The 144,179-nt window shown below is 36.2% G+C and overlaps 5 protein-coding genes across 6 annotated transcripts; 4 read left to right on the forward strand and 1 right to left on the reverse strand.

The window, feature by feature from the left end:
• The first annotated feature begins 59,127 nt into the window (after positions 1–59,127).
• On the forward strand, positions 59,128–60,132 carry LOC145140025 (uncharacterized). Its single transcript, XM_079073648.1, has 3 exons — positions 59,128–59,331; positions 59,381–60,061; positions 60,115–60,132. The coding sequence occupies exons 1-3, from the start codon at positions 59,128–59,130 to the stop codon at positions 60,130–60,132; spliced, it is 903 nt and encodes a 300-aa protein (XP_078929774.1).
• Positions 60,133–92,853: 32,721 nt separating this feature from the next.
• LOC145140973 (cyprosin-like) lies at positions 92,854–97,033 on the reverse strand. Its single transcript, XM_079074340.1, has 14 exons — positions 96,902–97,033; positions 95,675–96,039; positions 95,534–95,594; positions 95,367–95,461; positions 95,172–95,284; positions 94,809–94,977; positions 94,623–94,662; positions 94,461–94,525; positions 94,262–94,375; positions 94,120–94,184; positions 93,858–94,008; positions 93,658–93,777; positions 93,284–93,372; positions 92,854–93,139 (listed from the first exon to the last, which is right to left on the reverse strand). The coding sequence occupies exons 2-14, from the start codon at positions 96,029–96,031 to the stop codon at positions 93,055–93,057; spliced, it is 1,524 nt and encodes a 507-aa protein (XP_078930466.1). The 5' UTR covers positions 96,032–96,039; positions 96,902–97,033; the 3' UTR covers positions 92,854–93,054.
• A 19,912-nt stretch (positions 97,034–116,945) lies between these two features.
• LOC145136235 (protein FAR1-RELATED SEQUENCE 5-like) lies at positions 116,946–123,045 on the forward strand. Of its 2 annotated transcripts, XM_079070405.1 has the most exons (5): positions 116,946–117,245; positions 117,345–117,424; positions 119,585–119,657; positions 120,526–122,766; positions 122,851–123,045. In XM_079070405.1, exon 4 carries the CDS (start codon positions 120,541–120,543, stop codon positions 121,633–121,635), a length of 1,095 nt encoding a protein of 364 aa, XP_078926531.1. In that variant the 5' UTR covers positions 116,946–117,245; positions 117,345–117,424; positions 119,585–119,657; positions 120,526–120,540; the 3' UTR covers positions 121,636–122,766; positions 122,851–123,045. The 2 variants fall into 2 exon arrangements, with proteins under 2 accessions (XP_078926531.1, XP_078926532.1); XM_079070406.1 differs by lacking the exon at positions 119,585–119,657.
• LOC145140026 (protein FAR1-RELATED SEQUENCE 9-like) lies at positions 121,807–122,880 on the forward strand. Its single transcript, XM_079073649.1, has 4 exons — positions 121,807–121,864; positions 121,952–122,065; positions 122,117–122,766; positions 122,851–122,880. Exons 1-4 carry the CDS (start codon positions 121,807–121,809, stop codon positions 122,878–122,880), a joined length of 852 nt encoding a protein of 283 aa, XP_078929775.1.
• Positions 123,046–132,473: 9,428 nt separating the features above from the next.
• Positions 132,474–135,293, forward strand: LOC145138138 (WRKY transcription factor 6-like). Its single transcript, XM_079072277.1, has 4 exons — positions 132,474–132,878; positions 133,134–133,676; positions 133,960–134,073; positions 134,426–135,293. Exons 1-4 carry the CDS (start codon positions 132,672–132,674, stop codon positions 135,095–135,097), a joined length of 1,536 nt encoding a protein of 511 aa, XP_078928403.1. The 5' UTR covers positions 132,474–132,671; the 3' UTR covers positions 135,098–135,293.
• Positions 135,294–144,179: the final 8,886 nt, after the last annotated feature.

The following is a 144,179-nucleotide window of genomic DNA, read 5'->3' on the forward strand; positions in this document are numbered from 1 at the left end:
CCTCTTTTAGATGTTATAAAACACATCCCTCGTTATGCTAGATTTTTAAAGGAATTATGTGTTTCAAAGAATAGATTTAAAACTAACGAAATTTTAAAAGCTGGTGAAAATATTTCAGTTATTTTGCAAAAGGGTTTACCTCCAAAGTACAAGGATCTAGGAGTTTTCTCGATTCCTTGTAAATTGGGTGACCTTAATTTTCCAAAAGTCATGCTTGACCTAGGAGCTTCAATCAATGTCCTTCACTATTCCGTTTTTGAAAAATTAAAATTGGATTTTTAACAGAAACCTGGACAATTATCCAGTTGACTGATCACTCGACAGTACACTCAAAATGTGTACCGAAGGATTTTCTTGTCCAAGTGAATAGTTTGATTTTTCCCGCCGTTTTTTATATTTTGGACCTAGCTAATTTAGACATATCAGATACAAACTCTATTATTTTAGACAGACCATTTATGAAAACTGCAAAAACAAAAATAGATGTTTTTAATGGCACAATTTGAATGGAGTTTGACGAGGAAGTGGTTAATTTTAAAATGAATGATGCTGATTTTACTTCTGATAATAGTTATGTTAATTATCTAGGTACCTGCAGTCCATTATCTGAGGACTGCTGTGAGTTTACCAATAGTCCTTTTTCTTAGGACTGTTGTGAGTTTTCTGATGTTTTCGGGCAAGATTTCTTTTTAGACAGGAAATCAGATGATGATGCATCAATGGAGTTGAACAGAAATAAGCTTGGGGAGGTGAAGGAATATATAATTTTTGCTGAAGGAGTTGATAGAAGTTGACAAAAAAAAGCTTGGGGAAGAGAAGAAGGAGAATATGATTTCTACAAAAGGAAAATCAAAGAAAAACTTAAAAAGAAAAAACTTTTGGAAAAAGAAGAAGAGGAAGTAAAAGCTGAGAAGAATCAAATCATAGAAAAACCTGAAGAGAAAGAGAAGATTTCTAGAAAGAAAAAGATCAGAAAGAGAAAGACGTTTAAAAATTAGAAGAAAAACTTACCTGATAACTATATAATGTCTTTTTAGCTTGCTGCACAAGTTCCATATCCACCAATCTTTGCCATATCTTAGGGGATCTAGTGTGACAAAGAAGAAATTTGAGCTTCAGAGAAGTCCCAACCACACCAATTAACAAATCTAGTTGGGAATATCGAGTTAACGACTTTAAAAAGAGGCGGCTTTCTAGGAGGCAACCCGACGAGTAGTTTTTAGTTTTTACGCTTTCAATAAAGAGATGGTCGCAATTCCAAGCAAGCTTGGGGAAATCAGAGGATCTTCAAAGTTGTTGAAATTCAAATTTTTCGCCAACATCATCGTCAAAATCAAATTTCTGCAAATTTATCAAGTACATTCTTTCCTAGTTGCACCATTTTTGCTTTTATATGCTTTATTAAACTGTTCATTCCTCTTTGAGCATTGAGGAAAATGCGTCATTTTAAGCTTGGGGAGGGGGTTACTGTAAAATTTTGCATTTTTTAATCTTTTTTAATCTTTTTTAATCTTTCAGTTTTTCTGTTAAATTTTCAAAATTTATTTTCCTTTTCTGCATTGCACTTGCATTTAAAAAAAATTCAAAAATCCAAAAAATATTTTCTTTTTTATTTTTCAGCATTCATCAAGAAAAAACCCAAAAAGATTTTATTTCTAGTAATTTTAGTTTATTTTCTACATACATATAAAAAATTGAAAAAATTGAAAATTATTACATGAGATGAGGATATTATTTACATTCGATAGCTCTGTAAAGATAAAGTATGATAGGAACCCAAAATAACAGTCTCATTACTATCAATTTTAAGAATTATGTTTTCATATTAGAAAGTACTTTGAATGTTTCCGAAACATGAATTAACATAAGCGTTGGATAATTTTTACAATGGAAGTGTGGGATGGAAAAACGAACAGTGTTTTAGAACTAATTTCCTTAAATGCCTTAAAAAGAACCTAGATTTGAATAACCATTTTATTTCCTTGAAGTACTGAACCCTATAGTTTCTGCGCCTTTGAGGTTGGGAGAGAACTCTTGTTATATCCACACAATAATTATCATTTTTGAAGTAATGAAGATATGGTGGGCCTCAAAATAAAATCCATGCCCAATCTATATATATATATATATATATATATATATATATATATATATATATATATATATATATATGTTAGAAATGGTATATCAAGAAACTTGAAGATATCTAAAATTCAAAGTGAAAATCTAAGTCAATAACCAAACAAAGTTAAATCTGAAGAGCTGCTCAAGACAAAGAAGATGTGTGGTATAATGAGATAGATCCCTCGATAGTGGAATCATAGGAGTAAGTTTGGATTTTTTTTTCCGTAATGGAGCTTATTACGTTTAATGGACGAGTTTGGAAAAAAGGAGGGGTTGGTCAAGCTAAGTTTTTATAAACGAATTTTCGTGAAATTATTTTTAAAAATACATTGTTTTCACAAATTTACTTCGGCGTAAAAATTATTTACTCAAGCTTGGTTTGATTTAATAAATATGAATTCTGAATCTGCAATAAAGGTATTGGGATTGTTGTCTAGGTAGTGATTTCATTGGAGCTTCCTCGATGTGAAATCTAATCATGTGAAGAAAAAAAAGAGTGAAGTTTCTTTAATTCAAGTATGGAGTTGAACATAAATAAGCTTGGGGAGGTTAAGGAATATATAATTTTTGCTGAAGGAGTTGATAAGAAGTTGACAAAAAAAAGCTTGGGGAAGAGAAGAAGGAGAATCTGATTTCTACAAAAGGAAAATCAAAGAAAAACCTAAAAAGAAAAAACTTTTGGAAAAAGAAGAAGAGGAAGTAAAAGCTGAGAAGAATCAAATCAGAGAAAAACCTGAAGAGAAAGAGAAGATTTCTAGAAAGAAAAAGATCAGAAAGAGAAAGACGTTAAAAAATTAGAAGAAAAACTTACCTGATAACTATATAAAGTCTTTTCAGCTTGCTGCACAAGTTCCAGATCCACCAATCTTGCCATATCTGAGGGGATCTAGAGTGACAAAGAAGAAATTTGAGCTTCAGAGTAGTCCCAACCACACCAGTTAACAAATCTAGTTGGGAAAAGTCGAGTTAACGACTTTAAAAATGGGCGGCTTTCTGGGAGGCAACCCGACGAGTAGTTTTTAGTTTTCACGCTTTCAATAAAGAGATGGTCGCAATTCCAAGCAAGCTTAGGGAAATCAGAGGATCTTCAAAGTTGCTGAAATTCAAATTTTTCGCCAACATCATCGTCAAAATCAAATTTCTGCAAATTTATCAAGTACATTCTTTCCTAGTTGCACCATTTTTGCTTTTATATGCTTTATTAAACTGTTCATTCCTCTTTGAGCATTGAGGAAAATGCGTCATTTTAAGCTTGGGGAGGGGGGTTAGTGTAAAATTTTGCATTTTTTAATCTTTTTTAATCTTTCAGTTTTTCTGTTAAAATTTCAAAATTTATTTTCCTTTTTTGCATTGCACTTGCATTTAAAAAAAATTCAAAAATCCAAAAAATATTTTCATTTTTATTTTTCTGCATTCATAAAGAAAAAACCCAAAAAGATTTTATTTCTAGTAATTTTAGTTTATTTTCTGCATACATATAAAAAATTGAAAAAATTGAAAATTATTACATGAGATGAGGATATTATTTACATTCGATAGCTCTGTAAAGGTAAAGTATGATAGGAACCCAAAATAACAGTCTCATTACTATCAATTTTAAGAATTATGTTTTCATATTAGAAAGTGTTTTGAATGTTTCCGAAACATGAATTAACATAAGAGTCGGATAATTTTTACAATGCAAGTGTGGGATGGAAAAACAAACAGTGTTTTAGAAATAATTTCCTTAAATGCCTTAAAAAGAACCTAGATTTGAATAACCATTTTATTTCCTTGGAGTACTGAACACTATAGTTTCTGCGCCTTTTGAGGTTGGGAGAGAACTCTTGTTATATCCACACAATAATTATCATTTTTGAAGTAATGAAGATATGGTGGGCCTCAAAATAAAATCCATGCCCAATCTATATATATATATATATATATATATATATATATATATATATATATATATATATATATATATGTTAGAAATGGTATATCAAGAAACTTGAAGATATCTAAAATTCAAAGTGAAAATCTAAGTTAAGTTCAAGTCAAATCAATAACCAAACAAAGTTAAATCTAAAGAGCTGATCAAGACAAAGAAGATGTGTGGTATAATGAGATAGATCCCTCGATAGTGGAATCATAGGAGTAAGTTTGGATTTTTTTTCCGTAATGGAGCTTATCACGTTTAATGGACGAGTTCGGAAAAAAGGAGGGGTTGGTCAAACTAAGTTTTTATAAACGAATTTTCGTGAAATTATTTTTAAAAATACACTGTTTTCACAAATTTACTTCGGCATAAAAATTATTTACTCAAGCTTGGTTTGATTTATTAAATATGAATTCTGAATCTGCAATAAAGGTATTAGGATTGTTGTCTAGGTAGTGATTTCATTGGAGCTTCCTCGGTGTGAAATCTAATCATGTGAAGAAAAAAAAAGAGTGAAGTTTCTTTAATTCAAGTATTTAGTTTACTTCATTTTATTCTAAATTCTTTTTAGGTCATCTACATCTTTCCATTTGTTCATAATGTTTAATCTTTTTATTACTTGAGGGCAAGTAAGGTTCAAGCTTGGGGAGATTTGATAGATGCCATCTTATGCATCTTTTAGGGTAGTTTTTATTAGCATTTAGCATCATAATTTGTACATATACATGTCATTAGTTTAATAATGTTAATCTCATATCTTTTATCAGAATTCCTGTACTATTAGAATTTTTATGTCGTTTTCAGATATTTTGAGTGGAGTGGTACTTTGGGAGCAGCTGGAGGCATATTTGGATCCTAAATGGAGTTGTAACTGAAGAAGGATGCTAAGGAATGACTTGGAGTGCTTAAACTAAACAACCGCGTCCGAATCACGCAAAAAAACCCAATTCCGCGATCGCATTTTTAGTTTCTGTGTTCGCATAAACGTGTCAAGGTATTGTAAGGTCGAAATAAGCCATCTGGGAAGAAAAACTCATTTCTGTGATCGCATATATGCCTTCTGCGATCGTATTTTTGTCATGTCACTCCCGAAACTTCAGAAATAGCATCATACTTCATTTAAAGCAAATTTGGAGAAAATTTCAAAATATGCCACCGCATAACCCTTTTCTGCCATCGCATTTTTGTCTCGAAGTTCTAAAAATGTTGAAAATAACATCGTACATCATTTAAGGGTAAATATGGAAAAAAATCGTAAAATCTGCGATTGCATATCTTGATTCTTCGATCACATTTTCTGATATCTTGCTCCAGAAGCTTCTGTCTTGCGTATAAATATGGCTCTCATGATCATATTCGGAGGTTAGACGGTTCCAAAGGATGAAAAACACTTTTGAAGGCGATTTCTGATACCTTTCAACGATTTCTAAAGATCTGAAGGATGTGAATCATCTCATACACTTAGTTTAGAAGATTATTCAGTTAATGTTTCTTTTTATTAGTTTAGATTCATTTTTAGTCATGTCTAGCTAAACCCTAGTTTTCTGTTTTGCATTAGACTAGTAATTTTCATGCGATCAGTTATTAGATATGATTTTCTTTTTCTGTTTTTATCTAGATTTTCAGTTTTGAACTTAATGAACGTTTTATTTTTAATTCTTGTTAGTCTGATCACCTAGCTAGGGTTTTATCATTTTAGTTAATCAGTAATAGAATCTGTAATTGTTCTTGTCAACCGGTAATAATTAACAAGTATCATATTGGTTCCGTGTTTGGTATTTTACTCTGATATGAACTGAAATATCATCTCTTTACGCTTCCGAGCTTATGAAAAGTATTGGGTATTGTTGGGAATTTTACATAGAACTAAATGCAACTTTTTTGATCTTAATTAAGAGCTTGTTTAATTAGACAGTAAAAAGGTAAGGTTAACTGAAGAGCTTGTTTTGGTTAATTTAACTAGGTAAAAGAGATTATACTAGAGCTTGTTAGTTTTTCTCAGTACCAGCTTAAATAGAATGCATTATAAATATTAGTCAAAGTACCTACTTGGAAAAAGTGTTGAAAAGATTCAGCATGATGGATTCTAAGAAAGGTGACTTACCAATCCAGAGCAATGCCAAACTGAGTAAAACTCAGAGTCCGAGTACAGAGGCTGAGATAGCTGAGATGAGTCGAGTACCATATTCTTCCGCTGTTGGCTCGATCATGTATGCTATGACTTGTACTCGCCCTAATGTGGCCTTTGCTTTGAGCATGGTCAGCAGATGTCAAGGGAATCCTGGCAAGGCTCACTGGACTGCGGTAAAGAACATTCTCAAGTACCTGCGGAGGACTAAGGACTCGGTCCTTACCCTCGGTGGGAGTGATGACTTAAGAGTGACAGGGTATAGTGATGCCAACTTTCAGACCAACAGAGATAATTTCTGCTCTCAGTCGGGCTGGGTATTTACCTTTAATGGAGGAGCAATCACTTGGAAAAGTTCCAAGCAGGAGACAGTAGCTGATTCAACGTGCGAATCAGAATACATAGCAGCAAGCGAGGCGGCGAAGGAGGCAATATGGCTGAAGAACTTCATCAGAGACCTTGGAGTTGTACCAGCTATAAAGGAGCCTATGGAGATTTTTTGTGACAGCGAGAGTACAGTTTCCTTAGCCAAGGAACCGAGGGCTCATGACATCGGATAGAAGAAGGACTCCTCGTAGCAAAGAGGGTATCATCAGAGGAGAACCCAGCAGATCTCCTCACGAAGGGACTGAGTAGGGTTTAGCACTTACAGCATGTGAGGCGCATCGGGCTGAAGGCTGATATTAGTTTTAATGATTAGATAGCTGTTTTGAACCTTGTAATAGTTGAAATGTAATTGACATTTGATGATTAAATAAAAGGTGTTTTTTATTTATAAGTAATGTTACTATCTTGTGTCAATCATTTACTATTGTTTCACTTTGCATGTTTTGACTTCCAGAATAATTATATTATTCAAACTATCCACAGTCGATCATACATTGGAAGTAGGTATTGAGACAAGACTGTCATGAATTTGGCTTGTAGATTGTCTGAATTGTATTAGACATAGCAAAAGTTTGCTACAACATTCATGAGTGCTCATAAGGTCTGAGTATTGGATTAAACCCACGCTCACTTGTATCACTTCATGGAATTTATCTCGAGTAATCGTGAGACGATAATATCATATAAGTCTTCAAACCAAGAGATATGAGTTGTTGACTATGAGTTGGTTGTACATTGATAGTAAGAAACCGCATCAGTAACTTGATGCTATAAAACATGTTGTTGTGTACAATTTAACGAGTAGTTAGTACAAGCATATGATTCGAAGTTTATTTGTTCCTTTTAGTCCTTGGAGGATTAAAAGCGATATCTTGGGCCCCTCGATGATTTTGTTTTGACTTGTGTGTCGGGCCCGGTCAGAACTCAATTGATGTGTTCGATTAAGTTCTATGTCATGGGCTCCCCTCATGGTCTTTAATAGGAAAGCCATGGGATCCCCATATGGTCTTACATCCAAGTGTCATGGGCTCCCCCATGGTCTTTAATAGGAAAGCCATGGGCTCCCCACATGGTCTTACATCCAAGTGTCATGGGCTCCCCACATGGTCTTTACTTGAAAAGCCATGGGCTCCCTCATATGGTCTTACATCCAAGTGTCATGGGCTCCCCCCATGGTCTTTCATGAAAATATCACATAAACAAATAGCATAGCATATAGCATATAACCTATTGGATAAGGTGTCTAAGTCCATAACTATATTTGGTATGTACTTGACCGGAGAGTAGGATGGTCCATTTGGGTTGCATGTCACCAGAACAATTTGTAAGGATGGACTTTTGAGAAGAGGTTAATTATGATTTATTAATATATTATAAGTTCTAATATATTAATATGAAATCATATTATTTAATTAGTATTGATCAAGAATTAATTTGGAATTAATTTAGTGATCAAAAGAGACTAATTAATGTAAGGGGTTGATTTGGTAAATCAATGATTCTTATTGTGTGGGCCTATGGTTATTTAGGTTGGGCTAAACCAACATGGTAGTCCATGGATAGTCCATGGAGGTTTAACCCACGGAGCCTAAGTAAGATGAAAGGTCATACACATTAGCGTTTACATGGGTGTAACCCTAATCCTTGCCACACTATATAAGAAACCCTTTAGCACATGAAATCGGCCACTAGTGATCTTTAGAAGAGCATAGCCGATTTTTGAGTGCAAGTAATACTCTCTCAAGTCCTCCATTATTGGTGGTGTTGTGTGAAGCATTTGAGGCATCACATTTGGGGTGCTAGGCTCTTAAAGGTCCAAGGAAACAAGCTATAAGAAAGGTATGTCATTTGACTAGTTTTTTGTTATACAAGTACCTATGTTTGCATTCTAGTTAGGATAATGCTTTGGAAAATCAAATTGCATGTATAATTAGAGAAAACATAGATCCAAAGCATTTGGGGTTGTATGTGCACCTTAAGGTTGTTAGAGTGCTCAAAACCCATCATAACCAACTAGCATACCACATATCACTACATCAACTAGTGTACCACATATCACAAAATGGGTCGGCCTTGGTGCCTTCGACCCATTGGTATGGTGAGGAGACTCACCTCACACTACCGAAGTCCCGCGGATAAAACTCTAGCTGACGGTTGATAGATTCCCGAACTGTCAACATCAAAACAACACCCAATTAATAATTGGGTTCCAATACATAACCATAAGTCAATGCTTAGGGTAAAAAGACTATTTTACCCTTAACCTAACTTGGTCCAAAACCAAAGTCCAAACACACACTCTGAAAGCCCAAAAGCCCAATAATCAACCAAGGCCCAACATATGGCCCAATTCTCCAAATTGGGCCCAAACCTCTACATGGACTTATATTGAGGCCCAATCATTTATTCTAGTCCAACATTTGACATTCTGATGGTCCAATATCTCATAATCATCAAGGCCCAATTTTGGCCCACTTATGGCCCAATTTTCCAAATTGGGCCCAACTCTTCCCAATGGGCCTTATCCTAAAGCCCACTAATTTCCTTAGTCCATAAACATGTTCCCATTTGGCCCACAAAGGCCCACAGCAACCAGTCCAAGAAATGGCCCAACAAGAACCCAAACCTAATTAGGGTTTTTTCACATAAAATGACGATTAGGGTTATGTGTTCCTACTTAACCCATTAAGGACTTAATCCATTAAGGACTTAATCCATTAAGTCCATCGCTCCACTAGTCCAAACATACAATTGATGGGTTTTGAGCATTCTAACACTCCTATGGTGTACATGCAACCCTAGAAACCTTGGATCTATGTTTGACTAAGATACATGCAAATAATTATTTTTCCAAGGTTCTTATCCTAACTAGCATGGCATGGGATACTTGAATCAAATAAAACTAGTAGAATTACTTACCTTGTAGTAGTAGTTGATTGCTTGGAGTTTGAGAGCCTAGCACCAATAATGTGGATGCCTCAAATGGAAGTCACAAATCACCACAAACTTGGAAACTTGAGAGAATAGTCACAAACTTCTTGAAATCGGCCCTCTTGGTTTACACACATCAACTAGTGTTATTTCAAGAACCAAAGCCTCCTTTATATAGTGTGGTGGATTAGGGTTACATCCATGTAAACCCTAATACCCATGTCTTTTCATTTCCATGAGATCCATGGGTTAAAGCTCCATGGAGTATCCGTGGACTTTCCATGCAATCCTAGCCCATTCCAAATAAGCATTAGCCCACACTATATAAATACAAGAGCCCATATTTAATTAGTCATACTTTTGATCTCTAAATTAATTCTAAATTAATTATAGATCAACACTAATTAAATAATATGATTTTATATTAATATATTAGAACTTATAATATATTAATAAATCATAACTTATACTATTCTCAAAAGATTATCCGTAAATTGTTCGGGTGAAGTGCAACCCAAATGGACCATGCCGGGTCGGGTCAAGTACATACCAAATATAGTTATGGACTTAGACACGATCTCCAACAGTCTCCCACTTGGATAAGTCTAATAACTATAGTTGCAAGTATGACTTCAGGAACCGATCATCAATTGTAGCTCTTAAAACTCTGTTGAACTATGAAGCGCCATTGTAGATAAGTGATCATATAATCCTCTGTTCTAGATATCAGCCGGACAAATACATGGAACATGGTCTTGCTTATTGTCCAGCATTTGTTTCCCGATTTCCGATTTGTTTGACATAGAACTTAACTGAACACATCAATTCAGTTCTGACCGGGCCTGGTACATAGGTCAAAACAAAATCATCGAGGGGCCCAGATATCGCTTCTAATTTTAGAAGTAACAGATAAACTTCGACTCATATGTTTGCTCTACTACTTGTTGAATTACACACAAAATCACGGTTTATAACATCGAGTTACCAATGCGTTTTCGTGCAATCAATGCATAACCAACTCATAGGCAACAAATCATATCTCTAGGTTTGAAGACTTATATGATATTACCGTCTCACGATCACTCGAGATAAATTCCATGAAGTGATACAAGTGAGCGTGGGCTGAATCCAATACTCAGAACTTATGAGCACTCATGAGTGTTGTAGCCCCGCTTTGTCTAACATCTTAGACCTCTACAAGCCAACCCATGACAGTCTTGATTCATATCTACTTCCAACATATGACCGACTGTGGAGAGTTTGAATAATATGATATAAACCATAACATAATTATTCTGGAAGTCAAAACATGCAAAAAGAAATAATAGTAAACGATTGACAAGAGATAGCAACACTTTACTCATAAATAACAGCTTTTATTTATCATCAAATGTCAATTACATTTTACAAATTTCAAGATTATCTAACTACTAAAACTAATATAATCCTTCAACCCTATGCTCCGAGCATGCTGGAGATGCTTTGCCCGAGTCAGTCCCTTCGTGAGGAGATCTGCTGGGTTCTCATCCGATGATACCCTCTTTGCCACGAGGATTCATTCTTCTATTCGATGTCTGATGAAGTGATATTTTCTGTCAATGTGTCTGGATCTCCCATGATCTCTTGGTTCCTTGGCTAAGGCAACCGCACTATTGTTGTCACAGAAAATCTCCATTGGCTCCTTTATAGCTGGTACAACTCCAAGGTCTCCGATGAAGTTCTTTAGCCATATAGCCTCCTTTGCTGCCTCGCTTACTGCTATATACTCTGATTCACAAGTGGAATCAGCCACTGTCTCCTGCTTGGAACTTTTCCAAGTAATTTCCCCTCCGTTTAGAGTAAAGACCCAACCCGACTGAGAGCGGAAATTATCCTTGTCAGTCTGAAAGCTAGCATCACTGTACCCTACAACTCTCAAGTCCTCACTGCCACCGAGGGTAAGGACCCAATCCTTAGTCCTCCGTAGGTACTTGAGGATATTCTTTACCGCAGTCCAGTGTGCCTTGCCAGGGTTCCCCTGATACCTGCTAACCATGCTCAAAGCAAAGGCTACATCAGGTCGAGTACACGTCATAGCATACATGATCGATCCTACAGCTGAAGCATAAGGTATTCGACTCATTTCTGCTATCTCAGCCTCAGTACTAGGGCTTTGTGTCTTACTCAATCTGGCGTTACTCTGGATGGGTAACTCTCATTTCTTGGAGTTATGCATGTTGAACCTTTTCAACACTTTGTCCACATAGGTGCTTTGACTAAGTCCAATTAGTCTTTTACTCTTGTTTCTCAAAATCCTTATCCCTAGGATATAGGCAGCTTCTCCAAGGTCCTTCATAGTGAAACACTTCCCAAGCCAGGACTTTACTTCCTGCAGGGTTGGGATGTCATTTCCTATGAGTAGTATGTCATCCACATACAGTATCAAAAAGCTGGCTATACTCCTACTAGCCTTGATATAGACACAAGATTCATCTTCACTCCTTGAAAAGCCAAATTCTTTGACTTTCTCATCAAAGCAAAGATTCCATCTGCGAGGTGTCTGTTTTAATCCATAAATGGATTTATCGAGCTTACACACTCTACTGGGGTACTCTGTACTGACAAAACCCTCTGGCTGAACCATGTAAACATCTTCAGCAAACTTTCCATTAAGGAAAGCGGTGTTGACATCCATTTGCCATATTTCATAATCATGAAATGCAGCAATGGCTAACAGAACCCTAATAGACTTAATCTTGGCCACTGGTGAAAAGGTCTCATCATAATCAACTCCCGGAGTTTGAGAATAACCCTTTGCAACCCTTTGCCCTTTGCAACCCTTTGCAACCAGTCGTGCCTTATAAGTGTGTACATTACCATCCATGTCGGTCTTCTTCTTGAAGATCCATTTGCACCCAACTATCTTACGATCAGGTACATTGTCAACCAAGTTCCAAACTTGATTGTCATACATGGACTGTATCTCGCTATCCATAGCCTCTTTCCATTTAGCAGCCTCAGGTCCTGCCATGGCTTCCGTGTAGCTGTTAGGCTCATCCAGATTTACCAGTGTGTTATCACTGATAAGTGTCTCACCTTCTGCAGTAATATGAAAACCATAATAATGCTCAGGTGCATTCCTAACTCTGGTGGAACGCCTCAGAGGTGTAGATTCTTCAGTCGGCTCAACAGGAGTTTCCTCCTCAGGTTGAGGGCTAGGGTTTGAGGTTCCTTCACCACTTGACTCTTGAATTTCCTCAAGGTCAATTTGCCTCCCACTGTCTCCTTGGCTCATGAATTCTCTCTCTCGAAAGAATCCTCTTCTTGCTACAAAGACCACATTATCACTGGGTCTGTAGAAGATGTAACCAAAGGATTTCTGTGGGTAGCCGATGAAAATACACCTCTCGCTTCGGGGTTCGAGCTTATCGTGAGTCTCGCGTCTCACGAAAGCCTCACAACCCCAAATCTTGATGTGGTCTAGATTGGGAACTTTTCCAGTCCACAACTCGTGAGGTGTTTTGGCAACCTTCTTTGTAGGGACTAGATTAAGGATATGGGCGGCAGTCTCTAAGGCATACCCCCAAAATGAGATTGGTAGCGAAGCTCGACTCATCATGGAACGAACCATGTCCAACAAGGTCCGATTGCGCCTCTCAGCTACACCATTCAACTGTGGTGTCCTAGGAGGTGTCAATTGTGAGACAATCCCACATTCCTTAAGATGGTCAAGGAACTCAGTACTAAGATACTCACCACCATGATCGGATCGAAGCATCTTAATGTTCCTGCCCAACTGATTCTCCACTTCTTGCTTCAACTCTTTGAATTTCTCAAAGGTTTCTGACTTATGCTTGATTAGGTAGACATATCCATATATACTAAAATCATCAGTAAAAGTCACATAGAACCGATTAGCATCTCTTGTGGCGGTTCTGAAGGGTCCACACACATCTGTGTGTATGAGGTCCAACAAACCTTCACCCCTAGCACAAGTGCCAGTAAAAGGTGACTTTGTCATTTTACCAAGCAAACAAGATTCACAACTATCATCTGACTTTAGGTCAAATGACTCAAAGACTCCATCCTTTTGGAGTTGGCCTATGCGTTTCTTGCTTACATGTCCAAGACGACAATGCCATAAGGATGCTTTATCTAAGCTAGTGGAAGATTTAATACACAATACATTATTTCCTAGATTATCTACAACAGATACAGTTTCATACACGCCATCACAAGGTAATGCTTTAAAATAAAGAACATTATTAAAGAAAGCATCAATACTACCATTATTATTATCAAAATAAAAGGTAAAACCTTGTTTATACAATGCATGAAAGGAAATAACATTTCTTGCCATTTCTTGCAAATAATAACATTTATTCAAATCCAATGTAAACCCGCTATTTAGCACTAAGGAATAAACTCCTATCTTGGTGACAGGTGAAGCTTTCCTGTTTCCCATGATCAAGTTTATCTTTCCCTGCTCCACATTCTCACTACTTGTTAGTCCCTGCAAATCACAATATATGTGAATACCACAACCTGTATCAAGGACCCAAGACTTAGAATGAGGTGAGTTATTAGACAATATAGTGTATATACCTGCATGGTTGGGTTTTACTTTCCCATCCTTCAAATCTTGCTGGTACTTTTGGCAGTTTCGCTTCCAGTGCGACTTTTCATGGCAATAGAAGCATTCAGCCTCATTAGGGTTAGCAGAAGGAGTGACAAAACCTTTCTTGGTTTTACTTGAAGAGGAGCCTTCAAGGGTCTTACCCTTGGTACCCTTAGAAGGGTTCTTTCTCTTCTTCCCTTTGCCATGCCCGATTGCCAAGACATTGGCCGCAGTTGGAGTAGGAGTAGGAGTAGTAACAACCGACTTACCCTTTAGACCACTTTCGGCAGTCTTCAAGAGTCCTTGAAGTTTGCTGAGGGTGACTTCTTCCTTGTTCATGTGATATGTCATGCAGAATTGATCATAACACGATGGCAAGGATTGCAAAATGATGTCTATTGCTAACTCCTCAGGGAAGTTCACATTCAGCTTCAGTAAACGGTCGACATACCTTTGCATTTTCTGCATGTGGCCCGTGATGGGTTCACCATCCTTCATTCGGGTTGTTATCATGGAGGAGATTATTTCATATCGCTCTTGACGAGCACTTTGATGGTAGCGGTCCATCAAGTCCTGGTGCATCTCAAAAGGATAATAGTCCTCATAGGACTTTTGGAGCTCGGCTGTCATGGTGGCCATCATGATGCATGCCACTTTTGTAGCATCTCTTTCATGTACCTCATATTCAGCAAGCTCTTCAGGAGTAGCAGTTGGCTCGGGTACCCTCAGCTCCTTGTCGAGAACATATTCTTTGTTCTCATACCGAGTGACCATCCTGATGTTTCTGATCCAATCTGTATAGTTGGACCCATCAAAGATGACTCTCCTACAAAGATTCATGAGAGAGAAGGAGCTAGTAGGGTTTGAGCCAGAAGCATTGTTATTGGAAGACATCTGAAAAGAAGAGGGAATAGATTAGATTAGATATAGAGATAGTTCTTAACAAAACACCCAAATGTAATATTAAGGCTAGGACCCAACACAATATTTTATAACTTAGAAAAGGGATGCCGTAATCTAAGCTATAAGATATTTGAAGGTAGGTGAATGACGATTCACCAATTTCCACCATGAAAAACGAAATATTTAATTAGGTTTTAATTGGTTTAGAAACTCCTAGATTCTTTGAGATTCATTGAACTTTCTTCAATGGCATGTTTCAATCTCGAGTGTGCCCTTCAAGTTTTGTGACTGGGATGCCGAGGATCACAAAACAAGGTGTGAAGTAACCATGCAAATTACTTGGTACCCTTAATGTATTACCCCTCAATCGATGTGCCGGTTAACCACACACGCTCCATCGATACTATGATAAACATTAAGTCACCCTTTACCTACCTTGTTAAGTTCAAGTTAGTGTACCGGTTAACCACACACGCTCCACTAACGACTTAAACAAAGTGTAAAGTGTAATTTCATGGATTAGCACCTTATTCACATTTTCCTAAAATAACTAAGATTGTGAATTCAATAAAGTTTAGTTACTTTAGTATTATCATTATACTTTTAATGAGAATTTATAAGTCCTTGTCCTACCCGTTCGGCTAACGACCCTCCACCGATCAAGGAAGCGGTGGGTGAGAGTGGACACCCATTAAGTTGCCATTTTATAGGCAACAACCTTATACCCCCTTATAGACCGGCTTCGTGAATGAGGCGTACTAGCGGTAAGACGACTTGATCTTATACATATATAAATATTATTAAACTTACAATATTATAAAGTATAAGGGTTGAATTTTAACTTTTAAAATTCTAGGGGTTGGAACTAAAGTTTTTAATATGACTTTACATGTTCCAAAACTTGAGGGCAAGTTTTGTAAACTTTCAAAACTTTTCATTTCTCATAACTTATGAGTTAATGGTTATTAAAAATGAAGACTCTTCATTTTTTGTAACCTATGTGTTCTTTTAATGGTTATTTATAAATGTGACTTTTGGTTATCCATAACTTAAGAACTAGTTATGGACTCCATTAAAACACATAAAGATCAAGAATTAATCTAATCAATTATTAGCACATAATTTCTATGATCTTCTAAACTCATATGTTTATGAGTGTTCATATCAAAAATTTCAAGAATCGTAAGTACATATACAAAACTTGAAATTTTGATACGAGCTTTTGAACAAAACTTCGATTTTCAAGTTTTTTTTTTTTTTTTTTTTTTTTTTTTTTTTTTTTTGCATCAAGTATCAAATAAACAAACCAGGCTCTGATACCACTGATGGGTTTTCAGCATTCTAACACTCCTATGGTGTACATGCAACCCTAGAAACCTTGGATCTATGTTTGACTAAGATACATGCAAATAATTATTTTTCCAAGGTTCTTATCCTAACTAGCATGGCATGGGGTACTTGAATCAAATAAAACTAGTAGAATTACTTACCTTGTAGTAGTAGTTGATTGCTTGGAGTTTGAGAGCCTAGCACCAATAATGTGGATGCCTCAAATGGAAGTCACAAATCACCACAAACTTGGAAACTTGAGAGAATAGTCACAAACTTCTTGAAATCGGCCCTCTTGGTTTACACACATCAACTAGTACAATTTCAAGAACCAAAGCCTCCTTTATATAGTGTGGTGGATTAGGGTTACATCCATGTAAACCCTAATACCCATGTCTTTTTATTTCCATGAGATCCATGGGTTAAAGCTCCATGGAGTATCCATGGACTTTCCATGCAAGCCTAGCCCATTCCAAATAAGCATTAGCCCACACTATATAAATACAAGAGCCCATATTTAATTAGTCATACTTTTGATCTCTAAATTAATTCTAAATTAATTATAGATCAACACTAATTAAATAATATGATTTTATATTAATATATTAGAACTTATAATATATTAATAAATCATAACTTATACTATTCTCAAAAGATTATCCGTAAATTGTTCGGGTGAAGTGCAACCCAAATGGACCATGCCGGGTCGGGTCAAGTACATACCAAATATAGTTATGGACTTAGACACTATCTCCAACAACAATGTGGTCGGGATTAATTCAAAATTCCAAATCCAATGGTCCAAACGCGGGTCCCGACAACATCAAAGCTAACATATCCAAAATTAGGGTTTTCTAAACCCTAATTAGGGTTTCCAACCCAATCGTGTGCCAATTAACCAAATGGTTAGGTTTTTATGTCAATTAGGGCTTCATTAGGTCAATTAGGGTTAAATAAGTTGGGCACCACCCACTACCATCTCGAGTAGTGGTGGTCAACGGCGGCTCACGGTGGCGGCCACCACCTCATGGTGGTGTTTATGATTCTAGTCCAAGTCATGTCCAATCATCCCAAAAGCAGTCCAATCACATGCAATGCACACCGCCTCCCAACACGGCGGCTGGTGGTGGCAAAAGACGGAAACCACCACCTCATGGTGGTGGTGGTGGTTTCTTTAGATTTTCCAGCCATACATTATTCATACAACATAACACCACAATCTCACACAAGTTACACTAAACACACACACACCCACCCATACACTGTGGCTAAGGCTGGCAGAAATGAAAATAGTGGCGGCAGCCACCATGGTTGGTTGCCATGGTGGTTCGCCTCACCTCCGGTCTACGTGCTTCACAGGTTTCTAGCAGCAACATATGAACAAACGTGACACGAGGCCACAACTCCCATCCATCGACTAGGCGGCTGATGGCGCTGGAACAAGCAAAATGGCAACCAAGGGCCACCGGTGATAGTAACGACATTCTCGACGTCGTATTCACAGAAAAGAACGAAAGAGAGAGGAGGTGGGTGGCGGTTAGACTTACCGGCAACTTCCCTTTCGCTCACGCCCAACACAGCGACGAACACAGCTCCAATAGTCGGTCTCGGTGGTTCATCCGGCTGCCCATGACGTCCACGACAGCAGGGGTTGTAGTGGTGGCGATCAACGGTGAGGTAGCAGGTGGAAAAGGTGGCGGTCGGGCTTGGTGATGCGAGCGGCGGCTGAGGAGTCTTACCTTGGCGGCGGCTGATGAAAGAGATACACTAGGGTTTGGGTTACCCATGGATGTATCTTGAAAAGGGAAGGGAAGGGTGCACCGGGTCTCAACCCATGTTCCTTTTAAACATTATTCAATATTTTCAAGTTTAGCCCTCCTCCACCATATTCTTTTCAACTTTAATCCAATATTTACCATTCAAACCCTTACTTCTGAAATCCTTTTCAAATTAAATCCATAACTTACCAAACAGCCCTCAAGCTTCAAAATTCTTTACAAACTAGTCCAGAAATTACACTCTTAATCCAATATTTACCATTTTATTAATTTTATCTATTTATTTATTTAAAAAACGGAATGTTACAGGTGACATCATATTCTATCCAAATTGCTTATCTATAGCTCTCAAGTATACTTAATGACAAAATAATTAGGGAACTAATTAATACTTATTTTGGGAATTTTTTTAATGACCGTGGACTTTGAGCAATTTGGAGTAATCTAAGTGAAATTATGAGTGACATAATTTCAGTTGCATATAAGACACAAAACATTCATATGATAGGTCCTGATATAGAGGGGTCACGGTGGTTTAACCTGCAAAATCTGGTCTATTTTTACCAATTGTTACATTCTCCCTGATTAAAAGAATTTCATCCTTAAATTCAACTTGTAGTTATAGTATCTCAGAGAAGTTGGGGATATTATCGTTCTGCTTGATCTCATAAGTGGCCCTTCTATGGTTGTCTTTTGCATACTAGTTATATTTAGTTCAAGATTCAATGGTCGATCAAATAAATGATTCTACCATAAACCCACAACCAAATAAGGAACATGGAATAAGGCAGAGTCAAACATTCTAAGGTCATCCAATCCTATATCTACCTCTACTGTATTTACCTAACAAGCTTGCAATACTAGCATGGTTTCTTAGTTCACTTCACGAGGATGGATGACAGGAGTGTCATCGGATAGATAATTTTTAGGATTTGGCACATGAAAAATTTCATGCTCATTGTTTAGCTTTTGAGACAATTTAGGTAGATACGCATCAGGACCAATTACTGCTAGAATTTCAAAGATCCTTTGTGTTGCAAGTTTAACTTGTTTTGATCTCCATATCGTATTATTCCCCAAAAAAGGAAACTGTAACATCCGGTCTCAGGTACGTATTTAATTTCGAGCCAAACTTCATATTTTACCCTTGGACTCGGCGAGTTGGAGCCCAACTCGTCGAGTAGGATCAAATCCGGGTCGGGGACTTAAGTGACCTACTCGACGAGTCGGAGGACGGACTCGGCGAGTAGGAGCTGTTAAGTGAAACCCTAATATTTAGGGTTTGCACCCTATTTAAGCAACATTATGGGCCTCTATTCCAGCCTCCATCACCTCCAAAGCATAAATCCCGAAACCCTAATCCTCCATAAGTGAACTTGAGCTTTCTTGGTTATTTTGAGTGTTATTTGTGCAAAACTCATCCAAAAGGTAGTTCTGGGCTCCTAAGGCCGATATAACACGTACAGTCATGAACTTTACATCCATGCATGGGTCCTTAAGCTTAAAAGACCAAAAAAATGAGGTCTACAAGATGCATGGGGGTTCTTATGGAACGGGTGAGTTTTGAGTGTTATTTGGGTGTCTTGAGTGTCACACGAGGTGAGTTTCCTTCCAGTAGGAACGGGTGTCAAGGGAGAAGGAGTAGATCCAGGAACTACACCCTATTTGCCATCTTTTTTTGGTAATCAAGCTTCCAAGTTTATCTTCTTTCTCTTAGATCTATTTTCCCCCATATTAAGAAGGTTTTGGCTCAAAAACCTTGGTCCTTGGTGTTGGGACGTCACAAGTGGTTCAAATCTCAGATCTAGGTCTTAGGAAGGGTTACATGGCATAAAGGTGCAACATTATGACCATAAGAACCCCCATGCATCTTGTAGACCTCATTTTTTGGGTCTTTTGAGCTTAAGGACCCATGCATGGACGTAAAGTTCATGACTTTACGTGTTATATCGGCCTTAGGAGCCCTCTCACTGGCTCCGAATGATCGTACACATCGCATCCTCTTTTCGTAATTTTGAAAACAACTTTGAATTTTATTTTTTAAATCCTTACTTTGAAAATCATTTTTAAAACCCTTTTTCCTTAGTTTGAGACTGGATTCACACGAGTGTTCCTCCAATTCACTCAAACCAAGGCTCTGATACAAACTTGTAACATCCATACAAATCACAACTAATTTAAACTTTTCCAAGAACCCCTTTAATAATAAAAGTGCTTACAAAACCATTGTTTCCAAACATGATTTAAAATCAGAGTCTTCAAACATCCAATCAGTAGTAAAACAAATGATGTGTGCGGTCACGCCTTCGCCTTGCCACGGTCCTCTAAAGACCCTGAAACCATAAACAAAACTGTAAGCACGAAGCTTAGTGGGTTCCCCCAAAAGTATCAACACCCAAACAGATAACATATACAAATAACAGCATGTACTAGGTCCACAGCTAAAAGACTGGATTACCCATGAGCCCATAGTATGAGTCTGGCTAGCCTGTCGGGCCCACAACTCATAACTGGCATGCTCCTGAGCCCACAACATAAGTTTGGCTTGCCCTTGGGGCCCACAACTTATGTTTGGCTTGCTCCCTGATCCAATCAGTCATCAGAATGAAATACCGTCAAGCCCTCAGTACGAGTCTGACATACTACATGATCCTCAGTTCGTATCTGGAATGCACCTAAGCCCTTAGTATGAGTATGGCATGCCCCATCCGGCCCTCAGGTCATAACAGGAATGCTCCAGGGTTTGTTGGCTACACCACGAAGTAGTACAACCTCAACCCAACATAATATGTCGATATATAACAGATAGTAAACATACACAGATAATCATACATGCAGAATCACAGGTAGTCCTACAGATCTACCGGTCTATGCATATCAGCAACTAGCATATATTCATACATATCTATACCATACTCAAGATATCAATGTATAACAGGATATCAATCCAATGGACCGGCCTTGGTTCCTTCGACCCGTAAGTACAGTAAGGAAAACTCACCTAAAACGGCTAACTATCTTAGACAAACGCTCGGACCGGTGATCTGGAAATTCCTGTGCTAGCACCATCAAATATAATCCAATTAATAATTGAATCTTGACACATACTCAAGAATCTAAATTGCTTGTCTCATGACCATGGTAAAAGACCATTTTACCATTTTTTCTTACTTGGCCCAAACCCAAGGCCCAGTATGGCCCACCTTCCTAATTAGGCCCGAGAACCATCATGAATCAAATTCCAAGAAATCTCATACCTCATCCAAGGCCCAAGGTTAGAAGTCCAATGGTCTAAAAAGGCCAAAACCAAAAGGCTCAAAATTTCACCTCTTGGGGAGTATGCCCGGCGTACTCACCCTCTAAGCGCAATGTACAAGTCCGTGAAGCATGAAACTCCACTTACGCTAAGCGTACATCTGAGTACACCCAACGTACTCATCAGAGGCAAAAAAATCAGATTAAGCTCTTATTGGGTTAAGTCAAAGGCATCCAACCACTTCCATTAACCCTACATGATGTGTCACACCCCCAAACCAGAACGGCGGAAACGTTTGGGGGCGGATGACGTCATGTACAGTATCACAACAATTGAATAATAGTAATCAAAGCAAACACAACTATCATAAATATAATTGAAAAGATTACATTGTTTCACGAGTTACATGTTTCAAAATCAATTACAATATGATGATAAAAATGATATGTATAACACCTTAGCGTCCCATCCTCAAAAGTTGGTAGTTACCTGTTTTAGTGATTTCCTGAGAATACAAGTAGTTTTGAAAGAGTGTCAACATTTAAGTTGGTAGTTCATAAGTATTTTATATGAAAAGGTATGTTCTTTGTTCCTTGAAAATGTTAGTGTGTTCCTCCATAAAATCCAATATTTTCTTTTGTAAATGAAATGTAGTCTTAGACCTTAAGACCAAAAATGTACAAGATTTCTTATGTTTAAAGTGTGTAATACGAACTATGAATTTATGTAAGTAGTGTAACCCTTACTAGTTCCTCTTATGATCACTTAGTGTATACAAGTTATATATAATTAAGATCGAACGGGCAGTCGAATGAGTGGTTCTGCCCTAAGCCCACAGTCAAACAAGGAACAGGAAGTAAAGCATAAATCACACATTCGACTTCCTATTAGGTCTTCATTTTATATAACCCTAACGTATATACAAAGTAATCATAGAGTGAACAATAATGGTCCTATCAGAAATGTAAGTTGCACTGTACTAGAAAATAGTATACTGTAATTGTATTTATATGTAATCCTTTTAATGTATGTGCGTGGATTCACCATCTGTACTGTAAAATATTGTATTGTAGTTTTATTATTAGATAAAACTATTTGAAGTTATTTATGTATTCATACACTAATCGTATTGTTAATACCAAATTGTGAGTTATTATAACCCTGCTTGATGACCTAAGATGGCCTGATACGACGTTCTTCAGGCGTCGGAATTGGTACGACATTTGTCACCTCAGGCCTGCCAACCTAACTATAGCTAACAGTTTAGGTGCGGGATTGTCAGTCCCGTATAGATCTATACATAAGTGTCACGCTCTCCGTCCAGGAGACTCTGGTTATAATTTCAGGACTTTCGTTGGTACTTAGATAAGTACTTGAAGTGTGTCTCACAAAGCTATATTGACGGTTACGTGTAGAATAATGAAACTCCTTTTGGTAATGAATAAACTATATGTATGTCTCATAAACTATACCTATTATAGTTTATATGTTTGTTTTTGTATTGTATCCCGAACTTGGTAAAATAGTACGTATATTTCATAAGCTATACCTATTTTAGTTTATCTTAAATTTTTTGTAGTGAGGAAAACCCTTATGTGTATGATTATTACCTTTTCATGGAAGTAAAATAGCATGAAATATAATCAACATGTATCTCTACATTATTAATTACTTTGCTCAACATGTTACAAAGTGTAAATAAATCTATAAACTGTTTTTCCAGTTTTTAACTCTTCTATTCGCATTTTTAGGAAAATTATAGCAAAATCATCGTAAGTCGAAATCTGAATCCGTAAACTCTGAGAGTTTAGAAAATGAGTCTAATTTGTTCATAATTTTTATTATGACCTTCAGTGGTCTCTAACCAGTGTGAGAATGTTCATTTTCACAGACTGGTCCGAAAACCATTCTGAAATGATAGGCAGTTTTGTAAAAATCGCCATGAATTGTAGGAAAATCGTATGGATGTGTGAGAGTAGTCCTTAGAAAGTTATAAACCTTAACTACTTCCATATTGTACAGTTTTGAAAAATATTAAGTCTAAGTTGGGTAAAACGGTCCATGAACAGATCCCAACTTTTCTGTTGAAAGTTGTTACTTAAGTTTAGATTATATTTTAGTGGTGTAACTTGTATCCCCCCCCCCCCTAAAACTTGAAGAAAACTTGAAAATGTAGGGGTATGAACTCACCTTATGTGATTTCTTGATGAGTGGAAGGTTGTGGATGAAGAGTTTTAAGTCAAGAACACTTGAAGATGCTTGGAGATTTTGATGATCCTATGAACGTTAATGTGTGTAAATGATCCAAGATTGTTATGGAGTTATGTACGAATAATAGGAGTTGGAAGAAAATTTTACCAAAAATGAGGAAATAACCCAAGAACACCTCCAAAAATGTGGTTGGAGCGAAGAGAAAATGAGAGTTCCTTTGTGTAGAAAAAGTGGGTTGTTGGAGTGAAGTGTGGAAAGTGAAGGGTGAAATCCCCCTGGAAGTGTGTTTAAATAGTATAGAATAAGATAAGGCAAGTGGATTGGTTGTTGGGAAGTGTAATAGATAATGATTTGACCAATGGGGTTTTGAGAAGTGACATAAAGATGACAAGTGGGGAACCACTTGACCCACTTGTGCCCAGTTGCACAATATAATATCTATTTAACTTTAGATATTTCTTAATGTAAAAGTATGATTTATATATAATAAATCTTCAAGATGTGGGTAAAATATGAGTTTAGGAGGTCTAAGATGTGAAAAATATGAGTTGGAATGAAAATCCCACGTCAAAAACTCCAAAAACTGACGAAAAGTGCGAAACTGTCAAAAATCCGGAATGGGAAGCGAGAGGGTTCGCTGCTGAGAAGGTTCGCTGCTGAGAGGGTTCGCATCCCGTGAGGGTTCGCATCCTGAGAGGGTTTCGCACCCTAAGAGGGTTTCGCATCTTGATAGGGTTTCGCAGCGAACTTGTCGGTTCCCATTTTCTCCTCCCGTATCGAGTGGTTTTCAACAATTTGAAGGGTTGGGATGGCATGGGTGTTTATGGAAAAGTTGGAAATGTGATTTTTATTAACAAGAGAGATTTGGGAGAGAGAGAGATATAGATAGAGAGAGAGATAGAAAGAGATTTTGTTTGTAGCCTTTGTTATGGTTTTTGCCCCGTAGTGTTAGGATTGTAAACTCCACTACGTCGTGTTGTGAGTGTTCTATATCCTTGAAGGATACATAGTTGTGTTTTATCGAGTTGTTATGTTTCTCACCCTATTTAGGGTTCAGACAGTTGAACATATGAAACTTCCGAGTGATACTTTGTATTATAATAGTAAGTTGTACATTAGGAAACATAATGTAAACCCTAACATACTAGTACAAGTTGAGTTGACCGGATTGACTTGTTGACTTTGTTTTACTAAAATTTGACGGTTGTCACATGATGTATTAAACCATAAAGTCGAAAACTTTAAGCCTTTACATGGCTAAAGATGGCTAAATCTCCCAAATCCTTCCTTTCACAACACTCAAAACCACTTAACTCTTGCATGGTGCTAAGGAAACGATCAAGCAAGCATTTTTATGGCTCAATACACTTAAAGATCTCAAAAAGGACAACTTATATGCTTTGGAGTACTCCATACTCATAAAGATCCAAACTTTGGGGACAAAAGCTTATGAAATTATGCCATAACAAGATCTATGAATAGAGTCATCAAGTTTGAAGCTTTATACCTTGAGAAGATAGATCAAGATGTACTAAGCCTGGGTCCAGAAGCTCCAAGCAATCCCACACTTCTCCAAGAAGCTCATTCTTCTTCTATGAGCACCAAAATGCATGAAATGCTACCAAGAACTCAAGAACCACACCAATGGAGGCTAGGGCTTCATTTATAAGGTTTAAGAGGATGGAGGCTGAAGATAATAGGGTTTGGTGGTAAGTTAAGGTGCTTAAATAGGGTCCAAGACGCTAAATTAGGGTTTAGTATTGGCTGGAGTATGTCCCGCGTACTTCAAGGACGTCCATCATACTCCTTAAAGTCTCCTCGATCATTCCCTCAGTACGCCCAGCGTACACCAATGTACGCCCCGCATACTCAGTTACCCTAAATTCACCGAACTTCCGAAGGCCATAACTTCTTTGTTATAAGTCCATTTCTGATGATCCTTATATCCACAAAAAGGTAACGAGAAGCTCTACACTTCTATCAATTCATCCTTGCCTTACAACTTTCCAAAAAAAAATAGAAAATTCATAAAAAGCCCGACTGCCACTTTATGATTATACCCTTGGCTCCAAAACACAAACCGAAATCCTAGATCATCTATCCTACCTTATCCACCCCCCAAATAGGTCTAAATATCCTTTTCTCAAAAGTCCCTAAGCCTTATGATAACCGATCTTCGGATCATGACCCCGCATTAGGAAATGACTCGATATAGGGTGTTACGTTCATATGAAAGAGTTATGATTTTTATATGGACTTAACAGTCTAATCCAGTAAAAATGTAACTTTAAAATTAAAGTGAGAATTAGTCAACAGAGTTTAAAAGAAAGTTGTAGTAATCATTGATAGCTATGTGTGAATATAAAGAACATCGAAAACAGAGTTCGTATGAGAAAAAGATATGATTTTTATAAAATAATCTACATGAGTTGGAAGGGTGCAGCGTACACACCTTCTACAAGGACAATGCAGACCACCATTTTCACGACATGTTGCAGAAACCTAAAGTAGCATCGTAGTAAGAGTGCACGGCATGCACCTGTATAGGCGCGGCGCTCATGGTCAAAAATCTGCTATTAATAAAGGGCTAAGCCTCATTCCTTCCCTCACACCTCCAAAACTTCTCTCTGGAAAATTTGTCCTCCCTAGTCCGAATTTCTTTAGATTTTAGGAATTTTCGGCAAAACCCCGAGGTATTATTAAGCCCAAAGAAGATGAGCTTTCAGGCTGGAGTTCTTCCCCTAACTTTCTAGTTTACACTAAGAAATCTCTGTTAGTTAAGTTTCACTTACTATGCGGCAAGTGTAACTTATCTTTATATTCGTAGTCATTATTATGAATTTATAAATAAGATTTATTGGTAATTGCATGTCATAATACTCATTTATCTACTTACGGGGATGATGTCTAGGCTAGATTTAGTGAGGTATGAGAAAAAGATATGATTTTTAGAAAATAATCCGCGTGTGTTGGAAGGGCGCATCGCACACAACTTCTAGAAGGACAACGCATACCACCATTTTCGCTACATGTGGCAGCAACCTAAAGGAGCATCGTAGTATGAGTGCACGGCACACACTTGTATAGGCACGGTGCTCATGGTCAAAAATCTGCTATAAATGGAGGGCCAAGCCTCATTCCTTCCCTCACACCTCCAAAACTTCTCTCTGTAAAATTTGTCCTCCCTAGTCCAAACTCTGTTTTCGCTAAGAAATCTATGTTAGTTAAGTTGCACTTACTATACGGTAAGTGTAACTTATCTTTATATTCATAGTCGTTATTATGAATATATAAATTAAATTTATTGGTAATTTCATGTCATAATACTCATTTATCTACTTACGGGGATGATGTCTAGGCTAGATTTAATGAGGTGTTTAAAGTGGTATTTCCAAACATTATACTCTGCATATCAAACGGACCCTACCTCCAATATGATCTTACCTGGTTATTCCTTATCATCTATATATCAGTAGACATTAGGATTATTGAGGAATCAAGACTATCATTAATCACAAGAATAAAAGACTAAAATTTAGTGATGTATATACCTAGGTCACATCAAAGTAAAAGATAAAAATGTTAGGCGAAGTTCTGCCCAAATCACCAGTTATCTACTTTAAGAAGTGATTGTATAGTTACTTTCATCTTACACTTAGATATGAAGTATTTAGATAAATAAATGTTATATGTGCTTATGATATGTGATTAAGATGTTATGTGTTATATGAAACAATATGAGATGATTTTTATTTTACCGTATATGTATTTTTATTTTACCATGGATTATTCTAGACAGTCCAGTGGAACACTGGTAGGTTCGTAACCTATAAGTGATGAACTACGTGTTCATGCAATGTACTCTATTTCCACCCCATGGATGCCTTATTGCCACAAAATCCCCGAAGTAGTATTGTCTACCCATGGCTTGCGATGATCCCTATGATAGGTCCCTTGAGATTAATATTGAAGATGGCGGGGTTGGGTAATCGGGTTAACTGTTGGATACAAAGTATATAACTAAAACAAAATAATTATATTATTGTGGGTTGAAAACCCTATGTACTCAACAGGCCTCCGAGCCTGACCTCCTCAGTTTCTTTGTATCACAGGTAGTGGTATGAAGGTACATGGATTTTGATGATTTGATATATTCAAGGAGATGTAGGCCATTAGTATAATAAGATGTTGTAAGGCTTGTTAAAACAAGTTTTATGCTCATGTTTTGTATCAATTTTAACATCCCAAATTTTAAATATTAATGAAAACCATTTATTTGGAAATGCTTAGGTATTGAAATTATATCACATTACAAATGTTTTGGAAACAAATTTCACAATAAAACAATACTATGGATTTAATAAGCATAAAGAAAAAGATTTAATTGGCCTTGAAAATAAGGATGTCACAGTTGGTATACGAGCATTAGTTTAAGAGAACTAGGAATTTTGAGGATTTCTAGACTTAAACTTAGAATGCTAAGCGATGATCATGAGATATGTCTCTATTATAATTTAGGTTGTGTATCTGAATTGACACCAACACTAGCTTACTTTAGGATAAGATGCCAAAACTGTTATTATGTGATAAATGATTTATAACATGCCTTAGGTTACCTACTTGAGTTGCTATTACTTGACTAGATTTCAGGTTTGTTGCCGACCATGATTAGGAAGCTTTATGTGTTCATGATTCTAAACATATAAATTAATGTATTAGAACTGGCATATAACTGTTCATGGTGATAAGGAAGATTATGCGTCTCAGCATAACTAAAACCTTCTTTATCATAATATACTCGTGATTCCGGTACACTGAACGGTTGTTTGGTGTACATAACATCATGGGGAGAACATGTAGCGGACTGGGAAATGGTAATGGAAACTAGCAACCTGAACCTCGACGTGTGATCGAGCGTGCATCAGAAGTTTTGCCAACAGTTGAACTGATCATGATGGTGGGAGTTCAAGTCATGATTCGGGCAATGCTAGCTGAGCAAATGAAAGAGACCAGACAGCTGCTCCAAGGGAATATGAAAGAATTCACTACACTAGTTGATGAACTAGTTTTGAATGAAGTTCAGTTAGAAGAGGGAAGCTACAGGAGGACTATAGACCAACCTGAACCACGAAGGGTTAGGATGAATAACCTTGGCGAAGGGATTGAAAAAGATCAATGCAAGTACAAGGACTTCATGGCTTCCAAACCACCAAGTCTTTCTGGGAACCCAACACCAGTGGAAGTTATGGACTAAATCTTTGAGATGGAAATCGTTTTTTGAGAGTAGTGACTGCAGCAACAAACAGAAGACCGTCCTCATGGTCAGACAGCTAAACACTAGAGCGCTAAGTTGGTGGAAATTGTTGGATGATACCATGCCAAAAGGAGAAGCAAGGAAGATGTCATGGGAAAACTTCCTACAACAACTAAAAATTCAATACTGCTCTGAAAAATATCTTCTGGAGATCAACAATGAATTCTAGAATCTAAAGAAAAGAAAGATGAGTGTCAGCGAATATGATGCAACTTTTACTGAGAATATGAAGCTAGTTCCTTACTTGGTTCCTACCGAAATTTCCAAACTAAATAAGTTTGCTAGTGGACTACCAACAAATTTTCGTCCAACGGTGAAGCTAGCAACTACTCTAAAGCAGCCATCTAGGCAGCTAGGAATGTAGAGACACAGATAAGGGAGAAGGTCTGGAGAGAACTTATACGGGAGAGAAATAGAAGCCTGTGGGATCTTCAAGTTCCGATAAGAAGAGTATATTCTCGAATTTTGACCCCAACAACAAGAGGTCTGGGGGTAACAATAAAGCTAGGTGCTGTGAGAATTGTAAAAAGAAGCACTTTGGGAGATGCGACAGAGAAGTGACCTACTACAAATGTGGAAGGACTAGTCACTATTCCAAAGATTGTATGTTCAATGACAAGAAATGTTACGAATGTGGAGGTGGTGGGCATACTTCGAATGACTACCCAAAGAAAAAGGAGATTGAAAATCCAAATGTGCCACCAAAACCAAAGGCAAGAGCATTTCAAATGCCCCTGGAGGCAGTGGAAGAAGAAACAGATTAAGAGAAGGAAGTTCCTTATCCAAAGTTTGAGATAAGAAGTAGTCATATAGATAGTATTGTATTATGTAGCCCGATGTAAAAGGCATGGAGTATAGTGAACTTGATTAATATTGTAATCGTTTTCAGAACTTATACAAGCCTAATTATGTTATCCAATGTGCTATGTTATTGTGTGATTCTTTTATGGTGACTTAGGGACTGCGAGGCAATTCTTGGGACGGGTATGAGAAGGTGTGAAAGCTAGTAGAGGCACATACTACCCGAAGCATAGGACTCGCACTTGGATCATGAGAAGTCAGAAGTTACCAAGGCACTAGTAATTGAGTTTGTTTCATTTGTATCTGTTGTTACCATCGTTTTGGTGATGACTAAAAAATGAATGCTATTCCAACCCATGTAGTCATAATAAATTTAGCTGATTAAAATAAACATGTGAATTAAGTTACTCGGCTCATAAATGAAAGGCCTAGTATGCTCAAGAGTCATATTAAAGTGATATTACTAAATAACATATGATACTAATGGGTCACACTAACAACAACTTGATACAATTGATTATTTCTTAGAAATTGATTTTAATAAATATTCAATAAAACTTTTATAATTAAATTGGAAATTATTTATTTCATGGAAATAATAAATTCCATTAGCAAGTAACTTAATATACATCTTATGGTATGATTTATAAGTCATGTACAAACTTTTGGACTAGTTGAATCCTTTTGTATTTTTCCTAAAAGACAACGTTTATATTTTATAAAAGAGTTTATAAAAGTTTGAATTTCTTTCATCTTCTTTATGCAATTATCGAGATATGCATAAAAAGAAGAAGTGTATGACTTGTCTAATCATGCTTTAAAGGCATGGGAGACACACTTATGACATGGAGACAAGTTTGTCTAAAGTTGAAGGAACCAATGGTTAATAACTTCACTTTTAGGCACTATAAATATGAGGCTTCCACTCTTGAAGTTCTTGCCCCATTCTCTCTTGCTATGGCTGAGAGTTTCTCCCTCCCTCTCCATATCTTCTCTAGTCTTGCACTTTAAAGATTTGATGCTCTCATTTTGCTCTCTTTGAACCATACTTGGGTTTGGTTCAAAGCTTAAGATTTTTATACAAAGAACTATCATCCTACATCAAGTTGAGTCAATGTTGGTGTCTCAAAGGTTCCACATTCTTCATCAACCTCCAAGCCTCCCAAGAGGACCCAAAGAACTATAAAGGTTGTTATTTCTTCACCTCTTCTTTCGTTGGTGTTTTAATCTTTCTAAAACTTGCAAGAAGATCCTTGGTGGGTATAAAATGTTTATGTTATTTCAAAAATCAAAGTCTTCCGTTGCCATATTTTTCTTTTTTATGAAACTATTTTTGATCTAAAACCCAACAATTGGTATCAGAGCCACCTTTGCAAGTTTGGTTAGATTTTTTGATTTTTGGAAATCTTAGTTTTTGGAGAATATGGATAACTTGTTTTTGTATAAAAATAAGTTCATACATATTTTCTGTGACAAATTTATAATTGTTATTTTTTTAGACAAAACTTCAAAAATGGTCCCTGTGGTTTTCGAAAATATCAAGTTTGATCCCTAAGTTCAAAAAACCTCACGGATCGTCCCTGTGGTTTCAAAACTTTTAACAAATGGTCCTTTTCGTTAACTCCGTTAGCTTTTGGCCGTTAAGTGAATGGCATTTCGGTCATTTCACTACTACAGGGACCATTTATGAAGTTTTGCCTCATTTAAAAAAAAGAAAAATATATATAATTATTTAATATAAAGGGGGCCCACCCACCCACCCGCCTCTCTCTCTCTCTCTCTCTAAACAACCAAGAAACCACCATAACCCACCACCCTTATACCTCCTTCTGATAAAAAACGTCACCCCAAACACCACCTCACATCTCCCTCTCATCTGTTTCTGCCCAGAAAAAGGAAGGAAGAGGTGGCATCCACCTTGCTGCCACCAAACTGCCACCACCCCACCCTTCACTACTACCACTGGAGAGCACATCCCCAACCCTTCGTTGCTGCTGTTTTCGATCACCACAGCTCTCTCCCTCATCCCATTTGTTTTCTCTGGTAATTTTAAGCAAGAAAGAAGAAGCATAAGGCCACCGAAGCAGCCTCCTACACTCCAACGCCACCTCCTGCCGCTGCATTAAAAATCACCCACCACCTCACTTTCTCACTGGAAAAACCACCCCTAAGCTGCTTAGTGACCTTCTCCACACTCCCTTAATTGAATACAATCGAAGGAAGCAAGAACATGGCATCAGAAGACCACCGGAGTGGCCTCCTGCCACCCCCGTCGTTGTTCCAAATCACCGCCTGTGCGGCTGCTGCTACTCCACCATCATTCAATATAATCCTAAATTTGGTCAGCCGGTGAGATACGAACGAGAGGGAAATAGCAGTGGGTGGATATTTGGTTTCGTTGTGATGTTCGTGAGACGGAAAAGAAAACGAGAGAGAGAGAGAGAGAGAGAGAGAGAAGTGGGTGGGCCCCCTTTATATTAAATAATTATATATATTTTTCTTTTTTTAAATGAGGCAAAACTTCATAAATGGTCCCTGTAGTAGTGAAATGACCGAAATGCCCTTCACTTAACGGCCAAAAGCTAACGGAGTTAACGAAAAGGATCATTTGTTAAAAGTTTTGAAACCACAGGGACGATCTGTGAGGTTTTTTGAACTTAGGGATTAAACTTGATATTTTCGAAAACCACAGGGACCATTTTTGAAGTTTTGTCTTTTTTTTATTTGACAAAAGTTTAATGCATCTTTTGTCATTTAAAGTTGTCTTAGAAAAACAAAGATTATTTTATGTGTATGTTGATGTATATAATGTGCATAAACTAGCCAATGACCATTATGATTGTAGTGTTGTTGTGTTTGTTGTTTTATAAAAATTGTTGTAATAATTTATTTATTCATATGGTATGTAATAATTAGATATATTAGATTTTCTTGTTTATTTTTGTAAAGTAATAAATTAGTTTTTAGAAATAATTTATTTGTACAAAGATGTAACAAGAAATGAAGTTTGAACCATTTTTTGAAGACAAAAGGAAAATTTTCGAGTTCAACATGTGCTGGGCAGAACATGACACTTTCTGAAAAGTGTCATGAATGCTACAAATGTGCTGAACAGAAAGATGACACTTTCTGAAAACCGTCATGAATACAGCAGAATTTTTCTTTAAAGAAGTTTTTCAAATCTTTTGCAAGCAATGGGTGTTTCCTTAAGTGGGAGCTTCTACAACAACATTACAAGAAGTTTTTTTTTGTACCTTTAGAAATGGACTTGCCATTTTTTTGTTGGCTCACAAAAATGTCATTAGTTGGTTATGTTTACGCATATATCTTTTTATACATGTTTGTGTTGTTTATTTTATGCAATTATTATGTGTGGTTGATAAATTAGTTTTTCACATGCTAAAATAATTTTTGACAAAATAAACATCACATGGAGTTTGGGTTTTCAAAAATTGGACATAAGATGTAACAAGTTATTATTTCAAAATAAAACTCGTTTTTATAAAATCGTTAATAACGACAAATTTTGAAATACTCCAATATAAGTATTAAATTGGTGATTTTTATAACTTATACAAACTCCCAATATATAAGTAATAAAATGAGGTTTTATTAAAGATATAAAAGGTTCAAATGCATTCAAGCTTAATACCGGTTGTTAAAATTGAATTGCGTCAAATTATATAAAAACTAGTTTTTTATAAAGAACCTTTAAAAGGTAATTTTCTTTGGAAAATCGATACCATGGTTTATTAGATGCATGTAATAACCATGATATCATACGTTCTTAAACTAGAATTATAAAACATATAAAAACCCTTTTTACAAAACTCAAATCTATGCAATCCTTTTGAAGAACACTCACACGTCTCTTGTATGCACTAGTGAGATAAGGGATACCTAACCGCTTAGTGTTATCTTTTGATGGTCGGGGTGTATTCGCGATTTCTATAACCAAGTTATAAGTCGATTACACAAGTTTTTCAAATTGGACGATTTGATCGGAAATCTTTTGTGATAAATGATACCTAAGCAAGAGAGTTCTAAGGCATAGATGGGATCAAACATGTCTAATTAAATTTGTTATTAGAGATACCATAAATATAGGAATTATATAGTGAGATATAATTGATAATCGATATCTACTGGGTTGAATTCAAATGGATGAGATAAAGGATACCTAACCATTTATTTGTTTTGCAACTTGGATCCTAGACTTTGATAATTAATGTTTTTGGAAACTAAAAGGGTATTAATTATTAAAGATTAAATATTGAAAATACTAAATGAATTTTGTTGAAATTTTGTAGTTAAATAATCCATTCTCATTATCATGAATTGTCATTTTCTTTACTGACTAAATGAAACAATAACATTCAACAGATACAACTTCAATGAATGGGCTCATGTGTTAAGAGACAATCTTGTGAGAGATATAAAATTGTATACACTTAAAGGTCCTATTCCTAAACTATTTGCTTTGAGCAATGAGCCTGAACATGATACCTAGTAAAGGCATCACCGTGATGCTTAAGATGCTTCTAACATCAAGCTAGGAATAGTTATTCATGACTTCTAGGAAGTCTTGGATAACTTAAACATATATATATGATGATATAACAGGTCAAGCAATATTCCAATAGATACAGTGATATTTTATTTAAAGCTAGTTTAAACATTGGAATAATGCGAGGCTAAAGAGTCACCTAGTGTGATCTAAGAGGCCCATGTTTTATGGACTGGACACCTTTAAGCCCAAGAAATCTACTCAAGCCCACGTAGATGGATCTTGTTTCTTTTGTGAAGAAACTGGACACTGAAGCTAGGTTCAAAGTTTCATCTTCTTCTTCATCTACATCTCAAAAACCCTCAAGGTGAGCTTCATACCCCCATATCTTTCATATTTTTCATGTTTTCGTGGGGAGGATACAAGTAATAAACTATATTTAGTATATTTATCATACCCATATATCTTTCATATTTCTCATTTTCCAAACTCTCAGAGTTTACGGATCCGAATTTCGACTTACGGTGATTTTTCTATAATTTTTCTAAAAACAGGGACAGAAAAGTCAAAAACAAGAAATTGTTTTTATCATGCTAAAAGCTCTTATACTTGTGTTAGATGCAAGTTTATATGACTTATACATACTTTTAAAACATCTAGACATGTTAACTTATATGTATTTATATATATAAGATTATTTAAATTGTCTTGACAAACAAACGTAATAAACTATATTTAGTATAGTTGAAGGTCGCAAACCACACTTTCTAATGACACATAATTATTTAAAGGCATAATTATCTTATTTGCAAGTAAAACGGAGTCATATTTCACGTAAATCTGATAAGGCTCTTGTGAGACTTTCCTTCGTCGTACCTACCTAGTGTACAACCGTAAGTCATGTAGTTATAACCAGAGTCTCCTGGAGGGAGAGCGACATTTTGTGTATAGATCTATACGGGGTTGACAGCCCCACACCTGAGTTGTTCGCTACAGCTAGACTAGGCCAGTTTAGGGTGACAAATGTCTTACCTTAAACAAGTCGACGCCTGAAGAACGTCATGACATCCATATCAGTCAAACCAAGCATGGTTATAGCGACTCACATAGGGGTTAACAATATGTTTTTGGTTTACGGGAAGCTTACACTTCATCGGTTTTATTAAACTATAAAACTGCAAATCGTCTTCCAAGTATTCAGTTTCTTACACTTTCGGTCTTAGGGTTTAAGACTATAGTTTTTCCTTACATCAGAAAATATTGGATTTTCTGGGAATGTTCGCTTTACTTTTACAAACAAAAGTTAACAAAGGACATGCATGGATATATTCACAGTTTTGGAACGAGACTTACAAATCAATTTCATAGAAAATATTGGATTTTCTGAAAGAACTACAAGAACTATTCTAATCAAGTGCAAAACCATTTTTATACAAAAATGCTTATGAACTCACCAACTTTTTAGTTGACGCTTTTCAAAATGACTTGTATTCTTAGGGAACCAGTAACAGGTAATTAGCTCTGCTATGAGATCAAGTGGTGCGACTTCAAGGAAATGTTACTTCTTGTTGTTTATGTGTAATTGTTAAACAAGTACAATTTGTAAAACAATGAATGTTGGTATATTGCAATGTATGATGTTTGGTTGCTATGTTTCATTCATATTTAATTGTTATGGTATTGTACAATGACGTCAACCGCCCCCGGATGTTTCCGCCGTCCTGGTTCGAGGGTGTGACAGATTGGTATCAGAGCATTGTTTATAGTGAACTAGTATATCTAACCATACAAGATATACAACTATAAATACAATGGGACTAAAACACTCTGACTAAAAGTATACCTTAAGGATATAAGTATCTTCTAAAAGTATACATACTTGCTAGAACTGTATCATAATAAGAACGAAACAAAAGTATTTAGATGTTGAACACTATGATCAAACCTGGGCAGTTATGTAATCATATCTAGGATAAATATAGCCTGATCAACTATATTTATTTGAGATACGACCAACATGTGTTTGGGAGTGAAGGTAGCGTTGCAACGAGTCTAAAACTTACCAACCTTACATGCAATGGAACATTAGAACCAAACCTAAAGTTTAAAATACTATGGGAGTATTTTATGATACCAAACAATAACAACAAGTATAAAAACTTCTCGATTTCGTACACCAGGAAACCCTAGGATCAAACATGTGATACTATAGCAGTATGTGACCTCCATACTTAAACCTTCAACCTCTATTCTCGCACGGGCGACATGGCGAAACTTCACCCCAAAGACCCCCACTACCATGCCGTAGTAGCCAGCGGATGGATCGAAAAGGAGCCAGAAGAGGCTCATACGGAGAACCCATAAATGGGTCCTGAAGAATAACAAGAAATGAACTACGAGGTAGAGGATTCTGATGAGGAGTCAGACATGGATGAAGGCACCAGAGAGATCCTTAGCGAGTTGTACCCCTCGAAAGCAATACCGAACCAACACGCAGAACAGAAGAACCTTACCAATCATCTCCACTCCTTAGAAAAAGAGGTGGCCACCCTAAGGCAACACCTCATGGAAGTAGAGGCTAGGGCAGCCTTAGCAGAGCAGAGAGCGGAAGAGGCCACTCGTGAAATGAGTGAAATGGCTGGACACCTTGTGTGCTATTTAGGCATATGAGAGTCACTACACTATCCGCACTAAGTCCTACGTTTACCATGTAATTCGTCACAACTATTAGTAGTAAATCAAGAGAGATACGCCTCCAAGAACTCATGTAACCTGAGCCAACTTAAGGATCTGATATCTATAATCTATTAGGGTAACTTAACATTTGTACAATACCTATTTCTACATACTACCATTAATACATCATAGGGATGTAGGTCGAAACAACGAGAATCGTGCAACAAAACATGTGATTTATATGCGTACATGCATAAGTTCATATCTATAATCATAGATGAGATAAGACTAGAAATAACCATAGTTACTCACGAACCTGTTTCTCATCATGAAACAGAATCATGATTCCCATGGAAACAACCAGCTAGTAGGCGAAACACCAATTCTGCAGATAGACCCCGCAACCTTCCAAGTCGTTGTAACAGCTGTCGTGACAGCCGTCATGGCACAACTCAACGCCAACAACCCAAATGGAAATGGAAACGGTGTCGACAATTCCAACCGTAGTAACAACCAAGGAAATCAACGAGGGACAACTTACCAAGACACCCCAAACTCCAAACCTAAGGTCATGAAGCGAAGGCTAGGGAACAAGAAAGGAAACAGTTTGACTCAAGGGCCTACCAAAAGGCAACAAGCTGTAGCAGCCCCTACCCCCACTGGCCTTACTACATCAGCACCGAGAAGACCATATCATGGAAACCTCCCGCCCTGCAGCAAGTGAAGCTACCATCATCATGAAGTCTGTCAGGAATTACATTGCAATAGATGCAACAAGAAGGAGCACACTGCCGACCACTGTAGGGCCCCGGCCCCATGCGTCACTCCAACCCTCAACCCAGAAGTAAGTCCAGTATGCCACACATGCGGTGAAACGGGACATTTCAAGAGGAATTGTCCAACAGAGAAGAATGACGGAGGAGCAGGAGGAGTTTAACAACTGGACATGAAGGGGCAGCGAGGAACCCTACCGAGATTTTTGGTACGTTTCCAAACAACAAAAAAAATTATTAAGCATCGAATTTTCACCAAGATTTTTGTCAGCAAAAAGCATAAATTGCTCCCTCATCCGAACTAATCATATCATTCATAGAAAAACTAAAGATCCTTGCGGAAGTTATGATAACTTAGTGTAAACGTAAGGCCGTGTGTAATTAAGATTCTACAAACTTAGAGTGCGTGGTTCCGCCTTAATTCTTGTTTCTTGTCTGACTGTGGATTTAGGGCATGACCACTCAGTCTACAATCTTTTCAATATTAAATTATATACGACTAGGCTACATCAAACCATCATAGAGAGGTCTAATAGAAATCAGACTACGAAATCACATCGTTTATACCAAGGCACTCATATTGCTGGGACACCCAAAAATTCAGAATGAAATAACCACAGTAGTAATACCAAGGACGAAATTGGGAAATTAAAAACGTGTACATAGAACACACTATCATTTCGAACAACTATCCCTTGCAGATCAATCCAACATCTATTACAATAAGGAGCCCAACGGTGTCAATTGACACAGGCTGACTTGATCCTCACCATAAGCAATTCATATGCCAACGAGGCTCTTCGCCTTAACCAATTGATTAATGAAACCCCTACAACTTATAACGACAATCCTCGAATTATCCCGGGCATCCAGATCCTTAGGTACCCGTGCAAGAAATACCACGCTCTTTCCTATCCCATAATAGGGATAAGAAACAAGAAGCAAAGGACACCGAGGGTAACCTAGAGATTTATAACCCCCTAATATGTTTCCAAAGTCCTTTCGGAAATATCACCTACATGCCAAGTTGAGCTCGGAGATCGACTCAACTCATGGAGCCATTCTCATAGCCAGACCACCAAGACCACTTAGCACCAACATAAACACTGAAGGTATCCGGTCGATGGAACGACCCAGTAAGTATGAGAGTTATCAAACCAAGACTTGAACCTCAAAGAACGCCTATCCAACTCTTAAATAGGAAAGGATAAGTGTCCATAGGACCACTGACTACTAAGAATCAGACGAACCCATCCTCAAGGATCGATATCCCCTATCTCGAATCGAAGACTTACTCGACCTGCCCTTAGAAACAAGCAAAGATCAACATCCCACTAGTTCATAATCCCATAGTAAGAAACTCCCAAAATAGCCTAAGAGTTTTAAGATCAACCACATCACGCGACCTTAACCATAGTGGCAATAGTGTTCGCCTTAGGGTTAGAGACACTACTTTTAGGGACGTCAAGTAATCAATTCTCATTAACTGCAACCATCCATTCACCTCACCAAAGAAGACATAAACACAGACCACCCCGTGTAGGCTGAGGTGACCAACACACGGCTAGCAAAAAGGGCAAGTGCCCAACGACACTGTCACCGGCCTCGGAAACACCAGGGAGACAATCGAAGAGGCTAGACAAAACTGAGATACCTGCATCTTTTCCCTAGTATTTGAGAGCAGCTTTAGAAATGAATTTCGGGACGAAATTCCCACTAATGGGGGATGATGTCACAACTAGTAAATTAGGGTTAAGATTTTGGTCCTTGTGCGAGACAATCCCCACGTAAACTCATAATAACCCATTTAGTGAGATTCAAACTTTAATGCTATTAGGATTCTATTTTCATACATTATCACTTAAGTCGAAACAACCTCAGATAAGCCCAAAACTCGATCAAATAAGCCTAATCCAATCATTTTTGGGTCTGAGCCCAAGAATTTTCAATCCAAGTCCCTTGTTGGCCCAAGACATCTATATTGGGCCCTATTGGGCCGATAATTCTCCCTTTTGATCTTGTGGGCCGAGAACTCCTATTTAGGGCTTTAACTGGGCCGAAGACCTTTTAAATGGGCCAAAAACTCTCCTGGACCAAGCTAAATTGAAGCCCACCATTTTTGGGCCATCATGTGGGCCGAGAACCCCCTAATCGGTTGGCCCATTTAAAAAAAAAAAAAAAAAAAAAAAAAAAAAAAAGAGAGAGAGAGAGAGAGAAAGAAATGGTGGATATTAAATGTGACACCTCAATATTGTATATCATATAACAATGTCATTATCTTCCATACATCTAGGAAGAGTTTTGCCTAACATACATCAAGACACAACTTCCTCCCCTCTCTTCCCTAAAACTCGACCACTCTCCCTCTCTCACATCATAATTCATTTCCAACTTCATCTTTCCACTCCATTTCCTCTCTAATCTTCAAGAGTTTTTCTTCCATCTTCTCCTTCAAAAACCGTGAGTGTGTAGTGTGCTCCAAGAGACCTCTTCAAGGATCATAATTTGGTAAGTTACCATCAAACTCAAGATGTTCCATTTACAAATTATACTAAGATAATCCTTCTTACAACTCCATTTACGTGAATATGGAGCTTAGATCCACCACCATTTCGAGATCTCTCAAAGAACTCAAGCTAGGTTCAAACTTACATCTTCTTCTTCATCTACATCTCAAAAACCCTCAAGGTGAGCTTCATACCCCCATATCTTTCGTATTTTTCATGTTTTCGGGGGGAGGATACAAGTCAACTCTCGTTTAACCGTTGGATATTTGCATGTATCATTGTGTTATGTGTTTAACTTTTGGGTTTTTACTTGAACATAAAGTTTAACACTTCGATCTTCATAAAAACCATGAGAAAAGTATGTGTTATCATATATATTACATGTAAACTTGTAGATCTGGGATTATACACTCAAAATAACAAAAATAAGTGTTGTGTTCAAATATATATAACCTAAACTCAAAAATTAGCCTTTAATAGAAAAGTTTTTGTCTAATTACGGAATGTTTTGACCACCTTTATTGTAATATTTTTCAAAACTGTTTTACATGAAAAACTCTCAGCTTTATAACTTTAAAATGACTACTCTCACGCATTCATACGATTTTTCTATAATTTTTGGCGATTTTTACAAAACTGCCTATCATTTTAGGAATAATCTCGGACCTGTCTGTGAAGGAGAACAATTTCACACTGGTTTGAGGCCATTAAAAATTATGAGAAAAATTGTGAACACATTAGACTCATTTTCCAAACTCTCAGAGTTTACGGATCCGAATTTCGACTTACGATGATTTTTCTATAATATTTCTAAAAACAGGGACATAAAGGTCAAAAACAAGAAATTATTTTTATCATGCTAAATGCTCTTATACTTGTGTTAGATGCAAGTTTATATGACTTATACATACTTTTAAAACATCTAGACATGTTAACTTATATATATATATATATATATATATATATATATATATATATATGAATATTTAAATTGTCTTTACAAACAAACGTAATAAACTATATTTAGTATAGTTGAAGGTCGCAAACCACACTTTCTAAGGACACATAATTATTTAAAGGCATAATTATCTTATTTTCAAGTAAAACGGAGTCATAGTTCACGTAAATCTGATAAGGCTCTTGTGAGACTTTCCTTCGTCGTACCTACCTAGTGTACAACCGTAAGTCATGTAGTTATAACCAGAGTCTCCTGGAGGGAGAGAGAGAGAGAGAGAGAGAGAGAGAGAGAGAGAGAGAGAGTTTGTGTATAGATCTATACGGGGTTGACAGCCCCACACCTGAGTTGTTCGCTACAGCTAGACTAGGCCAGTCTAGGGTGACAAATGTCTTACCTTAAACAAGTCGACGCCTGAAGAACGTCATGACAGGCATATCAGTCATACCAAGCATGGTTATAGCGACTCACATAGGGGTTAACAATACGATTTTGGTTTACGGGAAGCTTACACTTCATCGGTTTTATTAAACTATAAAACTGCAAATCGTTTTCCAAGTATTCAGTTTCTTACACTTTCGGTCTTAGGGGTTTAAGACTACAGTTTTTCCTTACATCAGAAAATATTGGATTTTATAGGAACGTTCGCTTTACTTTTACAAACAAAAGTTAACAAAGGACATGCATTCATATATTCACAGTTTTGGAACGAGACTTACAAATCATTTTGATAGAAAATATCGGATTTTCTGAAAGAACTACGAGAACTATTCTAATCAAGTGCAAAACCATTTTTATACAAAAATGCTTATGAACTCACCAACTTTTTAGTTGACGCTTTTCAAAACGACTTGTATTCTCAGGGAACCAGTAACAGGTAATTAGCTCTGCTATGAGATCAAGTGGTGCGACTTCAAGGAAATTTTACTTCTTGTTGTTTTTGTGTAATTGTTAAACATGTACAATTTGTAAAACAATGAATGTTGGTATATTGCAATGTATGATGTGGTTGCTATGTTTCATTCATATTCAATTGTTATGATATTGTACAATGACGTCAACCGCCCCCGGACGTTTCCGTCGTCCTGGTTCAAGGGTGTGACAATCTATGACTGGAGAAATGTGGAATCTCTTATTGATGATATTTTATTGATGGTTTTTGGAAAATCCATCAAATACCATGATGCTATGTCAGATCTCGAATCTGATAAATGACTTAGAGTCATGGTCATGAGATGCAATCCATGTATGATAATCAAGAATGGGCTTGATTAAAATTTATCCCTATAGCAAGGCTAGAAGGAGAAAATGATTCTTCTAGAAAGAATAAATTACATGGATAAGCATACACATTTAAAGCAAGACTTATAGTAAAATGATTTTCTCATACTCATGTCATTGACTATGGTCCTCATCATACTCATGACATGACTGTGATCAAACCTTATTCACAAGTAGCTATGATTAGATCAACAACGATATTATTTGCTATAAATTCATATTCTTAATATGAGATATAGTAAATAGATTTCAAGAAAGACCGCTTTTCTTAATAGACATCTACTAGAAGATATATATATATATATATATATATATATATATATATATATATATATATATATATATATATATATATATAGATTAGCCTAGGGGTTTTCTTAATCCAAGTTATCCTTAAAAAAATGTGTAGAGCTTGAGATCCACTTGTGGATATATAGCAAACATCTCAATGTTACAATCATCATTTTATGTAAAACCACAAGGTATATTTTTATATCAAAATGAATAGAACATGTGTGTTTACTAAGAACTAGTGGGAGGATAGTGAAATTTCTAATCTTGTATGAATGAGACATACTTAATCATTTTAAATCATATTCTGACTGAGCATGGTCGTTTTTGTTGGATTAGTGTCTAAGTCCATAACTATATTTGGTATTTACTTGACCCGGTTGTAGCATGGTCCTTTTGGGTTTCCTTCACCAAAGCAACTGGACTGGATGATTTATGGAGAGAGAGGATATTATGGTTTATTAATATATTATAAGAATAATATATTAAGAGAGAAATCATATTGTTTAATTAATATTAGTCAAGAATTAATTAAGAATTAATTTTGTGGCTAAAAGAGATTAATTGAACTAAGGGGACTGGAATTGCCAATTATAAGATAAATGGATTTGGGCTGTAGATCCTTATGGATATAAGGGGGTGAATTTAGGGTGGAAGCCCACCTTGAAATCGTCCAAGGGCCTTATTCCAGAAGGTTCTTGGGGCTGCTTAGGGCCTAAGCTATCCAATTAGGGTTTTGACTGAAACCCTAGTAGCTCAGCTATTTAAGGACCCCTAGGGCATCCAAAATCGGCTACCACTTGTTCTAAGCGTCCAAGAGCCAAATTTTAGAGCCTCCATTCCCTATCTTCTAGATCATCTTCTTGCCTTGGTGTTTATAAGTCATGATAGGTATTACAATTATGATAGTAAGCTCTTGAAGTTGAAGATTCTTGCTACTTGTGAAAGGTAATCATCTAAACTTGTTTTAGTTGTTAATTTCAGTTTTTGTATGCTAGATCTAGGGTTTGTAAGCTTTGGATAAATTTGCATGTACAATAGAGAAACCTAGATCCAAAGCTTTAGGGTTTTGCATGTGCACATAGCAATGTTCTTTTGCTCAAAACCCATCAGTTTTCACCTTGACTCGGAAAGTGTTTCTAAAATGAAAGACTTATGAAGGAGAAGATACATTCTTGGAATGTAAAATCTATAAGGGATAGATAAAATGAATGTTAAAGGTTTCATGTCCTTATACATATATTGGCAATATCTTGAAAGGGATCAAGACACAAGATTCTTTTGGAGAATTCTTGGCATTGTCTTATGGCACCATTTTGAGCTAGCCTCAAAAGTACATAGCTCGTACGCTTGAACTAGATGAAATGATTTATATTCTATTTGCTTGGCAAATGAATTCATCATTTACGCCATATTATGCATAGGACATGGTATTTGATCATGTTGTAAGCATATCATAGGATACTAATTGAATACATGGTTAAGTTACTGGATGACTAAGAGTGCATCCTAAGAGTACTTTAGAAGAACTAAGAGAATGTATATGAGACAATCAGTTTAGAAATGATCTTTTTGGAAAGAGGTACATAAGATGTTAATTTCTAAACAGATATAAATAATTATGAACTATAATTGGATTTTTGACTTCATTATGGAATGAAGAGTAAGTTTTGTTGGAATGAGTTCCAAGCAAAACATAATGACACAATCTACTACAAAATACGAATACACTACTTTAGAAGTTGAACTCAAATATGATTGGATAAATGGGATTATTGAAAAACTATGTTGATTTCTGCCATTCAAGGATCACATAGAAATCTTTGTGACTTCGAGAGTATACTTAATCAAGTTAAGAGACTATATGTCACGAAAGAACACCAATCATATTCTATAAAATATTTGACTATACTTAGAGTAAAGTTAAGTATAGATATGATAGTATTCACAAAATTCACACAAATTAAATTTTGTCAGATCCATTGATAAAGTCATTCTTTTAAGCTAAGTATGAATGGTCACACTTCAGCTATAAGACTTTATTATTCTAGAAATGGATTTTTTATTTGGATTTAGTATTTGGATATTGGAACATTATAACAACAACTATTAGATAATGTTATGATATATTGGGATATATTCATCACATTAATACTTGTTGTGTTCTATATTAACATGTTTAATCCATGAATAATATTATTATTCTAAAAGTTCATAGTCGGTTATAATTGTGGGAGCAGTTATAAAGTAAGACTAATATGAATTGGATTGGTTGACTCTCACTAGATGAAAGTAGGCAAGTGGTTGTAACCAAGTTTCATAGGTACTTGTTAGAGAACTAGTATTGAACTGACCCGCATCAAGATCATCTCATGGATCACTATCATGAATTATACTTGATTAAAAGGTACTATCTTTGTATCCTTAACACCTGAGATACATAGTGGGACTTAAGTATAGGGAGTGCTATGCTTTGATAATGGTCAAAGGCTGTTCCTTAACCGGGCAGTTATAAAAGCCATTTTCAGGTATGGTATGAACTATGCAAGAGGCTTATGTAGTCAAGATGGGATTTGTTCCTCTTATGTGTTGAGAGTTATACATCTAAGGCGCCTTACCAAAAGTTGAACAACTAATGAGATTGATCGTGATCCAAATCTCATGTTCAACATGATGTCTGTAGCAAAGGGATAACTGATAAACTTACCTTATACACCAATTTTCGCTTTGAGCTTTTTGGGAATTGCGCGTTGATAGAATGGCACAAACAGTCGTATGGTCTTAGGGGCAGTGAAATGTTGCTAGACGTTCACCACTGTCTATATCAGTCTAATATGAGTCTTGCGCAAATGGGAGATTTGAAGGCCTAGTATGCTTAAGAGTCATATTAAAGTGATATTACTATATAACATATGATACTAATGAGTCACACTAACAACAACTTGATACAATCGATTATTTATTAGAAATTGATTTTAATAAATATTCAATAAAACTCTTATAATTAAATTGGAATTATTTATTTCATGGAAATAATAAATTCCATTAGCAAGTAACTTAATATACATGATATGGTATGATTTATAAGTCATGTACAAACTTTTGGACTAGTTGAATCCTTTTGTCTTTTTCCTAAAAGACAAGGTTTATATTTTATAAAAGAATTTATAAAAGTTTGACTTTCTTTATTCTATTTTATGCAATTTTCGAGATATGCATAAAAAGGAGAAGTGTATGACTTGTCTAATCATGCTTTAAAGGCATGGGAGACACACTTATGACATGGAGGCAAGTTTGTCTAAAGTTCAAGGAACCAATGGTTAATAACTTTACTTTTAGGCACTATAAATATGAGGCTTCCACTCTTGAAGTTCTTGCCCCATTCTCTCTTGCTATGGCTGAGAGTTTCTCCCTCCCTCTCCATATCTTCTCTAGTCTTGTACTTTAAAGATTTGATGCTTGCATTTTGCTCTCTTTGAATCATACTTGGGTTTGGTTCAAAGCTTAAGAGTTTTATACAAAGAACTAGCATTCTACATCAATTTGAGTCATTGTTGGTGTCTCAAAGGTTCCACATTCTTCATCAACTTCCAAGCCTCCCAAGAGGACCCAAAGAACTACAAAGGTTGTTATTTCGTCACTTCTTCTTTGGTTGGTGTTTTAATCTTTCTAAAACTTGCAAGAAGATCCTTGGTGGGTATAAAATGTTTATGTTATTTCAAAAATCAAAGTCTTCTGTTGCCATATTTTTCTTGTTTATGAAACTATTTTTGATCTAAAACCCAACAATAAAAACATATTCGATGTAGTATCCGAATTTAGTCAAAGATTGGAGAAGGAGGTGATCGAAGTGATCAACAAAAGAATTGCAGTTGTTGTTAGGATAAAGAATCTAGTAGATAGAAATGATGCATGTTATGATGTGATCGTACAACATTAGAATATGAAGGAAGGTATCTTCCGTGCTAGAGTTTGACTCATAGAGACCTGATTCTATCCATTGCATCATGCGATATAAGGTTGTTAGAGTTTGACAATTCAATTTGTTACGATAGCTAAAGTAAAGACCTTATAATGGATTGAGTCTATTTGAGAAGGATCAGGAGTCTCCAATGAAGGTTGAGTTTGTAATTTGAAGGTTAAGACTGAAGTTCCAACGAGGATGAAGAGCGGGTGCAAATTTCAGCACCACCAGTAGCTAAGAAGTTCAAGAGTTTGATACTCGTTTGGAAAGAAATGGGAGTTACGAGTATTACCTAGGATGAAAAGGTGACTTACGGGATCATTATTCAACGTTGTTTTGTTGATTATTACGGGACGTAATTACCCTAGGAAGGATAATTGTAACGCCCACAAGTTCGGGATACAAATTTTAAGGAATTATATAAATTTCATTTATATTGCGTACATGTTTTATGGGCAAATATTATTGGCTTATAATATTTGAATAAAACATTATTATTATAAAATTAACAAATTACGTCAAATAAACATCTAAAAATAAAAGACTATTTAGGATAATAGTCTTGAGAAAAGTTGTATTAGTTATGATGATGATTTCGGGGATATAAGGAACTCTTGAATCTGACTTCGTATGAAAAAGTTATGTTTCGTTGAAGTTTCGCGTTCAACCCTATACGACAAAGTACGTTGCAAAATATGAATCGGGGATAGGTAGCTTATTAGCCTAAGTAATATCAACAAAAGTCGTAATAATCGTAAAAGTGAGGGCATGTATATAAAGAACGCAATCCGAATTCATATGAGGAAGTTATGATTTTTCAAAGTTCCAATGTAGAAGTGTGGACACAGAAATTGAAATTCGAATCGGTTGATTGTTAGCCGAAACATCTAAATGATAATTGGAGATCTCGTGAATAAAATTTTGTCGATATAAAGATGGTCGAGAACGGAATTCGTATGAAAGAGTTATGATATTTGTACGGATTTTAACAGTCTAAGCCTGTAAAAATATAACTTTAAAAATAAAGTGAGATTTAACCGACGGAGTCTAAATAAAAATTGTAGTAATCATCGATAGTTACACAATGGTATAAAGAATATACCATTTAGGAAATTGTAGTTTTACATATTTTGATGCTAATAATATCTTGTTAATGTTTATTGGATAGTTTAATTTATTGGAGGGTGCATGGATCAAGTGGATATGGAGGGTACAATGATGGATGCACTCGAGAAATGACTTAAGAAGCCACTTATGAGAAATATAAATGTTGGGATGGCTCTATCGATGCCAGAGTTTATAAAATAAATCATAAATAAGCTAATTCTCCTGTTTTTTTTTAATATTTGAAGTCTGTTAAATATTTCCAAAGCTTAAGTTAGCAATTTTTGGTGCATGTGTATTGATTGTAGGCTTGGGATTTGGAATGAATAGTTGGCAAAGTATGAAGACCAATTAGAGCTAAAATTTGCAAAGCAAGACTTGAAGAACTGAAGAAAGAGGCTCATAAAGAAATGATACACAGAAGAAAAGGCATCATATTTTACTCCCTATAGACTTGAATGTTTGATTATCTGCCAAATATCTTACATACCTTTTTAATAATCATGAAACAATGATTTGTGTGTGGACCCATATCAGATTTTATAATGCATACCAAGAAAGGAAGTATTTTAATTTTCTTTATTAAGCCTCAAGTTGTGAATCAAAGGGTTTGAATGTTAGTGGGATAAGAAAGAAATGGTTAACTTTTTGTGACCCATTTTAGGAAGGGTGCTTTATATAGCCTGGTAATTAGATAAAGTGTCACAATTATACAAGACAGAAAGGGTAATATAGTAATATTTTATGGATTTTGGTCTATTATGTGTTTTCTCCGATTATTGTGGATTATCTGCATGTAGTAGTTCAAGAATGAGGAAATGATGGATTTGAAGTCCATGGATAGCCGTCACCTCATCTATTTTTTGCTTTCTTGGAATACACAAAGTGGATGATACATGTGAATCCTTCATCTCATGGTGGTTCACAATCTAGCAGAAACCTTTTTTTTAGGTGAAAAAAAAATATAATGGACTGGCCTGCCAAATTAGTGTATTAAAGGATCAATGGTGTGAAAATGCACATAGGTTGAAGTTGTGATAAACTGATAATAAGATAATTGCATTTATCTTTTGCCTGTCCTTGAACTCGCTTAAGAATCTTATGTAAACATGGAAGCAAACTTAAGCAGGTATAAACAAGAGCTATAATTTAGCATGCATCATGAGTTTATTTTGATTGTTTTTAGTGTGCAGTTGCTTCCGTGTTCATTAGCTGTAAATTAATGGCCGGTATTTGTTTTGTAGGGTAGGGATATTTATAAAGGTGATGATATGTATATTTTCCACCATCTTTCATTTGTTTATTTTGAATACATAATCCATATATCATTGTTTACTTAATTATACATGAAGTCATGGAGAAAGTATATATGATGGGACATTTCCACGTGAGGTTACCATGTTCATTGTGTTTGATATTTCTTTGAATTTTGATGTTCTATTACTAGGTAATTAAGGTTTTCAATTAATTTTTTAAAAATTGTACGTAAAAAACCTTTACGGATGGAATCAAATTACCATCTTGTCCTAAAAAAAGAAGATAAACGTGTTTGTAATTTTGAACCCAAAACAACCCTTAGTGCTTCAAGATATAATTAAATTGTTTAATTTACTATTTGATTACTGAGTTTTTATAATTTTTCTTTTGAATTTTCATGAAGATTATGGAATCGAAGATAGACCATTTGGTGAGGCTTTTGATGGGTTGGAAGAAGTTGATTTGTTTGTTTTATGATTATTAGAATTTACCTTTTCTCCCTGTTGGTTCCTCCTTTAATTTCTTTGAGTTATAACATTACACTGCAGTATAGAGATGTCATTCTTCTTTCCGGACTATTTTTTTTTTTTGTCTTTTTAGTGTTCTTTTTGTTTGATGATGACTCAATTGAAATTGGAGTTCATATACTTTTCAAAGTTTTGTTTTGATTCATTTTACTATCTTTCAAATTGGAAATATAGATTGTTCATATCATGTATTAATGTATTTGTGAGGTTTGATTTTGTATGATTTTGGAATTGCATAAAAATGTTATTATCCTTTTTATTATTAGTCTATTAATTTTTTTTAATTAAAGTTATATTCTTTTATCTTATTTTCTTGATTTTTTATAAATATGTTAGCCGCAGATGGTCAAAATCAAAAGGTAAATATAAACACATACTTTACCCTTTTATAATTCGGTTAACATAATTTAAAAATAAATCAAAATATACATTTGAAAGAAAGAATTAACTATTAGTAAAATATAAAATTCGTCATTAATAAAAAAACGTTTTTTAGAAAAATAAAGTTGTCAGGTACCCGTTAGCCAGTTTAAGACACGATATAAAATTTTCATTTAAATGATAAACATACGTTGAATAGCTACACTTTCATTTATTTGTTTCTTACACTTTTACATTGTAAAATTTCATTAAAATACTAAACATACATTTAATAGCTATATACTTTCATTTATTTGTTTCTTGCATCTGTACATTGAAAAAGTTCTATTAGATGCTAAACCCATATTGTTATTTTTAGATCTAACTATTTTCTATGAAAATTGCATTCATAAACATTAAGATTTCTTTTTCTTAAAATGTATTTTTAGTGACCACATCTTGACGAGTTTGAGTGATAAATAATTTTGTTATTTTCCTTAAAAGGAAACTTCGGTTTTAAGGTTTTGGACATTGTTGTAAAATACTAGAATAAATGCGCTCTAGACTTTAGGGTTTGGGACTTACATATTTATAATGCATTTTGTGTTCTCCGGAATCAAATATGTTATCATGAAATAGAAATGATTTATTTTCGACACAATACATCCAACATATGAAACTAATTTTAGAAACAATTATTCACACCCGTCGCTTGATAATTGTTTAGATGTATTAAATTATTTGCGAAAAATAACTAATCGACTCTACAAACTGATTTTTGCAAATTTATTTACACCCGTCGCTTGGCGCGGGTAGACGGCTAGTGTGTATATATATATATATATATATATATATATATATATATATATATATATATATATATATATATATATATATATATATATATATATATCAAACATACTTATAAAATTAAAAAAAAAACAAAAAAAAAATATAACTGAAAGTAGTTGAATGATAAGTTTCCCACTCAAAAATAACCGAGTGGTTTTGCCGACGGGTTGGTATGGATGATTGTAGTTGGTAGAGTCTTACGGACCATTTATGATATAATTATATGGTTGGGAAGTCTAGCTTTTCATAACAAAAGTTTTCACTTTTCTGGTCAAAGAGTAAATCTAATGTACAACTTTAATGCATAAGCTACAAGAATATGTTACATGTTTGGTGTTTACCTAAGAAATTAAGGTCTAAAAAGTATATCTTTTGAAACTAACGGTGACTTAAAACGGTCGTCTTTGTTGTTTCACTGTTGACGGCAAGTTTTCTTTTCTCTCTTTCCTATCGTGACTTAAGACAAAAAGGTATTTTCAATCCGTTATTATTTAGAGAATGTCTTTAAAGTCAACATTTGAGTGTATATATATATATATATATATATATATATATATATATATATATATATATATATATATATATATATATATATATATATATATATGGGATGGTTCAAATAAAAACATTAAATAAAATGAGAATGTGAGAATGATTCTCAGACAATCATTTTCTTTAGTTAAATTATTTTTGGTAATTAATAAAAGATATTATTAAAAATTGGATTAATAATGTGGAAGGGTAAAATAGTAATTGTATTTTTAGATAATTATAGAAATAAGAGAAATTTAAGGGATTCTTAAATTTTCGAAATTTAAAATTTCAGATTTTAAATTTCAAATGTTTAAATATTCTGAATATTTAAATTTCAAGTTAATATTTATCATGGAATATATTATACATTTGCCAAATTCTAGTCGACAATGCATATTCATAATAGAATGTATATAAAAAAGTTGTTAACAACATAACGAATTCTTTATTGAATAATGATATAAACAAAATTTTATATCGACAAAAGTCATAATAAAATATTAACATACATAAAATTATAAACTTATACAAAAATAAAGTATACATCCAAAGTCAAGACAAAAAATGTTAACTAAGTTATATGTATTCTACTAATTTTTTTGTTTTTTGTCTTGACTATGTTTCTTTCTTGGCCTTCATTATTTTTTCTTTCTTTGAGTTCCTTTTAACCTGTAAATATAAAAAACAAAAACATAAGGAATAAGTTGTATGCAACAATTCATAATAGAATAACAATAGAAATACTAAGATATATGTAGAATTTCAAAACAGAATAACATAAACACTAAGTTGTATAATAGAATATCATAAACCATTAAGGTGATCTTAAGTAAAATGGTTATCATCAATAAAAGTCTTCTTAGACTAAAACGTAAATATTCATGACAAAATATAAGCACATAATTTTTTTTAGAGGAATACATAAATATTTTTGACAAAATATACATAAATATATTTTCCATAGAGAAAAACATAAATATTCGTTATATAATATACACATACATGGATCTTCATAGAGAAAAACATAAACATTCATGACAGAATAATAGAATGTACACACATACAATATTCGTGACTGAATATACACACATAATATATCTAATGTTTATATATAAATTCTTATGTATGCACCCATGGTACATCTGGAATACTTCGTTAACACACTTGCATAAAACAATTAAGAGTATCATCAAATATTCGCTTATACAAGCATGCCATATTATATATATTAAACTTGTAATTTCGAGTATTATTCAGATAGGAATCATATCAATATATTTTGTGAAGAATAAGTAAAAAAACACTCAAGCTAAATGATATTCATGATTGAATCCTATACGGTAAAAGATATTTTCAATAATTGTATGAAAAAATTCAGTGTGCTTATAGCTCGAGCTTTATTACATTTTACCTTTTAATGAAGACTCTCCACCATAGAACAATTTTTGTAACAGTTTTAAACACCCATCATCAAAGATTTATTGAAAATCATTCAAGAGCTTTTATGAAAAAGAATATGACGATTGTAGTTGTAGTTTATCCTAAAAGTTTCATACTACAAATAGACACCGACATATCAATGAATTCAAGTACATATTGTTTAATTATATAACGATTCAATAGTATCTTCATGAATGATATGTGTTCCACCAAAGACCAAACATATAATGGACAAATTAATGACTTGGATTTAACAAAACAAAGAAAATCAAAGAAGATATTTAAGCTAATATGACACATTTAGGAGGTGAATAGATATGCTACGATGGATGGCACCATTATTATTTTTTGTACTCAATGTAATTCGAAGAAGCATCATATGAAATAATAACGGGTAATATAAAACCCAAAAGTGCAGAAAAAAAAAGTGATTTGAAGAAGCATCATATTTTAAAATTAGTATTACGATTTACTCCTTTGAAATCCAAAAAACCTGTTAACCTAAAAAAAACATGATACTAAAAATTCATAAATCCAAAAAAATCAAACAGCTGCAAATAAATTATTTTGATCAGAAAAAATAATATGCAGACAATGAAATTCAACATCACAACTAAAAAATTCGATCATAGCCAATGATACAAAAGATTGATTTATCAGGTGCAGACTTCCAAAAGGTAACTGATTGCAGACCAAAATTCAACGAAAGTGAGTCGATTGCAAAACTGGGTTGTGTCATTTTGATTTTGTGGTGTCGAAGGTCATCCTCCATGAGAGTCTAACTTGAAGTCATGATTCTTGATTCTTGAAATATGAACAGGGGAAGACTCAAAGATTCGAACTATTGAAGTCAACTCTCCATTCTTGATTCTGATAAGGAGAAAACATGGTGGTGGCGTGTGATATGGCCGCTACGAAGAGAGACATTAGGGTTTTTAATTTATGAAGATTTTTTTATTGTTTCCATAATAAGAGGAATCTAAAATTAATGTTGGTATTTAATCTAAGGCCAATATACCAATTATGCCCTTTTGTTTTATTTTTTTTATGAAATTAATTAAATAAAATGATTGGCTGAGAATTGTTCTCACATTCTCACAATAATTATTGTTTCCATATGAACCTACTTCTATATATATATATATATATATATATATATATATATATATATATATATATAGCTAGGTTCAAATGTTCTAGTAACTATTGTGTGCATGTATGCACCAATGAGAATTGAGGAAATAATAAATAACTTAAGGGTATAATAGTAATATATGCATCTTTTTATATGGAAAATTTGACCAGTCCTTAAAACCCGTCATTCTACATCTTAAAAACCCTACTCCACCATTGTCGATCACGATTCTCCCCCTTTTCACATTTTTTTTCCTGATTTCCACCACCGTCCTATTTGCATCTGACGATCTCCACCCAACAGCAGCCACAAGCACCGACGACCTCATTCCTCCACCATCGGTTGTTGCCCTCCCTATCAAACGACACCAAGATCTATGCGGCCCTCTTCTTCCACACACTGGTCGTTGGCTCGTTGCCAGATTTTTCATTCACTCGACAATGATTAATTCTTCAACCTGACGTCTATCTCCTTCAATCGACACTCATATTGATCTGTTGTCTTTTTTGATTGAGTTCAATCATCCCCGTTTCTCGTTTCTAAACTTTTACCAGGTAATACATTTTTTATTTTTGAAGTTCTTTTCTTTTTCAAATCAATTGATTATTAGAGTATATAAGATTTTTTGTGGGTTAACATGTTTGATAATAATGTTCTGGATACATGTCAAGACCATTACCATTGGAATTTCAATTGGAATCTGTAATGGTTACATTCAATGTGATTTTTTGTGGGTTATTGTTTTTTTCATTAACTTTCGATTAAAGTTTTGATTGTTTTGCATCATCCATGTTAGAAGTTTTTTATTGTTTTCCCTTGATTTTTTTTATTACTTTGCATTATACAAGTTACAGACTATAAATTAGGTGATGTGTATTTGTTCAAATTAATTTATCTCTGTTTCTTAATAATTGAACTTTGATTATCTGTTATCTATATATGACATGTGTTTGTGAAAATGCTGGAAAAAAAATTTTGATGTTCAAATTCTTGAAGAATCCCAAAGAGAATTTTAACTTAGTTAATGGTGTTACTTGGTATGCATTCTGTCAGAATTTAAAATAGTAATTTGGGATCTATCGACATCATTTTATTCATTTCATCTAATTACGTAGAGTCATTTTTTACATCTACATTAATCACAAGTAATCACAACATATTATAAGCTTTATTTGAAGAACCAGGTATGTAGGAAGTTTGAATTTTTTGTTAGATTTTGATGTTTTTTTAACCATTTTTTGTTATATATGCATCTTACAACATTCTGTCAGAATGGAATCTCGAATTCCAATTCTGTCATAATAGAATCTCGAATTCCAAATCAACATAAGTAGTGAATTAGAAATATTTCATTCAAACACCCATGCATTTTGTCATATATGCAAAATAGATATGGTAGAAATTCTACTTTAGACTTTTAGTAGTGAATTAAAAATATTTATATTCTCAAAAAATAGATATGCAAACACCTGTTCATTATATGGGAATATAAATATTGCATAAAACATGTGTTGCTAGTAATTCTGACAGAATATATTTATAAATGCTTTAGAATGTTTATATATATATATATATATATATATATATATATATATATATATATATATATATATAAGAAAAGACTATGATTTAAGTACATTCTGTAATGTATTCTGTCATAATTTATTTGTATAAATGCATTCTGTTAGAATGCCTATGAGAATGTTTGTTAACAATAAGTATATTTGTTTAACTGGTAATACTAACGAGTAATGCATCTTATTCTTTTAGAATGGCATGGAGAAGGAATTCAATATTGATCATACAAGAGAAAGATTTGGAATCGAGTTCAAAAACAAGTATATTTGCGAAGAATAGTTGGAATCAAGTGGATTATCTGGACCACTGAAGAATATCAAGTGTATTTGTTCAAGAATTGTATATTCAAGAATGTTATTTTTTAAGATTTTTATTCATTTTTTATGATATTCTGTTAGAATATGTATAACTATATTAAAATGTATAAGGCAAAAATATGTATGGATTGGTATTTATTTTCGGATGTATATTAAGAATAAAATAATAGACCCTCATTCCAACTCGGATGTATATGAATAATATGTAGAATTCTTAGTTAATTATCAAAAATATCTGCATTGGAAATATATTATGTAAGAATAAAATTGATAATATCTTTACTAGTTTATGTTTGAAATTCTATCATTCTGACAGAATAAAATCGAATTTTTAAATTTGAATTAATTTAAAATATTCAGATTTTTAAAAATAAAGGAATTAATTATCCCTAAAAATCCGAAAATTTCCTTTTTTAAATATGGGTTAATTGACTAAAATGCCCTTATGCTGAAATTTGTGTGATTATATGGTACATGTTACCCTATTGTAATATCATAGACCATCAGATCATAACTTTTGATTATATTCCATCAGGTGGTCCAGATCTGTGCATTCGGGCACACAATAGTTAGTAAAAACAACCTAAGCCTATATATATATATATATATATATATATATATATATATATATATATATATATATATATATATATATATATAATGTTACTATATGTATCCCTCTCACTCACATAAAAAAATTAAATACACTCATTCAATAAGTTAAATTTTATTTTAGGTAACCAAATAAGATGAATTTATGCATAATATTTTTGCAATACAAATCTTTAAAACATAAATTGTTGTGTATAAAAATGTATTATGTATTTGATTATAAATTTATGGAATAGTTCTTTAAAGTTCAATCATGAAAACATGTTCCGCCTAATGAAATAAGTTTTGTAATAAGTAATAAATCAAAGTTTAGCAACTGGAAAGCTAATCTTCTTGTAAGATGTAGAATGAGAACAAATAAAATTCAATATATATATATATATATATATATATATATATATATATATATATATATATATATATATATAGAGAGAGAGAGAGAGTGTGTGTGTGTGTGTGTGTGTGTGTTTGTGTGTGTGTGTTAGTATATGTATCTTTCTCACTCACATAAAAATAATAAGCACACTCATTCTATATATATATATATATATATATATATATATATATATATATATATATATATATATATATATATATATATTAGTGATCCTTTCCTCCAAAAGTACATAAAAAAAGGAAAATCTACATAAATGTATTGTTATTTTGGAAAAATTAACAATCAAGTCCTAAAAAAATGAATAGAAAAACTCAAGAAACCAACAAATATCTTCACTTAATTCATTTTGACTTGTTCAGCAGATCATGAGATCAAATCGATAATTTTTCTAAAATAATGAGACTTTTCCTACAGATATTCTCAAAAATTGTATATAATGTATAAACGTATTTTTATGTATTTTTTAAAGTATTTTTACATGTTTTTCTATATTTATTTACGTATTTACGTGTTTTTGAAGTTTTTTTATCAGGTTTTTTTTACGTTTTTTTTTAATTTTAAATATATAAACGTATTTTTTACATATTTATATGAATTTGTAAGTACTTGTATGTATTTTAGTATATTTTATCATGTATTTATGTAATTTTTTAAGTATTGTTATGTTTTTTTATATATTTATACGTATTTTTTAAGTTTTTTATATAGTTTTATGTATATATTTTTTATGTTTTTCATGTATTTTAAATGTATGTATGAATTTATTATTTACGTATTTATATGAAGTTTTAAGTATTCTTACTTTTATGTATTTTAATATATTTTATCACGTATTTATGTCTTTTTTTTAAGTACTTTTATGTTTTTTACTTGTTTATATGTATTTTTACGTATTTTGGTTTTTTTTTTTTTTGAATTTATGATTTTTTTACTTGAAGTTTCATTGTAAGCTAACCATTAGACCTTATATTTGAAGAATAAAAACAGTAAAGTATTTGAAAACAAACATGTTTCAAAGACGATCATTAGCAATCAACGTCATTTTTGCATGAAAATTCTTTCATTTTTTCTTAAATCCAGTTTGCAGATGAATAAAGTTTACAAATATTTTTAATAATGACAAATATATTCGTAGATTTTGTTCATCTACAAACTAAATTTAGAAAAAAAAATTACTTACAAAAATGTCGTTGATTGCTAAAGTACATATAAATATGTAAAAAAAATATAGTAACATTATATATATATATATATATATATATATATATATATATATATATATATATATATATATATATATACACACTAAAATACTTCAAAAGTGCATATAAATATGTAAAAAAAATATGTTTATATATTTAAAATACATAAAAATATGTAAAAACAAATTATATATAAAGCTTTAAAAAATACATAAATACATGAAAAATATACCAAAATACATAACAGTACGTAAAAATACTTAAAAATTCATATAAAACGTAAAAAATATGTTTATACATGTAAAATACATAAAAAACGTAAAAAAAATAATAATAATAAACTACATAAAAAACTTAAAAAAACCTTTAAGAAATATATATATATATATATATATATATATATATATATATATATATATATATATATATATATATATATATGAAAAAATATTTTAAAAAATACATAAAAATATATTTATTCATTATATACAAATTTTGAGTGAATGTGTAGAAAAGTCTCATTATTTTGTAAAATTAACAATCTGGTTTCATGACCTGCTGAACATGTCAAAATAGGCTAAAGTGAAGAAATTTATCGGTTTCTTGGGTTAATTTATTTAAAAAAAAAATTTGGGACTTAATTATTAATTATCCCAAAATAATGAGATTTTTCTAGAGATTTTTCTAAAAAATACTGTTAGTCTATATTATTAGCCCGCTTGTTTATGGGCCCTTTTTTGTCTTTAGCCCATTAGGGTTTCTTTCTAGCTAGTATTTATATCCGCTTTATTCCTTGTAGTCTTTATGTTTTTCTCTGAGAACCCTTGTAATTTCTCTTTGATATAATCATATGACAATGTTATCATGGTATCAGAGCAGAGGTTTGATACGTTGTTAGGAGTCTTTGCAGCAGTCATCTGTGGCGCGGATCGAACTTTTCTAGGGTTACTGTAGCATGCCGTTTTCGTTCATTATCACTGGTATTCGTTTTTTTGATATGTTGATTCGTTGCTACTGTTGATTCGTTGCTGCTGTCGGTTCGTTGCTACTGTCGGTTCGTTGCTGCTGTTGGTTCATAATTGCTGTTGATTCGTTATTCAAGTGATTGCTTCCGCTGGTTTGTTACTCCTTTCATTCTCAGATTATTATATTGTCATTGTGGTTATTCATTCACTATCAACATGACTGGAAAGGATGATTCCCTTCAGTCAATCAGTACTCGTTTGGATGGAAAGAATTATACGTATTGGAGTTACGTTATGAAGAACTTCCTTTGTGGGAAGAATATGTGGGGCTATGTCACTGGGACTAAAGTCAAACCCTCATTGCCTCAAACTGAGAATTATGATATGTTGCTTGATGCTTGGGAGACTGATAACTCCAAGGTTATTACCTTGGATCAATAACTCTGTTACTCAGTCCATTGGTATGCAGTTGGCTAAGTATGATACAACAAAGGAAGTTTGGAATCACTTGGAGAGACTGTATACTCAGTCCAATTTTGCTAAACAATACCAATTGGAATATGATATTCGTGCCCTTCAACAAAATGACCAGAGCATTCAAGATTTCTATGATGCTATGTCTGATCTCTGGGATCAATTGGCTCTTACTGAATCTAAAGAGTTAAAAGATTTTGAGCCTTACATTGCTAGGAGGGAAGAACAACGCTTGGTTCAGTTCTTGATGGCCTTGTGTTCTGATTTTGAAGGTCTTCGTGGAACAATTCTTCATCGCTCACCTCTTCCTTCAGTTGATTCAGTTGTCCATGAGTTAATTGCAGAAGAGACTCGTATCAAGTCCCATGCAGATAAAGGTTTTAAAGCAACCTCTACTCCTACTCCCGCTCCTGCTGTGCTTGCTGTCTCCTCCAGTCAATCTCGACAAACTTCAAGAGTCGCTTATGATGAGTGTGCATTCTGCAAACAGAAGAATCATTGGAAAGCTCAGTGTCCATTGTTAGTCAATAAGGGTAAAATTGGTCAACCTCAGTCAGGGCAACAAAACAGGTCTGGTCAACAGAAGTATCAGTCGCGTTCCTTTGGTACTCCTCCATGGACCCCTCGTCCTCCACAGTTTGCTGTTGCTGCTGTTCCACCAGTTGACACAGAATCTGTTGGACATATGCCACCATCTGCATTGGATCCCAAGGTGTTTGAGAGCTTTAGACAGTATTTGGCTTCTAACTGTGACATCCGCCTAAAATGGATTCGGGTCAACCCAACCCAATTGGAAATTTAATAAACCCTACTCAAGATTACTTGACGCTAATAGGATCAAAACCCATACAATACGATATAACTTAACGTTAATAGCAACATAGTATTGTACAACGTTATAACTATAATCAAAGTAAATTATGATACCATATTAAAATCAAATCAAAGTATAATGCTCTAATTAAATTAAAAGAATCAAACTTGAATTCTCTAATTAAACTTCAAATCAAAGTAGATTGTTATAATCAAATAATAACCTATCTTTTATAAAACTCCATTTTTATAAACTTCACATTAAATTTTATAAAACTCTATTTTTTATAAACTTTACTTTAAATTTTATAAAACTCTTATATTAATTATGTAAAAGATGCTTGTGTTAGTGGGAAATTATGAAGACCACCAAAAGCAAAAAGATTATTCCCATGGTCTCCCACTCACACCTCCCATCCACTTTCCTTTCCTTTTTCTCCCAACACATTATTCTCTTCACCACTTAAATCTTCTCTATTCTTTCTCTCACTCTCAATCTCGAAATTTCCTCCAAGAATACTCATATTCCATCCAAGAACAATCTATTATACTCAAATCTTCATCCCTCTTGAAGCATTCATCAAGGTATGTTGTTAAAAGTTTCAAATTCATACAAGAAACAAATTAAATCCACCAAAATATCTAAAACTCATTTTTTGCATAAACCTGATTTTTATCAGAATACCATCAATAAAATAAGAAGTTCTGGAAATTTTCAGAAAATAACTTATTTTTATTGAATTATCATAATTATTGCAATAAAGTAGGGCAATAATTCACATAAAATACTTGTTGCATTCAATAAATTCTGGGATGACCTGTATACTGATTAAACATGATATATGAAGTTTCATGCATTTATATTACTGTTTACTATTATTTATGATTTTATTGATTAATTAATAATTAAATATATAAAAAATACTTCTCATAGTCACAAATATCTGAAACTTATACACTGGGCTCTACATCATGTTATAAAACTATGGTTAATTTTACAGATTTTTTGAGAATCATTTACTATTTTTCAGGAATTTTGTGTTGTTTAATCATTAAAATATTAAATAAATACTAAAACAGTTCAGAAAAATATACAAATTTTACAGTAATTCATATTGTATGAAATAATGATTTCCTAATAATTTCATAATTTTTCAATACTGTTTACTATTTAAAACTATTTTCCTAAGTATTTAAGCATGTAAAAATGCATTTTAATGATTATTTCATATAAATAATTGTTAAAATCTGTAAATAATTATAATTGGGCAAGTTATTATTTTAATAAGAAATTATTAAAATCTGGCCTAAATTGAAAATATAAATTAATTATGCAAAGTAAGTAATTCAATTTAAAATTCATTTAACAAATAAATACCTTAATATTATAATCAAAATGAATTATTGTTAATTCATCAAATATAAGAATATGTGCCTAATTATTTATTAATACTCCATTCTCGTTTAGCAGTTCCTAAACCAAAACTATTAATTATATTAGGTTCTACGCCATTTTGACTCGAATCGTCTATCGTACGACACACGCATTTCGTTTTGGGACTAATGTGAGTAATCTACCCCATATTTTATAATTTTCAATACTTTTGGGGAGTATCATGTGGTTCTAATATGTTCCAACTTCATTTTATTGTTTTATCACAATTGAGACATTGTTGGGACATTTATACGTGAGTCATTAATTGTATAACTATTGTTTGTTTACGCTACATGTACTGGTAGTGCATTACCATTTTTAGTCTAATCTCCATGACTATGCCCGTATTCTTGAGGTACGTTATGGATAATAATAGCGCTATTGGGTTGACCACCCCGCCTTGGGACGCTAAGGTGATTGATCACACGTGGTTGAGTGTGTATGATGATTAGATGCTCCATCATATATATATTTATATATATACATATGTATATATATAGGGTGAGGACTTAAAATTGTTGTTATCAATTGTTAATCAATTTTTGATTTATAAACTGTTATCTCAAGTACAATTGTTTGGCGACTTCAAAAGAAAACAGATTTCAAATTATAAATGTTTCAACTTCACAATTTTCTCTACTAAAATTTGATTACTCACCAACTCTCGTAGTTGACCTGTTTTTACCCATGATGCAGATTTGAAGAATGAAGAATGATGAAAAATAGGTTGTGCCTTAGAAATCCACAAGACAATTTAAATTTGATGTAATAAATGTGGTTTGCATTTGTATTTGTACTTGTATGTTGTGGATCTTGTTTGCATACTTAGTACTTAATTGAATCTAATCACATTATAACCTAGTTGTCATGAGACTTTGAACAATATATCACGCCTTGATCGATTCCGACAAGGATCGGGGTGTGACAGATTGGTATCAGAGCCCTTGACTATAAGGAATTAGGTTAATTGCCTTGACCTAGTCTATAGCCTCTAGGGTCCTCTCGTATGCTAGTTTATAAAATGCACACACAACTATATGCAATTCGCACTTAGAAAATCCTAGGAATACCTTTGTGTGTTAATTGCTCCCTTATGTGCATACGTATTACTCCTGACACTTATATGTGTGCATACACTTGTGAATATTCTCCATTTTCTCTGAAAATCACACACATACTCAAGTTGTTTAACAAAATGTATATACATATATGTATTCCTTAGAGCTCATAGGAAATTCAAAGTCATCCACTCTAGTTGGGTAGGATCATAGTAATGGACGCGTAGTAACTGGAAGGGGGAGGTGCCGGTAGCCCGAAAGTCCTGACTAGGTAAGCATTCGTATACATCCCAATCAACCGAGGGACCAGTTTGCTTATCTGGGGACCAAAGGCGAGAGTTCCCAAACCTATAGGCCAAAGCGCGTCATTCACATTACTTTTGAGCCATCAAAATACCCGACCTTATCAAACGTATCTGAAAGGATACACTCCAAAATGGCCAACTCATTGGACTATTAAGTTCCCTAATGGGCCTAGAAGTGGGAAAGAAATGTGAAAACTTAGTTTTGTGGGGGCCCACGCAAGTGCTACATGTTTCACATTTAGTAACCATGGAAAGCCCAAAAGGTGCCCAACACTCCTAACCATGGCCCAACAAGTGTTTTACAATTATTTTACCCAATAATGTCTAAAAACTTTATTTCCATAATCAATTTACAAATAACTCACAAGTCCATATGCATGTTTCTCGTAGATGGCATTACGACCCCCATACGCTGCTCGCAACAACAGAAGGCTAGCTGCCCTGGTCGCCAAGGAGGTAGCAAACGTCATCCCAACAATTGCAACCCAACTTCATTCTCTTCAGCCACAAGCTCCAGCAACAACTCCTCGTTGCTCGTTCAAGCACTTTCGTAACTGCAATCCGCCTTACTTCAAAGGCACCGATGGTGCCACCGCACTCCTCACATGGATTGAAGAAATGGAGAGTACTTTCATCCATAGCGAGTGTCCTGAGGACCTGATGGTCCGTCATGCTACAGGGTGCCTCCTAGGTCATGCTCTCACATGGTGGAACCTAGAAAAACGGGCAAAGGGAGAGGCTGTTGCCTTGGGAATGACCTTGTCAAAACTAAAAGAACGCATGATGGAGAAGTTCTGCCCTGACAGCAAATTGCAAACTCTCGAGGATGAATTCTGGAATCTGAAACAGGAGGGAGGCGACAACGCGACCTACACCAATAGATTCCATGATCTCTCGAGACTCCTACCTCACATGGTTCAACCTATGAAAACTGCAATACGCCGCTACATCAAAGGGTTACCACGCCAGATCCGTGATTCGGTGACCAGCAGCAGGCCATCTACCCTAGAATCCGCCATTGAATTAGCAGGTCAACTCAACGAGGACAATGTGAACGATGGTGTCCTCCCACGCAAGGGTTCAAACATGTCAACTGAAAAGTCGACCCCTGAGACCCCCTAATTGTCAAGTCCGAGTCCTCCCACCGACATGACAAAAAGAAGCGGAAAAGTCATCACCACAACCATGCTGTTATTACCCCTGCTACTCCTATCACCCAAGTCACCCCACCAGCCCAACCAAATAAAAAGTCGTATACTGGACCTCACCCCCTCTGTAACCACTGTAACTATCACCATATGACCACCAGCCCGTGTCGCCTCTGTACGAATTGTGGTCGCTATGGCCACTTGGCGGACACATGTCGTGCACCAAAAACTCAGCGACCACTCTATCTACCCTCAAATCAGCAAACACAAACCTGATATCCAACTGGAACATGCTTCAACTGTGGTGACCCCACCCATTTCAAAAACGTGTGTCCTAGGTTAGTCAATATCATCAACACCCAAGCCCAGGCAAATCCAACAATGCAGGTTCCAGCTCCCAAAGGCCGAGCCTTTGTCATTACCGCAACCCAAGCAAAGACCGATAACAAGGTCGTAAATGGTACGTTTCTCATAAATAACTGCTACGCGTCAGTACTTTTTGATTCAGGTGCCGATAAAAGTTTTGTGTCTTTGGAATTTGAGCCCATACTTCACACACCTCGCACGATTCTTAATGAGTACTTTACCGTAGAAGTCGCCCATGGAAAATACGTTTCACTCAATGCAGTCATCCAAGATTGCACTTTCGATTTTTCCGGTCATAAATTTTCTGTCAATTTAGTTCCTATGGAACTTGGTAGCTTCGACATCATCGTAGGAATGGATTGGCTATCCCAAAACCATGCTGAAATAGTATGTTACGATAAGTTCATTCGTATTCCTCTCGCCGACGGTCAAAGTCTTCGTATTTATGGCGAGACTCATTCGAAAAAGCTTAGTCTTATGTCATGTACTCAAGCTCGATCATATCTACGAAAAGAATACATGGCTTTCTTAGCCCATGTGGTGGAAACAAATGTCAAAGAAAAGAAGATTGAAGATATTCCGATAGTACGAGACTTTCCCGACATCTTTCCCGATGACGTATCTGGACTCCCTCCAGTACGTGAGCTAGAGTTCCGCATCGATCTTGTTCCTGAGGCTACTCCCATAGCCAAGTCTCCATATCGGTTGGCTCCAACCGAGATGCAAGAATTGGCAAGTCAGCTCCAAGAACTAACCGATAAGGGATTTATCCGCCCTAGTACTTCACCCTGGGGAGCCCCGGTTCTCTTCATCAAAAAGAAAGATGGTTCGTTTCGTATGTGTATCGATTATCGGGAGTTAAATAAATTAACCATCAAGAACCGATATCTGTTACCTCGGATCGACGACCTTTTTGATCAGCTTCAAGGAGCTTCATGCTTCTCAAAAATTGACCTTCGCTCGGGTTATCACCAACTTCGAGTACGGGAAGAAGACATCCCCAAAACCGCTTTCCGAACCCGCTATGGTCATTACGAGTTCACCGTTATGCCTTTCGGCCTAACAAATGCCCCTGCCGTATTCATGGACTTGATGAATCGGGTATTTAAACCTTATCTCGACCGTTTTGTTATCGTCTTTATTGATGACATCCTCATTTACTCCAAGACAAGGGCAGAGCATGAAAGACACCTTCGCCTAACTCTCCAAACATTGCAAGGAAATCGGCTCTACGCCAAATTTTCGAAATGCGAGTTTTGGTTAAATGAGGTACAATTCCTTGGTCATATTGTAAGTGACAAGGGTATTTTAGTCAATCCCGCAAAAGTTGAAGCAGTCCAGAATTGGAAAGCCCCCCGTACCCCCAAGGAAATTCGGTCCTTCCTTGGTTTAGCCGGCTATTACCGGCGTTTCATTTCAAATTTCTCAAAGATTGCTTTACCGCTTACTTCTCTCACTTGCAAGGGTACACCATTTGATTGGGGACCCAAGCAGGAATACGCTTTCCAAACCCTTAAACAAAGTTTGTGTGACGCTCCGATTCTTACACTCCCTGAAGGATCCGAAGATTTCGTGGTATTCTGCGATTCCTCCAATCTCGGTCTAGGTTGTGTTTTGATGCAAAGGGGAAAGGTTATAGCTTACGCATCACGACAACTCAAAATCCACGAAAGGAATTATACGACTCATGATTTGGAGCTCGGTGCCGTGATTTTCGCTCTTAAAATTTGGAGGCATTACCTTTACGGCACTAAATGCGTAATTTTCACCGACCACAAGAGCTTGCAACATATTCTTAATCAAAAGGAACTCAATATGAGGCAAAGACGATGGGTCGAGCTCCTAAATGATTACGAGTGTGAAATACGCTATCATCCGGGCAAGGCAAACGTCGTAGCCGACGCGTTAAGCCGAAAAGAATATGCCCATGCGTTTCATCTAATATGTTCTCCTATCTTGTCCAATATCAGGGACCGAATTCGAGGAGCCCAACACTCGGCAATTACCGAAAATGACATGCCCACGGGAATTGATGGGGAGTTGGAAACCAAATCTGATGGTATTTTCTATTATCAAGATCGCATATGGATCCCAGATCGTGACAATCTTCGCATATTCCTGATGGAAGAAATCCATAAAACCCGATATTCCATTCATCCGGGCACTGACAAGATGTATCATGGCCTGAGAACCAATTATTGGTGGTCGGGAATGAAAAAGGATATTGCTTTATTCGTGGCCAAATGTCTTACATGTTCCAGGGTCAAAGTAGAACATCAACGACCCTCTGGACTATTGGTCCAACCAGAAATCCCCAGGTGGAAATGGGAAGCGATCGCCATGGATTTCGTAACCAAACTTCCCCGTACCACAAAAGTACACGACAGCATTTGGATGATCATTGATCGTTTGACCAAATCCGCTCATTTCCTTCCCATCCGGGAAAATTTCAAAGTCGAAAAACTTGCTCGGATTTACATCAACGAGATAGTTAGTCGGCATGGCATTCCTCTCAGCATCATTTCAGATCGTGATGGGAGATTTCTCTCTCGGTTTTGGCAATCACTTCAAATAGCCATGGGAACCCGCCTCGATCTCAGTACCGCCTATCATCCTCAGACCGATGGTCAATCTGAGAGGACAATTCAAACACTCGAAGATATGTTGAGGGCGTGTGTCTTGGATTTCGGAGGAAACTGGGACTCTCATTTACCGTTGGTGGAATTCTCCTATAATAACAGTTATCATTCTAGCATCAAGATGCCACCATTTGAGGCATTGTATGGCCTTAAATGCCGATCTCCTATTCGCTGGCATGAAATCGGTGAGTCCCACGTGATTCGCGCAACAGTGGATTCTCCAATCGTTGGTCCTGAGCTTATCCAGGAAACAACCGACAAAATCACTCAGATTCGCGATAACCTTCTCGCAGCTCGTAGCCGACAAAAGAGTTATGCCGACAAGCGACGCAAACCGCTTGAATTTACCGTAGGTGACATGGTCATGCTAAAAGTGTCCCCATGGAAAGGTGTGGTTCGATTTGGACGCAAGGATAAATTGGCACCACGCTACGTAGGCCCGTTTAAGATCATAAAAAGGATCAGACCAGTAGCCTACGAGTTGGATCTACCAACAGAGCTTAAGAAAGTTCACCCGGTATTTCATATAGCCAACCTCAAGAAGTGTTTAGCAGACGAGAACCTTCATGTTCCTCTCGAGGATATCCAAATCGACGAGACAATGCAATTTATCGAGAAACCCTTGGAAATTGCTGACCGAAAGGAAAAGCAACTCAAAAGAAGTCGCATTCCCCTGGTTAAGGTCAGGTGGCAGTCGGCACGTGGACCTGAGTATACATGGGAGCATGAGGATCATATGCGTACCAAATACCCACAACTTTTCTCTTAAGGTACTCTCTTCTTAAATTTCGGGACGAAATTTCCTAAAGTAGGGGAGACTGTGACATCCGCCTAAAATGGATTCGGGTCAACCCAACCCAATTGGAAATTTAATAAACCCTACTCAAGATTACTTGACCCTAATAGGATCAAAACCCATACAATACGATATAACTTGACGTTAATAGCAACATAGTATTGTACAACGTTATAACTATAATCAAAGTAAATTATGATACCATATTAAAATCAAATCAAAGTATAATGCTCTAATTAAATTAAAAGAATCAAACTTGAATTCTCTAATTAAACTTCAAATCAAAGTAGATTGTTATAATCAAATAATAACCTATCTTTTATAAAACTCCATTTTTATAAACTTTACATTAAATTTTATAAAACTCTATTTTTTATAAACTTTACTTTAAATTTTATAAAACTCTTATATTAATTATGTAAAAGATGCTTGTGTTAGTGGGAAATTATGAAGACCACCAAAAGCAAAAAGATTATTCCCATGGTCTCCCACTCACACCTCCCATCCACTTTCCTTTCCTTTTTCTCCCAACACATTATTCTCTTCACCACTTAAATCTTCTCTATTCTTTCTCTCACTCTCAATCTCGAAATTTCCTCCAAGAATACTCATATTCCATCCAAGAACAATCTATTATACTCAAATCTTCATCCCTCTTGAAGCATTCATCAAGGTATGTTGTTAAAAGTTTCAAATTCATACAAGAAACAAATTAAATCCACCAAAATATCTAAAACTCATTTTTTGCATAAACCTGATTTTTATCAGAATACCATCAATAAAATAAGAAGTTCTGGAAATTTTCAGAAAATAACTTATTTTTATTGAATTATCATAATTATTGCAATAAAGTAGGGCAATAATTCATATAAAATACTTGTTGCATTCAATAAATTCTGAGAAAATTCCGGGATGACCTGTATACTGATTAAACATGATATATGAAGTTTCATGCATTTATATTACTGTTTACTATTATTTATGATTTTATTGATTAATTAATAATTAAATATATAAAAATACTTCCCATAGTCACAAATATCTGAAACTTATACACTGGGCTCTACATCATGTTATAAAACTATGGTTAATTTTACAGATTTTTTGAGAATCATTTACTATTTTTGAGGAATTTTGTGTTGTTTAATCATTAAAATATTAAATAAATACTAAAACAGTTCAGAAAAATATACAAATTTTACAGTAATTCATATTGTATCAAATAATGATTTCCTAATAATTTCATAATTTTTCAATACTGTTTACTATTTAAAACTATTTTCCTAAGTATTTAAGCATGTAAAAATGCATTTTAATGATTATTTCATATAAATAATTGTTAAAATCTGTAAATAATTATAATTGGGCAAGTTATTATTTTAATAAGAAATTATTAAAATCTGGCCTAAATTGAAAATATAAATTAATTATGCAAAGTAAGTAATTCAATTTAAAATTCATTTAACAAATAAATACCTTAATATTATAATCAAAATGAATTATTGTTAATTCATCAAATATAAGAATATGTGTCTAATTTTTTATTAATACTCCATTCTCGTTTAGCAGTTCCTAAACCAAAACTATTAATTATATTAGGTTCTACGCCATTTTGACCCGAATCGTCTATCGTACGACACACGCATTTCGTTTTGGGACTAATGTGAGTAATCTACCCCATATTTTATAATTTTCAATACTTTTGGGGTGTATCATGTGGTTCTAATATGTTCCAACTTCATTTTATTGTTTTATCACAATTGAGACATTGTTGGGACATTTATACGTGAGTCATTAATTGTATAACTATTGTTTGTTTACGCTACATGTACTTGTAGTGCATTACCATTTTTAGTCTAATCTCCATGACTATGCCCGTATTCTTGAGGTACGTTATGGACAATAATAGCGCTATTGGGTTGACCACCCCGCCTTGGGACGCTAAGGTGATTGATCACACGTGGTTGAGTGTGTATGATGATTAGATGCTCCATCCTATATATATTTATATATATACATATGTATATATATAGGGTGAGGACTTATTGTTGTTGTTATCAATTGTTAATCAATTTTTGATTTATAAACCGTTATCTCAAGTACAATTGTTTGGCGACTTCAAAAGAAAACAGATTTCAAATAATAAATGTTTCAACTTCACAATTTTCTCTACTAAAATTTGATTACTCACCAACTCTCGTAGTTGACCTGTTTTTACCCATGATGCAGATTTGAAGAATGAAGAATGATGAAAAATAGGTTGTGCCTTAGAAATCCACAAGACAATTTAAATTTGATGTAATAAATGTGGTTTGCATTTGTATTTGTACTTGTATGTTGTGGATCTTGTTTGCATACTTAGTACTTAATTGAATCTAATCACATTATAACCTAGTTGTCATGAGACTTTGAACAATATATCACGCCTTGATCGATTTCGACAAGGATCGGGGTGTGACACTAATCCCACTGCCATGTCTGCATCTATGTCTCATTCTGGTCCTTCTTTATCTGACACTTCAAGTATTCCCTCATCTTTGTGGATTTTAGATTCTGGTGCAACCCATCATATGACTCCTCATTTGTCATCATTTACTTCTTTGTCGCAAGTGTCATCTATTTCTGTTAAGTCTGCTAGTGATACATCTATGCTAGTTGAGGGTGTTGGTTCTGTCTCCGTTTCTCATATAACTCTTCCTGATGTTTACTACATTCCCAAACTTACTTTGAACCTTGCCTCAGTCAGTCAGTTATGCAAGTCTGGTAACTGGGTGTTCTTTTCTGATTCTGTCTGTGTTATACAGGATCAACACACCCAGAAGGTGATTGGGATCGGCCGTAGGGTGGGGGAACTATATGTATTGGAGGTCCTCAAAGTATCTGTTGTTGCTGCTTCCAGCATTGATTTATCTTCTTTTCATTTGAGTCCTTTGTCGTCTGAGTTTTATCTTTGGCATTCTCGTTTGGGACATGTGCCTGTATCACGGTTGAATTTATTAGCATCTAGTGGTGTTTTGGGTCATTTAAACTCTTGTGATATTTCTGATTATAGTGGTTGCAAACTAGCAAAATTTTCTGCTTTACCCTTCAATAAAAGTATGTCTTGTTCTACTGCTCCTTTTGATATTATTCATTCTGATGTGTGGGGTCCTGCACCAGTATCCACAAAGGGTGGGTCAACCTATTATCTATCTTTTATAGATGATTATACTCGATATACATGGGTTTATCTTATGAAACGCAGATCTGATTTCTTTGGTATTTACAACAATTTTAGAGCTCTTGTTAAAACTCAACATCCGGCTGTGATTAAGTGTCACACCCCGAAACAGATGGTGGAAACGTTCAGGGGCGGAGGACGTCATGTGTAGCATCACAACCAATGAATAATAGCAATAATAGCAACACAACCAGTACAGTGCATACTAAAATAAAAATGTTTACATCAGTTCTGAAACTTGTTTGAATTACATCATATAACTTGTATGAATATAAACATTAACTCTTATTGCTTCAACTCTTCAAAAACCCAGCATGTACCTGTCTACTGATTTCCTGAGAATACAAGCAGTTTAAAAGAGTATCAGCATAAAGCTGGTGAGTTCATAAGCGGTGGTTTGTAGTGAAAATCGTTGATGAGTTCGGAAAATATTTGTATAGTTTCAAGAAAATCCGATATTTTCCTTAGCGAAAATGTAGTGTTACCAGTTCTGTAATAAACCATGAATATCTGTATGTTTCCAAGAAAATCCGATATTTTCTTTAGTGAAAAGGTAGCGTTATCGATTTCGTATAAAACCATGAATGTTCGTTACTGAAAACTGTAGTGATAAGCGAATATACTACCTCATGAGACTAGCTAAAGCTAATTATGAAGTATATTTTGAATGCATAGCCATAGCATAAATGGTTTTGTTTGAAAACCCTAGCCTGGCCAGTATACGTAGTGTGTTTTAGTTCTATTTAGTAAAAATAAAACCGTTGAAGAGTGTCAGATTTGTAAACTAAAGGTGATTTATACATAATGTGAGTCGTATAACCATGCTTGATATGACTAGTGACCTTTCCAACGTTCTTCAGGCGTCGAGTTAAATGACATTTGTACATCTCAGGCGTGCCCGCCTAACTGTAACTAGCAGTCCAGATGTGGGATTGTCAGTCCCGAATAGATCTATTCACAAATCTCACGCTCTCCCTCCAGGAGACTCTGGTTATACAGTGGTAGGATTTATCCCTGTACACCTAAGGGTACAGTAGTGAAGTAGCGCCTCACAGTATCGTACAATCTAGTTTACATGTAGTGTAGTAGCGTTCTACCGTAGTGAAAATTCGTATGTATATCGTATATAATGATAATTACAGTTATGAAAAACCATGATAAAGTGGTGATGTAACTGTAAACTATTTCTGTCTTCGTGCATATGTTTAATAGTGAAAGTTTCTGTACTTGTGATGTTTAGAAAATCCCAAACTATACCGATTATAGTTTGCATGAATAGTGAATAGCGTGTCCGAAAAACTATGCAAATTTTCGTGAAAACGTCCCTTATGCTCAACACAGTACAAAAGGGTTAAAGTATGAGATTTGCATAAGTTTTGAAAACATTTATGTTTAGCTTGTATTCCCCCCTGAAAACATTGAAAATATGGAAAAATGTAGGGGTATGAACTCACAGTTGTTGCGTGAAATCGTTGACTGAAAATGAAGATCCTCGAGTTGTTGCACGACACTTAACGAAATCCTATTATTAAATAAATACATATATGTATCTAAATTAGCGATTTCGATAAATAAAGTGTCATAAGAACACTTGTATTCGGTTGAGGAATGTTACCGGTACTTGATCGAATCAAAGAGGGTGAGTTTTCAGCCAAAAGCACCACCAAAAAGATGTTTACGGCCGTGATCTATAGTTTACGGTTTCTGAAGGCTCGGCGAGTTTACGGCCGTAAACTCAAGAACAGAGTTTACGGTCTTTGAAGGTTGGACCGTAAACTCAAGAACAGGGTTTACGGTTCTTGAAGGTGGACCGTAAACTCAAGAAAGATGGTTCTGATTGCTGATTTCAAAGAGATGAGTGTTTCCAGACGTTCCAAAGTGACTCTAAATGTGGTTTCTCGATGTTTTCCGAAGCTTGAAGGCGTTTTGAGTGTTTACGGTTAAGATTCTTAGAGAGAGAATGAGAGAGTTTTTGGCCAGAAATTTTCTAATGAAGGTGGGGGTATCGTATTTATAGGGGTGTTGTGGGGGGTCCACTCTTCACTGACCGTAAACAGGTTTACGATCGTAAACGAGTTTACGGTCGTAAACGAGTTTACGGTCGTAATCTCATTTAGACCGAAAATGCTCGATTTTTTCGAAATAATCGGGTTTTCGTACGATTTTTGCTTCTGACTCGTAAATAATTTAATTAAATATAACTAGATTATTTTCTAAACCAAAAAGTTTGACAGAAAAGTTAACGAATTTGAAAATTTATTAACGGAAATCACGAAACGGAAACGGGAAAAGTTTCGGGTTGTCACATCATCCCCCCGTTAGAGGGAATTTCGTCCCGAAATTCGAACCTAGAATACAAATCATGGATTAGGAAAGAGATGCGGATACTTCTGTTTCATCTGATCTTCGTGCTCCCAAGTGAATTCAGGTCCCCGCTTGGCATTCCAACGAACCTTCACTGTCGGGATGCGGCTTTGTTTCGTTCGTTTGATCTCTCTGTCCATGATTTCGACCGGTTCTTCCACGAAGTTGAGGTTTTCGTTGATTTCAATCTCGTCGAGAGGAATCGCAAGTGTCTCATCGGACAGACACTTTAGGTTCGATACGTGGAAAACAGGATGGGTGTTGCTGAGCTCTCGGGGTAATTGGAGTTTGTATGCTACTGGACCGATTCTAGCAAGGATTTCGAACGGTCCAATGTACCTTGGGTTTAGCTTTCCACGTTTCCCAAAACGTATCATGCCTTTCCAGGGTGAGACCTTCAGAAGGACGCGGTCACCAACCTGGAATTCCAAGGGTTTTCGTCTCTTATCGGCGTAGCTCTTTTGTCTATCTCGAGAGGCTTTCAGTCGTTCTCGGATTTGTATAATTTTCTCAGTTGTTTCTCGGATGATCTCAGGACCAGTGAGAGTACTGTCGGGGACTTGACCCCTGGCTAGCTGCGTGTCACCCACTTCAGTCCAGCACATAGGGGATCTGTACTTACGGCCATAGAGGGCTTCAAACGGCGCAGCCTTGATGCTGGTATGGTAGCTGTTGTTGTAGGAAAATTCAACCAAAGGAAGATGAGCGTCCCATGATGCGCCGAAATCGATGACGTAGGCTCTCAACATGTCTTCCAATGTCTGAATTGTTCTCTCACTCTGTCCATCAATCTGCGGATGATAAGCCGTGCTCATGTCCAATTTAGTTCCAAGAGCTTTCTGTAGTGACTGCCAGAACCTCGATGTAAACATGCTATCTCAATCGGAGATAATGGATGCAGGTACACCATGAAGGCGAACTATCTCTTGAATGTAGATCCGTGTGAGTCTCTCCATCTTGAAGTTTTCTTTGATTGGCAGGAAGTGGGCGGACTTCGTTAATCGATCGACAATTACCCAGATGGCATCGTGCCCACTCGGAGATCTGGGTAACTTGCTGATAAAATCCATGGTTATCCTTTCCCACATCCACTCAGGTATTTCCGGCTGCTGAAGTAAACCTGAGGGCTTTCGATATTCTACTTTTACCTAGGCACAAGTCAGACACTTGCCCACGAAAGTAGCAATTTCTGCTTTCATGTTTGTGTTGGATTAATGTCTAAGTCCATAACTATAATTGGTAAGACTTGACCCGACCCGGCATGGTCCATTTGGGTTGCATGGCATCATGCATTTGGATAGACTATAATGAGAGAAATAACACTTAAGGTTGGTTAATATATTATAAGTTCTAATATATTAATAAGGTTATTTAATTAGTATTGATCAAGAATTAATTTGGAATTAATTAAGTGATCAAAAGGAGACTAATTAAATATATGGGTTGATTGTGTAAATCATTCATTCTTATATATGTGGGCTTGTGATCCAAGATTCCTTATGTTGGACTAAGTCCATGGGGTGACCCATGGATACTCCATGGAGGTTAAAATCCATGGAGCATAAGGAATGGGTAAAGTTATGAGTTACATGGTGTAACCCTAATAGCCACCATATAAAAGAATCCCATGGCTCAAGAAATTGTGCACTAATGTGTGAGTGTGAGGGCTAGACGATTTCAAGGAGTGTTCAAGTTTCTTTCAAGTTATTCCAATTGTATTTGGTGTTGTGTGAACCATTTGAGGTGTCACACTTGGGGCACTAGGCACTCAAGCTTCATGAAGACATTCTACATCAAAGAGGTATGTATTCTATCTTGTTATATTTATTATTTTGTATGCTAGATTAGGATAATACCTTGGATGTTCATAATTGTATGTATAATAGAGAAAATATAGATCCAAGGTATTTAGGGTTGAATGTACACTTAGGAGTGTTAGAATGCTCATAACCCAACAGTGGTATCAGAGCCTAGGCTTGTTTTCTTGTTATACTTGCAAAAGTAGCTGAAAAAATCGAGTTGGATGCATATATTCGATTGTTTTGGCTGGAATTGGACTAGGAACATTACCCTAAGATGTTTTTGGACTTATAAACTTGTTTTTGATGTGGTAATGTTCATGCTAATCCAATTTCTAAGATAATTGTCATAATTTCAAGATTTGTATTAGTTTGTATGTTCATGCTAATTTCTTGAAGATTGATGATTTGAATTATCTTGTTCTTATGAGGTTCTTAGATTAATAGAAAAGTTGTGTGAAATAGTTGTTTTCAATCCATTTTAATCTAAGAGTTGATTCCAAAGTGTGTTTTTGTAACTTGTCCTCAAGTTATATGAAAAGTCACATTTAAGAATCATAAAACTCATAAAAGTTGGCAAAAGTTACAAAATGAAGAGTCTAGTTCTAATTAATTAGTTTAGAATAGTTTCAAAACTTGCCCTCAAGTTTTGGAATTTGAAAAGTTTTCACTTATGAATACTTTAATTCCAAGTTAGCCCTTAGAATTTTAAAAGTTAAAATTCAACCCTTATACTTTATAATATTATAAGTTAATAATATTTATATATATGTATAAGAGTAAAGTCAGTCTTACCGTTAGTAGGCCTCATTCACGAAGTCGGTCTATAAGGGGGGTATAAGGTTACTGCCTATAAAATGGCAGTTTAATGGGTGTCCACTCTCACCCACCGCTTCCTTGACTGGTGGAGGGTCGTTAGCCGAACGAGTAGGACAAAGACTATAATTCTCCTTTCATTAAAAGTATTAATGATAAATACTAAGTAACTAAACTCTTATTAATACCCAATCTTAGTTACTTAGGAAAATGTGAATTTGGTGCTAACCCATGAAATTATTTGCACTTTGCTTAAGTCGTTAGTGGAGCGTGTGTGGTTAACCGGCACACTAACCTGGACTTAACAAGGTAGGCAAAGGGTATCTTAATATTTATCATAGTATCGGTGGAGCGTGTGTGGTTAACCGGCACACTGATTAAGGGGTAAATATTAAGGGTACCAAGTATATTTGCATGGTTATTCACACCTTGTTTTGTGATCATCGGCATCCCAGTCACAAAACCTGAAGGGCACACTCGAGATTGAAACATGCCTTTGAACAGTTCAATGAATCTCAAAGATCTAGGACTTTCAAATCCAATTAAAACCTAATAAATTATTTCGTTTTTCATGGTGGAAATTGGTGAATCGTCATTCACCTACCTTCAAATATTTTATAGCTTGGATTATGGCATCCCTCTTCTAAGTTTTAAAATAATTTGTTGGGTCCTAGCCTTAATATTTCATATTGGGTGTCATATTAAGGACTTTAAATCAACTATCTTGAATATCTCCCAAAAAGATGTCTGGTCTAGACATTTATGATCTTCCCAAATCTCTTGAAACAAGCTTTCCTAAATGAAGATGATGTCCCATGGATATCATACTTCTTTCACCTCCTCCAATTATTCTCCCTAACCCACAAGTTCCTAAAAAGTTTAAGGTCACTCAAGCCCTATTGGCAAGGCAAGGTCTAGGTGTGATCACATCTTGGAGATGTAGTCACATATTGACAAGCCGGGAGAGTTGGGTGTCAAAGTCTTGAGAAAGTTGGTGGCTCAACTACTTTCTAAGTCACATAGTGAGTTCTTTTGGGAATCCTATGAAACAGACTAAGACAAGACCCTTAATGATCTTATCTATTTGCTAAGATCAACTTCCTAAAACGCTATGGACATTGACAATGATGACATTGGATATCCAGTAAAGCTCTCTCTTCCCAATGGAAAGGGATCGGCCATAGTCAACTCGGTTGACCCAATGGTAAAGAGAGAGGCGAAGTCTGAGATAGTCCTATTATCAAGGGTCCATAGGTAACTATTGCCAAAGGAAGGGGCATTGGTTACGAAGCTGCCAAATTTACCTAAGGATGTTAAAGTCAATAAGTTTGGCTCTACTTCAGGTAAAGTCCATTGTCTAACTCTATTAAGTACATGCTGATTCTGATCGCGAAGAGGGATTTCAATCGCATGGTTCGGTGATCAGAATTTTGGGCTATTACTTAAGAGTTATGATATTTATATTGCTTAGGAATAGATAACAACAAGGTTTTCATATGGATTGTAAGGATAAGTTTTTCCGCAAAGTTTTAAAATAAAAGAAAAAGGTTTTGATTTTATTTATTTTAAGTATCCTTACAATGGCATTTGTGAAAAGTTGTTGCTTATAAGACTCCATTGATAGCAATATTGGAAAAATGGATTTGATTCTTTCGGTTGTGGTAGTGTCTAATATTACCAAATAAGGAAAGATTCTCATCACCCAAGGTTCAATTGGACCGAAACTTGGAATCATGCAAGTTGTATAGTATGATGAATGAGAACTTTCAGCTTGGAAAATTAAGACTAATTCCTTATGTGAATAAGGAAAGGACTAAGGGATCGAGTACACATTCTTGTGCACTGGTCAAGTCCACCACAAAAGATCAAGAAGACTATTCGTCATGATTTACTTAAGTTCAGTAAATATGGTTATACTTATAAGTTTAAGTATAAGTCTGTAGCATTGGAGAAGTTTCAATGTGAGACAGAACGAATAAGAAGAATCAAAGTATGGCAGAAAGATAAAAGTTTCTCAAATCTGAAAAGATGGGAGAGTACTTTAGTATCATGTTTATGATCATCTTAATGATTAAGATACCATATCACAATTGGTCCTCTAAAGTCATCTTAGTGCATTCTTATGACTAAGAAGAGGAGTCATGAATTGTTGAAATGGTTAAATCAAAAAGATGAGTCATACTTCGTTCCAAAACAATTCTTAGAGTCATACTCCAAGATTGTAACTTGAGTGACATATCTTAAAGAGGGTTTGTTAACACTAGTCAAATGTAAGAGTAAAAGGTTATCTACTCTTGTACATTTGAAATTGGTAAGTTGTGATGTTTTGGATAAAACAGAGACCAACTTAGGCCAATTGTGTAAAGTGTTAGTCTTGATAAAGAATCCGCACTATCTCTTGAATATTTGACAAGGGAGTCTTATATGTCAAGAGGACAGTGGGAGTCTTAAAGCTCTTGAAAGTTTCAAGACTTAATCAAGAATAAAACCTAAAGTCCTTCACTAGCACACGACTTGAGGTTTATAACCTATCGTGTTGAAATTTTTGTGCCTATTCAAGTTGGCTTTGCATAGGAGTTCTGAGAGTTCTCAATTGGTTGCACAACTACTTGGAAGCAATGGCAGGCACCTGAGCTGCCAAATGGCAAGAATTTAAGATTGCACAAGTTTAATCAATATGAGTTTGGATTTGTCACTAACCTTGTCTTGTGATTATGGTTTTGACAAATTCACATGGATAAGAACACATACACTATTAAATCTAAGTGTCATAAGGTTTCTCTCCGATTCATGAAAATGATGGTGAGGAAACACTTTCGCTAAGTAGATTTTAGCTAGATAGCAATTGTGATATTTGCATTCTCAAAGTCGTTAGTGGAGCGTGTGTGGTTTACCGGCACACTAACATGGACTTGTGAGAAGTGGCAAAGGTCTAAACAATTGAGACTATGATTACGGCATCCCTTTTCATAGTTCTAAAATTGTTTAGACACACATGTGAGCTATCTAAGAGAGGTGTATGATTTTGATAAAGTTTTATCAAAACAATCGAGTATCAGAAATCTGAACTTTGGTAAGAAAGTCAGCTGATTTCTGAGTACATGTCAAAGCTAGTGGGAGCATAAGTGTTATGCTAATAATCATCATGTTAGTGGGAGCATGATAATTATGACAAAGGTTGCAAGTTAGCAATGTTAATTATAGAAAACAAAAGTTTCAATTCGTGAGGTTGCAGGGGTTGAAAAAGTTGTTTTGCTATAATTAAGGGAGAGGAAATTATACTTCATTTCAATTCTAAAAGCTTAGATTGAGATTTTAATCGTATTTAATCAAGGATATATATATATATGAATTTCATGTTGGAATGGCTCAACATAAGGAAATTCTATATATGGGTCCATTATTTGCGTTCTAAAATTCGATTATGATTACGGCATCCCTTTTCATAATCTGAATTTTGAGAACTTGGCAAATTGAAATGGAAATATTATAGCAAAAGACTGGTTTAGTCTTTATGTGAGACATCATGAATCGTGTCCCATATGCTTCGGATATAGGATCGATTACATGTGCTATATTCATCCTTTCTAAAATTTTCCAAATGCCTGGGGCATGATGAAGGGAAAAGGTCTAGAATTGGATATGACTAAAATGATTAAGCAATTGTCGAGGACAATCTAAGGTTTACCAAAGATTGGTTGCTCAAGGACAGTTGGAAGTATAATGTTAATTCTGGAAGGACCATATTGACATAATCTGTAAGGAGGCAACTCTTGTTCAGAAGTGATAGTCAAAATGGAATATGGAAATGTTTCAAAGTTAGAAATTATTCAATCTGTGTAAGATTAGGAAACTTAATGAAAGAAGGATGTTTCCAAGGAGCTGATCTCCTTTGGAATGCTCTGTAATGATTGTTGTCAAGTCTTTCTGACTTTGTGCATAATCATTAAGAGGATCAATGCATATAAGTTTAGAATCTAACAGATTTCAGTAAATGGCATGAATTTGGAATTCTTGCATTTGCAGTAAGGATTTGGGACTGTGAAAAGAGGATCATTGGAGTGATGTTCAATTGATCTATTTTACAAAGTAAAGATCATAAACAAACATAGTATGCATACTTGGTGTATGACATGACTAGTGTTTAGAAAATATAGTGTACATGCTTGGAGCATGGGACAACTATTGTTTTAAATTCAAGTATAAAGTTGATAAAACCGAAACAATGAATAATGAGTAATCAGTATGGTGATAAATAAAAGTGTTTATTTATATTCATAGGGTTTGATACCATATTTGATTCATTTATTCTTGTGTTTCACTTTGCATGTTTTGACTTCCAGAATAACTAAGTCGCTCTTCCTGAATGATTAAGTTATTCAAACCATCTACAGTCGGTCATATGTTGGAAGTAGATATGAATCAAGACTGTCATTGGTTGGTTTGTAGAGGTCCAAGTTGGTGGACAAAGTGGTGCTACAACACTCATGAGTGGTCATAAGTTCTGAGTATTGGATTCAACCCGCGCTCATTTGAATCACTTCATGGATTTTATCACGAGTGATCATGAGACGATAATATCTTATATTCTTCAAACCTAGAGATATGAGTTGTTACTATGAGTTGGTTATACATTGATTGCACGAAAACGCATTGGTAACTCGATGTTATAAAACGTGCCTTTGTGTATGATTCAACAAGTAGTAGAACAAGCCATATGAGTCGAAGTTTATCCATTCCTTTTACCTTCGGGATAAAAGCGATATCTGTAGGCCCCTCGATGATTTAAAGATGATACATGTGAGTGCTTGGCCAAGCCAGGACTGATTTGATTTGTTCAATCAGTCAGTCATCATGAATCGGAAATCGGGAAACAACAAATGGACAGAGAGAATGATTGATAATCCATGTCTCAGTCCATATGATATCTAGAATGGAGGAATATATGATCCCTTATCTAATGGACAAGTCATTGACAAAGGTCAGAGTTCATTGACAAGGTCAGAGCTCGACAGAAGCTTTTGAGAGCTACGATTGCTGATCGGTTCCTGAAGTCATACGCAATAATAGTTTTAGACTTATCCAAGTGGGAGACTGTTGGATTAATGTCTAAGTCCATAACTATAATTGGTAAGACTTGACCCGACCCGGCATGGTCCATTTGGGTTGCATGGCATCATGCATTTGGATAGACTATAATGAGAGAAATAACACTTAAGGTTGGTTAATATATTATAAGTTTTAATATATTAATAAGGTTATTTAATTAGTATTGATCAAGAATTAATTTGGAATTAATTAAGTGATCAAAAGGAGACTAATTAAATATATGGGTTGATTGTGTAAATCATTCATTCTTATATATGTGGGCTTGTGATCCAAGATTCCTTATGTTGGACTAAGTCCATGGGGTGACCCATGGATACTCCATGGAGGTTAAAATCCATGGAGCATAAGGAATGGGTAAAGTTATGAGTTACATGGTGTAACCCTAATAGCCACCATATAAAAGAATCCCATGGCTCAAGAAATCGTGCACTAATGTGTGAGTGTGAGGGCTAGACGATTTCAAGGAGTGTTCAAGTTTCTTTCAAGTTATTCCAAGTGTATTTGGTGTTGTGTGAACCATTTGAGGTGTCACACTTGGGCCACTAGGCACTCAAGCTTCATGAAGACATTCTACATCAAAGAGGTATGTATTCTATCTTGTTATACTTATTATTTTGTATGCTAGATTAGGATAATACCTTGGATGTTCATAATTGTATGTATAATAGAGAAAACATAGATCCAAGGTATTTAGGGTTGCATGTACACTTAGGAGTGTTAGAATGCTCATAACCCAACAGTTTGGCCACCAATAGAGTTGTTTGAGATCTAAGTACATCTTGTCCGAACCTGGGTGAACGGAGTATTTCGTCTTGTGAGCTTCGTTCATGACCACTTCTCTGTAACCACCGTACCGTGGGGTCCAGATTCGGTTCATGAAATAATAGACTCCGTCTCCCTTGATCTCCAGATTCTTTTCCATTCCCCTCAAGGCTTCACCCGTCATGTTCTCTGGTTTTAAGGCTTCCAGCTGAGCCTCCTTGATTTGCGCGGATAGATGGGAATGGATGGTTATTGTTAGTGCCTTCACCTTACGCCCTGAATACTCCTTTCGACTGAGGGCGTCTGCTACCACATTGGCCTTGTCGGGATGATAGCGAATTTCGCACTCGTAGCCACTGAGTAGCTCGACCCATCATCGTTGTCTCATGTTTAACTCCTTCTGATCAAGGATGTGCTGCAAGCTCTTATGGTCGGTGAAGATAGTGCACTTGGTACCATAGAGATAGTGTCTCCAGATCTTTAACGCAAAGACCACTGCTCCCAACTCTAAATCGTGAGTTGTGTAATTGACTTCGTGTGTTTTCAACTGCCTCGAGGCATAGGCGATGACCTTTCCTCTCTGCATGAGCACACACCCTAGGCCCCGATTGGATGCATCACAATAGACCACGAAGTCTTCTGTCCCTTCGGGCAAGGACAAGATAGGTGCGCTGCACAGGGCCCGCTTCAATGTTTGAAATGCAGTGTCTTGCTTGACTCCCCAACTAAAGGTTACCCCTTTTTGCGTCAGGGTAGTTAAGGGCTTAGCGATTCTGGAGATGTTCTGGATGAACCTGCGATAATAGCCCGCGAGACCCAAGAATTGCCAGATTTCTGTGGGTGTCTTCGGTGCAGACCAGTTCTCAATCGCTTTGATCTTGGAAGGGTCCACGTGTATTCCTTCCTTGCTAATCACGTGTCCTAGGAAATTTACCTTCCTGATCCAGAATTCGCACTTCGAGAATTTCGCGTATAGTTTTTCTGCCCTTAATGTTTCCAACACCTGCCTTAAGTGCTGTTTATGTTCATTCTCACTCCGCGAATAGACAAATATATCATCAATGAACACAATCACAAACTTGTCTAAGAAAGGGCGACACATCCGATTCATCAGGTCCATGAATACTGTCGGTGCGTTGGTTAGACCAAAGGGCATTACTACAAACTCGTAGTGTCCATAGCGAGTTCGGAATGCTGTTTTGGGCACATCATTCTCATGAACTCGCAACTGATGGTACCCTGATCTTAGATCTACCTTTGAGAAATAACTGGCTCCCTGAAGTTGGTCGAAGAGGTTGTCGATTCTGGGTAAGGGATATCGGTTCTTGATGGTCAGCTTATTCAGCTCTCGGTAGTCAATGCACATCCGAAAGGATCCATCTTTCTTTTTCACGAATAAGATCGGAGCTCCCCAGGGTGAGGAACTCGGCCTTATGAATCCCTTACTGATCAGCTCATTGAGCTGACTGGATAATTCTTGCATTTCTGCTGGTGCTAAACGGTAAGGGGATTTAGCTACAGGAGTAGCTCCGGGGATCAAGTCGATACGAAACTCGACTTGGCGCTCGGGAGGGATTCCTGGGAGATCTTCGGGAAAAACATCAGGAAAGTTACAGACTTCGGGGATGCTCTCGAGGTCTCTAACTCCTTGCATCACGTCTAAAACGTGAGCTAGAAATGCATGGCACTCCTTTCGCAGATACTTCCGAGCTTTGATGCATGAAATGATTTGGAGGTTCGAGCTAGGCTTATCTCCGTAAATCATGAGAGCTTCGCCAGAGGGAAGGTTGAGACGGATAGCCTTCTCGAAGCAAAGAATATCAGCATGATTGGGACTCAACCAATCCATGCCGATAATGACATCGAAGCTCTTGATGGACACAGGCATAAGATCGATAGGAAAAGAATAATTGTCTAGGGTAAGAGTACAGCCTATGAATATGTCATTAGTGCTCTCCTTCTTTCCGTTAGCCATCTCGACGGTAAATGTTTCGGTTAGAGGTTGGGATTTACATTTGATTAGATGTTTGAATGCGTGACTAACAAAACTCCTCTCCGCACCAGAATCGAAGAGAATGCATGCATAAGAGTTGTCAAGGAGGAACGTACCCGTAACAACGGTAGGATCAGCAACTGCTTCCTCCTGGCCCATCACCAGAACTCTCCCTGTATTGCCACCAGTTGTTGCCTTGGGGCAGTTTCTCCTGAAGTGCCCAGCCTCTCCACATCCATAACAAGTTTGACCAGCGCCCGCTCCCGGAGCCTGGTTGGTTGGTTGAGCTGGTGTCTTGCAGTATCGAATTGTGTGTCCCTTCCTTCCACAGTTGTTGCAACTCAGCTCACGGCAGGGTCCGTGATGATGGAAGTTACACTTGTTGCACAGAGGTAGTTTTCCAGCATAACCACCGGTAGGGGATTAGGTGGTTGGAAGAGTAGTGGGAGTAGCAGCAGGAGCGGTAACAGCATGAACTGCCACTATTTGTTGTTTCTTGGAGGGCTCCTGCAAAGACTGACCCTTTCGTTTGTTACCAAACTTCTTCTTCTTCCCACCACTTTCCTTTTGCGGCTCGGAGACAGCTACCACTTCATCCAGATCGATTCCATGATCAATCAGAGTCTGTGCCAGATCCTTGGCGCTTTCAAATGTGGTCGGCCTCGCAGCCAAGACATTTCCTTTTGTTGGTTGTGTCAGTCCCCAGATGTACCTCTCGATTTTCTTGCTCTCCGGGGTGATCATTCCCGGACAGAGGAGAGCCAGATCAAAAAATATCGCGGTGTAGGCAGCGATGTCGGAACCCTTCATCTTCAAGTTCCAGAGTTCGTGCTCCAACTTTTGCACTTCGCCCCTTGGGCAGTACTCCGCGAGCATGAGCTCCTTCAGTCTCTCCCAACCCATGGCATTAGCCACTGGCAGGGTTAGGGTTTTGACTCGACCATTCCACCAGGTCAAGGCTCTGTCGGTGAAGGTGCAGACGGCGAACTTCACCTTGTTTGCTTCAGAACAAACGCAAATTTCGAAGATGGATTCGATCTTCTCGAACCATCGAGTCAGGGCGATGACACCTCCATTTCCGCCGAAGGACTTGGGTTTCGCAGTCATGAAGTCCTTGTAGGAACACTCTTTTTGATGTCCCTGACTTCCATCTTGTCTCTGGGGGTCGGTTCCACCTCCAGTTCCACCAGCGTTCACTTGTGCCATTGCTGCAGTCACGGCGGCGGTAACTGCAGCCTGAAACATTACAGGGTCGAACTGAGGAGGTGGTGGTGGTGGCGGAGTGTCGTCGTTCCTTCTGATGGGTCTTGGTCGAGGAGGCATCTTGTTCTAGAAACAATCAGGAAGAAGAGGATGGTAAGTCCTCGAGATATAAAAACAAAATATATCTCATCCTGATAATGAAAGTATTCTACCGAGCGATAAACACAGAAAGGTTACTAATACAAGTAAGTTATCACTTAAGGGAGAAGAGGTAGCAACACTTAGAGTGAATCTGTATACTGAGTTTGGTTCTAGCGAAAATACTCCTATAGTATTTTATGTGAGATGATTTTGGTAAGTTTTAGGCCTGTTGTAGCACCACAGTCACTCCCAAACACATGTTGGTCATGTCTCGACTGAATATAGTTGATCAGGCTATATTCACCCTAGACATGATTACATAACTGCCCAGGTTTAACCGCAGTGTTCCAGCATCCAAATACTTTTGTTCTTTTCTACTAGCGACACGAATTTTGTTATGTATGCATGCTCGTATACTTTTTATAAAAATACTTTATATTTTGAAAGTATACTTTTAGCGTAGAGCACTTAGGTCCCTTAGTGTTTATAGTTGTATACCACGTAACGTTCGGTATACTAGTTCGCTATAAACAAGGGCTCTGATACCAATCTGTCACATCCCGAAACCGATGGCGGAAACGTTCCGGGGCGGAGGACGTCATGTGTAGCATCACAACCAATGAATAATATCAATCATAGCAACACAACCAGTACAATGCACACTAAAATAAAAATGGTTACATCAGTTCTGAAACTTGTTTGAATTACATCATATAACTTGTATGAATATAAACATTAAACTCTTATTGCTTCAACTCTTCAAAAACCCAGCAGGTACCTGTCTACTGATTTCCTGAGAATACAAGCAGTTTAAAAGAGTATCAGCATAAAGCTGGTGAGTTCATAAGCGGTGGTTTGTAGTGAAAATCGTTGATGAGTTCGGAAAATATTTGTATAGTTTCAAGAAAATCCGATATTTTCCTTAGCGAAAATGTAGTGTTACCAGTTCTGTAATAAACCATGAATATCTGTATGTTTCCAAGAAAATCTGATATTTTCTTTAGTGAAAAGGTAGCGTTATCGATTTCGTATAAAACCATGAATGTTCGTTACTGAAAACTGTAGTGATAAGCGAATATACTACCTCATGAGACTAGCTAAAGCTAATTATGAAGTATATTTTGAATGCATAGCCATAGCGTAAATGGTTTTGTTTGAAAACCCTGGCCTGGCCAGTATACGTAGTGTGTTTTAGTTCTATTTACGAAATAATAAAACCGTTGAAGAGTGTCAGATTTGTAAACTAAAGGTGATTTATACATAATGTGAGTCGTATAACCATGCTTGATATGACTAGTGACCTTTCCAACGTTCTTCAGGCGTCGAGTTAAATGACATTTGTACATCTCAGGCGTGCCCGCCTAACTGTAACTAGCAGTCCAGATGTGGGATTGTCAGTCCCGAATAGATCTATTCACAAATCTCACGCTCTCCCTCCAAGAGACTCTGGTTATACAGTGGTAGGATTTATCCCTGTACACCTAAGGGTACAGTAGTGAAGTAGCGCCTCACAGTATCGTACAATCTAGTTTACATGTAGTGTAGTAGCGTTCTACCGTAGTGAAAATTCGAATGTATACCGTATATAATGATAATTACAGTTATGAAAAACCATGATAAAGTGGTGATGTAACTGTAAACTATTTCTGTCTTCGTGCATATGTTTAATAGTGAAAGTTTCTGTACTTGTGATGTTTAGAAAATCCCAAACTATACCGATTATAGTTTGCATGAATAGTGAATAGCGTGTCCGAAAAACTATGCAAATTTTTGTGAAAACGTCCCTTATGCTCAACACAGTACAAAAGGGTTAAAATATGAGATTTGCATAAGTTTTGAAAACATTTATGTTTAGCTTGTATTCCCCCCTGAAAACATTGAAAATATGGAAAAATGTAGGGGTATGAACTCACAGTTGTTGCGTGAAATCGTTGACTGAAAATGAAGATCCTCGAGTTGTTGCACGACACTTAACGAAATCCTATTATCAAATAAATACATATATGTATCTAAATTAGCGATTTCGATAAATAAAGTGTCATAAGAACACTTGTATTCGGTTGAGGAATGTTACCGGTACTTGATCGAATCAAAGAGGGTGAGTTTTCAGCCAAAAGCACCACCAAAAAGATGTTTACGGCCGTGATCTATAGTTTACGGTTTCTGAAGGCTCGGCGAGTTTACGGCCGTAAACTCAAGAACAGAGTTTACGGTCTTTGAAGGTTGGACCGTAAACTCAAGAACAGGGTTTACGGTTCTTGAAGGTGGACCGTAAACTCAAGAAAGATGGTTCTGATTGCTGATTTCAAAGAGATGAGCGTTTCCAGACGTTCCAAAGTGACTCCAAATGTGGTTTCTCGATGTTTTCCGAAGCTTGAAGGCGTTTTGAGTGTTTACGGTTAAGATTCTTAGAGAGAGAATGAGAGAGTTTTTGGCCAGAAATGTTCTAATGAAGGTGGGGGTATCGTATTTATAGGGGTGTTGTGGGGGGTCCACTCTTCACTGACCTTAAACAGGTTTACGATCGTAAACGAGTTTACGGTCGTAAACGAGTTTACGGTCGTAATCTCATTTAGACCGAAAATGCTCGATTTTTTCGAAATAATCGGGTTTCCGTACGATTTTTGGTTCTGACTCGTAAATAATTTAATTAAATATAACTAGATTATTTTCTAAACCAAAAAGTTTGACGGAAAAGTTAACGAATTTGAAATTTTATTAACGGAAATCACGAAACGGAAACGGGAAAAGTTTCTGGTTGTCACATTAAGTGCTTCAGGTGTGACTTAGGGGGTGAATATACCTCTAATGATTTCACTCAGTTACTTGCTTCTGATGGTACCATACACCAGTCTTCGTGTACTGACACACCTCAGCAAAACGGTGTGGCAGAACGAAAACATCGTCATATTGTTGAGACTGCCCGCTCATTGCTCCTGTCTGCGCAGGTCCCTAGTGCCTTTTGGGGAGAAGCAGTCCTAACTGATGTGTATGTGATTAAGCGTATCCCTACTTCATTGAATTCAGGAATATCTCCTTTTGAGAAGTTATATGTTCATCCACCAGACTACTCTTCCTTACGAGTTTTTGGATGTACTTGTTTTGTTCTTCGTCCTCATGTTGAAAGGAACAAGCTGGGGCCGAAATCTGCTATTTGTGTATTTTTGGGGTATGGGATTGGTCAGAAAGGATACCGTTGCTATGATCCTGTGAGTCAGAAGTTATATGTTTCTCGGCACGTTACTTTTTTGGAACATATTCCTTTCTACTCGATTCCTGCTACAGCCCACAATGTAACAAAGTCTGATCTTTTGCGTTTGATCCTTTTAATGAAGATATAGAGGCTCAAGACTCATCTATGCCACATGATCCCGCAGCACATGACACACTCACTTCTTCAGAGGGTGCCTCGACTCCACTTGTTCCTGAGCCTGATCCTCCGATTATTGAAGTTGAGGATCCTCCTCCACCACCACCCCTCAGGAGATCTTCTCGTCCTGTCAAGTCCACCAAGCTACCAGATTTTTCTTACTCTACATATTCAGGACCGTTTGCTTCATTTATAGTAAGCATCCATCATCTGTCTGAACCTGAATCATATAGAGAAGCTGTTTCAGATCCTCTTTGGCAGAATGATATGGCTGAAGAACTCACTGCTCTTCATCAGACTCATACATGGGATTTGGTTTCTCTTCCTCCTGGGAAACATACGATAGGTTGTCGTTGGGTGTACAAGATAAAAACAAAAGCTGATGGCTCTGTTGAACGATATAAGGCTAGACTTGTAGCAAAAGGGTATTCCCAACAGTATGGTTTTGACTACGAGGAGACATTTGCCCCAGTTGTACTATGATTGCAGTTGCATCCGTTCGACAGTGGAAGATCTTTCAAATGGATGTCAAGAATTCCTTTTTGAATGGTGACCTTCATGAAGAGGTTTATATGACCCCTCCTCCAGGAATTCAGCACCGACCGGGCGAGGTTTGTCGGCTTCGCAAAGCTTTGTATGGGCTCAAGCAAGCCCCTCGTGCTTGGTTTGAGAAATTCTCCACAGTGATTACCTCTCTTGGATTTGTCCAGAGTAATCATGATTCTGCTCTGTTTGTTAGATGCTCGAGTGCAGGACGGATTCTTCTGTCCTTATATGTGGATGACATGATTATTACAGGTGATGACCATGGTGGTATTGAGTCTTTGAAGCATGATCTAGCTCGTCGATTTGCTATGAAGGATTTGGGCTTGCTGCGTTATTTCTTGGGTATTGAGGTCGCTCAGTCTAAGAAAGGGTACCTTCTTTCCCAGACTAAATATATATCTGACTTGTTTACACAGGCGGGACTTTCTGACAATCGGACTGTTGATACCCCTCTTGAAACCAATGCTCGATACTCTCCTACTGATGGTGTTCCTTTGTCTGATCCAAATCTTTATCGTACTGTGGTGGGAAGTTTGGTTTATCTCACAGTCACTCGTCCAGATATTGCTCATGCTGTTCATATTGTCAGTCAGTTTGTTACTGCACCTACCTCTGTTCATTGGGGAGCTGTTCTTCGTATTCTGAGATATCTTCGTGGCACTCAGTTTCAGACTCTCTTGTTTCCCTCGACGTCTTCTCTTGAGTTACGTGCCTATATTGATGCTGATTGGGATGATGATCGTCATGATCGTAAGTCTACCACTGGATTTTGTATATTTCTTGGAGAGTCTCTTATTTCATGGAAGAGCAAGAAACAGGATGTTGTCTCTAGATCTTCCACGGAGGCTGAATATCGTGCTATGGCTGTAACTACATGCGAGATTATCTGGTTACGGTGGCTGCTTGCGGATATGGGAGTTTACATTTCTTCACCTACTCCCTTGAATTGTGATAATAAAAGTGCGATACAAATTGCGAAGAATTCTGTTTTTCATGAGCGGACGAAGCACATTGAGATTGATTGTCATTTTAATCGTCATCATCTGCAGCTTGGGACCATTTCGCTTCCATTTGTTTCATCAACTTTGCAGCTTGCGGATATTTTTACGAAGGCTTTATCGGCTTCTCGGTTTCGGTTCTTATGTGACAAACTCTCAATGTTTATTGCTGCGGCATTGTGAGTTTGAGGGGGGATGTTAGTCTATATTATTAGTCTGCTTGTTTATGGGCCCTTTTTTGTCTTTAACCCATTAGGGTTTCTGTCTAGCTAGTATTTATATCCACTTTATTCCTTGTAGTCTTTATGCTTTTCTCTGAGAACCCTTGTAATTTCTCTTTGATATAATCATATGACAATGTTATCAAATACAACATACATTTGCTTGTTTATAAAATAGTCCACAATAGCATAGATGATAATCTCCACCTACATGTGTAAAAATAACTTGTTTTATGTTAACTAGCACGTAACTTTTATTTTTTTGAAAAGCAGAAATATATTAAAAGGCTAGCAAGGTGCTAGGCGCAAACATGAGCTTACATAATATCGCAAGTTGGTTAAATTTTCAGTTTCCAGCTACCAACTGTTCAATTAACTCTCAAGTTAAGCAAAACATAAACATTTTATTCATTCATTTCGAGTTAAGCAAAGCATCACGACAACTAACTTAACGGTTGTTTCTTTTTAACTTAACGGATATAATATGAAGACAACTTAACATGGACAACTATATGACTATATTTTTTAAACTTAATACCAACATAATGCCTTAGGGGGTGTTTGGATAAATAGTTTTTAGCTTATTAGCTTATTGCTTATTTGCTTATTGTGGTGGGAATAAGCATTTTTTTAAAATGTGTTTGGATTAGCTTATTGTGGTGGGAATAAGTCATAAGCAATAAGCATTTAAGTGTTTGGCAAAATAAAACAGCTTATATGAGTAAAATGACCAATAAGCAATAAGCATTCCCCCCCCCCCCCCCCCTTGCTTATTAAAATCAGCTTATTTAGCTTATTCCTACCGCAATAAGCTGATTTTTAAAGACTCCTATCCAAACACTTAAATTTGCTTATTGCTGTGGGATTAAGCAATAAGCAATAAGCAGCCTAGTTTTTCCCTATCCAAACACCCCCTTAATATTCTAAGTGACAAAATGATGATTTTACCCAGACCCTCGTTTTCTCAAATTACGCTTCTAATTACCACACTAATCCAACGTTCCTTTTTTTTTTGGATAATCACTTTACCGGTTTTAGTTTCATTAGTTTTTATTTAAACAATAAGTATAATAGTATAATAGTTTTTATTACTTTTGAAGTTGTAATTCGTTTTAATTAATGGTTTTGTATATAGCTATTACAAAAATATAGTGGCATTATATTTTCTTCATCTTGTTGATTCTTTTTTAGTTTATAGTTTTTGTGAATACTCATTGTTTATTATTCCTATGAATAATCATTGTTTATGGTTATTTTTATGGTTTTGAATAATCACTATAATCGATAATTTCTATGATTTTGTGAAGAATATTGTTTAGCTATTTTATAAATGGTATTTTTATAAATAAAGTTTTTATGTAATAACAGATATTAGATAAATATTTATTTATCATTTAATATTCTCTTAGTTATTATGATAAAATGGTATTTATTCGTAAGAGATTTTGTGTATACACTACTTATTTAGGCCGGGCCGGGTGTCTGGAAGTGCTTATTTGAAATGGTAAGTGTTTTTTAACTTATAAGTTTATTAGTTTATAGCGAACAAAGTTTTTAAAAAATGTTTGGATTAGTTTATACGGTGTCAAAACGCTGTAAATAAACACATTTTTAGTGTTTGACAAAATAACCAAAAAAATGTTTCCTAGTGATGTAGAACAACTATAAATAATAAGGATTTTTGATTAGTTAGGTGTTAGTGATTATTAAAAATGGTTTATCTTCTGTTCCACACTGTAATCTACTATTTTTAAAAAGTTATCTGTCCAAACACTCATTTTAACTTGTATCAGTGTGGAATCAATAATAATTTAAAAAGCTTATTTTTAAAACTTTACCAAACACCCTCTTAAATTACATATCATTACTCATTCCATCACTTTTATGCATGCATAAGTTTAAAAAAAAATGCCTTTAGTCCCTTTATAACCGTTTACCTTTAATTTTACATGATCATAACAATCTTGTTTGTTTTCTGCTTAAAATGTTTCTTCATAATCGTTGCAATTTGCATCTACCAAGACTAAACGGCTACATGGCTAAAACTTAGATGACCAATTATAGCTACTACCATTCCCCAATTGAAGTTGGAAATTTAAAATATTTGAAAAAAAAAATCATTTTCATTAGTTGCCAAATCTTGCTAAATATGTAACAACTTCAGTTGCCTTACATAATTCACAACTTTAAATCCAGAAACAACTCATTCGATAAAAATCAATGTAGCTATTTTACTTGTGAATATCATTGACCAAGGATTTTTCATGTGTTCCTCCTTGAAATATTCGACTTATTGCAACATTATACATTTGTTAACCAGATCATTTGACATGAGTGTGAATTGTGAATTCAGTAACAAAAGATAATAAAACAAAAACAACCATAACATAACATAACATAACGATAACTGGTAAACAAACAAACATCAGTTCCTAACACATACCACCTCACGTTTTTTACAATCCAACAACGAAATTTACGGAAGTAAAAACACACACGACGAAAAAGACTTTATTTAAACTCTTTTTTTTAGAAAATATTTACAGTCAGAAAAGTCTGTCCCTCCCTCAAGCTGCTTCAGCAAATCCAACACGTAAGCGCCCATAATCAAACACCGTATGGTATTGACCCATAAAAACATCTCCCAAAATCCTGCAACAAAATATCCACAATATTAATCACATTTTGTTACATGACTTTTACGGCTATTTTTGGAGGACATTTACGTCTTTTTCATACAAAAAAGTAAACATGTCAAACACAGTACAACATTGTAGAGGTAGAGTAAGTAATTACCAAAGCGGTCCACGAGGTGGGGCCACATCCATAGCAGTAAATCCACTGATGCATTGTGCTACTTCTCCCTCACCAATTTTCAGAACATACTGATCAATCACAACACATTTAAAACATTAGACTAAATGTACAATTTTCGTCCCTGTAATACCTGATTTTTGCAATTTTGGTCCTTATTTGAGGTTCTTATAAAAATTTTGGTCCCTGGGTATACCTGATTTTTACAATTTTGATCCCAAAAAGTTCTCTTACAATTTTGATCCTTACATTTTACTTGGAACATCAACCAAAAACTTCAAATAAATACTTTTTGGGACCAAATTTGAAAAAATCAAGGACTTTTACATATTTAAAATAAATAAAAAAGTTGTTACCTGTTCTGGGGAAAGCTCAAAAATTTTATCACCAATAGTAAACGCGATATTGGGCATGGAGGAAAGACTGCTGCACTCAACTGCAGATTCTCCCATTGGACTGGGCAGCTTATCACAAAGCTGAATTTAAAAAGATAATTAAATCAGTGTTCCGATGATAATAAAGTAGGGGTAAAAAAGTAATTTTAATTGTTTTTCACCTCATTGACATAGTTAAGTATGTTATCTTCAGTCTGATTCTTTTTTATTTGAGTTTGCACCCAAACAACTGCCATCTCACAGAAAGTACACATCTCATCATGTACACCAACACCACCATTATTCTTGTCAACCACACTCTCAATTATTGAACTGTAAAAAAAATTAATAATTATTACCTAATATTCATTTTATATAATTAGAAATATAATATGATCATAATTCATAATTTATAATTCATAACCAATGCAATGTGAAACTGACCTAACATCTCGGGCACCATTAAAAGTACATAAGTTCATTTGAGAACAGATTTTATCGGGTTGTGCCTATACAACATCACGAAAAAAGATTAGGGGTAGAATCGGAAATATCTAAAAAGTAAAGTATTAATAGAATGTTTTACCTCGGATAAGAGCATCTCGATTATAGTCTTTCCATATTGATTAACCAATGTCTTGCATTGCTGACTCATTACTCCAGCAGCACCAATTGCATGGTTGATTTGAGTAATAATAGTCTAAACAAGTTTCATTTTTTTTTATAAATATGTTAGTTTTTTTATAAAAAAAAATGCTTAAAAAAATTTGATTTTTAAAACATACCGTTGGACCTGCCAACAAAGAGGTTCCAGAATCAGCAATTGCTGCACAACCATCACTGCAAAATCCTGAAATTGAAAAACACTGGTAAATAAATAAAAAAATTTCTACAATTTGTTATAATTCTTAATTTCAGATGAAAAAACAAGAATAGTTTGAGATTACCAGTAGTTGTATCTCCAATAAGGACATCGCCCATATCAAACTAAAAACAAAAAAGAAAAATGAAACTCAGTAATGATGACTTAATAACTACTAAATTAGATAAAGAACTATATATATATATATATATATATATATATATATATATATATATATATATTTGTAGTTATGTTATAATAAGTTAGTTACCTGCCAATAACCCTTTTGAGTCACAGGTACATATGTGTGTTTGCCCTTAAAATGATTAGGATCGGCCCCACCAAACACAAGTTCACCCCCTTCATCCTCGTCAGCATTGCGATTAAACCAAAAAGAAAATACGGGTTCGGGAACAAGACCTTGATTTACCATGTTGTACCTAAAAGGGTATGAAAATATCTCAATTAACAATCTGAATCTGAGTAAATGACCATTTTACCCTTTATTTAGAAACGACACTAACATATTAAGCCACCTCTGTTAGAAATAACTCAAAGAAACACTACTTTATATATATGTCCTGATTAAGTTATGTATCAATTAAGTCAATAAGAAACAGGGCAAGAAAAATACCAGACAGGAACAGCATTTCCAACAGAGATTTCTTGAAATCCAAGGCCAAGAATACCATCAAACTTGGCTGCCAAGAAAGTGATGCCAGGCTCTTTTGTTGCCTCTATAAAATCCTGAAAAAAAGATTAAAAGAAAAAGTATAATGAGAAAATAGTAGTTAAGTGAATCAAAAAAACAAAATTTATTAATTCTTACCTGTTCTTTAACAACAAGATCACCAAGTTGGACAGAGTCTTGGCTAAAGATACCAGAGATAGCTCCAGTTCCATATTGAATAGCAGCAGATGTCCCTAATTGACATATGAAGAAAAATACAGTTAATTACGAAAATGCCATTGAGAAACAATCAAAAGAGACTATACCATTTTTCTTGTAGGTGCTTGAATGGCTCGCCTTGTACTTTGAGTGAAAAAGGCAAGCTACCTGTATCCATATCAAGAACTATGAGCACATGATTGAAGTTATAGATTGAGAGAAATCTTGAATTAGAAAAGCAAACTCACTGAAAAGTAGCACTTTGAAGAAGGTACCCATAGATTAGAACTTCCAGTATCAAAGATCACAGTGAACTTTTGAGAGGGACTTCCAATACCAATCTCACCATAATACTGAGCATCCATGTAGTTCTTTAATGCAATAATGTCAGTGTTTGAATCTGTGAGAGGGCCTCCAAGACCAAAGTTTCTTATAGCATTTCCTTCCTTTGAGACACCATGTCCATTGATTTGGGTAAGTTGGTCAACCTTCCTCTTTTTAAGTCCAACTCTAATCAATCCACCATTAGAGGCTGAAAATGCTGAAGGTGACAGAAGAAACAGCAAAAAGAAGACAAGCAGACTCGCTTTCATTGTCATACCCATGTTGAACACTACATCAATGAGAAAAGTTTTTTATTAAATATTGATTTGAACATTAAAATTTGCAAAATGGAGAACAAAGCTATGAGTTGCTACTATATGTTGCCAACGAAGTAATGTTTCAAAAAACTCAGTTATAACTTATAAACTGATATGAACTCTTTACACGGTTACAAAAAAACCAATAACCACATTAAACCAAATAAGATGGGCTACAAATAGGAAATATTTGGGGAGAAAAATGAAATTAGGTTTCTAATTAAAACGTGTTGGACTCGTTTTTCCCTAAAAGGGAGGTAACTAAAAATCATTACATCATCATTGAGATAAAGTGGACTACAATTGTCAATATTAACCATTAATAACCAAAACATGCCAATTACGTGTTTGATATCAATTCATAAAGTACGATTACGAGAGATGAAGAACAATCATAAACATAGCTAGCCAAAATAAAAAACTAGACACATGACTCCGTCCCTACCTTAAATCCACTATGATTTCCTACCTATTTACCATGAACTTAATAAAAAAAAAATCAGTTTACCGATTAGAATAACATGCATCGTTATTTGTCAACCATCACGGTTTTTTCCAAACCGAACTGTAGTTATGGTAGTAACGAAGTGAAATACGGAGAATACGATTCCAAAAACAGATCATAAGAACTACACAAAAACTGCACTGATTAATTGCCCTAAATTTTCATCAGCGATCAAAATATTCGCTAGGAATCAGTACACTGTACACATTAAATAAACAAAACATAGAAGCAATTGTAGTTATAAGTATAAAAGATACACAGTAGCAGTTGAATCCGGCTGATCGGAGAATATCGATGAAGGCAAATTGGGGAAAAAAGGTTAAACTCACCTGAGATTTGAGAGAACCGCCGAGGCGTGTAAGGGGAGCAATATGACGAAAGGAAGAATAAGGCACCGCTTTTGATGAACAACTAACTGCAGCTTTTGCAGTTAAGTACCCCGCAAGTTTGGTTAATACCCACTTTGGGTCCTTGGAAATTCTCTGGGTATAATACACACGAATGATTAAATAGAAGTGTTATCTTTTTCATATTTTTTTTGTTACCTATTTACATAAATAAAATATAGATATAATTATCTGTTTATACCAAAAAGTGTGTAGTCTAACGATATTAAAAACTAACGCATAGGCGTCTTCAATCAAAATTAGAGGTTTAAGTCTCGTTGTGAAAAAATATATAAACTTGAAAGTTGAAAGTATATATAGTAGTAGGTGTATGTGCGATCTAACCGAAACTTATATGTTTATGATACTATAATTTACATCCATAAATCAAAGCCTCAAACATATTGTTAACATTCGGAATTAGAATTATTAAAATTCTCTTGTCAAATTTTCTTCCAAAACATCAAGTCTCTTGTCAAATAGGAATGGAAAATGATGAGTTTGAAAAAATTTACTCTTTCCGTCCCAAATTAATTGTCCACTTTTGACTTTTAAAATATTTTTTCTTCAACTTTGACCTTAAATATTTTTATTTGTGTTATATATTACTTGATGAAACTTAAAACAATGAAAAGATATTTAAAATACAATCAATTCATATATTTTGCATCAAGTATTATCTATCAAAAAGAAAAAATATTTAAGGTCAAAGTTGAAAAATAAATACTTCAAAAGTCAAATGTGGACAATTAATTTGGGACGGAGGTAGTATATGTTTATGATAGTGTAATTTACATCCACGTAATCAAAGTCTCATTAGTTAGAATATTTACATATAGAACTATTAAATTTTCTTGTCAAATTGTCTTTCAAAACGTTACGTTAATAAGGGATGAAAAAAAATGAGTTGAGAATCAAATTGCTAGACATTTTAATGAATTTTATACGGTAAATTACAAGGTATATTGGTGAATTTTTGTAACATACACGTTCAGTTATCGTGTTATGTAATTTTAAAAGTAAATGATATTATGAAATATTATATGAATTTGAGCGTTTGAGTTCTAACAGATAATTTTTACTAGAAATGAAATAAAACTATGTTTAGAATCACTTGGAAAATATTGGAAGTCTTATCAGATTCCAATCAAAAGTCAAATATTGAAATTTAACGAAAATATAAAATTTGAAAATAAGTAAAATTATATTAATGGAAGTTGTAAAGAATCTCGTTAGAAACATTTAGGCGAAAACCTCATCGAAATCCGAGTTATAACGAAGAAGTTATGACTATTTGAAATTTCGCGACAGAACCGGTACGACGTCGTATGACGTAAAAAGTGAGTTTTAGATAAACTACTTTTTAGATTTAGTGATCTAAACGAAAGTCGTAGTATTCGTTAAACCGAGAATTTTCATCAAAAGAACGTCCAAATCTGACTTCGTATGAGGAAATTATGATTTTTCTAAGTTCGGAATAGCAGTTGACAGCTAAAAACTCGAAATAAAGATCGAGTGATTTTTAGCCAACGCAACCTAAACGAGAATCGAAGGTCTCGACAATAGTAGTACAACGGTAAAAAGACAGACGAAAACAGACGTCGGATGAAGAAGTTATGAATTTTTAACGAACTTTTCCTGTTTCGGGCCGTTAAAAATATAATATTAAAAATAAAGTCAAAATTAGCCGATGGAGTCTAAACGAAAGTTGTAGAGCATAATCTCACCTATGTGTGGATATAAAGAACGTCAAAAATGGAGCTCGTATGCGAAAGATAAAGATTTTTGAAGTTCGGAGCACAAACTTTGAGACCTGACTGCATTCACGACGTGAACAAGCATGGTTCACGACGTGAACTACTCGAACGACACCTTTCTCTAGGGGATGACCGGGATCAAACTCACGACGTGAACAAGCATGATTCACGTCGTGAACCTCAAAAATTCACCCTATAAAATGGATGCGAAGGCAGCCGTATTTGGTTTACAAAATTCAATCCTCTCTCACTTTCTACTCTCTTTTAACCCACTTTTAACCCCCCGAAGTCCCGGTATCATCCCCGACACCCGAAGCAAGTCCCGACACTCCGAAGTTCCCGAGAAAATCATATTTTCTAGCCGAAACTCTGCCCGAGTAAGGCCGGTTTTCAACTAAAATCCCCGGTTTCGTCACAGAAAGTCATATTTAGAGTCGAAGTGCTACCCAATTTAATCCCCGGTTATTTCACGGTAAGTTCAATATATAGGAACAATTATATGTTATGTGTTATATATGCTATGTGCTTTTCCGTGTTATCATCTTGTGTTATTATTTCTGCTATATTGATAGCAAAGTTGTACCTTTGGCCATGTGATCAGTGAAAGGACTTAGATTCACAATGGTATTGGTATGTAGCCTCTGGGCGTGTAGAGCATGTCTCGTAAGAGAATGACTTCTACCACTATGGCATTGGAAGAAGGTTAGATAGGGCTGAAAGCCTGAAATCTACCAAAATGTTTAATCAGAAATTGTATGTCATCTGTGCCATTTGGGTCGAAGCGTTATTGATGTTTATCAAGTATCGAAATGGTTATGTCTCATTGATTGTTATGGAAAGCATGTCGCATGATTCACATATGCTTTTCCTTGTTCCCTTTGTATCTGCCATATTGAAGTATATATATGACATGACGTTATATTGTATCTATTATTGAACTCACTAAGCGTCACCGCTTACCCCTCTCAGTGTTTAACAATTGTAGGTAATGAGCATCTAGTATAGTCATATATTGTTGGAAGATTTAAAATAGTTTATACTATTACTTTTGTATTTGAGTTTAAATATGTATAAAATTATAAAATCCTGGGTAGTTATGTAATATACTAAAACTTAGTCGGTTTGTATCCAGTCTTTTGTAATCAAATTATCAATGTAAAATATTGTTTATAAATATGCATGTAGCATGTTTTGGAGTAACAATGTATTTAGTACGAAAGTTAGGGTCTTTCAATTTTATACACTCCATCGTTCGTATTTTTTAATTCAATCATATGTCTCTATTTTTATAAAATTTAATATAGGAAATCACAAGATGGCACTTTAAATTTTAGGCATAAAATGGAAATCTAGTGTAAAGATTGTTCAAATCCATAAGTGACCAAAAATTGTGAAATATGTTGTATTTCGTAGATAGAAAAGTATTAAACCTGACAAATAATATTGATAATTATATGTCGATTAGTTGTGAATAATTATTATTATTATTATTATTATTATTATTATTATTATTATTATTATTATTATTTACCGAGTTTCGTCAAGAAAACAGATTGATCGTTTATGATCGTATCTAATTATAAGAAAGGTAAAAAGAGAATGCCTCGTTGTCGAACGTATTAAAAGATAGAACAAAAAAATTAAAACCAACATGATGATCGTTGATCTTGACTGCTGAAAAAACTGCATGGAAAGTTACACTCCTCTCTTTAAAGGTCTTTACATCGCACTAAGGTTGACCTAAAACCCTGGGATTTAATGTGTTCTATTGTTCGTTCTAACAACTATGGAAGAACTGATAAATGCAAAAGACGATGACACGAAAAGCATGAAGAATATTGTGTTGCAGAGGGGGAGAAGAATAATTGGAGAGGGTTGTGTTTTCTTGTATGTAATAAATGGGACTTGGGAGGTCCTATTTATACTAAACATAGAAACCTAAACCCCACCCCCCCCCCCCAAAAAAAAATGGACTATGACCTCTTGCGGGCTGCCAGCCTGCCACACGACAATTTGAATTCATATATGATGATATCGTTATTTGGTATCTAATGTGATTCCTTTTGACTATCTACGAAGTCAATGATAATCGACACGTTGATCAGGTTAGTCCAACTGATTCGATTCAAACCTGCGGCAAATAAAAGTTATTCACCTCCAAGCATGTGATACAACGAAAGAAGTACAAATTGCACCTAAATCGCGCCATTTCGCGAGCTCGTGTACACGGCCCGACTAGGTGTATGTGTGGGCTTGACTCATCTAGTGTCCTTCACTAAAGCATTTGAAGGCTTATAAGAGAAAACCTTACAAACATACTTTATGTTCCCCTCACCATATGGGATAGTGGAAACTTTCCTACTTGCACTAGCCATTAAATTTCCAATAATCCCCCACCAAGTTCGAAAGATTTTTTTTTCTCATACAGAGGAATTCACCTTGTGTCATGAAGATTAAACCAATGTCTCTAAATGATTATATTATAGTTTTAGACCCATGTCTCTCGTGGTAGTAGTGAAGTTGAGTTTCCATCACTAAATGATTATATTATAGGTTTATACCCATGTGTTCTTATGGTAGTTGTAAACAAGTGTCTCGTTAGGGGTTGGTAAGTAGATATGCCAAATTCCTACTTCTCACAACATATACAAATTTGATGGCACCACTTTCAATTAGTTGTATCACAACATTGTGTCGTAGACCAACATGTATTGATTTCCCATTTTACACAACATTTTATACTTTAGAAAGTTTGGCCTCACTGTCACAATACATGGGAATAAATGGCATTGGAATATCCCAAAGACGAATATCCAAGAGTAGATCTCTAACCTAATTTGCCTATTCTCTTGTTGTTGCTAAGGCAATAAGCTCAACCTCCATCGTCGAGTACGTTATATATGTTTGTTTCTTGCTCGCCTAAGAAACAACACCACTATCTAAAGTATAAATTTAACCATTTGTGGATTTTGAATCACCGTATGATCTATCAATCTAGCATCAGAATACATTCTACTATTTCAAATGATGACAAGTATCTCAACTCAATAAAACTTTTCCTTTTCAGACATCCTAATAATCTTCCTACTTCCTTCCAGTGCTTTTGTCTCTAGGTTATTACGAGGTTCAGTTATAAGAAGGTGAATTTGGTGAAGTTGTGGAGGAGGGTAGTTATAGTAAGGGTGAGACTAAGCTTAAGGGGTAAGAAGGGGGGGGGTCCAAAGAATTTAGTACTTTAACCAAGCTCAGAGTAAGGATGTGGGTGGTAAAGTTGAAGAAATGTCCTCTGACAAAATGTAACACCCACTTTCTAGGTAAGAGTTGATTTAAAATAAGATTGAGAAATAGGATTTTTTGGCTAAGCATGACGCGACTTCTGAATGTCGCGACACGACCATGTATTGGTTACGACGCGTGGTGGTTTTCAAGACCAACAAAAATAAATTATCTTAATATTGCACACATTATTGCGTATAATGGCAAAGGGATTGTATCCATGAAGATTGGTTAAATTTGTTACTTCTATGAAAATCTCTTTGTTCAAGCACTTGTAAAATGACAATAAAAGTAAAAATGAGGATTTTCGTTTTTGTTATAAATCTAATTTTTAACTAGCACAAAAGAAACGCAAATTAAACTAGTAAAGTTGATGTAAATCAATATGGAGGAAATTGTTGACATTGGAATTTCATCATTTGAACATTTGGTAAATAGATCACTAGAACTCAAGGTGCAATTCTTGTAATGAATTTCAAATTTGGCCATAGTAATCCAAAAAGCTTGTAATTACCTAGACTCTTCTTTAATAATACAATGGTTAGAGAAGCTCATAACACCTTTTCTTAGTTAAAGACACAAATCAATGAAACATATAATTTGAGAAAATTACAAGCATTAAGGTTTAAGAATCACCAAATCCAAAAGATAATCAACATGATTTCATTATCATTATGGAGGAAATATTTTCTCGACTCAAGTGAAATGAACACAAACACTTAAATAAATTATTGTTTGTTAATTTAAATATCTATTACTTAACTAAGAAATTAACCAACTAACAAAACATTCACACATCTAAACTCGTGATTAAAGATATATGAACACATAAGGATGTTTTAATAGTAAATACTTCCATAGAGATTCATCATAAGTTCTTGAAGTTATTCAAAATAAGCCAAACATTCAAAGATTTATTTCAATATCAACCAAGATTAACTTAGCCTAACATGGATAAGTTTAAACAAAGTAAAAAGTAGCTAGAAAGACCAAACATTCACAAGATGAAAATATGATAATCCAAATCTTCAAAGTGTTCTTGAGAGAAAAAGTTGAAGTTCTTCCAAGTGTTATACTCTTCTCCCCCTTCAAAAGTCTAGTCAAAATATTTAAAAATCGGATCCCAAAAGTTCTTCAAAAGTATCCCACCAATCATCCCAAAATAGAGGCAAAAGCAAAAATTTGGTTTCTTCACTGCATGATCCATGCAAACCGTTTTGATCATCCACGCGGACCGCGTGGATGGTGCTGAATTGGCAATTTAGCCCATTTAATTGGTATTCTTCCTTTATTTCTTCTTGCCTTGATCCAACCCACTTGTTGATTTACCAAGAATCCACATTTATCTTCTAAACATCTCCAAACTAGCCCACAACTTCTTTGATCCTCCTAACCCCATTTTGCATCACACTTCCAAAAATCATTGGCCCAAATTTATTTGTCTTCTAATTACATGTAACGATCGCGAGATAGGGCTAGATGATTAAAGAATAATAGGATAATTATTCGTCACGACGATAAATATATATTTTTTTTATAAAAGATTATGTAGGGAAAGCAATCTAAACGAAAGTCATAGTAGTTGTAAAACCGAGAGCATGCATATAGAGAATGATCAAATCTGACTTAATAAGAGGATGTTATGATTTTTCTAATATTTCAGCGTAACAGTGTTAGCGCAAGAATCGAATTTTAGATCGGTTGGTCGTTAGCCGAAACAATCTAAACGAGAATTGAAGATCTCGTGATAAGGAGTCTGTCGATATAAAGACAGTTGAGAACGGACGTCGTACGAAAAAGTTATGATTTTTCATGGACTTTAACAGTCTAAGCCGTTAAAAATATAACTTTAAAAATAAATTCAAAATTTGCTAACGGAGTTTAAATGTAATTTGTAGATCTCGTCAATAGCTACGCGTGGATATATAACACGACGAAAATGGACCTCGTATGAAGAAGATATTATTTTTTAAAGAAACTGAAAAATCCACGTGTGCGCCAGCACATATAAACAAGGTGCGCGGTGCGCATTGACACTTCCACACTGTAGCACCTGGTTCCTGGTATGTATTTTATTTGAGTATTTTGCATTTTTGGCTTGGGACTCGGCGAGTTGAAGGACCAACTCGTCGAGTAGAAACGGATTTGATTCGGGATTTAAATGATGGACTCGTCGAGTCGGCTGCAGACTCGACGGGTAGGCTCTGACTGGACAAAAATCCTAATCTAAGGGTTTGCACCCTATTTAAACGTCTCATTCAGCCACCCTTCATCCCTATTGCTTCCAGAAAACCCCCCATAGCAAACCCTAGCCGTTTGTATAAGAGCTAAGGCTTTTGTGGTGCTTCTTGGTGATTTTGAATTCAAAGGAGAAGGAAAAGCCTAGAGGAATCAAGAGGAGACCAAGGGAGTTCAAGTTTGTGCACCATTTGCAGTTCACAGAAGGTATAAAGTCGATACCTTACTTGTTCTTTTGCTAGATCCCTTTTTGGGGAGATTTAGGGCTTTTATAAGCCATTCTTGGTAACCAACCATGATTGCAAGCATGGTTGGGGGTTGAGGCTTCGGATCTAGGTCCATAGAGGAATTACAAGGCAGAAAGGGGCTGCTTTTGCACCCATGGAAGCCCCCATGCAACCCAAGAGTCTCTTTTAGAGCCTTTTTGACTCAAAGTCCCATGCATGCACGTAAAGTTCGTAACTTTACGTGCTAGGGACCTAGATCTATCATTTGGACAAGAGTTGTACACCAGAAATCGAAGAAATAAGACTTGGACTGTATCGACTCGGCGAGTCGTTCTTGGGACTCGGCGAGTCCGAGGCTAGACTTCCCTTTTCTGTTATGGGTCAAAGAGACCTAGTGGAGTGTTGGAAAGGTTTTTAGAGGGTCCAGGGGAGTGACCCAACGTATTGGGCTAAGCCATAGTCCTGGAGTTCATAGGACTCGGCGAGTGTATGAACAGACTCGGCGAGTCCAAGGCAATCTCCCAACGCTTGAAGATGAACTCGACGAGTTGTTCATACAACTCGACGAGTCGAGGACAGGACTGTTTCTTAGGATGGGGATGAACTCGACGAGTTGTTCATGCAACTCGACGAGTCAGATGAAGGTTCATTCGATGCTCATATAGAAGGAGAACTCGTCGAGCCATTTCTAAACTCGACGAGTAGAGACGTGGATGAGGACAGTTAAAAGGTTAGGGACTCGACGAGTTGACGGCCCAACTCGGCGAGTCAGGCCAACTGGAAGTTGACTTTGACTTTGAATTTGACTTGGACTTGGTCAGGGGTAAAATAGTCATTTTTACCCCAAGAGTAGATATCAGTTTCTAACTGAGTGTTTTGTGGGGATTATAGCCGGAGGATTTCCGGAGCAGCAGCAGACAGAGATTTCCCGCACAGATTATCAGCAGCTACTCGTACGAGGTGAGTTACCTTCCAGTAGCGGTGGGTCTACGGCCACAATGTCGGCCCACCAGTAGGAGTTGTATGTTGGATGATTGTCTTCGTGATATCATCCAGGTTTGCTACTACCTGATATGTTATATGCTAGCATGATATGTTATATGTGATAGTAGTAGAGTTCGGTTGTTAGGACCGAAGGGTAGGTCAGGCACCCCAGATATGTCTGACAGTATGTGATGATATGTTGATATGCTGGCATGATATGTTATATGTGATAGTGGTAGTAGGAAGGGAATAGTCCCCAAGTTCGGTTGTTAGGACCGAAGGGTAGTTCGGATACCCCAGATATGTCTGATAGTATGTTTGTGTTATGATATATGTGATAGTAGCAATAAGGGGTGGAATAGTCCCCGAGGTTCGGTTTTTAGGACCGATGGGTAGGTCAGCACCCCAGAACGACTTGACACGGGTAGGTCGGCACCCCAGAATGGCTTGACACGGGTAGGTCGGCACCCAGAATGGCCGTACGGGTAGGTCGGCACCCCAGAATGGCCGTACCGGGTAGGTCGGGCACCCCAGAATTGCCCGACAGTATGTATGCTATATGATTGTATGGTATGTGGTACGATGGGGGAAACTCACTAAGCTTTGTGCTTACAGTTTATAGTTTTGGTTTCAGGTACCTCTTCAGCGAAGGGGAAGGAGCTGGCGCGGTAGCAGCACATCATACACACTCGCATTGATTTTCCGCACTTGAGATATTCTGGGATTGTACTCTGACATGATGCTATTTTATGACTTGGGTTTTCATACATGATATATTGATTTACGGAATGATATATTTTATGTGGTTTTCTTATGAATGCTTTTATAATCAGTTGATTAAAATGAAATTTTTGGACTCGAAATTTGGGATGTTACAAGTTGGTATCAGAGCCCTGGTTTGAGGGATTCGGACACACCCTCGGGGGTGTCTGGACTCAAATCGAGGGATTAAAAGCTTTTTACAAGAAAATGGTTTTCTAAAATATAAGTTAAAGGAGTTTTGAGAAAGAACGAAGTGTATGATGTGCGCGACCAGCCGAGCTCAAGTAAGTATTCCCCAAAGTACCCATACAAGTTTATGTTATGTTTATCAGCTTCAGTAGAACAGCATGCTAGAATAGGACTAAGGATCTAGGAATGATGCCTTATGTGCCTGCTTTATGTGTTTCAGCTTATGAGAATTGCATGCTAGTATTGAGTAGACAGCAGTAGGATAACCTGTTTAGGTTATACCTGATAGTATGAGCTTAGCATTGTATGCTAGTACAATTTCTGGTTATGAGGATAGGATTGCTTGAGATCGTTCCCTTTGTCTGAATGTTGCACGCTTTGTGCTATGTGGGACTCTGAGTGATGGGAGTTAGCCATTAGGTGGATACGTCACGTCACATGTGATCAGGGTTGAATAATCTCAGAGTGCTAGATTTGGCCCTATTGTGCAGCTCTTGTCTGAGTCTAACCGTTGTAGGGACGAGTCTTTTACTCGAAGGATTATCTGAGCCTCGTCACATGTGATGGTATTCAGGTGATGACTAATTGCCATTACAAGGAGGCCTTCAGCAGCTGAGGACTGGTTCGGGTAGAGTCAGAGATTTCCCTAGGGCAAGCCTAGGATGAGAGTAGCAGAGATCAGTAGTAGTAGAAGGGACTTGGTGGAGTCGAGGCGGTTCTTGAGGAGAGTATGGATAGATGTGGAAGGTAGTATGGGCCCGTACTACTGAAAGCAGAGGATCCGTACTTGAATCGAGGTAGGCTGAGGCAAGACCAGGGAACTTGTGATGGGTGTGATCCCTCTAGATGTATCAGTATCACTGACGGTTGTCATTATGTATTGCAGAATGGTGGTACTACGTCCGAGGCCAGCAGTTGGCAGCTCAGGAGAGGGATCGGGTTCGGGCTCAGGTTCCGAACCAATGGATGAGAGGCTACGCGAGTTCATCGCGTCCGATATCACTAGAGGCATCCTTGATGCGACCCCAGTCATCTTTGGGTCGATCAAGGAAGGGATTGTCGAGCTGATGGAGGATCGCCTCCGGGCGTTCAGGAGCGACATGGCGACCAACCAGTCGGGATCACGCACACCGTCCTTTAAGGACTTCAGGGGCAGTGGTGCGCCGGATTTCCATGAGGCGAAGGACCCCATTGTGGCCAGACGGTGGATTGCAGACATTAAGTCTGCACAGTTGACCAGCTTCTGCCCCGAAGGGTCGAAGGTGAGATATGCAGCAGGGTGCTTGAGAGACAGGGCCAGGGATTGGTGGGAGTCGGTTGGTGACTCTCTGGGAGCCTCGGCTGTTGAGGCTATGACATGGCCGGACTTTGTGACCCGGTTCAGGAGTGAGTTCACGCCAGCTGTGGAGCTTCACCAGCTGGCCAGGGAGTTTTTGGATATGAGACATACTACGGAGACTGTGGCGGAGATCACCGCCAAGTTCCGGGAGAGGGCGTTGCTGGTGCCCCAGTATGCGGGAGATGAGGATATGAGGAGGACCCGCTACCATGACATGCTACGAGCTGACATTCGGGAGCATGTTAGTTTTTCAGCTTGCCCTACCCTGGATTCCATGATCGCCAGGGCAAGGGAGAGGGAGATTGATTTGGAGCATATCCGGAAGAGGAAGGTAAAGGAGGGACTGACGACTGGGGCTTCGGGAAAGAAGCCCAAGGGATCAGATGGTAGGCCGAAAGGCCAGTCAGGACAGGGCCGCTGCAGGAAATGCGGCAGGCCGCACGAGGGGGCGTGTAGGTTGGGATCGTCGGGCTGCTACAAGTGCGGCAAGACGGGGCACTTCAGCAGGGATTATACCGCCCCTGCACCCACTATTCCGACATCTGAGTTGTTGTGTTTCCACTGCAACCAGAGGGGCCACAAGAAGGCCAATTGCCCCCAGTTGACAGCAGCAGCAACGCCAGTGAAGGCGCCAGCTCCAGCGACCCTGCGGATTACTGGCCAGCAGGGCAAGGCAGAGGCTCCAGTGGTAAGGAGTCGGGCTTTCCAGTTGATTACCGAGGAGGCACACGCCATACCCGATGTGGTGACGGGTATGATTCTTTCCCTCTGATCTATTTATACGATGTTTATGATATTGATATATGCTCTGTATGTACATGTTAGGATCGTTCCATGTGAACGGTATTCCGGTATAGATGTTGTTTGATTCAGGTGCCACTCGATCTTTTGTTTCTCTTGCGCTCAGCAAGAGGTTTTCTGAGTCTTCGGGCAGGTTGGATTACCCTTTAGAGGTAGAGATTGCCGACGATCGATCGGTGCGAGCATCAACAGTTTTCCGAGATTGTGTGCTGAGGTTATTCGAGGAGCGATACCTGGTAGACTTGATTCCCATTCCGTTGCGTGGGAACAAGGTGATTATAGGCATGGACTGGTTAAGCCCTAATGGGGCGGTGATAGATTGTGCACAACAGTTAGTGCGGGTCAGGACCCCAGGTGGGGGGGATTTGGTGATCCACGACGAGAGACCGCAGCGTGGATCCACCGTGTGTTCAGCAGCAAGGGCTAGGCGCTACCTTCAGCAGGGTTGTGCTGGGTATGTCACCTATGTCATGGATACCCGGGAGGCGGGTAAGGTGACGGTGGGCGATGTTCCAGTGGTGCGAGACTACGCAGATGTGTTCCCAGAGGAGCTTCCTGGGATACCCCCAGAGCGGCAGGTGGAGTTCAGGATCGACCTTGTCCCTGGTGCGGCTCCGATAGCTAGGGCACCATATCGGTTGGCTCCTCCCGAGATGCAGGAGTTGTCTACACAGTTGCAGGAGCTGTTAGACAAGGGATTCATTAGACCGAGCAGTTCACCCTGGGGAGCCCCGATTCTGTTCGTGAAAAAGAAGGACGGGTCGCATCAGATGCGTATAGATTATAGGGAGCTGAATAAGGTAACGGTGAAGAACCGTTACCCACTCCCGAGGATTGATGACCTCTTTGACCAGCTACAGGGAGCATCTTGGTTCTCCAAGATTGATTTACGTTTAGGGTATCATCAGATGAGGGTTAGAGAGGAGGATGTGCAGAAGACTGCGTTTCGGACGCGTTATGGCCACTATGAGTTCGTGGTGATGCCTTTCGGGATCACCAATGCTCCTGCCGCGTTCATGGACCTCATGAACCGCGTGTGTAGACCGATGCTGGATTGGTTAGTGATAGTTTTCATCGATGATATCTTGGTTTACTCCAAGACGTAGGAGGAGCATGAGGAGCATTTGCGAGAGGTGTTGGAGACTCTACGGAGGGAGAGCTTGTACACCAAGTTCTCCAAGTGCGAGTTCTGGTTGCGCGAGGTGCAGTTCCTTGGGCACCTTGTCAACCAGAACGATATTTTGGTCGACCCGGCCAAGGTAGAGGCCGTGATGAGATGGGAGGTTCTGAAGCCTCTATCCGAGATTCAGAGTTTCCTGGGATTAGCCGGCTATTATCGGAGATTCATCTAGGACTTCTCCAAGATAGTCGTACCTTTGACGCGGTTAACGAAGAAAGCCGTAGTTTTCCGTTGGGGGCCTGAGCAGCAGGCGGCGTTCGAGACACTGAGACAGAGGTTGTGCAAGGCGCCAATTTTAGCCCTGCCAGAGGGTGTAGAGGACTTCGTAGTGTACTACGACGCGTCCATCTCAGGTTTGGGCGTGGTACTGATGCAGAGAGGACATGTCATCGCCTACGCTTCGAGGCAGTTGAATCCCCACGAGCCAAACTACCCGACGCACGATTTGGAGTTGGGGGCGGTTGTCTTCGCCCTCAAGATTTGGCGACACTACCTCTACGGGGTCCGATGTACCATTTACACGGACCACAAGAGTTTGAGGTACCTCATGGATCAGTCGAATCTGAACATGAGGCAGCGTCGGTGGTTGGATGTGGTGAAGGATTATGATTACGGATCCTCTACCACCCGGGGAAGGCCAATGTGGTGGCCGATGCGCTTAGCCGCAAGGCAGCACCGATCAGAGATGTTTGCATGCGAATGACAGTGGTGACTCCATTACTGGAGCAGATCTAAGAGGCCCAGCAGGAGGCTATGAAGGAGGAACATCGGAAGAGCGAGCGTATAGTAGGTCAGGTTTCCTCCTTCGACTATGATAGCCGAGGGTTATTGACACTACACCGCGGGGTGTGGGTTCCATACCACGGGGGTGTGCGCCAGGTTCTGATGGAGGAGGCGCACAAATCCCGATTCTCCATTCATCCCGGGGCAACGGAGATGTATAGAGACCTTCGTCTTGACTATTGGTGGCCCTGCATGAAGCAGGATGTAGCATGGTATGTGGAGCGGTGCTTGACCTGCAGGAAGGTCAAGGCCGAGCACCAGAGGCCACATGGCAAGATGCAGCCGTTGGATATTCCCCTGTGGAAGTGGTACGATATCACTATGGACTTCATCACCAAACTTCCCAGGACCGCGCGGGGAGTGGATTCCATATGAGTCATCGTGGATCGGTTGACCAAGAGTGCCCATTTTATACCGATCCAGGAGAGTGTATCGGCCGAGAAGCTGGCCGACATCTACATTCGGGAAGTGGTAGCTCGGCATGGAGTGCCAGTCTCCATGATTTCTAACAGGGATGTGCGGTTTACTTCCAGATTTTGGAAGAAATTCCACGACGAGTTGGGTACTCGACTACACTTTAGCACCGCTTTTCACCCGCAGACGGATGGGCAGAGCAAGCGGACCATCCAGACACTTGAGGATATGCTGCGGGCATGCGTGTTGGACTTCGCTGGTAGTTGGGATACTTACCTCCCATTGGCTGAGTTCTCGTACAACAACAACTACCACACGAGTATTGACCGTCCTCCCTTCGAGATGTTATACGGGAAGAAGTGCAGGACCCCGATATGTTGGGGTGAGGTTGGACAGAGAGTCATGGGGAGCACCGAAGTGGTGCTCAAGACGACAGAGAGGATTCAACAGGTTCGGAGCAGGCTTCAGACTGCTCAGAGTCGACAGAAAAGTTATGCCGACAAGCGCCGATCAGACCTGGAGTTTCAGGTCGGGGATATGGTTCTCCTGAAGGTGTCGCCATGGAAGGGCGTCATCCGATTCAGGAAGCGGGGCAATTTGGGCCCCAGGTATATTGGACCCTTCAGGGTTATAGCCCGGGTGGGCAAAGTGGCGTATAGGCTGGACCTGCCAGCCGAGCTCAGTCAGATCCACAGCACATTCCACGTCTCCCAGCTGCGGAAGTGCCTGGTGGACGACTCAGCAGTGGTACCCTTAGAGGATATTCAGGTCGATGACAGCCTGAATTACATTGAGCGACCTGTAGCAATCCTCGACCGGAAGTCGAAGGATCTGAGGAACAAGAGGGTCGAGCAGGTGAAGGTGCAATGGCAGCACCGGAAGGGCTCGCAATGGACATGGGAGCCGGTGGATGAGATGATGGAGCATTACCCAGAGCTTTTCCAGGAACGAGCAGCAGACTTCGAGGACGAAGTCTAAAATAAGTGGGGAGATTTGTAGCACCTGGTTTCTGGTATGTATTTTATTTGAGTATTTTGCATTTTTGGCTTGGGACTCGGCGAGTTGAAGGACCAACTCGTCGAGTAGAAACGGATTTGATTCGGGATTTAAATGATGGACTCGTCGAGTCGGCTGCAGACTCGACGGGTAGGCTCTGACTGGACAAAAACCCTAATCTAAGGGTTTGCACCCTATTTAAACGTCTCATTCAGCCACCCTTCATCCCTATTGCTTCCAGAAAACCCCCCATAGCAAACCCTAGCCGTTTGTATAAGAGCTAAGGCTTTTGTGGTGCTTCTTGGTGATTTTGAATTCAAAGGAGAAGGAAAAGCCTAGAGGAATCAAGAGGAGACCAAGGGAGTTCAAGTTTGTGCACCATTTGCAGTTCACAGAAGGTATAAAGTCAATACCTTGCTTGTTCTTTTGCTAGATCCCTTTTTGGGGAGATTTAGGGCTTTTATAAGCCATTCTTGGCAACCAACCATGATTGCAAGCATGGTTGGGGGTTGAGGCTTCAGATCTAGGTCCATAGAGGAATTACAAGGCAGAAAGGGGCTGCTTTTGCACCCATGGAAGCCCCCATGCAACCCAAGAGTCTCTTTTAGAGCCTTTTTGACTCAAAGTCCCATGCATGCACGTAAAGTTCGTAACTTTACGTGCTAGATCGAGTTTAGGGACCTAGATCTATCATTTGGACAAGAGTTGTACACCAGAAATCGAAGAAATAAGACTTGGACTGTATCGACTCGGCGAGTCGTTCTTGGGACTCGGCGAGTCCGAGGCTAGACTTCCCTTTTCTGTTATGGGTCAAAGAGACCTAGTGGAGTGCTGGAAAGGTTTTTAGAGGGTCCAATGGAGTGACCCAACGTATTGGGCTAAGCCATAGTCCTGGAGTTCATAGGACTCGACGAGTGCATGAACATACTCGGCGAGTCCAAGGCAATCTCCCAACGCTTGAAAATGAACTCGACGAGTTGTTCATACAACTCAGCGAGTCGAGGACAAGACTGTTTCTTAGGATGGGGATGAACTCGACGAGTTGTTCATGCAACTCGACGAGTCGGATGAAGGTTCATTCGATGCTCATATAGAAAGAGAACTCGTCGAGCTATTTCTAAACTCGACGAGTAGAGACGTGGATGAGGACAGTTAAAAGGTTAGGGACTCGACGAGTTGACGGCCCAACTCGGCGAGTCAGGCCAACTGGAAGTTGACTTTGACTTTGAATTTGACTTGGACTTGGTCAGGGGTAAAATAGTCATTTTTACCCCAAGAGTAGATATCAGTTTCTGACTGAGTGTTTTGTGGGGATTATAGCCGGAGGATTTCCGGAGCAGCAGCAGACAGAGATTTCCCGCACAGATTATCAGCAGCTACTCGTACGAGGTGAGTTACCTTCCAGTAGCGGTGGGTCTACGGCTACAATGTCGGCCCACCAGTAGGAGTTGTATGTTGGATGATTGTCTTCGTGATATCATCCAGGTTTGCTACTACCTGATATGTTATATGCTAGCATGATATGTTATATGTGATAGTAGTAGAGTTCGGTTGTTAGGACCGAAGGGTAGGTCAGGCACCACAGATATGTCTGACAGTATGTGATGATATGTTGATATGCTGGCATGATATGTTATATGTGATAGTGGTAGTAGGAAGGGAATAGTCCCCAAGTTCGGTTGTTAGGACCGAAGGGTAGTTCGGATACCCCAAATATGTCTGATAGTATGTTTGTGTTATGATATATGTGATAGTAGCAATAAGGGGTGGAATAGTCCCCGAGGTTCGGTTGTTAGGACCGATGGGTAGGTCAGCACCCCAGAACGGCTTGACACGGGTAGGTCAGCACCCCAGAATGGCTTGACACGGGTAGGTCGGCACCCAGAATGGCCGTACGGGTAGGTCGGCACCCCATAATGGCCGTACCGGGTAGGTCGGGCACCCCAGAATTGCCCGACAGTATGTATGCTATATGATTGTATGGTATGTGGTACGATGGGGGAAACTCACTAAGCTTTGTGCTTACAGTTTATAGTTTTGGTTTCAGGTACCTCTTCAGCGAAGGGGAAGGAGCTGGCGCGGTAGCAGCACATCATACACACTCGCATTGATTTTCCGCACTTGAGATATTCTGGGTTTGTACTCTGACATGATGCTATTTTATGACTTGGGTTTTCAGACATGATATATTGATTTACGAAATGATATATTTTATGTGGTTTTCTTATGAATGCTTTTATAATCAGTTGATTAAAATGAAATTTTTGGACTCGAAATTTGGGATGTTACACACGCGGACCACCGGATTTTCTCCACGTGTCAGGCAATGAACGAAGCCACGCCACCTACCCCTACCAAATACGCGACATGCAGGTTAGATGCACGACGCACATATCGATTTACAGCCTAAAAAAGGCAGCAACCCTTCATTCAACATTCACACCATCTCAACTCACTCTCTCGATTCCCTTCGATTCTAACCCCATTTTCCCTTAGTTTTAAGTATCTGACGAAGCCCTGAGGCCCCTGAGAGCCCAACATCTAGTAGCTAGCAGGCCAGAGTTCTGCCAACATAATTTTCGGACTTTTGTCTAGGAAATCCCTATGAGTTAAATTACACTCAACATTATTTTTGTGTAATTTATATTTATATTCATAGTCGTCCTTGTTAATTTATAAATAAGATTTATTAGTAATTCCGTGTCAAAATATCGATCGCTCTACTTACGGGAGAGGTGTCTACAATGGCCATGTTGGCTTGGTTGTTGATTTCAGAAAGGCTATATGTCGAAATGGTCCTGCCTCCAAACTATTATGTTGTGTTGATCCTTACTTGATAGATCTTGATGTAGATATTGAGCTTAGTAAGGAATCTGGACTATAATTATTACAATCACCAGGATCTAGACTAAGGCTTTATGCGTCTAGGTCTTTTGAAAGTACGAAGCGAAGCGCTGCCGAAATCATCAGTCATCCACCTCTATCAAGTGAGTGCATAGTCTCTTTCATGAACATGATTTAATACAAGTATTAATTAAAATATTTAAATATCAGTTGAAAATCGTATGTGAATTATATGCTTATTGCTTGGATTATATGTTAGGATATATATATATATATATATATATATATATATATATATATATATATATATATATATATATATATATATATAACGTGCTATGTGCGAATCAAATATGATTCTATTTTATGTTAGGATAAATAGATAATATTATATAATAATATTAGAAATAGCATTGTTGAGAAGATAAATGAATAATAATACCTAATACTCTGTATGGAATATATATATATATATATATATATATATATATATTAACTATCTTATAAAACATATTCATCATTTCTTGAAATTTAAAAGGTACAAAAGTTAGAGCCTTATTTACAAACCTCTCATGCAAATACTAATAATCATGGCTAGAAATCATTACCGTATATATAACATTCTTACCTTCAGATTAGTGTCTGTTTAATATGTAAGGTTATTTAAATTTTAGAACCATTGATTCCATAAATCAAGCGAATTCTATAAATAAGGATGCCATAAGTTATCTAATATTTTGAAACCTAATATCCCCTATCCCGTTTACAAAAAAATTTCCATAAACATACCCTAAATTTTGATAAACTTCTCTTTATATTTCTTCCTTCCCATCTATCTCCCTTGTCTAGCGTTTTATATCACCATTTATGCGTGGTAATTGAAGTTGAATTTCACATTATAGAGATTGATATAAAAATATATGGGTGCAGTTATATTTATGTTCCCTTTTAATTCACCGTCAATGAATTTTTAATGAAAAGTCAATCGTCGCAGTGTACTAGACTTAATAGAGATGGGCACAATGTTCGATCAATTGAGAAATTGTTCTCGGATTTGGACGGGACAAGAGTTGAAATTTGTTGAGTACTTGCTCTGCATCCCTACTAATCACCCGGTCTATTTGTAATTTTGAGGGATTTTTTGTTTTTTTCTTCAATATTAGTTTCTTTCAGCATATATATATATATATATATATATATATATATATATATATATATATATATATATATATATATATATATATATATATATACTAGGTTATAACCCGTGGACACCACGGGTGAAAAAATTAAAAATAACTTTAATTAAATTATAAATTCATTATTGAACAATGATAATTAAAAGTTTTAATAATTAATTAATATAAATGTTTTGTCGGTAAATTCAAAATGAATAATGATCGGTTGAAATTATGAAATCATAGTTGTTTGACGATTACTTAATGATATAATTAATTATAACCCGTGACAACCATAGTTACAAAATACAACGAATTTCGATAGTTAAAAATCATAATTATTAATCAGTTATTTTCAAAAAGTTATTAACTAAGAGAGTTATGTGATTGTTATGTAACTTTATAACAATTGATTGAAATAAATATGTGAAATTATTTTTTTAAGATAAATGGGTCATTATTTAGGTGTAAATTAATAAAAAATGATGATATTATATAATGAAATATATTAAATATAAAATAAAACAACCACAACAAGTAATGAACAGTGATATACGACAAATTACAAAATTAAGTTATAATAAAAATATATGAAAAAGTATAACAAATTACTAATAAAAATTAAGAATAAAGTTTTTTTACTAATAATAAAAAAATAATTAAAAATTAATAATAATTTTGTACTTTAATAACATTTGGAGTATAAAAATACAATCACTAATATTATATTTGCATAACTTTATTTTTATTATTCTACACATTTCTTTGTATACTTCTTACATTAACGATTATATATACATGTCATAGTGATTTTACATAAATGCATGAGTTATTTAAGTTGAAATTTTGTTCTAAATGTAAAAAGATTAATTTACAATAAGATGTTTACTCATTTTCCATATTATTAAATTATCAAATTATATATAAAAAAACCTTTAACCATCCAAATAATCCCACCTACCCACTTATCCCCCATAAACCCACCCGATGAATCATAAATACCATTTTTTCCCTAACACTATCGGTGGTCTCCTTTTCCGGCACCAAAGCCCGTCATTCTTCCATCTACGTTTTTCATAGCAACCTGTATGTGCGCCTTCCTCAATCAAATATCATCGGATGTAGAGACATCTACTGATGACATTTCAAATGCATTCGGTTAAACCCTTTTTGCACATGATTGTCATCGATTACAAATTAGAAGGACCAACTTTTGAAATTGAATGTGATATCGGTTGGACCGGAGTGATGAAATCTAGAAAGTACGACGTTGAAAGAAGATATGTACCGAACCAATCAACGTACGCCATATGACGATGGTAAGATTCAACCTGAAACACCAAGAATTGTTCCTCCTTCGTTATTTTAACAAAATATAAGTATTTACATAAATACACTTACCTGTGTTTAATTTGCAGGAATTATCAAATTGAAAATGGTAGCCGGAAGACGTCAAAAGCAAAAAATTGCAAGTCCTTGACAGTGAAGACATTATCAGGTAATTGTCAAAATTTTCACCGAATAAAAACATGAAATTTCGAAGTTCAAAAAATGTTAAATATTAGGTGGTTTTTTTGTTCACAATATTCATCTGATTAATATAAATAAATAAGAAATTGATTTTCTTGATTTACCTTTCATATAAGGTTAATAGTTGTCTGACAAAAAAAATCGATATACATTAATTTTGTAGATATATTCCGAATGATCACTTATTTAAGATGATACATGCTTTTGTTGTGCTCAAATTCCATATGAAGGCAGTCTTTCAATTCAAAACTGCCCATTGTAATTGGACTTTAACTAATAAAAATAAAATAAAAAATTACAATAAATATACCAAATTCTATACCAATTATATGAAAACAATTTTCTATTTTTTATTATAATATTTCCAATAATATCTTAAATAACTTTGAATCAGACATTTTGTCAAACCCAAACTTATTAGTTTAAAGTACAATTAGAAGCAACTATATCAAAGGGCCAAAATTTAGTCTAAAGTAAAACTATAAGCAATTTAAAAAAAACAAAAAAAAGAGGAGAAGATCTTTTATAAATGGCATTCGGTAAATTTGAATCCTTAATAGCAGACTATACATCAACATGTATAGAATTTGGTTTGATAATTGGTGATTAGAGGCTGAATATTATCAATCACCTCTCAATCTTAAGATCTCCTTGGTAGTTCTCAATCTACAATATGGCATTCGCACCAACAAAGAAAATGTGAAAAAAATAAGCAATATGTACATGTTGAGGGCATGATGGATAAGGCTAAAATAACAATGTGTTTTGAAAGTACATTGTTATTTTAGCCTTACCTTGCGAATTAAAACAAAATTTCTAGTCTTAACCCTAAAATATAGCAACATGGACATGCTGAAGGCATGATGGAATGCTACAACTGTGTGTGGAATCCTAAAGTCTGCTAGATATTGTTCAACCTTTTTCTTCCAAACCTACAACCAAGATCGAATCACACATAAAAAAAAAAAAAAAACTATATCATATTCTTAAAAACGTAAGTTAATTAAACATGATCAGTTTCAAAATCATAAAACTACAAAAGCAAAACAATAAACATTTTCTTGAGTAAGAAAAAGAAAAAGGTTAAACGAATCATAAATCATTATATCCCCGCTTCCCAAGCTATTTAAAGAGTGATTAGTATATGCTCCACCAATGAAGCTCACCAGAACAATTTGCTTCATTCTAGCAACTTTAGCGGGATACAAATTCACAAAAGTTAATAAAGACTACGCTCAACATAAAATGGGGAACCAACACCTATTTCATTCCCATGTTGGCAGACAATCAAATCTCATAAAATATTAAAATTTAATAATTTTCAAGAAAATAGGCTTTGAAGTCAATTGAGAAATACCCATATTTAAAAGGAATGTCCATCAGATTCTTTTTGTCAGACTGAAATTACAACCTGTAAATACATAATGAACCAATTGTCATATGCGCACCTTCACATCTTGTAGATTCTTATATTTAGACCTTTGTATCCAGAATAAAAAAGTGATTTATGAGATAATCCACAAGAAATGTGTGAATTGTTAACATAAACGTTATATTACTTTCCTCTTGTAAAGCATTACAACATATAAATTTCATGTTCATAAACAACATGTTTTTTTTAAATGAATTGGTTGGATTAAAATAATAAAAATGTTGTATGAAAATAGTTCCTAAGCTCAGATTTTAGTGTGAAAAAATTCCACCTGCATAAAGACATGCACATTCAAGAAATATTTATTACATATAACTTGACCCTCTATTCCCCAATTCGTACATAAAATTTAATATAAACCATTACTTTGTAGCATTTACATTTACATATACAATAAAAGTAATCACATAACCAATAAATTTTTCTGTATCTAGACACAAGAATGAAACAATCGTCGGAAATAATATCCATAAAAGCAGGAGGATATATGAATATTAAATTCTTAAAAAAAAAGTAACAGAAGGAGAAGAATAATAGTAACAGAAGCATAAATCAGTAACAGTAACAGAAGGTGAAAAAGAAATCAATAAAGTAGGATATTGTTTTGTAGATAACAAAAACATAAAGCAGTAAAACTTATTTGTTGTATACTACCAAATTGATTGAATAAAGTGATATACCTTTGGTATTTTGCAGAGATGCAGAAAAATCCTTGAATGATAGGTTCGAAGACTCCAATGAAGAAGAGAACAATAGGGAATCGATATTTGTAAGTTGAAGGATTATGATTAGTTGATTTTTAGGGATTGCATATCTCTATGAAAGTTTGAAAATTATGTTTACATATATGAAACGTAATTTGAATGCAGTTTATATATATATATATATATATATATATATATATATATATATGAGAAAAGTGAATATGGGGCTGTAATATACATAACTTAGGTATGGAACCGCACTAAGTGACGTCGTTTTATTAAAAGATCAATTTATCATGCTTTTCCCGTATTATGATTTCGTTCCAAACCTTTGTATCTCTTACTTGATTTTCGCTATATCCCCTTTTCACAAGAAACCAAATTCGATCGTATCCCATTATTATTCGTTGTTACTACTCTTCTCTCGCAATTCTTCTTTACCTAATCGACATATACCTTCATCCCAATCATACAGTTCACATTACAGAAAACAAAATCGGCAGCTATTTAAGAAGTATGTACTTATTGATTAGTCAATGACGGAACAAAATTGAAAGTCGATTTGTGGTCTCCAAGAACAGGATATCAAAATTCAATTAGATTTTTCATGCACATGCTTTCAAACAGGTAATCGTAATTCTATTGGAGGTCTTTACGCACTAACTTTTAAATTTCTTTGGTGTTGTTCATTGGGTATTAAATTGCCTTTGGTGGGTTCAAGGTATAATAAATAGTTTTTTATTAGTTTCGATTAGTGATGTCTAAGAAGAGGCTATTAAAAATTGTTATATGTTTATTAAAGTTTAAGCTTCTCATGAATAGTAAATGAATATATATGCTACTAATCACATAAAACACATACATGTAGGCATTGCATGAATTATATATACCAAATTATTTATATGAAATATAAGTTTCCTTTTATTTGTATAGGGCACAAGTAAAATCATGAATTTTGAGGACGAAGTAGCAGACCAGTCATCTGAAACACATACAAATCAAGATACTTATGCAAATGGTTTGTTGGACTCAACATCTGAATTTGAGAAAGTAAATGATGTTGATATGAATGTCGAATGCAACGAAGATGAAGGTAATGATGAAATTATTATGGGAAAGGTTTTTGATACACGTAACGATGCATATGACTTTTATAACCAATATGCGTATTCACATGTATTTGGTATACGGATTCATTGGAAATACAAAAATAAGACAACTAATGAGCATTATAGGAAGATATATGTATGCAACAAAGAAGGTTTCAAAAGATTGAACGGTGGAAATGAGAAAAAACGACGTAGAAATGTACGGACCGGGTGCAAAGCAATGCTTCGGATTTCAAAACAAAAAGATGGGAAATGGTTTGTGGATGTTTTTAATGATACATACAATCATGAGTTGAGCCTGACGCCTACAAAGGTCATGAAGCATCGATCGCATGGGAGGTTCCACCGCTCGGTTGCATGTAAATCTCTAATGGTGGAACTTGGTCAAGCCGGGTTGAAGCCTTGTCAAATTAGAAAGGCTGTTAATGCTATGAAAACTCAAAATGAATCTGATGTTACTTCAAAACAATGTGCCGATGTGTTAGCCCAACAACGAAAACAATATAGAGGTAAGGAATTCTATGGACTCATCAAACATTTGCAAGATAAAACGCTAATGGACAGTGATCACTATTTTGCTGTTGATTTGTGTGATGATGGGTCTCCTAGAAATATTTTGTGGGCTGATGGAAGATCAAGAGATGCATACACTAAATTTGGAGACGTTGTTGTGTTTGATGTTACTTACATGACAAACAAGTTTAAGATGTCATTTGCTCCTTTTGTTGGTGTTAACCATCATGGCCAGTCTATACTTTTTGGTGGTGCATTACTAGAAAATGAAAAAGAAGAAATATTCGTTTGGTTATTTGAGCACTTTCTAAAATGCATGTTCAACAAATTTCCGAAGGCAATAATAACGGATCAAGACAAGGCAATGGGTAATTCAATCAAAAAGGTGTTCCCAAACACTCACCATCGCTTTTGTGCATGACATATTAAAAAGCATGAGCGTGAACACCTTCAATCTTTTGTTGCCCGTTATAGTGATTTTAAAGAAACATATGGAGAATGGGTAAACAGTAACACAATCGAAGAATTTGAAACCAAGTGGGAAGTTATACGTGGTAAGTATAATTTGGACAATAATTGTTGGTTAAGTGAAATGTATAACCAACGAATACATTGGGTTAAAGCCTTCTTGAAAGATATTTTCTTGGCTGGTATGACAACAAGTGGACGAAGTGAAAGTATAAATTCATATTTTGATGGATTTGTTAATTCAAAAACCATGTTAAATGAATTTATAGTACAATATGACAAAGCAGTTGAGTGTCGAAGGGCCGCCGAAGAAGATGAAGACTTCAAGACTATGAATTCGAAGGCGATTCTTTCTACTGTGCATCCAATTGAAGCTAAAGCAGGCGAGTGTTATACTAGAAAGATATTTGAGATTTTTAAAAAATAATGGATAGAAGCCAACAACAATTTAACTCATGAGACTTTAAGCAAAAGTGCGGAGGAAATGAAATATCGAGTTGGGCAACTAAACACTGATAAAGCATATTGGCGAATTGTTACATTTTGTTCGTTGAATCAAGTAAATGTCACTTGTTCGTGTGCTAAGCATATCTTGTATGTGTTGAAGAAGAGACATGTTGAAACACTTCCGAGTCACTATATATTACCTTGGTGGACCCTTAAGGCTAGGTACAAGGTGGGTAATGGTAGTATTGGACTCGAAGAAATCAATAATGAAAATGGGGTCAGCGATTACATTTTATGGTGTGTTCGTTCAAATTTTACTAAATTAATTGAACAAACAAGAGAATCCCCTTCAGAGATACAAAAAATCAATATGCTATTGATAAGTCTTTTAGACGATCAAATGATTCGAAGAAAACCTATAGCATTTGAGAATGTATCTCAAGGTTCTTGTGTGGGAATTACACAAGTAGATATGACACCTCAGTTATCTGTCCGAGATCCTCTTGGTCCAACTAATACGAACGGGCGTCCTAAAAATGCAAGCAGACTTAAGTCGTCTTTAGAATTGCCGAAGAAACGAACATGCTCTTATTGCCAAGGATTGGGTCATTATGCTACTAGTTGTTCAAAAAGAAAGGTTCTTATAATAATTATTTAATTTTTCATGATTTTCCTAGTCTTATAATTATATTGATTATTTATTTAATTTTTGACGTGTCAGGTTGACGAATCATTACAAGATAAACAATGACAAGGTGGTGTCGTTTTTTCTGTTTTCTATTTTGGATGGTTGCAGATTTTGGATATTATGAAGTTTATTTTATTTGTTTTGGATGGTTTCTATTTAGAATACTAGCAATATTATTTTGGAATGAAGTCAGTTATGGAAAAAATATGTTGCAATTATATGTTAAAATTATAATTATGTTGCTATTAATGAAGATAAGTTTGTTGGTTCTTGAATTATGCTATGTTTTCCGAAATATAAGTGCTCAACTTATTGCCTACAACAAATTAATATAAGAAACGGTGGCAATTACTTTATATTCCACAATAAAGGAAAGGGACGACATCAATGAAAGAGAAAAGCACGTGTCTCCCTGGGAACTTCTTGACGCCAATTTGTTATTCAATAAAGTTAACAATTGAAACATGGAATCAATTGAATTTCCAGAGTTGGTTGGGCTATTTAAACAAAAAATCAATTGCATGTTGAATTTAAGTTCACAATGATTTGGGTTTTTCTTGGATTTTCGAGTTTGTTGTGCCATCCAAGATTGTGAAAACTATATTGCAATTACCAGTAAAAAATTTGTTGTTACTGGTAAAAAAAAATGAAGTACGTTGCTATTATAAATAAATGTTAATAGTACCCATCTTCAATAAATGGAATAAAAATTACAAACCAAAATTCATTTGATGTATCGAAACTCTTACAATAAAGAAAGTTACATTTAGAGTAGCTAAAATATCTAACTACTTGATCAATAGAAAAGTTTGCATAAGGAATTTTCCTTTGACATAGTAGGAATCTACAATTAAGTGACTTCTCTTGACATCTCTTTCTTAATATACATCTTATCCTTCTACTCGCACCAAAATATCTGTTGAAATTGTTTGCTAGTCGTTCATACTGACCGCTTTCCATTGCTAGAAACCTTGACTTCAGAACCCATGTGTTAGGGCTTGTCTTTCTTTACTTGTAGGCTGTTAACACATAAAGGAAAGTATAATGTTATTTTCTTGTATCATGTATGTGTAGAGTAGCTAAAAGATATTTTTTTTGCTTGAGAAAATAGTAAAATAATAAGCAAAAAGTAAACAAAAAAGAGCCTATAATTTTTGGGTTTCTAATGCCACTTGTGAAGGAAAAAGCAAGGGTAAAAACAATCAAACAACATGTTTTTTTTGGTGTCGAGATTTGCATATTCAAGTTGACTTAAACATTTCTTAGTTGTTACTTCAAAAATCTGTCCAATACATTTTTTATAAGGCCAAATTTGTCCTGTCCAACATATTTTTTATATATTTAAGATTAATACAACTAACATCAGACAACATATATTTTTATATTAACATAAAAGATTACATAGACATTATGTGAAATGGCAACACACTAAACTATACCTCTTTAATATATTTAAACGTTCGATAAATGTATGTTTAAAAGAAAAATTAAGCATCTATCAAAGTAGAATAGTTGTCAAAAGAACATGAAGGCCTGAACAAAAGTGGTGCCATCATCAAGCAACAAAATCATGGATAAAACCACCTGAAGAACCAAATTTGGTTAGAACCTAATATAAAAATGTAGAAAAAGATGTATCTTGAAGCAAGTCGATATAGATTATACCCTTCTGCACATAATTTTGTTGACCAAACTCGATGGGCATTTCAACAAACACCTTATATGCATATCAATGAAAACAATAACTATAAAATAAAAAATCATTATAATATTTCCAATATACAGACAAAATAAACGAGACTTGAGAACTGAATGTTTATAATAACTATCACGGAAGAAGTTGTTCTAAAAATTAAAAAAAAAAACCTGTTGTAAAATACCAAAAAGAGATGGATATCAATTTGGGGAAGAAAAACAACAACAAAGAAGAATCGAAGGAGAAAAGCATCAGCTTACATTGAAAATGGTGAAGACATTAAGGAAACGTTCAAACAATCAAGGAAGATATCAACTGTTTGTTTCTTGAACGACCAGTACGATTGGGATGAAGGTATATGTCGATTTGGGTACAAAAGAATTGAGGGAGAAGAGCATTAACAACGAATAATAATGGGATACGATCAAATTTGGTTTCTTGTGAAACAGGGATATAGCGAAACTCAAGTAAGAGATACAAAGGTTAGGAACGAAATCATAATACCGGAAGAGCATGATAAATTGATCTTTTAATAAAACGACGTCACTTAGTGCGGTTCCATACCTAAGCTATGTATATTACAGCCCCATATTCACTTTACCTATATATATATATATATATATATATATATATATATATATATATATATTTGTTCTGTTTTATATCAATTGTACAAATTTGATTTTAATTTATGTTCATTGGTTTTTATTTCTTAACTTGACTTGGTTATTTATATATAGGGAAAAGGGAATATACATTACAGCCCCAACTAAGCTTAGGTACTAAACCTCTTGAAAATACATTGTTTTACTATATAAAGATTACGGTTAATGGATTCACGATTAATACTTCAAGATGTAAATTCAAGATCGACACAATATGGTTTAGGGTTTATGGTTTAGGGTTTAGGGTTTAGGTTTAGGTTTAGGGTTTAGGGTTTAGGGTTTAGGTTTAGGTTTAGGGATTAGGGTTTAGGGTTTAGGGTTTAGGGTTTAGGTTTAGGGTTTAGGGTTTATGGGTTTAGGGTTTAGGGGGTTTAGGGTTTAGGGTTTATGTTTAGGGTTTAGTAATGTTCACTTGGGTGAAGTAATAAACGATAATGGAGGAAAGAAAACAGAGATGGTAAAACGATAATGAAAGAAAGAAATGTTATGGAGGATTGTATATGTACTAAGTGAAACCAAACCGGATATATTTAGCAAGTTAAAACGATATATTTTAGAGGTTTAGTACCTAAGCTTAGGTGGGGCTGTAATGTATATTCCCTATCCCCTATATATATATATATATATATATATATATATATATATATATATATATATATATATATATATATTTGTTCTGTTTTATATCAATTGTACAAATTTGATTTTAATTTCTGTTCATTGGTTTTTATTTCTTAACTTGACTTGGTTATTTATTGATAATTAGTTTTACATTACCTACTGATTTGTAAATTGTTGAACCCTTTTTACTATTTGACTTTTTATAGGTTTGTTTAACTATTGATTTGAGTGGATTTTAATGTTCACATGCTCATTGATTTTTTTGGATTATTTGAATTTTACTACTTAAAATGGTTATTATTCCTTGATGCTTAGTAAATAGGGGCTTAATACAATAGTTATGAGCTTTAGATTGGACTTTCTAATTAGCCTTTTTGTGGTTAATAGTGGCTTAGTGCAATTAAACTTTAAAAACACATCTATGTTTAAACATTCAATATACACTTACAAAAATATGAAATCGGCCAAAAGCTAGCGCTAGATGTACACAAACAACGGTTAAAATAAAATTGGTTTTTTTAAAAAAAAAACCGGTTATAGGAAAATTGGTTTTAGTTATAATCGATTTGTTTTTTCGGTTTTTTTAGAAGTGAAATTTTGTTATAAATTTGGCTCTTCAACTTCGCCCGAGGGAACCAAAAAAATGTGAAATCACGTGTTGAAAAAAAAAGTGTCCCGTAGCATTGCGCGGGTACACACCTAGTGTGTGTATATATATACACACTAAAGATATGTTAGTGTAGCCCAAGAATAGAGTTAGTATTAGAAGTTAGTTACATGCATTGTAATCTAGTCTAGGAATAAACTTAGATTTATGGAAGATACCTAGTTCTATTAAGTTTGATATTGAGTAGTGAAACATCCCAAAAATACAGTCCAAAATTTTCGTTTTAAATCATTATAAAATCATAGTCATCCAATCATCACATAAAATATAAGTGGTATTATCTCAAAACATCATGTCAAAACACTGTATCCAAATCTTATATCAAAACATTAGAGTAAACATACCAGGCTAAACGTAATGGTGTGTGCGATGCAGTCATCCCGAGCTCTTCTCTTTGCAACTAGAAGTACCTGAAACCAAAACTGTAAACCGTAAGCACGAAGCTTAGTGAATTCCCCATACTACCACATATCATACGCATAACCACATATACTGGGCCCCAGCCCGGCATCAGACTCTATCCGACATCGGGCCCCGCCCGGCATCAGGCCCCGCTCGACATACAAATTTGTTTCTCTTAGGCCCCGCCTGTCTCTAGGCCTCGCCCGCTATACGCATACAACAATATCACATAATCATACTATCACATAAAGAAACATACTCTAGATGTAATTCCTGTCCTAAGTCTTTGCCTATCTTGGGCCCCGCCCCTGTCCTGCTACTGATGAGTCATGGAACCCCGTCCACACTCCTGCTGATAGTGAGATATGGGCCCCTGCCCACACTCACTTCTCTCTTATCACGGACCCCGACCCTACTCTGCTATGGATGAGATATGGAACCCCGTCCATACTCAGCTAGTGATGAGATACGGGACCTCGCCCACACTCACCTCCCTACCAGGCACATACAAGTATCACGCAGACAACAAGTATAATATAACATGCAAACATTCCTCGGGCATCGCCCGGCATCGGACCTTAGTCCGAAATAACATACCATCATACAATGCCTAGGGCTAACCCCCAAGTCTTCCTACCATGCATAAACTAAATGGTCCGACATTATGGCCGTAGACCCATGCAAACAGTGAGGAGACTCACCTTGCACTGTTGAAGTCCTGCAGATAATCCTCAAACCTGCTAACTTGCAATTCCCCGAACTGCTAATCCTTCGGCTCCCCGATCTATCAAAACCAAAATAACACTTAGTCCAAAATGCCCTCAAAAGTCAAACTAGGTCAACCTTGGTCAAAGTCAACGCTCCGAGTTGACTCAACTCGTCGAGTTATCTCCTAACTCGTCGAGTTCCTATGTTAATCTGAATCGATGTATCGTGACCCAACTCATCGAGTTTACACCCAACTCGGCGAGTTCTTCCTTTTCCGGATCGAGACATTTCCAAGCCAACTCGTCGAGTTACTCCATGAACTCGTCGAGTTCTCTAGTCTGTTAGCTCTTCTTTATGCATTAAGCCCTTATCCTTCAAATCTACACTCTATACTCCGAGTCTAGGCTGGAAATGCTACTATAAGGGTAAAGTTTCCAACTTTACCCATTAATACCTCTCCTAAAGGGATTAAGCTCAAACCCTAACCCAAAAAGGTCAAGGTCTTAATCCAAACTTCACCAAAACTGCAAGATAACCCATGGGGTTGTAGATCTGGACTCTGGGGGCAAGAAAATCACGTAAAGCTTCACGCTTTATCCACATGCATGGCCCTTTGGAGCTAAAAAGGCCAAAATAGAGGCTTAGAGGTTGCATGGGATTTCCATGGCCATAAAGTTGGCACCTTTATGCCATGAGAGTCCCTCTAGACACTAGATCTAAAGTGTTCCTCACTTGGGATGTACAAATCCCAAGAGTTATATCATTTGGACCAAAAACCACATAAAGATGCTAAGGTAGAGATCTAATCAACTACTAGTCAAGTTTGAGACTTGATTACCAGAAAGTGATGGAAATGAAGTGGTGTTTCTGGATCTATTAGCTTCTTCTTGATTCCCCAAGCTTCTCCTTCCATCCCAAGCTTCAACACTCACAAGAACACTCAAAATGGCTCACTATAGCATTAGGGGTTCAAGATCTAGGGTTTGGACAATGGAGGCTGGAAATGAGGCTGAAAGGTGGGGATTAGGATGCTTAAATAGGGTACAAAAACCCGGATTTAGGGTTTCCCAAACCCAGACCAAATCGCCGAGTTGGTCCTCCCAACTCATCGAGTAGGTCCCTCCACCCGCATCCCAAACTTGCTCCTACTCGTCGAGTTATCCCCCCTTGGACTCGGAGAGTTGCCTTTTTGATTTGGGGTTTTTCTTTCCTTAATTGGCCTTCTGGATTCCGGGTGTTACAAGTAGTCTCATTAGGAGAATGTGTGTAAGCTAGGAACGAAGAGCAAAATTATGTTCTGTGACACTTTCAGGTGTTGATGTATTGTAGCTCCTTACGGGAATACATTATAGTACTTTTCTTGGATAACCAGAAATGGTGGGTCCAGATCACGCAACTATAACGGTATGTATGGTCACCTCTCATAGTAGGTGACAACACTTGATCATTTTAGACATTCTTGTGAATTACGTTGTTAGTGTGAGCTCATTACTCACAGACGTGGATGAAATGGGATACCATATTCATCAAATACTCTGATGGCTCATATGCCTTTATGACTTACACTTGCCAAGGAAGCCCTTAGCCGCATATTCAAACCTTTTAACGGTTCATCAAGTGAGATAATTGCTCCCTGATAAGCATGGACCAGGATCTGTGAGGATCGGTAGGAATGGATATGTAGGAAATGTAAGCCTATATGGATATTGTATTGTAACAGTTGGTTTTTCAGGTCTGATAATTAATGAATATTATCATATCAATATTGTTGAATTGAAATCCCTATATATCTCACCAAGTTTTTCAACCCGACCCACTCAGTTTATATGCATCACAGGTATCAAGGCTTAAGCTACTGGAACTTGATTAGGATGCTGAGTGTTTAAGAGACAACCTGCAATAGTATTCAGGACCATCAGGTCTTTATGCTGTAACTTATGTATATGTATTGATTATGACATCCTTAGGGTTTTAGCATTCTGGAAACAAACATTTGTAATCAAAATGATCTTTTGTACTAGGATTTTTCGTAAATATAAACAAATGATTTTTAAAGCGTAAAGAAAAGTTTTAATTGGTTTTGAAAATTAGAGGATGTCACATCACATCCAAGTTAGCCCATTTGCCTTCTTTTTTTTTGCAATCCAAGCCAAATTGCTCTATGCTGGAGTCCACAAACACACTGCAAGCTTCCAGCTTCAAGGTCCCGCATTCTCGCATTCCTCCTTCTTGAATAGTCTTTGAAAAGTACTGCAATTAAACTCAAAAGATTGAAAAGTACTTGATAAAGGTGGAAAATAACAAAAAGAGAAAATATGCATGGGGACTAACTAAAATGAGATGAAATTTGCTAAAATAAACTAGAAAAAGAAGTAAATAAAATGAAACTATCAACATGAAGCCGTCACAACATAAAAACCTATGTCTCATGCCTTGAGCCCTATATTATGGTGCTAACTTTTAGGGTTTATCTTATTCTCAACCTCCACTCCCTCATAACGAAACCCTGACCCCTTGTTGGTCCCTAAAGAAAGTTCGGTGTTTTTGTGAGATCCTTGAACATGAAGTAAGCTTGTAGTGCTTGGAAGAGTCCTTTCCAGCTCAAGATTCAACCTTATGGACACTTCTCTATCATTGTAAGACATAAAGTTCCTTATTTTATTCATATTCTTTCTTAGTCTTGGGTGTTAGGTGAGATTTTAGCCCTTTAGTCCTTTTGTCTTGAGATTCATAGAGTATAAGCAACTCTAAGACCTTAGGATGGATTTGAGTAATCTTCTGATCACTTTGGACCTTAGGATGTTTATGGATCTGAATGTTGGCCAACCAAGAAATCACATGAAAGGAAAATGGAGGTCACGGAAATGAGAATGTTGCAGTGGACCAGTGGTAGGACCTTATTGGACCGGGTAATGAACACAACAATTATAACTTTATTAGGAGTGGTACCGATCAACGAGAGGGAAAAAAAGATTACAATGTTCGGACATGTGTGGAGGAAATTATCGATTGTCGCAATTAGAAGGGCGGAGATGATTACCATAGATGGTAAGAGGAGGACAGGACGCGCGAGAAGGGGGTGGAAAGATAATGTGGTGTTTTACTTGAAGAAATTGGCACTTTGTGAGGACATTACATCTGATAGAAAGATGTGAAGACATAAGAAAAGGGTAATAGAGTAGGAGTTAATAAAGTATATAGTAGCTACCTTTTAGTTTGAAATTTGTCTATACTTGTAGTCCTTTCAGGTCGGCATGAGCTTGTAGTCCTATGAGTTTGATTATTGTTCCATATTTGTTGTATGCTTGTATACGTTATGTGCTTTATGGCTAGTGTCTAGTTCATTCTTTATTGCTAGTATTTGTTTCCACTATATATATGTATCGTATAATATACAAAAAACCTTTCATTTTCAGCTTTATCACGTGTACTTGTCTTCTCCTTTTAACCATTACCAGTAACCATTGTCTATTTAGTTTATTTGATTATTCGTTTATTTCTTTATTCTTTCATGGTGGAATGCCAGAATGGTGCTTATTATACATGAGATTATTTCTAATGGCTAACAGTATTATAATTTGTTCTTTCGTTTTTTTTAAAGCTGTTTGTTACCTATCTTTTACCTCTCGTTATCTCCATTCTTGTTGGACTTAGATTTCGTTATTGTTATTGTTTGTTAAACTTAATTCATATTTATTGTTTGATGTGCACATGCTTAGCCATTGGGCCGCACTTTGCAATAAGTTTACGATAAAGTATAGCTTGACATTTTTGGCTAAATAGAAAATGGATGAATTTATAGTCAGTAAGAAACTTAGGGGGGTAAAGTAAAACTTTGTGAAATTTATCCTACTAACCCCGTCGTGAAGCGGAAACGCCGGGGTATTTGGGGCGGTGAAATTTTAGGGAACGAGTTAAGCTCATCTTTGACAAATCTCGGAAGCAATTTTCGTCAATCTTCCACTCTGGACCTACAAATGCTTGTGGGTCCTACTTGCCACGTGTAACAATATACTCCCTTCCTCTACAAGCAATAAAACAAAAACTCCCTCTTCCTCTCATATATTTTGACCACAAAACAAACTTATTTCAAGTCAAGTTTTAGGAACCTGTTTCAAATAATGTTTAATAGTCAATGGTATTAGTTTGTAATTAAATAATATGATTTGTTATCTATATAAGGAATATTTAAAAAATAATACTTTATGATATAGTATTTAATAAGGTAATTTTTTTTCTCAACAGTCATAAAAAATGCCATTAATTTAATAATTAGACAAATTTTAAATTGCGAAATTATGCCACAACAAACTTGAAAACCTTAAAAAAACAACTTTTTTTTAATATAATTCTATTTCAAAAAACTTTAAAAAAACTAATAATTTTAGGAATAATTTCATAGTTTTAAGAACTAATTTGAAATTCTAAAAGATTTTGAAATTTTGAAATATATGTTTATTAAATAAAAAGTCGTGTAAATGAGCAATTTTAAAACTTTTAGTAATATGTAACCGACTATAGTTGAAAATTGATTGTTAATTTGTGATATTATAAGAATGATAATTATTTGTTAAATTTCCATAATAAAACTGTGATGTTTATGATTATCCTTAAGTATAGATTAGTTGGTTTATAATTGAATTTTTATTAAAAATATTAAATTTATATATTTTTTTTAATATTAAGTTTAAATATTATTTTGTAAATATAAATTGAATAAAATTAATATTTACTTATTCTTTTACTTATAAAAAAAATAATATTGATGCAAACATAAATACATTAAAATCAAATTTTGAAAAGTAAATGCACAAAAAAACAAAATCAAATCCCATGACTTTCTTAAATAAAAATCTAGAAAATGGAAACACTCAGATTCACCATATTTTTGTTTTTAGTCAGGAGTCATAACCTGATATCCATTTTTGTTGCCGAGTCCACTGCTTATTCGAAGACTCCATTTTCTCTCTCCTTCCTCTTCAATCTTCATATCTTCATAAATGGCCAAGTGGACTCTCCTTTGATTCAGATCTCATCACTCTGTTAATTCCACGCTCTCAGACACACGGAAAACTCCGATATTCAACAACCGTAAATGGACGCCGAAGCAGACTCCGCCGGAAACACCACCGCTTCTTCTTCTCATTCACCCACCACCATTCAATTTCCAGTCAACCTCACCGGAACTGCGTCTGATGATCAGAATAAACAGATGATGGATTTCTTTGCCGATAGAAAGGATGTAGATGAACAGTCAAAGTTCGACTGTGATACTTCCGATCATCTTCATCGTAATATCAACGTAAGTTTACGATTTTAGTATCTCATCCTTGTTACTCGTAATCAGACCGTTTTCAAACATGAATGGGTATAGATTTTAACATTAATTCAGAATGAATCCGATTAATCCGTGTTGATTTTGACATTCACAGATCTGTTTTTGTTTTTGAAGTAGGAATCATATGCAATGATTAGTTGATTAGGACTTAGGAGTAGTGTTCCCTTTTTAAAATTTCTGGTTTTGCTATTTAATCGAATCGAATTGTGAACTATACAGACTGGTTTGCATCTTCTTACTCGAAGCACAAGCAACGATCATTCCGTTTCCGATGATGGAATGTCTCTGATTAATTCTAAACGAACAAAGAACGAGGTGATACATCATTACATACAACAACTAGAAGAAGAGAAAAGCGAGAATCAACGATTAAAACAAAAGTTGAATCAAGCAAATCTGAATTACAATACACTCCTGACGAAGGTGATTCGACAAAAACAAGAAAAAAATCTCGATGAATATCGTAAACCTAACATTGATGGAGGAGGAGAGATCCCGTTTATTGGTTTAGCAGATCCAACAACGGTGGAAACTGATGAGAATTCCCGATCGTCCTCCGATGAACTTCATCGAAAGTCGATTAATAATATCATCGGTAAAGATCAGAGAGAAGAGAGCCCTGAGCAGGCTTTGATTTGTTCAAACAAGGTCATGAGATTGAATGATTTGAAGAATGATGGTGATGGTAATATCGATCAAGCTACTGAAGCAACCATTCGAAAAGCTAGGGTTTCTGTTCGTGCTCGATCCGAAGCTCCCATGGTACGTACTTTTTAGACTACATATACATGAACACCATCAAAAATAGTAGTGGACTATATCATCATTGAAAACGTTGACTCTCTCATGTTGGTTTTTTTATTAACAAAATCAGTACAAGTTGTTTTCACCTAAATTATCCGTTGGTTGAAATAATTCTATCAAAGTGTCTATATCTACGTTCCTGTTAATCACCATCATAATATGTTTTTACAATATACAATTAGTGCAAAATAGTTTGAAAATCAAATTCTACATCATTGTTATTTGCTTATTTTTTTTATAGATTACAGATGGGTGTCAATGGAGAAAATATGGGCAAAAAATGGCCAAAGGAAATCCATGTCCTCGAGCATATTATCGGTGCACCATGGCTGTCGGTTGCCCCGTTAGGAAACAAGTAAAATTCTCTTGTGTTATTTATTTAATACTTCTATAAATTAGGTGTAAAACTAGTTAAAAATTTAAAACTAAAATTTTGAAAAACTCTTTAAAATAGTTTTTGGATTCATAATTTTTTTTGTTTAAAATAAAAACTAGTGCCAAGCAAAACTTTTTTTTTTTTCTTTTTCGCATTTATTTTATCTCTATCAAACACCGTAACTTATTGAAAATGATAATTAATTTACTTTTTTTACTATTTTAACGTTATTTGCAAGGCATATACCAATTTATTTTTGCATGTTTTTTTCGGAGTTTATATTTAAAAAAAAAAAAAGTAAATTAGTTAAATTCATAATATGTTTGAACAGGTACAAAGATGTGCAGAAGATAGAACAATTCTGATCACCACCTACGAAGGCAACCACAACCACCCTTTGCCACCGGCGGCCATGGCGATGTCCTCCACCACTTCTTCCGCCGCCAGAATGCTCCTCTCAGGATCCATGCCCAGCTCCGACGGTATCATAAATCCCAATTTTTTAGCAAGGACTCTCCTCCCGTGCTCCTCAAACATTGCCACAATCTCCGCCTCCGCCCCGTTCCCCACCGTCACATTAGACCTCACTCAATCTCCGCCGCTGGGTCAACAACAGAACTTCGCCGGTCAAAATGGTGCTTTACTGCCCCAGATATTTGGGCAGGGTTTATACAACCAGTCGAAATTTTCAGGGCTTCAACTGTCACAGGATACGGCGGCCGGAATCATCTCGCAAATTGGGGATCTGTCTTCGTTGCAGTTGCACAACCAAGAACCGTCGCACACCGCTTTGGCTGACACCGTCACTGCCCTCGCCACTAATCCAAACTTTACTGCTGCTTTAGCGGTGGCGATTTCGTCGATTATCGGTGGCGGCGGTGGTAGCGACGGCGGTTCTCATCCAAACACCGCTGTAAACACCACAACCACATACAACAACAATAATGGCAGCGTCACTACTAGGAACAATAAAGATAACAATTCTTGTTTCCGAGGAAATTAATAATTTTTTTATTCAGTTTAGTTATTCTTTTATACACACTTTTTTTTTTCTCTCGATTTTCCCTTCTTTCTTTGGTATTTTAAGAAGTAGTTGGGTGCATGATAGTCGATAGATAGGTTCTTTTGTTTTAAAGTTTTCCTTTTTGGTTTGAATAATGTAAGAGAAATTTGAGTTTTTATATTTATCATATTCCAAATGTGACTGTTTTTCTTTCTTTGATAATTTTTTTTTAGGGATTCCGAGCAGACCATCCTTAATTATACTTATGAACTGACAACAACCCTTCCATACTGATCTTATTATTATTTGGTGTAGATGTCAATCGTCTCCATGGTTTGTACTTGTTCTTATCACCATCAAATCTCTCTTTATAGAGCTCAATGTTTATTTTATTTATTTTTCCATTTTATAGGAGGACATCAGCTATCCGATGACATCAGCCGCTCACGTGATTAAGCCTAATATCATATAAGGCTGGAGGGATGCTCACGTGATTAAGCCCAATATCATATAAGGCTGGAGGGAGTGGTGTCATCGAAACCGCACTCCTTTCGTTGCCACATAAGTGTCACATCATTTTTTACCACAAAAGTGTGATTCATTGCTACACCCAAAGAGTGATGCCACATTTTATTTAAAAAAAATTAATTTAAATAAAAACTTTAATTTTCTCCCCACTCAATCACAAAACGGTCAAATTCTCCCCACCCAATCACAAATTGCGGCCATTTTTTACCACACTGCGGTCTAAACCGCACCCAAACCACACCCAGGGGGCGGTGTTCGCTGCCTAGGTGGCGAAACCGCACTCCCTCTACCGCACCACTCCCCTAAGTCTAAGCATTCTCACTTTGTATGCGAAGGCACAATCTCATATAACAAACCATCACTTTCATCTGAATAATCCTTGGAATAGTTATCTGAATAATCCTTGGAATAGTTATCTTCTTAGTTTGATTTACCATGAATCCCAAATGAAAAAAGTGTTGGCTTTATTAAGAGTTCATTCCTTGTGTGCAAGTATTTTAAGATCCCTCTTGTGTAAGTATTTTAAGAAGAAACACGTACGAGCTAATTTTTAATGAAATATGACTAGGAGAAAAGTTGTATGGTCTTTTGATAGGATTACGGGAGTTTCAAGATTCATGTTGAGAAACTATGAAAAACAAGAATATTATGAGTTTGAAGTTTATAAAGTGGTAGAGGAATCTCGCCATGCCGTACAAATTGCATGGCTAGCAACTATTATAACCACGCTGCCTGTATGAACAAACAAACTTTGCAGAACTGTTTTACCCAATCTATCGTGGTGAAATCAGCAATAGATTCGGCGGATCATCCACCTCACGAATTGGATGGCAGGCCCAATTCTGACTAGTTCTCCGCACTACTTTTCTGCAATTCAACTACTCTTATACCTATTTAGTGAAAAACTGGTTGGCTCTGGCTACCTTGCGGAGCAAACAAAAGATCCCCAAATCACACTGCCTATATGAACAAACAAGCTTTTTTACAACCAACTTACGTGGAAAAGATTCCATATTCTATGTCAATGGACTCGTGACATCCATGTACTGAGTTGTCAAATGAGCCAGATTAATAAAGCCCAAGCTTATACGCATTGGCCTACAGGGTGCCCCAAGAGGGCCCGAATGAAAAACCTAAACTTACATGAACCATCAAAGAAAGTCCTACAGATGAAGACTTGAGCTTGCTTTGATGATGGGTTTAAATTTTTGGCCCTTCTGTGGGCTTTCATCAAGGAAAATTGGCTTGATAGGCCTAAGTCTTCATTGGTTATTACCTGTAGAATATTTCTTTCTTTCCAAAAGATGTAGTACTATACATTAGATCTTGAAACATTTTCATATTGTTAGCCATTTTCTTTATTTTCTTTTTTTATTGTCATTCTCATCATATATGTATGTTGTAGTTACTTCCAAGAGCCAGCTTGTCATTATCCTTACCACTTAACAATGATCTAAAATAAAAACATCTTTCAACTATGTTTCATAAGTGAGTCCCTTGCCAGCTTTTTTTCGTTCTTTCGAGCTACGGGGCTTGCTAAAGGAATGCTTATCAATGTCGAAACCGCTGATGTTTTCTAACATAGAGATTTGAATGACTATATTTACTACCAGTTAATGCGGAAAAGAGATTCTTAACTGGACTCATCATTTCAAGTTTGAAATTTTTTTATTTTTATAGGTTGCTATTCGGAAGACTCAATGTTCTTCCCCAGAAATGAAGTCTTTCTGGTTGTTGTTGGAAACAACCTATACCTTACTTCATAGTCATAGGGAACCTGGCAGGTTGGACGTGGTATCCTGCAGACATGATGTGTTTTATCCATCCTTAGGTGAATGCTTCTCCTGGTTCAACCTGTAGCCTCAACATGTGGTTTGGGATTTACCACCTCCCCGGGGTCCAAAGAGTAACTCATAATTAAGAGAGTGAGGGCTAAAGTTAGATACTTGGCCGGAGAACCAGAGGCATTCCTTTTCCTTCTCCGTCCACAAATACCAGGATCTATCCAAGGAGTTGAACAAGTTTAAAAAACATGTAAGGTTTAGGATACCCTTATGGTTAAAACTCGGATATAAAAGCAAAGGAAGTGCCTAATTGGATAGAAAATTTGTCTCAAAGCAATACCCACATTAATAACCGATCATTCTCTAGGTTGATTCTTCTAGGACATCCGAAACTGATTCTAAGGAATTTTCAACATGAGCTACGAAAACACAAAAGCATGAACGATTGAAATGAGCTCGAATACGGGACTCGTTATGGGACTCGTTAGGGAACAAATGCTTTTCCTGTCTTTCGAGGGGTTGTTGCTAACCCAAACAATAAAATATGTACATCGGGATGGAAATCAATGGGCGTAGGAAGCGGATATCACCGCATGTCTCACATGTCATTATCGAAAATCGAGGGTTGACTTTGTGTAACTTGACCGAAGAACAGGTAGGACTAGCCTCAGCCGCTATTCGAGGGGTGGCTAAGCCGGGATTGAAGGCAGCTGGAAAGCGAGTTTTCTGTTACTAAGACAACATCAAAGAGCCTCCAGTCGTTCACTGTATAGGAAATCTGGAATGGAAAGTACATTAGTCGCTACTATAATCTCAAACAAGAACCGAGATGAACTCGAAGACAGAACCCTCCAGTCTAGGCGAATTTCTTCCCTTTTCTAGTTGTTCCCTTGATTCCTGATACCCGCTCCTTGGCACTAGTGAATTGTTATCAGAAGTATCTATAATCAATGTATCGAATTCCTAATTCGAAGAATCGGTCGGTCTAACAAATTCTTATTAATGCTATCCGCCCAAAAGTTGGAAACTCAATAGCCAGCTTCCCTGCTTCCTTTCCTTCCCTTAAAGCAATTCATTGAACAACAGAACAAGAAATAGGTCTCTTCCTGGCTCTTCTTCCTAGTCTTAGATTTCAGTTACTAGCATCGATAACCGGTCGAGATACGATTCAAGGTCGGAGCAGCTAATCCACACCTTTTAAGAGTAAGAGACTCATACTAGCTCCTTGCTTTTGTCCCAGTTGGTTCAATTAATTGGATAACTCAAAAGGAAACAGGCTTGATTACTGTGATTCCTTTGTTGTCCAGCGTGATCTTGAGCCGATCTTCTTAATTCCATAGCAAAATACGTTTCGAAATGCAAGGGCAAAAGACGTACGGACTCACTAGCTATATCGCCTTGTTCGAGGTCATTTCATAAAGAAACCAAGAATTATGTTATTTGATGAGCTGCTTACCTCCCTTGATTTCCTATTCGTGACTCGAAACAAATTTTTTATTGGCAGGCTGAGCTACTGATTCTAAGAAAGCAACAACACCTTACTATCATCGAAAACAACACACATAACATCAATGCATCCACCTAACACCTCCGTAAGGCCTACCATTACCGTTACTTATCTCTCTTTCTGACTGACTAATAGAACCGCCGAGTTGGCTGATGAGGGAGACATCCCTCATAGCGCTTTCATGGTGACATCCCTTCTAATTTGTAACACCCCGATTTCCCGGATGTGAAACTTGAGAATTTTATTCACATTAGAGGACCTACTTGACGAGTTGGTTGGTCCCGACTCATCATGTAGGAATTGATCAGGATGCGTGAGATATGAAGTCTACTCGTCGAGTCGGAGGACTGGACTCGACGAGTTGAGTCTGTTTGATGAAACCCTAATTATTCGGGCTTGCACCCTATTTAAAGGACTTTAACTCCTTTACCCCACCTCCCTCATCACTTTATCACCCTGAGACAAACCCTAATTGAGTACCTTCCATTTGAGAGTGTTTAGAGCTAATAGAGGGTGGGTTTTTGGTGCATACCTTGAAGAGAAGAAGCTTGGAACAAGAAGAAGTCTTTGGATCCGGCATCATCTCAGTGGTAGCAGTCATTTGAAGGTAAAAAGTTAATACCTTGACTTCTTGTTTGTTAGATCTCTCCATTAGAGAGTTTATGGCTCTTTTTAGCTTCTCCTTGAGTCATTAATGTTTGTGAGCATGCTATGGAGCTGAGACCTCAGATCTGGACATTACTAGGCCCTTTAGGCCTAAAGTCTCAAGCTTTATGAAGCTTTGACCCGTCTTCATGTCCTAAACCTTTTCCCGAGCTTAGTATTGAGTGTTTTAGCCTTGTGAGGCCTTGCATGATCGCAAAGTTAGCAACTTTACGTGGAAACTTCATCCTAGGAGGTTGGATCTGGAGTTTGGAGCGTTGGAATTGACTGGAATGAGTTTAATGTGAAATGGCTGAAGAACTCAACGAGTTGGGCATCCAACTCGACGAGTTGAGTCAGGTTCTCCCGGTTTTGTATACAGTGTAAACTTGACGAGTTGGTGGAACGACTCGACGAGTGGTTAAGGTTTTCCCCCGGTCTTCTGGACTCTGCATGGACTCGACGAGTTAGCTAGCAACTCGGCGAGTTGACTCAGGCTTTCGTGATTTACTGAGTACTGAGGAACTCGACGAGTAGATGAGTTGCCCTCGATGAGTCGAGTGAGCTTTGACTGTTGACTTCCATTGACTTTAGGTGAAAGACCCACACTTTCATATTTCTGAAAGACCCAAACTTTCATACTTGATAATTGTTACTCCAAAACATGCTACATGCATATTCATAAAAACAATATTTTACATTGATAATTTGATTACAAAAGACTGGATACAAACCGACTAAGTTTTAGTATATTACATAACTACCCAGGATATTTAAGCTTTTATACATACACGATCCCTAAATACAAAAGTAATATTATAACTATTCTAAACCTTCCAACAGTATACGACTATACTGTTTACTTATCTCCTGCAATTGTTAAACATTGAGAGGGGTAAGCAGCGACGCTTAGTGAGTTCAATAATAGATACAATATAACGTTATGCCATATATATACTTCAATATGGCAGAAGTAAAGACGAACAAGGAACAACAAAGGCAGATGAGTATCATATGACATACTTTCCATATCAATCAATAAGACATAACAATTTCCATACTTGATATACATCAATAAAGCTTCGGCCCAAATGGCACAGAAGACATATACTTTCTGATTAAACATTTTGGTAGATTTCAGGCTTTCAGCCCTGTCTAACCATCTGCCAATGCCATAGAATAGAAGTCATTCTCTTACGAGACATGCTCTACATGGCCAGAGGCTACATACCAATACCCAAGTGATGCTTATGTCATACACTTCAAGTCAAAGGTATAGCTCCGTTAGTATTTCGTTAGTATACAAATCATGCTTTACATAGCCAAAGGTATAAAACCAGAATAACACAGGAAAGCACATTGAACATATAACACATAACATACAATTGTTCCTATATATTGAACTCACCGTGAAATAACTGGGGATTAATTTGGGCAGCACTTCGGCTCTAAATATGACTTTCTGCGATGAAACTGGGGATTTTAGTTAAAAACCGGCCTTACACGGGCAGAGTTTCGACTTGAAAATATAATTTTCTCGGGAACTTCGGGGCGTCGGGACTTGCTTCGGGTGTCGAGGATGATATCGGGCTTCGGGGGGGGGGGGGGGGTTAAAAGTGGGCTAAAGAAGGTTTAGAGAGTGAGAGATATTAGAATTAGCAAACAAATCCCGAAGGCTTCGTTTTCTATTTATAGGGTGAAAATTTGTGATTCACCTCGTGAACCAAGTATGTTCACCTCGTGAGGTTCACCTCGTGAACCAAGTATGTTCACCTCGTGAATTTGATCCTGATCATCTCCTAGGCTTGCCGTGTATCTTCTAGGCTCGAAAGGTGTCATGCAACGAATTCACCTCGTGAAGGTCTCGAAGTTTGTGCCCCGACCTTTAAAAATCCATATCTTTCGCATACGAGCTCCGTTTTTGATGTTCTTTATATCCACGCGTAGGTGAAATTATGCTCTACAACTTTTGTTTAGACTCCGTCGGCTAATTTTGACTTCATTTTTATTATTATATTTTTAACAGGCCGGGACAGGAAAAGTCCGTTAAAAATTCATAACTTCTTCATCTGACGTCCGTTTTCTTCTGTCTTTTTACCATTGAACTAAAATCGACGAGATCTTCGATTATCGTTTAGGTTGTGTCGGCTAAAAATCACTCAATCTTTATTTCGAGTTTTTAGCTGTCTACTGTTATACCGAAACTTAGAAAAATCATAACTTCCTCATACGAAGTCAGATTTAGACGTTCTTTTTATGAAAGTTCTCGGTTTAACGAATACTACGACTTTCATTTAGATTACTAAGGATAAAAAGTAGTTTATCGAAAACTCACTTTTTACGCTATACGACGTCGTGCCGGTTCTGTAGTGAAACTTCGATTGGTCATAACTTCTTCGTTATAACTCGGATTTCGATGAGGTTTTCGCCTAAATGTTTCTAACGGGATTCTCTACAACTTTCAATAATAAAATATTACTTATTTCAAATTTTATATTTTCGTTAAATTTCGATATTTGACATTAGATTGGAATCTCATAAGACTTCCAATATTTTCCGAGTGATTCTAAACATAGTTTTACTTCATTTCTAGTAAAAACTATCTGTTAGAACTCAACGCTCAAATTCATATAATATTTCATTATATTATTCATTTTTAAAATTACATAACACGATAACTGAACGTGTATATGACAAATACCTCCTCCTTTTGAGGATTTCGTCCCCGAAATCATAACGATTATGAGTAGGTGTGAATGGTAGTAGAGGCCTATACGAAAACTCACTTTTTACGCTATACGACGTCGTGCCGGTTCTGTCGCGAAACTTCGATTGGTCATAACTTCTTCGTTATAACTCGGATTTCGATGAGGTTTTCGCCTAAATGTTTCTAACGAGATTCTCTACAACTTTCAATAATAAAATATTACTTATTTAAAATTTTATATTTTCGTTAAATTTCGATATTTGACATTAGATTGGAATCTCATAAGACTTCCAATATTTTCCGAGTGATTCTAAACATAGTTTTACTTCATTTCTTGTAAAAACTATCTGTTAGAACTCAACGCTCAAATTCATATAATATTTCATTATATTATTCACTTTTAAAATTACATAACACGATAACTGAACGTGTATATTACAAATACCTCCTCCTTTTGAGGATTCCGTCCCCGAAATCATAACGATTTAAACAAATGGTGATATAATATCTTCATAACTAGTAGCATTTCTAGCTGTTAGTTGCTTAATCCCTTAATGAAGGCTGTTATATTTTTATCGACTACTTCAACCATCTCCTTCTTCAATTTTCCGACTGAAGTTTCGTCGCTACACAAGACATGGTTCTCTGAACCAATCAACTCACTTCGCAAATTTATATTAATCGGACTTGATTCTTTATGACCAATAAGGTCTGAACGAAAATCATCTTCTTAGTCATCACCGAAACGAAGGTAATGACATACTCGAACAAAAACAGAATCAATTTTGTAGCTTCTTGGTAACCTTGTGACTTTCCCTGATCCAAGTGTGAGTCATGTGCTTCCGGTAGTATAGGCCTCTACTACCATTCACACATACTCATACTCGTTCCAAGAATTGTCTCGTAGTCCCCAAGTCACCATATCAAGAATTTTTTTTTACAAAGGAACTTATCACACATTAATGTGTTAAAAAAAATACATACGACAATTTCTCCTAGACTCAACTGGGGATTTCGCGTTTCTATCAAACATATCTTGGATTTCCTATACTCGTCTTCTAGGATTCTTCTCATGCATATGCTCGATCTAGCATATTCTAATACTTTTTCATAGGTCGATAGAAATTTTACTTCCAATTCTTCATATAAATTATTTCTCGGGTAGTGTCTACTCTATAAGACACACTATACCAGAATTTACTCTAGCAGCATGGAGACAAACGGTCTCCAACTACCTGCATCATCTTCTCATACAATACTATGGGTGTATTTCTTCTTCAACTAAGCATTCTACCTTATTTAGACAAGTAAGTTACTTAGCCTTTTACCACTAAATGACTTAATTCACCATCTTCGGTTCTTCTTACTCTATAAGCAATCATTGCTTCATTCTGGACAGCGGTGGAACAACTTCATCGGTTATGCGAAAACATTCATTTCGTCAGAATGTAATTCGAATACACAACATTCTTCCAACGGTGTTATTATTTCACTAAACATAGTTTGAATGTACAACACCACTCTATAGGTATTAATACACTATTTACGATATTACTTGTTAAATATTATTTTATGATATCCTCGAACGTTTATCTATAAAATTATCGGAGTTGACTATCATAAGTCTTTTTATTACTTCGAAAAGTTTCATATCAGTTCTTTAAATCTGGAATATATAAAATTTCCTCTTCCATACTATGGTCGGCAACAGACCTTAAACTTTCTCAAGTAATAGCAATATAAGTAAGCAACCTAAGGCACACTATATTCATTTATCGTTTAGCACATATTAGAATATAAGGCATATCTCCTCTAATATTCTAGTGCTTGTCCATTTAGGTATTCAACCTAAAATATATTAGGCACATATCGTACCATCATCCCTTAGCAATCCATGTTTAAGTCTAGAAATTC

This window comes from Lactuca virosa, chromosome 9, assembly GCF_052849685.1.
Source record: "Lactuca virosa cultivar CGN04683 chromosome 9, Lactuca_virosa_CGN04683_v6, whole genome shotgun sequence".
Classification (NCBI taxonomy): domain Eukaryota; kingdom Viridiplantae; phylum Streptophyta; class Magnoliopsida; order Asterales; family Asteraceae; genus Lactuca; species Lactuca virosa.

Excerpts from the sequence above, each read along its gene's own strand:
- LOC145140973 (XM_079074340.1), bottom strand. The coding sequence starts at position 96,031 with ATGGGTATGACAATGAAAGCGAGTCTGCTTGTCTTCTTTTTGCTGTTT. Across the intron at positions 94,526-94,622 it reads TATTGGAGATACAACTACTG|GATTTTGCAGTGATGGTTGT; the intron begins GTAATCTCAAAC and ends TTTCAATTTCAG. Across the intron at positions 94,185-94,261 it reads TCGAGATGCTCTTATCCGAG|GCACAACCCGATAAAATCTG; the intron begins GTAAAACATTCT and ends GATGTTGTATAG.
- LOC145140025 (XM_079073648.1), top strand. The coding sequence starts at position 59,128 with ATGACTGGAAAGGATGATTCCCTTCAGTCAATCAGTACTCGTTTGGAT. Across the intron at positions 59,332-59,380 it reads GGGAGACTGATAACTCCAAG|TTGGCTAAGTATGATACAAC; the intron begins GTTATTACCTTG and ends ATTGGTATGCAG.
- LOC145138138 (XM_079072277.1), top strand. The coding sequence starts at position 132,672 with ATGGACGCCGAAGCAGACTCCGCCGGAAACACCACCGCTTCTTCTTCT. Across the intron at positions 132,879-133,133 it reads ATCTTCATCGTAATATCAAC|ACTGGTTTGCATCTTCTTAC; the intron begins GTAAGTTTACGA and ends TGAACTATACAG. Across the intron at positions 134,074-134,425 it reads GTTGCCCCGTTAGGAAACAA|GTACAAAGATGTGCAGAAGA; the intron begins GTAAAATTCTCT and ends ATGTTTGAACAG.
- LOC145140026 (XM_079073649.1), top strand. The coding sequence starts at position 121,807 with ATGTATAACCAACGAATACATTGGGTTAAAGCCTTCTTGAAAGATATT. Across the intron at positions 121,865-121,951 it reads GAAAGATATTTTCTTGGCTG|TACAATATGACAAAGCAGTT; the intron begins GTATGACAACAA and ends ATGAATTTATAG. Across the intron at positions 122,767-122,850 it reads CTAGTTGTTCAAAAAGAAAG|GTTGACGAATCATTACAAGA; the intron begins GTTCTTATAATA and ends TTGACGTGTCAG.
- LOC145136235 (XM_079070405.1), top strand. The coding sequence starts at position 120,541 with ATGAATTTTGAGGACGAAGTAGCAGACCAGTCATCTGAAACACATACA.